This window comes from Cyprinodon tularosa, unplaced genomic scaffold, assembly GCF_016077235.1.
Source record: "Cyprinodon tularosa strain WSP-4 unplaced genomic scaffold, ASM1607723v1 ctg46, whole genome shotgun sequence".
Taxonomy (NCBI): Eukaryota; Metazoa; Chordata; class Actinopteri; order Cyprinodontiformes; family Cyprinodontidae; genus Cyprinodon; species Cyprinodon tularosa.
The window spans coordinates 910,208-1,027,418 of NW_024039185.1; the positions used below are offsets into that span (position 1 = coordinate 910,208).

General features: G+C 38.1%; 4 protein-coding genes and 1 long non-coding RNA gene across 5 annotated transcripts; 1 reads left to right on the top strand and 4 right to left on the bottom strand.

The window, feature by feature from the left end:
- Positions 1-533: 533 nt before the first annotated feature.
- On the bottom strand, positions 534-1,408 carry LOC119793712. Its single transcript, XR_005282128.1, has 3 exons — positions 1,092-1,408; positions 940-1,006; positions 534-832 (listed from the first exon to the last, which is right to left on the bottom strand). It is a non-coding gene; the product is annotated as an uncharacterized LOC119793712 (long non-coding RNA).
- Positions 1,409-16,393: 14,985 nt separating this feature from the next.
- On the top strand, positions 16,394-17,621 carry LOC119793728 (histone H1.0-B). The gene has a single exon (XM_038300962.1). It carries the CDS (start codon positions 16,598-16,600, stop codon positions 17,180-17,182), a length of 585 nt encoding a protein of 194 aa, XP_038156890.1. The 5' UTR covers positions 16,394-16,597; the 3' UTR covers positions 17,183-17,621.
- Positions 17,622-19,317: 1,696 nt separating this feature from the next.
- On the bottom strand, positions 19,318-41,377 carry rhot2 (ras homolog family member T2). Its single transcript, XM_038300961.1, has 19 exons — positions 41,197-41,377; positions 39,208-39,266; positions 38,288-38,369; positions 38,145-38,188; positions 37,102-37,155; positions 36,969-37,021; positions 34,433-34,541; positions 34,219-34,320; positions 34,006-34,104; positions 33,802-33,910; positions 33,585-33,705; positions 32,485-32,569; positions 32,239-32,384; positions 32,034-32,134; positions 23,266-23,396; positions 23,067-23,147; positions 22,851-22,973; positions 20,611-20,813; positions 19,318-20,531 (listed from the first exon to the last, which is right to left on the bottom strand). The coding sequence occupies exons 1-19, from the start codon at positions 41,231-41,233 to the stop codon at positions 20,414-20,416; spliced, it is 1,857 nt and encodes a 618-aa protein (XP_038156889.1). The 5' UTR covers positions 41,234-41,377; the 3' UTR covers positions 19,318-20,413.
- Positions 41,378-46,140: 4,763 nt separating this feature from the next.
- Positions 46,141-79,957, bottom strand: wdr90 (WD repeat domain 90). Its single transcript, XM_038300928.1, has 43 exons — positions 79,670-79,957; positions 79,458-79,549; positions 76,847-77,023; positions 76,600-76,738; positions 75,452-75,622; positions 75,115-75,241; positions 74,637-74,704; positions 73,852-73,964; positions 73,475-73,705; positions 72,813-72,875; positions 72,668-72,736; positions 72,459-72,569; positions 71,042-71,187; positions 70,885-70,942; positions 70,162-70,280; positions 68,684-68,845; positions 68,465-68,595; positions 68,140-68,256; positions 65,744-65,979; positions 64,145-64,281; positions 63,911-64,041; positions 62,050-62,180; positions 61,688-61,849; positions 60,404-60,532; positions 60,041-60,174; positions 59,924-59,964; positions 59,736-59,834; positions 58,369-58,515; positions 58,190-58,269; positions 58,006-58,108; positions 57,735-57,856; positions 56,455-56,608; positions 56,138-56,328; positions 55,878-56,046; positions 55,658-55,778; positions 55,240-55,411; positions 52,151-52,273; positions 51,800-51,968; positions 48,795-48,922; positions 48,218-48,361; positions 46,702-46,818; positions 46,532-46,616; positions 46,141-46,453 (listed from the first exon to the last, which is right to left on the bottom strand). Exons 1-43 carry the CDS (start codon positions 79,680-79,682, stop codon positions 46,296-46,298), a joined length of 5,490 nt encoding a protein of 1,829 aa, XP_038156856.1. The 5' UTR covers positions 79,683-79,957; the 3' UTR covers positions 46,141-46,295.
- Positions 79,958-84,098: 4,141 nt separating this feature from the next.
- LOC119793807 (glucagon receptor-like) lies at positions 84,099-105,299 on the bottom strand. The gene is made up of 14 exons (XM_038301080.1): positions 105,198-105,299; positions 96,858-96,949; positions 96,666-96,768; positions 96,359-96,469; positions 94,790-94,911; positions 93,399-93,505; positions 91,809-91,965; positions 91,553-91,712; positions 91,197-91,257; positions 91,041-91,110; positions 88,498-88,589; positions 88,229-88,367; positions 88,051-88,092; positions 84,099-85,237 (listed from the first exon to the last, which is right to left on the bottom strand). Exons 2-14 carry the CDS (start codon positions 96,915-96,917, stop codon positions 85,172-85,174), a joined length of 1,290 nt encoding a protein of 429 aa, XP_038157008.1. The 5' UTR covers positions 96,918-96,949; positions 105,198-105,299; the 3' UTR covers positions 84,099-85,171.
- Positions 105,300-117,211: the final 11,912 nt, after the last annotated feature.

The window sequence follows — 117,211 nt, forward strand, 5'->3', positions numbered from 1 at the left end:
TGCTGAATTCCTTTAGCAGCTCAGTTTGTTGATGCTTCAATCTCCAGCCAAGGGTTGCTTTTGTTTGTGTGAGTAAATACTCAAACTGTGAGTCCATGCGTTCATATTGTTGCTTTGCATTGACTTGAATGATTTGTCTTTGTCTCTGCTTGAACCTGCGGAGGAGGCTGTGGTGATAAAGGAGAACCCAACACCAAATCCAGACCAGTCAACTCCATGTCTAGGAGAGAGTATGCTGTGGAGCGATTAGGAGGCATTATCATTGGAGGGGATGAAGTGTTTGAAGGGGGCTCGATTATATTTTCTTCAGTGCTCATTTTTTATTTTTTTGATATATTTTTATTTCTTTATATATTTTTATTATTATTTTTTTTTTATATATATATATTTTTTTTTTTTATTTGTCTAAGTGCTCAAAATGTCATTCCCTTATTTGTGAAATAAAGATGTCCCATGTTAGGTGCCAATATTTTATGTGACGGTTTTTACAAGGTTAATTATTTTAGTTTTAGTTTTTTTTTTAACAGGGTATTTGTCACTTTTTAGCGGTGCCAGTCAGGTATCCCTCCTGACAAGTAGGATCAATATATATAGATTTTTAAACCAGTCACACAAGGACCATACACTTTTGCGTGTGTAGACCCTTACAAATAAGGAATGAAAACTTTTCACAAAAAGACAACAAAAAATTAGGCTTAACAGTCCTTGTATTTCAAAAAGAAAAATAAATATATAGCCATCAAAAAATAATCACAAAATTCTTCTCCAAAAATAAATGTCCATTATAATCCAACGGATTAGGGCTCCAATATAGATTGCCCCACAGCAAGAGCTGTGAAATAACAAGAGAAAATAAAAAACATAAGTGTCTATACACAACAAAAGTCCTACAATTGCATAAAAAAACAGCACAAACAAACATACATAGAATGGACTTACAGGTCTGATGAGAAAATAATCTTGCTCAGAGGCAGGCGCTGGAACAGGTTTTCTGTTGTTGGTTTCACTAGATGAATATATTTAAAATTTATTTTATTTTTTGTAATGGGGCAAAATTATTAATTTATATTATCAGTAAGTATAGCACTTACGGAGGACCTTTAACTGTGATGTCACCGGCTTCCGGGTAATTGTGATGACACGTCAGCACGGCAGGAGCACAGAATGAAGTTTCTTTGTTTGTTTGGTTTTCTCCTTTTCCTTAATGATCGGTGGGATCCAGAACAGTGGCAAAATACTGAAAGCACGAGGGATTAAACGGCCTCGGACTGACTTTGTTACTGGTCGATAGAACGGAATATGCAGACGTAGTAGCAGCAGCTGTTTCTGTTACGCTGTCTGCTGAGACACTGACATTTTCAAACTGGAGCTAGGAGTCAGATTGAACAGCGGACCAATCAGGTAAGTGCATGTGTTAAATGGGCGTAAAGAAGGTGTGTCTTGAGCTGTGAAGAAGCAGGAGGGTTTATGAATAACGGTGCAGCCAGCTCTGTGCAACAAGCAGGTTGTCACAAGGTAAACCATCTGAATAAACCCAACAGGTTTCCAACCACAGTTAGACAGCAGTAGACATACAGGTGCTGGTCATAAAATTAGAATATCATGAAAAAGTAGATTGATTTCAGTAATTCCATTTAAAAAGTGAAACTTGTATATTATATTCATACATTACATACAAACTCATATATATTTCAGATGTTTATTTTGTTTAATTTTGATGATTACAAATGACAACAAATGAAAATCTCAAATTCATCATATCAGAAAATTAGAATATTACTGAAGACCAATAAAAACAAAGAATTTATAGAAATGTTGGCCAACTGAAAAGTATGAACATGAAAAGTATGAGCATGTACAGCACTCAGTATTTAGTTGGGCCTCCTTTGGCCTGTATTACTGCAGCGATGCGGCGTGGCATGGAGTCGATCAGTCTGTGGCACTGCTCAGGTGTTATGATAGCCCAGGTTGCTCTAATAGTGGCTTTTAGCTCTTCTGAATTGTTGGGTCTGGTGTATTGCATCTTCTTCTTCACAATACCCCATAGATTTTCTATGGGGTTAAGGTCAGGAGAGTTTGCTGGCCAATTAAGAACAGGGATACCATGGTCCTTCAACCAGGTACTGGTAGCTTTGGCACTGTGTGCAGGTGCCAAGTCCTGTTGGAAAATGAAATCTGCATCTCCAAAAAGTTGGTCAGCTGCAGGAAGCATGAAGTGCTCTAAAACTTCCTGGTATGTGGCTGCGTTGACCCTGGACCTCAGAAAACACAATGGACCAACACCAGCAGATGACATGGCACCCCAAACCATCACTGACTGTGGAAACTTTACACTGGACTTCAAGCAACGTGGATGAAGTGCCTCTCTTCTTTTCCTCCAGACTCTGGGACCTTGATTTCCAAAGGAAATGCAAAATTTACTTTCATCAGAGAACATGACTTTGGACCACTCACCAGCAGTCCAGTCCTGTTTCTCTTTAGCCCAGGCAAGACGCTTCTGACGCTGTCTGTGGTTCAAGAGTGGCTTGACACAAGGAATGCGACAGCAGAAACCCATGTCTTTCATACGTCTGTGTGTGGTGGTTCTTGAAGCACTCACTCCAGCTGCAGTCCACTCTTTGTGAATCTCCCCCACATTTTTGAAGGGGTTTTGTTTCACAATCCTCTCCAGGGTGCGGTTATCTCTCTTGCTTGTACACTTTTTTCGACCACATCTTTTCCTTCCCTTCGCCTCTCTATTAATGTGCTTGGACACTGAGCTCTGTGAACAGCCAGCCTCTTTAGCGATGACCTTTTGTGTCTTGCCCTCCTTGTGCAAGGTGTCGATGGTCGTCTTTTGGACAACTGTCAAGTCAGCAGTCTTCCCCATGATTGTGTAGCCTATAGAACTAGACTGAAAGACCATTTAAAGGCTTTTGCAGGTGGTTTGAGTTAATTAGCTGATTAGAGTGTGGCACCAGGGGCCATCAATTTTGAACCTTTTCACAATATTCTAATTTTCTGATATAATGAATTTGAGATTTTCATTTGTTGTCATTTGTAATCATCAAAATTAAACAAAATAAACATCTGAAATATATGAGTTTGTATGTAATGTATGAATATAATATACAAGTTTCACTTTTTAAATGGAATTACTGAAATCAATCTACTTTTTCATGATATTCTAATTTTATGACCAGCACCTGTACATTTGTTTAGATGTTTGCTTTGTGGCTGAACATTATCCGATGGTTTTACTTTGATCCACTAGCCAGTGAAGCTCCACAGTTTTCTCCTTTGTCATTAAAACACATCAGTGAGTGCAAATAGTATAAACGTTGCCCATTCAAACAAGACAGAATCATAAAACTTAGACTTTTATAGCTCTAATGCTCCTCATATGTTCCAAAAATTATTACCATTTTATTCGTAGTTATAACAAGAACTTCAAACTATTTACAGTGCTGTGAAAAAGTCCGTCTTACAGAGTTATCCTGTTTTAACTTTTGGTTTAAACACATTTAAAGACCATCTAAATACAAAAATGCATTTGGGAGGATTTTATTTTTTTTTAAAAAGGGAAAAAAGCAGCAGCTACAATTAACAGTGTGCAATAACTGGTAATTGCTCGTTTCCATCGAAGTGGAGGAATTTTGGTAAACTCTGCTGAATTCGGGGTTACCTGAGCCACAATGGAGGTTTTTATAGCATAAATTAATAAGTGTAAAATTTACGGTTCAATCAGTTCTTACAAATCATTTAAATGAAGAGAGCAGAACATGCTGTAACAACAACCTCCGCTGTTTGATGCAGAACTTTAGAGGTTGTTCTGGCTCTTCTGGGACCTCTTGGATGAGTTGTAATACGCTCTTGGAGTAGTTTTGGTAGACAAACCACTTCCAGGAAGGTTCTCCACTGCTCTGTACTTTATCTAAATGTTATCTGCTTATTTGGAGCAAACATCATAGAAATGCTTTGTAACTATTTCCAGAATAAAACATGTCATGTCAGTGATCTGTTTTTCTATATCTTTTGATCAAGTTATGACGTGTCTTTTTTCCCCCCATCTTTGAGCCTACTTCATGATGTCCAAAGGGCTCTGTTTATCTCTTGCTTCTACAGTTCTGGCAATAATAAGTTATGGTTGTAGCTTATATAACTGAACCAAAGCAGAGTAATTTTATTTGTTTTTAATTTCATATACTCTAATGCAGAGTGGCAGTGGGGGATCAAACTCACAACCTCAGGATTGAAAGCCCTATGTCCTAACCACTCGGCCGCCACTCCACCTATAATCTCAGTTATTCATTGGCTTCCTGTTAAATCAAGAATAGAATTTAAAATCCTCCTTCTCACATATAAAGCCTTAAATGGCCAAGCTCCATCTTATATCAGAGATCTGATTGTTCCTTATGTTCCTAACAGAGCACTTCGCTCTCAATCTGCAGGTTTACTAGTGGTTCCTAGAATTTCTAAAAGTAGAATGGGAGGCAGATCTTTTAGTTATCAGGCTCCTCTCCTGTGGAACCAACTACCAGTTTTAGTCCGTGAGGCAGACACTCTGTCTACTTTTAAGACTAGGCTTAAAACTTTCCTTTTTGATAAAGCTTATAGTTAGGGTGGCTCAGGTTATCCTGAGCTCTCTCTCTATATTTATGCTGCTATAGGCTTAGACTTTTGGAGGACATAGGGACCCCCATTTCATCATTCTGCTTCATTCTCTCTCTGTTCTCCTATTCTGCAGAATCTGTTTGTTCAATCTCTAACCTTCTGCTCTCTCTGCTTTTCCTCAGAGTAGCTTTGCCTCGTCTGTTCCTGTTTGGCTGTGACGTCATCCAGGAAAGAAACATCAGCTGTGCTGCTTCCATCAACACCCTTGTTTGTAGATGTTGGAGATCGGCCTGTCTTCAGGTGTGGTCCTGTTTCTCTGGCCATGGCTGGGTGGATGTGCTCTCTTCATCCTCTGGCATGGGAGCTGCCTTGGAGCTCGTCTGCCTGGCTGTGTGTTTCCTGGACGGGGCCGCCTTTTACAGCTGCTTGTATCTCTGCTTCTGTCTCATTGAACCCCAGTCGGCCTCAGCAGATGGCCGCTCACACTGAGCCTGGTTCTGCTGGAGGTTTCTTCCTGTTAAAAGGGAGTTTTTCCTCTCCGCTGTCGCTACAAGCATGCTTAGTGTGAGGGATTGTATTTGAGTCAATGAGTCAATGCAATCAACTGGTTTTCCTTAGATAGAAAACTTTGTATCAATTTGACTGTATGATCTGGTTGAACTGTAAAGTGCCTTGAGATGACATGTGTTGTGAATTTGGCGCTATATAAATAAACTGAATTGAATTGAATTATTTCATGATTGAACAATAAATCCAATTAACTTTTTATGCAGGGTGAGGTTGACTTGAAACCCATTTTCTGTAAAGACTGAAATAATTTAAAAAACACATTTTGTATTTACTATATGACTTGAGATGTTTTTATTTATTTTAAAGAATATTTTTATGATTGAGATTTGATGACATGAAACATTTAAGTGTGACAGAAATGTAAAAAATAGATACATAAATCAGGATGTTTCTAAAAAAAAAAAAAAAAAAAAAAAAAAACCAACCTGAAATAATTTGGTTTCTCTGAGATAAAACACTTAAATATGTGTAAGCTTGAACACATATTGAACTCATAGCAAAGCAAACAATAAAAGCAGAAAAGTTTAGACTTTTTCACCTCTTGTATGCAAAAAAGTTTAGGTTGTGAAGAGATTAATTGGAGAAGGTTGGAAATAATCCGCAGATCTACATGATGCATCTTCAGTGCCAACTAACAACAGTTTGGGCATCTGTGCTGGTCTGATTGACGGCCTACAGGTGCTGAGAATGTCTGTTGGGGAAGCTGGTCATGTGAGAGCAGCTCGGACAGCTGACACTGTGGAAATGGTTACATTCTATTAGCAGATGAGAATCCTTTTGACATGTTTACAAAGGGCACTTTGTTGCGTGGCAAAGAGACGGGATTATGTTGACTCAGTTCTGGTGTTATTCAGCATACAGCAGCCTTCTGCTTTCACCTGCTCAGAAAACCAAGAGCAAAAACAACTGTCAAGATCACCAGAAAGGACTTCCATTGAGCAGAGGTTAAGTTATAGTCAAACAGTTTCCAAAACAGTTAAAAGTTCAAATGATTCAATACTTTTCCTCCTCTTATCTGATGTCAAATCAGACTAAACCTTTTCTGCTTAGGGTCAGTTGTGATAACCAAATTAAATTATCTTATTTTCCGTAGTTCTTTTGCAGCAATGGATACAACATGTGGGTATGTTTTAAGGCAGCGACTCAAACACATGGCTTCTTTGTGGGACATCATTGACAAATATAAGGAAATCTGCTTTGACTGAAAAGCCACTCAGGGAGAAAGAATCAATTTCCTGCAAATACATTTTAAAATGCCAGAATTTAGTTAGAAAATGCACCCAGACACAAATATGGTATGTTTTGGAGACATGTCCTGTAGTCTAAAGTAACTGCCAGTGTTGGGCAGGTTACTTTGAAAACGTAATTATATATAGTTATTAGTTACTTCTCCCAAAAAGTAACTGAGTTACTATCTGAGTTACTCCACAATAAAAGTAACTATTGCGTTACTTTTTCGTTTCTCGCCCCAGTAACCCTCACCACCCGGCCCCCGCCTTCTCGCCGTGTGTTTCAAAAGCCAAACAAGCAAGAAACAAATACCTACAGGGAGTTTTGCATTTATTGCACCTCAACGTAAATGACATCAGGGGGGAACGCTATCTGATGGGCTTCTAAACCCCGTCAGATAGCGTTCCCCCTGCGTTGAAAGTAACGCGGTTAGTAACCGCGTTACTTTCAACGCTGTTACTCCCATCACTGGTAACTGCAATTTAAATGTTTGGATATAATGGCTTTCATCAAATTTAGCAGAAAACCGGAAAAATTAAAAGCCAGAGAACAGCATCCCAAATGTGGAGCACCGAGGTGGCTGCATCATATTTTGTTGGGTAGTTTTACTGCAGGAGAGAATGTAAGAGAATCGATGGAAAAAGGAGTAAAGAACATTATGTGTAAATTATTAAACATCTCAAAACATCAGCCATATCTTGGGGACAAATGATGATGACTATAAAACCAAGTATTCCACTAGTAGTAACAACATTGGTTAGGAGGGGCAATCAAAAACTCTTGATTCATGTCCCAGAGACAGCTGTCTGCCAGAAGGTCTGCTAAGCTAACAAAGTTTCATCAGATCTGTAAGGTGGATAATTGTAGCAGAGTACCATGAGGAGCTAGGAAAAGAAAACAAAAAAGTTCACACACGTTTAAGTCAGTTTTACTAATAATAAATAAATAAAAACAACCCCCTAAAGGTGTTTCAATAAACTGGAACTAAAGAGAGTTAACTAATCAAAACATCTCCTTCTCATCATTCTGGCAGTTAGAGGTTATTTTGGGAATCCTTACTGACCAACAAGATGAAAGACTGCGAAAGAAAATATGAACGTCTATTTTTATACACTATACATGTCTGCCTTAAACTATATAGGTGATCTATCTACAACAGACACGATAGTCTCAGGTCAGAAAAATCCCAAAAAGCGGCAGGAAAGCTATGCAGAAAAACATGTTTAAATAATGGCCAAGCCACTAACTGAACACACGTTTCTTTAAAAGGTTTTTTAAATTGTCATTATTTTTTTATTCACTAACTGTCTATCAGAACTCCTGGTGTTGGGATCTGGGGAGGTACCACCTTTCTCCAGCAGAGTGCGCCGTGGGTCTCCTGGGCTGGAGCCCTCCAGCACACCTGGAGCTCATCTGCTCATCAGGAGACCTTCCCTACATAAGCAGCTGCCAGACCTTCCTTCAACGCCGCAGTGTTGACCTAGTTTGGTTAGCGAATCTGAGCCTCTGTTACCTGAAAGAATCTTTGTTATCTCAAGAGAGAAACCTGATTCTAATCTGCCTCTGTCTTTGCTCACAGGAAACCTGTCTCAAGTCTGAAGCTCTGGATGACCTTAACCTGCCTGCCAGCCCTCATGAGCCAAACCTGAAGATTCCAATCTGGATTTCTCCTGCTGCTCTCAGAGAAGAGCTGGAAACTCTGATCAAGGTCTGCCATTCAAAGTCAGAAGCTAGACGCTGCTGCTGCTTATGCACTCTGCTGAACCAACAGTCTCTGGACCCAACGGTTCCCTCTCTCACAAGTAAAGCCTGGACTTCTTCAAGGTAGACTCTGAATTATCTAAACACTCAATTAATCATCTGACTGCCTGGCTAATCAAACTGTCCGTCTCTGCAGACATCGGTGAACCCAACCCGGACCAGTACCTGAACCAGTTCATGTCTTTGTGTGAAAACCTTTTTCAATAAACACTGTTAAACTTTTATTCAGCCTCTGTTTGTGTTCTGCATGTGGGTTTAGCTTTAAACCAATCATGACACCTGGGAGGTATTAAATCAAACTTCTCTCAAATCAAACTTTTCACTTAGGAAGCAACACTGATTAGAATCAATTTCAGATGCTATTATGCAAATGGAATAGAGAACAGGTGAAAATTATTGCCAATTAGCAAGACACTTAATAAAGGAGTGAGACCACAAACCATTTCTCAGTATAAAAGCTTTCTGGCTGATGTTTTGGGTACCTTTGAATGTTGGTGGTGATTTCACTCTCTCGTTAGAAGGAGGCAGACTCTACAACCCACACAAGTGGCTCAGGTAGTGCAGTTCATCCAGGATGGCACATCAATATGAGCTGTGGCAAGAAGGTTTGCTGTGTCAGTGAAGTGATCAGATGCTGAAAGAGCTACTAGGACACAGGCCAGTACACCAGGAGATGTGGAGAAGGCTGAACGAGTGCAAGAACAAAGCAGCAGGACTACTACCTCCACCTTTGTCCAATGAAGAACAGGAGAAGAAATGCCAGAGACCTGAAAAATGATCTCCAACAGGCTCCAAATGTGCATGTGTCTGAACAAGCACATGCACACTGACTCCATAAGGATGGTATGAGGGCCTGATGTCCACAGATGGGGGTTGTGCTGACAGCCAAACACCATGCAGGATGCCTTGCATTTCCCAGAGAACACCAGGATTGGCAAATGCAGGATAAAGCTAGACCTCATGTGGCTGGAGTTTTTCAGTAGTTCCTGCAAGATGAAAGCATTGAAGCTATGCACTGGGCCACCCGTTCCCCAGACCTGACTCAGATTGAAAACATCTGGTTCATCATGTCTCGACCCATCCACCAATGTCACATTTCCCCACTGACTGTCCAGGATTTTTTAGATGCTTCCAGGTCTGGAAGGAGATCACCCAGGAGACCATGCACCACCTCATCAGGAGTGTGCCCAGGTATTATAGGGAGGTCATACGTTGAGGCCACACACAATACTGAGCCTCATTTTGACCTGTTTTAAGGACATTACATCAAAGTTTGATCAGCCTATAATGTGTTTTTCCACTTTTATTGTTTGTATAACTTGAACTTAACCAAAGTGGACTCATTGGGAGATGACCAAGGAGGACACCATTGTTGAAAACAAATAAAAAAAAGCCAGAATGGCATTTGTCAAACTACAAATTGATAAACCAAAAAGCTTTTAGGACAATGTCTACTTTGCTTATCTGGCACAAGGTGTCTTGAATCTCTACAGGGTACCATGAATTACCTGGAATATCATGGGATTCCAGGGAGAAACGTGCTGCCCAATGTTAGAAAGCTTGGTCTCAGTCACAGCTCATTGAACTTCAACAGGATAATGACCGAAACACGTAGCTAAAATACTCAAGAATGACTAGACAGAAACAGACCATCTGTAAAAGGCCCCCTTTGAACCTGAGACAACTGGGGCAGTCCGCTCATGAGGAAAGGACCAAAACATCTGCTGTGAGGAGCAGAAGGCTCATTGAAAGTTAGTTTGATTGCATTGATTGGCTCAAACAGTTGTGGAACAAAATATTAAGGAAAATATATTTTTTATTATGTTCCCCTATTTAATTAGTTAATTTTTTTAATCATTCTTTTGAAACGTGGTTGAAAAGCACAGTCTGATTTTCATTTTGTTCTTTTAATAGAATTTTATGTACGATTATGTTTGTCAGATTGTTGGTTTTACTTTAATTAAATGAGGGGTAACAACAATGTCTATCTGATGGCAGTTCTTTTTTGTTCAATGGCATTACATTTCATTTTACTTTGTGCTTTCCTGTCTATGTTTGGAATTAAAATAGAAATCAAAGTCGTAACTTTAATTTGGTGGATATAGCCTTTTTCTTAATTGTTGAACTTATCACTGCTAAGCACTTTAAAAAAGGAAATCGGGTTATTTTCTGTAAGATGAAGTGGGAAAACGCAATACAATAACTAGTCGCATGGTAAGGACAAACTTTGGGCTTCAGGGTATATAGCTTCAAAGGGTAGTAAACAAAAAGTAGTAAAAAATTCTTTTGAAAAATGACTGAATGTTTTTCAAACTTTTCGAAATGTAAACAACTAAAAAATGTGACATTCAGATTCTTTCCACCCATGTAAACCTTGAACACCAAATAGAGTCCAATGCAACCAGCTATCTTTGATAAATTAAATTGAGTGGCAAGAAGTAGATGATGTTGAATAAAACTTTAACAAATCCCCTTTATAGTTTGTCGCAAGCCAGAAAACCATATTTTCTGAAGGTGGAACATTATGTTGTATCATCATGCTGTGGGATATGAAAGCTGGTCGAAGGTAACTGGAACGTGAATAAAGCAGAATACAGTACAGACCCTGAATAAAAAATGTGAGAAGGTGCAGACTACCTGAAACTGAGGGAGAGCTTCATGTGTTTGAATGGCCTAGTCAAAGTAAAAACATACATTTAACTGAGAATTAATGAAATTAATGGATTAATAAGAGTGATGGTCTCAAACTCACTTTCAAATCGCATGTAATATAAAACCAAAATAAAATACACTGAAGTTGGTTTCATTGTAAATAAATTGATTTAAAAAATCATAATTTAACATACTTCCCACCATTTTGAAAGTTTTACAGTTTATAAGCTTCTTTATATTGTTTTTATTATTAAGTTTACATTCTTAGCTGTGAGGAAAAAGCATTCGATCTTCTTCACAGTGATTGACCTAGACTTAAAGAGTAGATCGTTGTCAAGTAGAGTTATGCAACTCCTTTCTAGTTTTTATATTAGATTTTAAGGCTTCCCTTGTAATATTTCAACAAGTCTGTTTTTTAGAATTTAAAACTACGTTTATTTCATTTTCTTGCAACATAGTTGGTAAAAGGATATATAATAAGCTTCAATCAAAAAAAGAATCACTCAATTAATCACCTTTATTTATAAAGCAGCTTATTAACATAAAGTGGCCAGAGGTAGCATATGTTCATACATTTAAGAGAGAACAAAAAAGAACTAAAAAAACAAACAAGACTGAAACATTTAGAATAAAACAAATAACGGAAAAAGAAAAGAGCAGTTTAAAACAGTAAATATATAATAATGTATAAAACAGAAGATAATCACAGCCATGAATTAAAGCTTTCTATTCTAACATCTCTTTTCTTTCTGCACTTTGTTTGGCCTCTAAGGCAAACCGAACTGATTTAATCCAACATCATCTTGCAGTCAAAGCTACAGCAGTAAACAGTCCTTACATCAAAGCAACAGAGTAAGAATGCATTTAGCGTAACACGTGATTATGTGCAGGAAGGTCGCTGATAGGTAGTTCACTGATGGGGCCCTTGGAAGATAAATGCAGGATGCCCGGACACTTTGGGAAAGAGATCGGACTTCAGAGAGTTTTGGTCAGCTAGAATTACAAACTAGCTTTAGACAAATTTAGAGTGGTAACACTGAAATACACCAGACACATGTTTGGCATAACGTCATATCTAAATACACATGTAATATAATATAAATCCTCACTGTGCAGTTTCTGACTTCAGGAGCAACTAACCATAACTGGGTCAAGCATTATGTAAGCTGAATATATGTTAACCTCAGGCGCTGATGTGAGTACTCACAGGAGTTTGAGTGCAGATAACTGTATATGGTATATACAAAACGGATAGAAGAGGGACGGCCACTCTCTCCTGTCTAGAAATAGCAAACGCTCAAAGAGAAAACCTACTACTACTAGTGTTTCCCCATTTTTGTTTGATCACTGTATCTTTGCAGAAGTTTTCTAGCTTATTTATTAAGACGTCATTCCTGTATAGGAATTAATTACACACATTACTTAAATCAAACAGCTCACTTTGCAAAAGTCCCAGGATTTAAATTTGAAGCAGTGTCCTTTGGTCTTTTAGTGGTTGCTCCTGGTATTGCAAATAGTTTATTTTTAACAAGACAGACATTAGGAGTGTGTTTCTTCCTATAGTCTATGTATTTAATAATGACAATAATAGACAGACAGACAGAATATATACATATATATATGTGTGTTTGGGGGGGGGGGTGGTGGGTTTACATTTGTGCTTAAAAATGTATTTAAAGAAAATGATAAATTCTCACGGTCATTCAAATAACACAAAACTGAAAATAATAATAATTTAGTCAAATAAGATATTGATTTTGAATTTTATAATAATAAAAAAGCAAATCTTCCCAGAGAGTAACTATAACTGAAAGTACCTTTCTCTTGAATAGTGAACCAACACACCTGTCCACAGGTGCAGAAGTGTGACTGAACATTACAGAAAATACCTGATTTCAGTGATTCCCTCAAAGTTTTGATCAACAAAATTTTTGTCAATTGGCTCCATCAGGCATTTTTACTTCTTTTATTTATTAATAGATACTTATGTATGAATATACATATAATAATATAACGATGTCATGATATCCATGTTTTATCATTTTTATGTATTGTTACTGTTGTCAATTTATTCCAAGGGCAGCTGATTACTATGGAACGGCATGTATGTGTATGTATACAAAAAAAAAATTTATATATATATATATATGTGTGTGTGTGTGTGTGGAGGGAGAGAAAGACTCACAAAATGGTGTGAAGACGTACGCATGCATTAAGACAGAAAGATTTGTCTAACTTAAGATTCTAACTATTATATTTTACATAATTTTTGCATCCTTTTACATAATTCACTCAATTATAGGGTGTTCGTTTACCACTAAGATCCCCCCTGGGTGTGCTACAGCTGGTAATTATCATCTATGTCTCAAAATAGTTCAGTTTTATTATGTGTGGCACACATATATTTATATATATTGGGCAGAGTGATTATCTTTTAAAAGCAAATGACAAAGCTGAGTTGAAAAGATTTAATTAACAAAATATTTTAGTATCTTTCCCTTTCACCAGGAAATATTTATTACCTCTCTTTTTACTGGAGAAGAATTTATTTGAATTCAAACTACAGTGATAAACAGTAAACAATTAATACATTTTAGGAATGGAAAAACGTTCTTAATGGGGCTTTTCAATTATTCTATCAATTACCAGCATGAATTAATTTTTTACACATCTAAAGGAAAATAGGCATGCAGTAGTTATGGCAGATCCCCTTTACCACAATAATTATTTTTCAACTCATAAAAGAGAGCCAAGTGGTGTCAGGTTCATTATGATCATTATGATCCTAAACTTAAACTGGAAGCCTAGACAAAGCACTTCCAGTCCATCCACTGGAAGTGTGCCCACCACCTCCTCCTTTTACCTTCCAAAGGGCGTAGGTTTGATTTCAACTTTGGAAGGGACACTATTGGTCTGATGTCATTGGTCCCATGCAAATATATGCATGCTTGTTTTTTTATGCTTGATGGGAAAATCATGGTGTATTTTGTTTAAAGAGAAACACAGCATTACTTACTACATTTATACAAATTTTATAAACACTACACACACTAGATGCTGTTTATCAATGACTGAAGCTTAACTGGCTCTGATGGAAGAGGAAATATGACTTTTTTCCACTTTGAAAAGGTTTGAATTCGAAATTACAAGCAACTAAGGCAGAAAGTAAATATGTGCCTATTTAACAGAATATAGTCTGAATATGTCTGTTATATGTGGATTTATACTTTTTTTTATTTTAAAGCTATAAAATTGTGCAGATGTAAAGAGAGGTAAAACCCACTCTTTTAAATGTTCTCTTTGTATCATGAAACAAAGTGAAATAATAGATTCAAGGGACGCCAAATAAATGGATTGCATTTACATGTGAACTGGAACTAGAAGAGGAACTGACACCGAGGAAATTTAATATATTAACCTCACTCTACAAGTTGTACATCTAGGATGTAGTTACTCTGTTTAACCGATTTCATGTTTTTTATTTAGGCCTGAAACAATTCTTCGGATTAATCAATTATTGAAATAATGTCAACAAATATAGTAATCAATTAATCGTTAATTGGATTATAGAGACTCTAAAACATGTATTTAGCTCACAGAGCAACCCACTTAGAGCAGGAATTATACCAAAATTGTAAAAAAAAAAAATAATAATAATAATAATTTTGTATTCTAGATAAAACATGTTTTCGTCTGTCAATACTCTCCATCCAGAATTCCTCTACTGCTGCAACTACGCTGTATTGTAAATTAAAAACATTTATTCACATGTAATTGTTGGTAGGGACAAGTAGGTCGGTCCAAAATTTATGTAGGGACATGTGCCTATGGTCCCTATGCAAGCTTACGCCCATGCTTCCAAAACGAAGCACAAGCGCTCAGAAAAATACAGACAACACATAAAAACAACCCTGCATTCCTATGGAATAACCACGACTTTAACCAAGAACCATGTAATGGTTCCAGGAATATCCCAAAATGTCTCGTTTCCTCAAAGCCTGGAGAGCAGTTGAAAACATATTGCATTGTCTCATTATAACTTATGGTGCACAAACCATCTATTTATTATTAAATGGTTCCCTTTTTTCATTTAAATATACATCAGCTCAGTCACCTCCCCCCTCCCTTAGCAACTAGTGCCTTTCTCACTAACACCCACCCTCATCCAGCCATCCATCCTCCTGCAAACATGCAGCCTCACAAACAAAAGAAAAAAAAAATATCTCTTATAAAAGGTAATAAATTTATTGTTTTAGACGACAGTATTTATTAGATATCATTAAAAGATTAGATAGACTATGTTTAATATGTGAAAAATTTAATTGCACAATAGTGATGTGAGCTGCATCCTGCATTAGTCTTGATAGTGGAGGAGCTTCCCTAATGAGAGGCACTACTCGGTGTTATATGCAGGATCTGCTGGAATATGATTATTTTTTTCAAAGAAGGGTTTGAACAACATAATTATGATAGAAAAGTCGAGGGGAAAGAACAGTTCTGTGTTTGTGACTTTCATATATAAGAATCAAAATGGCGCTGCAGGGAGAGAGCAGCGCAAATATCAAAATAAGAAAGATAAAGCTGTGTATAGAGAGTGAAGTTTTATTGGGGGGGGGGTTCATATCGCTTTGCATGGCTGTGCTCAGCCTAATAGTAAAAAGGGAGACCGGATGTAGGGGCAGTAATTGAATGGTTTCTGATGCGCCAGCTTCTTAACAAAAGAGCCATCACTGCGCCCTGCACTGAAGGACTTTGGTTCCAGCTTCAGTCTGCTCCCCCCCGCCCCCCTGCAGCTGGACCCGCACCTGAACGCAAAAATGATCATCCAGCTTTAATCCCCGTCAAATAATATATAAACCTTAATCTGAACAGCCTTAAATTCACCTGATCTCAGGAGGAGCTGGCAACTTTCCTGACAATGGAGGCTCCAGAGGCGACTGCCATAGTGATAGTTATAACCTAATCGGCCTCAAAAGCGAGAAATAAAGCAAACCCAACTATTGCATTGGAACCCGAATAAAGCCCAGATGAAGTCTCATCTGTCATCTGTAGCTTAAAGGTCGCGACATTTGATTTATAGGAGGTTTAACAGCAAATAATCTCGAACACGTCATTCAAAGTCAATGGCCGGGCTGTGTTAGTTGGGAAAATATATCGAAGTATTAAAAGGATAAACGAAGCTCCGCACGCTCGGAACTTCTCTCATCCGTCCGGTTAAAGATTCATTTTCAACGTGCATCCTCTGACATCCCGCCTGGTTCCGTCTGTTCGGGTCAATTTGACGGGAATTGTGCAAAATTGTTGGCGGCGCGCGCTCCTTCCAGCGGGTTTTCCCGGAATAAAAGTTGTTCGCCGGTGGAAACAAAAGGAGAAAAGCGCGCGGAGGTGAAGCCCGATGTCTTCAGCATCGGCCCGTCGGGACCGGCGGACCGGGGAGGATGCTTATTTTTTATATTTGACGGGAGATGGAGGATGAAGAAACACAAACGGGACGGCGCCAGTTCCATGGAGTCCGCTAGATCAGCTGCTGGCAGTTGGTGTTCTCAATCACGTCCGCAGATAGGCTTCATAGGCTGAATGGAGCGCCTGTGGAATAAGACACTTAAAGTGGAGCCGGACTCTGAAGACACGCTTTTTTGGACACTAATATTACGATAATCTTTTTAAAACTTTTCTATCTACTGCATTCTTTTTAGGAAACACATTTTATTCTTTATTTTCTGCCGGTCAAGCGAAAAGGTGAAATATCCCCTCCAAGAGTTTTTATTAACTTATTGAAAAAAAAGTCACAATGGCAGAGACGGCCGCTCCAGCAAAGGCGAAAAGGGCATCAAAACCCAAGAAGCCCGCCTCGCATCCCAAATACTCGGACATGATTAAAGCGGCTATTGTTCACGACGCGAGCCGGAGCGGAGCGTCCCGACAGTCCATCCAGAAGTACGTGAGGAAGAACTACAAAGTGGGCGACAACGCCGACGTCCAGATTAAGATGGCCCTGAAGAGGCTGGTGGCGTCCGGGATGCTGCGCCACACCAAAGGCATCGGCGCGTCCGGATCCTTCAGGCTCACCAAGCCGGAGGATACGAAGAAGCCCGCCGCCAAGGCTGCGTCCGCACCCAAGCCCAAGAAAGTGGTCAAACCCAAACCCAAGAAGGCGGCCAAGCCCAAAAAGGTCACCAAGACGCCGGAGAAACCCAAGAAAGCGGCCGCTAAGAAAGTGAAAAAGGTCGCAAAGAAGGTGACGCCTGCGAAAGCCAAAAAAGCGCCGGCGAAGAAGCCGAAAGCAGCCAAGCCCAAGGCGAAACCGGTGAAGAAGGCAGCCAAGCCCAAAGCCAAGACCCCCAAGAAGGCAGCGAAGACTGCAAAAAAGAAGTGAACGGACTCTTTCATACAAACTTTCTGTAAATACCTGAAGAAGTTTTTTTTTTTCGTATATGTATTATTTTTGTAAGATCTCATGCAAATCCTGCTGTTTATACCTGTAGTTTTTCTTTTTCCATTCATTGCAACATAGCATAGACTGTAAAACTAATGGTGTTGATTTGTTTTTCTGTTTATAGTTGATTCTGATCCTGAAGTCTAGGATCTTACTGAGAAGAAAAATGTATATATATTATTATAAACAAAAAATTAGACTAATGAATAGTTCTTGATAGTGCATGGATCCATCCAGCAAACACGTCTTTGAAGAGTGAAGCCTTTTCAATGTATAGACCATGGACATCAGCAACATTTCTACAGGATCCACATCAATATGTTAAACCACCCTAAAGCCTATTTGCAATGTATGTAATAAAAAAAAACAACAGTTTGGATTTGTTGTCCTTTATTATAGTTATTTTTTTCACTGAGGAATTGAGCTCCCTTTATTTACATTTATATAATAGCTATAAAAACCTGATAGTGCTTTAAGTGAAGCTATTTCCATTAAATAAACAGGATCATGGTTAATTACTGATAGACATATGGAGATAAGCAATAATGCAAAGCAATTACAGATTATATGGATTTTAATTCAGGAGAGAATAGTTAAATAGTATAGATAAAAAAATATATATTTTCAGGTGTTTTTTTTAAACATCTTTTCAGCAATAAACTGATAATTTGCTAACAAAAGTGGTTTAACTCAGTATTATAAGTGTATTAACTGTATTATCAGAGATATTTGAAGGTTTTCTAAAAACAAAGCCATATATTATTGCAGCGTAATTTTAATTTAACTTTAATATATTACAAAAAGCTGATTGGAGTTTGACTTTTCCTGTTTTGTGTATTTATTTAACTCTCATTTATAAAGAGATGATTAAAACTACCTAAGATGCCAGTTACTAATGATTTTGGGGAGGCACAACTAAATATAATCATAAAATAAGTTTTATTTAGGTGCAGTTCTAGGGGGAAACTTTAATTCAGCTCAATAAAAGTAAATGTCTCACTTCTGGTTCTGTAAATGATTGTATATACTCATAAACAGCTTTTGAAACCTTACTCTTACTTTAAAATACAACGCTTCACATTCTGACCTAAATATGTGAACCTGAAGCAAGAGTGGGTGATAAATATAAAACAATTATGATAAATGCCAAAAGGGGGAGGCCACTTATGCATTCAAATTAGTACAGAAACAATTCAGCATGGGGCCACTGGAGCCAACTACTATTTATGGCACCTAGAAAGGATATTAATCCAAGTTGCATTTTGTGATCTAAATTTTTAAAAATACCAAAAGTGACTTTTAAGACACTATTTAAAATAATGTATTAAAGGCTAAACTAATAAATGCAGCAATTTAGATTGAAAGAAAGTCGGATGCAGAGAGAGGGCGGGGGGTATTGGGAATCTGTCGACACACCCATCTAAGAAAGTTCTGCTTCCCAAACACTGCCATCTAGTGGTAACTTTAAGGAACAGGCGCCTTCTCCTAAAAGCTAAAACAGCAGGCCAACTAGAGGCATGTAAAGGTTAAAAACGGTTAAAAATATGAATAAACTCTGAAAATGTTATGACGTCTGAAAGGCACTGGACTTATTTAAAGGTTAAAAAAGACAAAGCATAGCTTTGTTTATGATTTATGGTAAAATCTCTTAAGCCATTTTTTAGGTAAACTTTGTTGCTACCTCAACTCATTTATTTATTCCTAGCACAAAAGAATAAAGTCTTAAAACATCCATTAGAGATTCTTAGATGATAGCATCACCAAGTGATTTCAGATTCATGCGCCCCAGAAGACAAACTTCTGCACCACATGCCAAAATTAGGGTCATTACAGGAGCAAAGTCACTCATTGTTCATAAAACAGTTTTTTAACTCGATGCACTATTTCTGCTGAAGGCAGAAACCCCAATATGGAATTTCTCCCCAGATCATTAAACCTCCACTAGAACCCTGCAGCTCTGATACATCACAGTGTGTATTGATGTTTCCATATTCTTTCTTAATAAAAGTGGCTGGTGAGTGTATTTTACATCAGTCACAGCATTCATAACAAACTCACCCGTAACAGGTCAGGAGTTTTCATCCAATCTGGTCCGGTCTTTATTAAGCATCTAAATTCACTTTCAGTAATAAAAGCATTTGAAAAATCACAGGAATGTTTCCTGCAGAACCAATCAGAATCTCGGTTTAATCACACATAGAACTGATTTATGTTAAGGAAGAAAAACAAAAACAAACAATAGGTTCTGTAACAAGTTCAGTCAGTCACGCATAAAAGAAGAGAAAAAAATAAAACTAAATATTCTCACTAAAACATTTTTTTTTTTCGGGGCGGAACCCTGGAGCGAGGAAACTGGAGGCACGTAAAATAATCGAATCATTTCCTTCAAAAGTACAGCATTCAATGTTCACCTTGCTCCCTCTCATTAGCGTGTCGTTTCTGAAATTTCAGCAAACACTTAAAATATTCCATCTTTTCATTAAAAATCAAATATATTCATAAGATAGAAGCAACCTTTCTGTATCGCATCTTCTATGGAAGATCTGATTTAAATATAAGAAACGAGATATCGTGATGCTAAAACAGCCGGTGGTAATGGTGCTGCAGCTGCTCATAGTTGCAGGAGTTATTTGGCAATGATTCTGTATCGACTATCAGGGATGTCTTGGTCAGAAACAGTTTTGGTAGCAGCTGGTCTGGATGTCCTCTTTGTAAAGGTTTCCAACACTAGTACTTATCCTGCTTAATTTGGCATTATTGTCATTTGAACCCACTAGATGTGTGTGAAATATTATCTTTAACACTCAACAGATAGCCCCATCGATACGCAGGAGAGTTGTACTCCTCTTCCTGCAGGCTCTCTCTATAATAAAGCACCTTTCTAGATAGCTTTAGAGGCTGTTCTTCAGCATAAGGCCAACAAAGCTGGGCACAACAGCAGAGGGTCTAATGTGATCACCAGCATCCAGTCGCTTCAGAACTGGTTGGATCAAATGTCTTCAAAGTGAGGAGGTCAGACAGAAAGGTGGACAGGTTAATGGAAGTCTTCAGATGAAAAATTAGAAGGGATAAGGACGTAATCCAGTTCAGGCTTCAGTGGTTCTGCTTTTCTGGTTTGGTCTTGATGGATTATGTTTAAAGAAAGTAAAATCTCATCTAGCTCATTGTTGGTTATTTTAGCCTAGCTACAGCTCTGTAGATGGCGAAACCTAGAACTGCAACCACAGCTGAGCCCAGTGCCACCCTCAGCCAGAAGGAGCTGTTGCTCATGTCTGATCCTTTCAGGTGGCTGCAAAAAAAGGAAAAAACGTAAGTAAAAGTCAACATCACACATTTGCTGCTTATGTTTTCCCTATACAGATACGTACGGGTACATCGCCGCCCAGGCAAGTCTGGAGTAGATGTTCTTACTGGTGGAATCAAGTAACAAGCTGGAGAAAGGCAGCGGTGGAGGGAGTCTGTGTTTGTAGCAGAACTCTGCAGGAGTCATACCATGAACCTGTTTGGCTTCAGGAAGGTCCACCTTGGAGGCAACCAGCACACATGGGATGTTGCTCTCCATGTAATGTTGCTGCATGTTGAAGATATGTAGAAACTTTAGAGGAAAAACATTTCACAGATACAGCAGATCTAACCCTAGCTATGTTTACATGGACACAAATGATTGGATTGAAGGTCTGATCAGATCAAAAATGGTACATGTAAACAGACTAAAGATTGTAATCTGATTCAGTCCGATAAAGACATTTCATTCCAATCACCATACATATACACCAGTTTGGATCTTTGGAGTAAAATCATCTCCGCATGTGTGCAACAGAAGCATGACATTTTTTTTCTTTAATCATAATCTTCATCTACTGGCTCCTGGCCCCCCTTGTTGGAAGGGGTGGCTCTAATAATATGTGGTTGAAAATGCCATCCTGCCCTCTACCCCTGTAGCCAAGGAGCTAAAATGACCACCAAAAGCCAAAGTATGGATACAAAGGTCCATAATGAAATAGAATAGCTAAAGTTGAGGATGAGCCGACAACTACATGTTTGTTTAGAAAACAGGCAACTACATCTTCTTCTAATACTAAAGCATTTTGGGAAAAGTGGACAGTTCTTCTAGTGTCACTAGCTACGTTTACATGCGCAAAATTTCCCCGATCCGATCCAAACCTTGGTTGATCGGAAATTCAAAATCTCCGTTTACATGGACACTAAATGAAATGATCCGATCATGACGTGTGTATACATGTACCAAGCGTTGGATCAGATTAAATCTTTTAAGCATGCGCAGAACTTCCTGCCAAACTTGGCAGTTCTGTCTGCGTCTGTTTTTTGGGAGGTCTGACAAACGATGCGCTCGGAGCGAGTGAAAAGAAAAACGGAGAGAGGAGGAAAAAGCGCTTGGCAGCGAAATGTCCGAGAGAAAATGTAGAGAATGAGCGATTGAACCGGCGTGGGAGAGCGAGTGGGCTGTGGAGGGAGAAAAGAGGAAGAGGAGGAGGATCAATTCCTGCTTCCTGCAGCTTTAAATGAACTTGAGTGTATAAGTCGGCGTTCCTAGACTCCCCCCGCCATGTTGTTCACAGCGAGAGTGACCGGTGGTTTCCTGTTGTTGACAAGGCGGAAAAACGTCACGCTGACGTCGCACACATGCGCAGTGAAGATTATTTTACTCTTAAGATCCGAATGGGTGTTTACATGGACGCCAATCGGAATGGCGATCGGCAAAAACCACCTCTCTCTTTCGGAATTAAATTTAGATCCGATCGGACCTAATCGGATTAGAATCTTCAGTCTGACATGTTTACATGAAACATTTTTGATCTGATCAGGCCTTCAATCCGATTAGTTGTGTCCATGTAAACGTAGCTAGTGTTAACTGTAATTTTTAACTTTCGATCAACCAAGGTTTGGATAGGATTAGGGAAATTTTGTGCATGTAAACATAGTTATTTATTGCCATCTCTAGAAAAGACAATAATTAGGAGATTTAGTAATGTTTGTTAAAAAATGGTGGCACAGATGTCAAATTCACGACTATTATTATTTTTAAAAGATTTTTGAGCCCTTTAATTATTTTTGAAAGTATTTAGAGATGAAAAAAAAAGAATTGGTTACAAGAGAGGGGAGAGACATTCAGAAAAGGTCAGCGGGACTCGAACCTGCGACAGCGAGCATAAGAGTATTGTACTCTACCTCCACACCATAGCAGCACTCACTGCTATAATTTTTAAAGAAACGTAAATCAAACTTTTTTGAAATTCAAGCTAACATCTATGTGCTTCTAGTTAGTAATAACTATAGTCAATCTTAAAAGGATGTTATGGTTGATATTTAGAAAGCTGACACACTTTAAGAGATTAGAACTCAGTTTCAATGCATCAAACAATCTGATTTAAAGCTATTGTTATATTTTGTTATTTAAATTTACTTGAGGCTATAAAAAAGACAAGAAAGCTGGGAAAAAAAGGCGCGCAAGAAGTATATAAAGCATGTATAGCTTTATTCTATTATTAAAATTATGTTCAAATAAAGAATGGACACAAATGAGCATAAAAACTGTAATTGTTACATCATCTTTTCAATACAGCACTCTTCAGATTGTGCAACTGACCTTGTATATACTGGCACAATAGTCGAATGAATGAGGATCACTGGTGTCATACATGAGGCAAGCTACATCACAGGAAGCGTCTGAAGCCTTCAGGAACTCCGTTTCCACGTCGACCTCATTAAGCTGCACAGAACAGGCAGAGGTTAGGTCCGATCAGGTGTCAGTAGGGGTCAGAGGTCAAGGGCCAGTATCGAGATCAGCACGTTTGATACCTACAATCAGAAACTTTTCGTGGTTGCTGATTTGAACGCTATTTATGACATATGGTGAGAAGGCACTGCTGGGGTTTCCTTTACTCTGAGAAACAGCAAGAAATTAAAAATGAACCACAGGTTAATGTTTTCACTCCTGGGTAAAATGGACAGTTCTTCATTTTTCACTGCTTATCTGAGCTGAGTAGCTAAGGGCTGCGTACCAGAACGCTGCGACCCACAAACGACTGGAGAAAGGCGGTCTTGCCGGTCCCTCGTGGTCCGATCACCTTGCAGAGAAAGACCGACCTCTGAGTTTGCCGCTTTTCCAAATCCACCTCTTTTTCTCGAGTCACTGCACATCAGGAAAAGAAACAGCAAATCTCAACAAAGCAAATAAATATTTTAGACTAAAACGAGCCAAGAACTAAAATTATCTAAGGATTTCTAAAAGCATGGCAGCACAATCTGAGAAAAAACTTCAAGCTTCCCATCAACGCTAAGATTAGCTTTATTTGAGGAATACTTATTTCAAATGTAAATAAAATATAGCAAAAATACTGTAAGCCCTTTAATTTTAATATACTTCAATACAGGATAAATTATGTCTGCTAGGATGTGTAGCACTAGCTGAAAAACAGAAATGAGTAATGGTAAATCCTTTTTGTTCCAACAGGAACAAGAGGTGATGAAGATGAGAAGGACCAAACATAGGAAGAGGCTGAAGATGCTGGTGTTCGTGTGGCTGCTGCTAGGAGATGGTAACTCAGATGGAGAGCCGTGCTGCTAAGATGCTTCACTTTTTCTTTAAACAGTCGCTCATTATCTTTCAATTTGATTTTGATTTTTAGCTAATGTAGTAAACAGCAGGTCACAAGCTGATCATATTGGTTTGTTTCAACAGATACTTTGTAGGACCCAGTCCAGTAAAACCTAACGGCATCATCAATCCAGCATGCATTGTGCAGGTGAAAAATGGCGACCTCCATAGGTGTAAAACTTAAAAGATACATTTTTTTTAAAAGTAATTATGGGTTATAACGAAACACAAACAGATATTTTCAAGTGAATAGTAAAAATACAACATATATTTAAGCCAACATGTTCAAGTAGTCGTGGATCCCTTCAAACCCACTGCAGTTCAAATATAGCAGCTTTCCAACATGGCTTACGAAAAGTTCTTTAAATTGCAACACATGGTGACTTCTGCAATAACAAATAAATTAAAAAGTAACAAGTAAAGCCGAATTTCTGTGATCTCAGTAGGAGATCCGATAAGAAACCTACAAAAGTTGGTTAATTTCCAATAAATAGTGTGTATAAAGCGGAGGGAACTTAGCATTTTCAAGAGGTTGTAACTAATAATAGCAGGGTTCCCAGAAATGGAAATTAGAATCAGTCATCAGTTCAATAATAATAATAATACATGTTTAAACGTGTGAAACTTTACAAAAACCACCAGCAAAGGGGTTCACAAAATACAGCAGCATTTGGATAAAGGCATAGAAAACAACTGACTCTTGGAAAGATTTAAAGAACAAAACAAAACCAATCCCTGCTAGGTGTCAAAAAACACCCTAAACTAAAGCCTAGGTCAGAGATTACTTTAATTTAATTGAGACTTTATTCAAAAGTCTATGAGTAGCCACACAAAACACTTGATCATCCCAAGCTTATATTTAGACGTGGGCTTTTTCAACAGGTGCTGATTGGAGGCACTCGAGGCTCACTGGTAAACACAAACAGTTAAAAGATCACACAAACACAGTTGAGCCAAACCATTAGTAGCTTAAAAAAAAAAAAAAAAAACAAGCATTACATTTTCAAACAATCCAAAACCAAACAGGAAGCCAAGATATAAGTATCAGTGTGATGTGATCATGTTTCCTAGTTGTTATGAGATGAAAAGCAGCAGCAGCATGTATGGTCGACTGAGGAACTGCATTAATCCAGGCACTAAGCTCTGAAAGCAATGACAACCATAAACCTGTGTGGACTTAACACTTAAAAGAAAACAAGAACATCATAAACCCTAAATAAATTAAAACAGAAAACAAACAAACAAAAAAAAAAAAACAGATAAAGAATTCAAGGCTCTAAATACTGCACATTAAAATGTAAATAATAAAATCTTTCTCCCAACCGGGTTATAAGTGGGGCTGAGTACCGATTTAAATTTTACTAATTGAATCTTTTCAAAAACTTAAGATTTATAATCTATTCTTTCCCATCTGGTCTGATCTCAAATTTGATTGCTGGTATTCAAATTTTATTTAGCTGTTTTGTGAATGAATTAGTGTGTGTTCATGAAAAAAAAATGATACTGGTATGATATTAACAGTCAAAGTTCTATTTCATCCCTACTGACCGCCAGAGGGCGGTGCTGAAAGCACTGAATGTTCCCTTCGGGCATGCGCAGTTCGAGTAATTATACCAACAGAGTCACACCTGTGACACCGGATGACCACTCAGAAGCTATATAGCCTGGTGTCATCCTTTGCTCTGCTCCTTTTTTCTTCTCGCAAGCGGTTCGCTAACTTCCCCGTTGTCTGAAGCCCCTGTCTCTTGACCGGAGTTGCGGTTATTCTCCGCCCTCCCAGGGCTGCAACGGGTCGATTCTGAAGATTACAGAAGGTAAGTGAGTTGTTTGCTGGTGATGGTAGCGTCCGCGCCCCCTCTCCCGGCTCACGACTTTAGCTTTTTACCTACAGCTTCGTGCTGTTTTGTTCCGAACTGGTGACGGCAGCGTTTTCGCCCCTACTCCCAGTGTGAATAACTTCACTGCCGAAGTTATATACGGCTAACGTAGTTAGCTTCTTTAGTTTGTTGGTGTTATACCTGGTGACGGCAGCGGTTTTCGCCCCCTCTCCCAGTATATTCCCTACTTTTGCATCCTTTTTTTCACCGGTCTGCGCTGCTATAATTACTGACGGCCGCGGTTTTCGCCCCCTCTCCCAACCAAGTGTGGTCTACTTCGTTGCCGAAGTTGGAGACGGCTAACGTTGTTAGCCTTTTTTGGTTTGTTTGCAGCCTTCTTCATCGGTCTGCTTAATTATAAATGGTGACGGCAGCGTTTTCGCCCCCTCTCCCAATATCAACCTTTTTTTGCAGCCTTTTCGTTGGTCTGCTCTCTTAATTGGTGACGGCAGCGTTTATCGCTCCTACTCCCTACTTAAGTTGCCATACAGCTAACGTTGTTAGCTTTTTTTGTTTATTGCTTTTATACCTGGTGACGGTAGCGGTTCTCGCCCCCTCTCCCGGTATCGGCCGCCTTGTGTCCGCAGCCTCTCTTGTTTTATCCGCTATAATTGGTGACGGCAGCGTTGTTCACTCCTACTTCCAACTTAAGTTTCCATACAGCTAACGTTGTTAGCTTTTTTTGTTTATTGCTTTTATACCCGGTGACGGTAGCGGTTCTCGCCCCCTCTCCCAGTATCGGCTGCCTTGTGCTCGCAGCCTCTTTCGTTTCTCTGCTGTAATTGGTGACGGCTGCGTTTGCGCCCCCTCTCCCGATTTTCGATAACTTTCTGTTCTTTAAGCCTTGTCGGCCTTCGACATGGATGGCTCTCACAGCTGCATAGATTGTGGGGCTGCCCTGCAGGCAGAGGATGGCCACGACCTGTGCCCTACCTGCCTTGGACATGAGCACCTTTTGGAGGCGCTGTCTGAGAACCCCTGTATGAACTGCAGCTTTATGCCCCATGCAGTGAGGGTGGCCCGGTTGGCCCAGTTGTGCCCCCAGGAGGGCTCGGACCTTCCGCCCTCTGGGCAGGTGGTTCCCCCCAAGCGTTCTAAGCGCCGTGGTGGGACCACAGCATCTGTGCCCCTCCCCCGGAGGAAGCGGGCCAAACCTGACCAGGGCCTGTCCACAAGGGTGGAGCAGTTGTCAGCAGAGCTGGCAGAGAGGAAGTCCTTGTTGCAGACACGGCAATCTGATCCCTCGCTCCCAGTGGTTGGGCTCTCTTCCCCACCAATGCCCGAGCTGGTTGTAGAGGATGACGTTATCTCTCTGGCTGCCTCCGCTTCTCATTTTAGAGATGAGGAGGAGGCAGGGTCCTCTCAAGCCTCTGAGGCTGGTTCATTTTCATCTCAGAGTGCGGTTGGAGAGGCCGGTGACGGTTCCATGCGGGAGGTCATGTCTATGGCCCTGAAGCAGCTGCAGCTGGAACTCCCACAAGGAGAGGCATCCAGCTCTGGCAGTGCTTTTTTCAGACGTGGAAGGGCATCTACTCCTTTTTCTGTACCTCCATCAGAGGAGTACCTGAAGGAGTTACACGCCTGTTGGCGGGAACCGAGAGCGCTGTCGCGTCTCTCCTCGGATGGTCGTGTATTAGCTGCCATGCATGAGTCAGTGAAGGCCGGCCTGGACCGTATGCCAGCAATTGAACCAGCTGTTGCTTCACTGATTGTGTCACCAGATGAAGCCCTGCGTCCTGATGTCCGGTGCCCGCGGACTCAATGTCGGGTTACAGATGACCTCCTCTGTAAGGCGTACAATGCAGGAGCGCGTGCTGGCCGCCTTGGCAATTCCCTGGCGCACCTCATGTTTGCCCTGTCTGCATCTGTTCAGGACACTGGTGGTGCAAGTGCGGCGATTGGTTATAGTGACGCAGCGCTGCAGGCCTTCGCGCTGATGACCAGAGAGCTTGGACGGGTCATGTCTTTCCTTGTCCAAGCTCGTAGACAGGTCTGGTTGGCACAGTCTCCTCTGACTGAAGCATGCCGTAGGACCCTCAGGGGTGTCCCGGTTGTACCAGGGGAGCTGTTTGGATCAGCTGCCTTGGAGGCGCTGGAACGGACTGCTCAGGCACGTCAGACTAGCCAGCAGCTTTCCGGCCTTCGCAGGAGCATACCTGCCTTTCCCCAGCGTTCGGGCCGCCCTGCCACTACCCCCAGCGTTCAGCCACGACCTCAGACTGGTGGCAGACCTGTTGGTTCCTATCCCCATGATGTGTGGCAGAGACCGAGAAGGGACTTTCGTGAGCCAGTCTGCCGCCCTGTTAGACAGACCCGGGCCTCAAATCCTGGACGCCCTCCCCCCAGAGCCCCCAGGGGCCGTGGGGATAGAAGATGATGCCACCGGGCCAGCCGTCGGACATTTTTCCCATCAGCAGCTGAATTTCTGGGCTGCTCATGCCGTAGATCCATGGGTGGTTGCCACCTTAACCAATGGCTACAGGCTCCAGTTCCGACGGCGGCCCCCCCTCTCACACCGGGTCAAGATGACTGTCATCACAGACCCGGTGAAATCTCAGGCACTAGACCAGGAGCTTTCCGCCCTCCTGGGCAAGGGGGCAATCGAGTCTGTAGATCCTCTGCAGCAACCCAGAGGCTACTACTCCACATACTTCCTTGTGGCCAAGAAGACCGGCGGTTTTTGCCCCATTTTAGATCTAAGGGGACTGAATCGGTACCTGAAGGTCCTTCCCTTCCACATGCTCACCATAACAGAGGTCCTTCAGACCATTGTGGCGGGAGATTGGTTTACATCAGTAGATCTGACAGACGCCTACTTTCACGTGCCTATTGCGGCAGAACATCGCCGTTTTCTCAGGTTCGCCTATCGGGGGCGCCATTGGCAATTCCGGGTGCTCCCATTCGGGCTCTCCCTTTCCCCGAGGGTGTTTACTCGATGCGTGAAAGCAGCCCTCTCTCCTCTACAGGCCTCCGGAGTCAGGATTCTGCCATACCTGGACGATTGGCTTCTTTGTGCTCCCTCTCAGGTAGCTGCCTCTCGGGATACGTCCCAGCTTCTACTTCATGTGTCAATGTTAGGCCTCAAAGTCAACTTGGCAAAGAGTTGTCTGGTTCCATCTCAGACAACCACCTTTCTTTGGATGCATCTGGACTCTGCTACCATGATGGCCCGTCCATCTGTTCACAGGGTGGACGACATACTCCAGCTTGTCCGTCGATTCAGACTGGGCAGGGAGTTTCCCTACATCACCTTCCTGCGAATGCTGGGCAAACTGACATCAGTCACTCGTGTCGTGCCCTTAGGGCTGCTCCTTCTGCGTCCTTTGCAGCGATGGCTCAACAGCTTTCGCCTAGACGCCAGGCTGCACAGGCATCGCAGGCTAATGGTGACCAGGAGCTGCCTCCATGCCCTAGCTCCTTGGCGAGACGGGACCCTTTTGTCCAGTGGTGTTCCAATGGGGCTAGTAGTGTGTCGAAGGGAGGTGGTCACCACGGATGCCAGCCTCATGGGCTGGGGTGCCGTGTGGCAACACAGAGCTGTTCGGGGTCTCTGGGACCCAAGGGAGCGCACCAAACACATAAATGTGCTGGAGCTGCGGGCTGTGCACATGGCCCTCAGGTGCCTTCTGCCCCACCTAGAGGGAAGGAACGTGCTGATTCGGACAGACAACACCTCTGTTGTTTATCATATAAACCACCAAGGTGGCACCAGGTCAGCACGTCTCTTGAAGGTGTCGAGGGATCTCCTGGAATGGGCGTATCCCCGTCTGTGTACCCTGCGCGCAGCGTATCTGCCAGGACGGCAGAACCAGGTTGCGGACTCTCTATCCCGCCAGGCACCTGCTCCGGGAGAGTGTTCTCTTCACCCCGACGTAGTGCGCATAATCTGGAACCTCTTTGGGCAGGCAGAGGTAGATCTGTTCGCCACAGAGGAGTCGACCCATTGCCCCCTATGGTATTCCCTAACCGGGATGGCGGGCGCACTGGGCCAGGATGCACTGGCTCATCCATGGCCGCAGGTTCTCCTGTATGCCTTTCCACCCCTCTCACTGGTTTGGCCGACTCTACGGAGGGTTCTCGAGCAGGGCCACAGAGTGTTGCTGGTAGCTCCGTTCTGGCCAGCGCGGCCGTGGTTCCCGCTGCTTTGGAGTCTGTGTCACGGTACTCCATGGCGTCTTCCAGCAAGGAGGGATCTGCTGTCTCAGTTGGGGGGACAGATATGGCACCCCAACCCTCAACGTCTCCAGCTGTGGGCATGGCCCCTGGGAGGCTGACTGGGTGTTCAGACACCGTGAGACACACCGTATTGAGTGCTAGGGCTTCCTCCACTCGGCTGCAGTATGCTAACAGATGGCGCCTCTTTTCTCAGTGGTGCTCTGCCCACAATGAGAACCCGCTTTCCTGCTCGGTGCCCACTATTTTGGAGTTCCTCCAGTCTCTCCTTGATAAGGGCCGCTCTCCTTCGACCCTTAAAGTGTATGTTGCAGCAATTTCATGTCTTCACCGAACTGTTGACAACCGTACAGTGGGGCGCCATGAACTGGTTTCACTTTTTCTGCGTGGTGCTCGTAGGTTGTGCCAGTGGCCAGCCCCACGAGCCCCAGATTGGGATCTGCCATTGGTTCTCACAGCTCTGTGCCACCCTCCATTCGAGCCTTTGGCACAAGCAGAACTCAAGTGGCTTTCCTGCAAGGCTGCTTTCCTGATGGCTATCGTCTCAGCTAAGAGGGTCAGCGAGCTACATGCTCTTTCTGTCAGCCCTAGGTGTATCAGGTGGAATCCAGATGGCTCTGGTGTTACCCTGTGGCCTAATACTGCGTTTGTGCCTAAGGTGTTGTCTCCTTTTCACCGTAACCAGCCATTGCGGCTCGCTCGGTTTCAGCCTCAATCTGGTACAACTGAGAATGAGTCGGAGTTGTTGTGCCCAGTAAGAGCGTTGGAGGCATACATTGCAGCCACCGCCAATCTGAGACGCTCGGACCAGCTTTTCCTATGCTATGGGGGTCCAAGGTTAGGCTGTCCTCTTTCTAAACAGCGTCTGTCCCATTGGATTGTGAGTGTCATCTGCCACGCCTACGCTGCAGGTCACTGCTCCCTGCCAGTCGGTGTGAGAGCACATTCCACCAGGAGCGTCACCGCTTCCTGGGCTGCTTTGAGAGGGGTTCCGCTGGAAGCTATATGTGCTGCTGCTTCATGGGCTTCCCCAACCACCTTCACCAGGTTCTACAGTGTCAATGTGGCTGCCCCTCATCCCCTGGGTCAGGTCCTTTTACAAGGTTCTGCTGGGCCTCCTCTGTGAGGTATGTGCTCAGGATTCCTTGTGACATCGTTGGCATTAGTCATTCAGTGCTTTCAGCACCGCCCTCTGGCGGTCAGTAGGGATGAAATAGAACGAAAGTTACGTATGTAACTACGGTTCTATGAATCCCGGATGACCGCCAGAGCTTCTCTGTCACTCAGAATCCTTGCTTTTGCGAGAAGATTCTGTAGGAGCAGAGCAAAGGATGACACCAGGCTATATAGCTTCTGAGTGGTCATCCGGTGTCACAGGTGTGACTCTGTTGGTATAATTACTCGAACTGCGCATGCCCGAAGGGAACATTCAGTGCTTTCAGCACCGCCCTCTGGCGGTCATCCGGGATTCATAGAACCGTAGTTACATACGTAACTTTCGTTTTTATTACTCTTTTCCGATGCACCAATATCTTGTTTTGCTCTTTCCTAATTAAGTTCACTACTGTTTCTTTTAAATCTTTCCCTAGTGTTGGAAAACAATGTTTATATCTCCCAATAATATGCAAACTATCAGAATGACCCCAGTAAGATGCTGCGCTGATCTTCATGCACCCAGAATCTGTTTTTAGAAAAAATTCTGATTTTTTTTTTTTAAAACACTGTCCTAGTCATAAAGTTTTAGTGAGCAAATAAAAAAAAATCCCTCTAAACTGAGCTGCAGCTCTTTGTTTCCATAAGCCAGGAATAACTAAAGCAGGGAAGCTCAGCACAGCAGCTTTAACATATATCAGCACAATCAACAGCTGCGTGCCAAACTGTTAATTCTTAAGTAATTACATAGTAATTTTACATGCTAGTGCCACCAAATTCCACTTTAAAGGATAAAAACCCTAGTAAAATATATTAGGGTCTTAAATGACTGGATTAAAACATGAAACCATCTTTTTTCTTTAAAATAACTGAGAAACAGCTGAGACTTCCTTCCCTCCAATCTCTGCCGACTTTCCTAACATAGGTGGTTCAAACTGAGACGTCTGCATGCAGATTGATGCCCACACACCTGTGATAGCCGCAGTCTGAGAATCCTGTTCAGTAAGGATAGGGTAGCCCAGGTATCCAAGGTGCTCCAGGCAGCGGTGGATGTCCAGGTAAGCAGAGAGCCTGCATGCAAAGAGCAGCCGTGTGAATTTCCAACACAGCAGACTATGACCTCTCATTTAAGTGTAGAGCTGCGATTTTCAGCACTTTGTGTGAAAGATACTTACATCCACTGACAGTGGTAGCCTAGATTGGAGATGTAGCCCTGCTCTGTGGTGGGTACAGTCAGATAGACGTCGTCCCCCCAAGGCATGTAAGGACAAACACAGAACAGGTTCTTCAGCTCGGCTGGTGAGAGGGCAGAGTCCTTATCCTGTGAATTAATAAACAAAACAAAAAACAGGTTAGCCTAATAAAATAAGGCAATCATTTACAATCCAACATTTTACTGAGCGGCTCAAAATGACACTCACTTCGTCATACTTTTCAAACAACCGCTGGAGAAACTGGTGGCCTAACTGGTTGATCTCTGTGCTGCAGCCAACAGAAACTCTGAGTCTGGAGACAGATAATGACATTTTAAAATAAAATATACAAAGAAAACAAACTAAGGAGCACCAAGAGAGTCAGTGAAAATGAAAATAAATGGCTACTCCAAATGTTTAAATGAATCTGATCGTACATTTTTTTGTACATTTTCCAATTGTATTTAAATTGAATAATTGTAAATTGTATTTATTAAGCCAAAATTATTACTACAGAAATTTGTAAATGTATTTTCAAATCCTATTTCCATTAAAAAAAATAATTCCTCATCCCATTTCCAATTTCTTTTTTCCCTTGTATTTTCATGATTTTATCTTTATTTTATCCTGTCCAATTTTATTTCCCATGACTGTTCTGGTCCCCGAGTTCACTAAAAACCAGTTAAACTTACCACATTTGCTCCGCAGATGTAACCAGCCCCCTCATTGGTTAGACTGCCACACTGGTTCGCAGAATGACCAATGAGACAACTGGTTACATCTGAGCATCTACTCTGATTGGTTTAACTGGTTTTCAGCGCATTCAGAGGCCAGACGGGGGATGGAAAGGGTACATTTCCAATTGTATGATTGAAATGCTAAATTCTAAGGGGTTTAAATCTCCTTGTCATCCATAACTAACCAGCCAAAGAATAATTAAAAATGTGGAAAATTCACACTTTTCCAAAAATTAATTTTAAAGGTGAGTTTACACCAATTTCGTTTTTACCATGAAACATACAATTAGAAAGTTGTGATTTTCATGTGATGGAAGCAGGAATATAGTCAGCAAATACTTTTTTGTACCTCTCTAGACAATTAAAACACTTAATATATCTTAACTTTTCCAGACTGTGCAAAAAGATAAACATAAAGACTGTCATGCATTTAGTGGTGATCCGTCTGCTTTGAAAGATTCAGAGGATCGGATCAATTCTACACCTTTGGACTTTTGCATGTCTTGCCCACATTACTTTGTTTATTTTCTGACTAATTACAGTACACAAAGGTCATTAGTGTCACATGATCTTAAAATAATCATAACTAACTCGGGATAAAGATAATCATCAGTCAGCTCCAGGTTATCGTCATAACCAAACTTCCTGAGGATGGTCCAAGTGGTTTCATGCCGGCCTCTTTGGATAAACAAGGTGTTAAGAAACAAGAAACCTGAAGAAAAAAAAAAAACAAAGATACATGAAAGTTACCATGAGCTGAATGCAGAAAGTCTTTATGCCATTTTATCTTTTCATGGCTGTTTCCCACCATTTAGAGTCAGGCCGTTGTCTTGGACGCCGTCGCTGGTGTTCTTCCAAACTACGGTCTTTACATCTTCTAAAGCTTGTGGTGCCAGAGGATTCCCGAAACAAGATTTCTAAAAAAAAGAATATCAAAACTTTCCAAGTTAGCATAAAAAATGTGTTTTTAACAGAGGCTGAGATGAAAGTTAACTGCGATTTTAGGTGAAACCTGAAAGCAGTTGAGTTCAGCGTCACTGAGGATCCGGTCGTTATCCTGGTCCGAAATGTAGAATACTCTGCTCAGAGCTCGAACACACGCTTGTTTTAACTGCAAGAAAAGTGGGTCATTAGTAGTATTTATGGTTACACGTTTTTTTTTTTTTAACAAAATCCAAAAATTAAAAAAAAACAAAAAAATAAATTAAATTAAAGAAAGGCAAACCTGTTTGTCTTCGGGGTCATAAAGAGGAGCAGTGGGGTGAAGAACGGCCTTCTGGGCGTAGTAGAAAAGCTCAGAAATGTTTTTCAGATTCTTTGCCGAACACTTGGACACAAAGAGAGAGGAAAATAAAGTTTGCATCACATATTTAAAGTTAAAGCAGATTATAAGTTAATGGCAGTCCGCAGCCTCGAGCAATAAGAAGATTGAGCTTCACCTCGACGCATGTCTCAATCTCAGAGAACTGGTTCATAATGGGCAGAATGGTTTCCATCGAACTCCCACTGCGCAGGTCGGATTTATTCCCCACGAGGATGATCGGCACCCTGACAGAACAGATATATGTTATGAACACCAAGAAAAACCAAGTTCCTCATCAGCAGCAGAGCGAGACTCTCATACAAGGTGGAGCAGAAGACAGGGAAAGTGTTTCTCCATCCTGGTACCCAGATAATCCATCCTCTGGATGACTTCCTTTCCCTACAAAGCCTGATTCTGCTCTAGATTCTGAGCTGCAGTTAAAAGCAGCACCTCTGCATTCTTTCTATCTATATTTGATTTTCCTCACCAATCCGTTTTTACATGCCTATTATGTCACCCCTTGCAGACATTTCCTTTATGTTTGCTCCATTAAATTTGTGATACTCATTCTAGTCATGTGTTTGAGACGCCGCTGAACTGCTGCAGTACTAACAGTAAACTGCAGGTGGCATAGCAGATAAAAATGGCCTCATTTAAAGGGACACTATGCAACATTTTTCAGTTAATTAATGTGTTCCATAACGTTATGGATGATTAAATGAGTCATTTCAGGTTGAACAAAGGTATTCTCGGCCGCCCTGGTGGTCTGTGGGGGAAATACTGCACTTGCAACTGCAGGAGCACCGACCCGCACCCACAGGCTCAGAAGTCTCGTGAGAGTCAGTCTTGCTTTACGGCGAGAACTGCTACACCCCCCAGTTAAAAGCATGCTCGTTGCTAGCACAGTGGCAATCTTTGTGCAGTTATGCTACGTTCACGCAGCAAAAGCAGCAAAATCGCGTCTGCTGCTTCCTTTTTGCTGCTTGTACCAGTTAGTTCTGACACGTGGCTGAAGCAGCTTTGCTGCTCTGGCTGTGCGGTGCAAAAGTGTGTCTGAGGCGCGTTGGGCGGAGCTTCACTATCCTTTCTCTGCCTTGCAGCTATATTTGCTGTGATCAGTGGGAATAAAGTAGTTTTAATATGTGTTAAGTGAGAAAATACACCTGAAAACTTAATCAGTGCCGTCAGTTCATTCAGATTATTATCCTGCCTTCAATATTTTTTCTGTCGGAGCCGCTCAGACCCCCACATACCAGGGATGCGCCGACAGTATGGATCCCTTCATCAGCAGCGGTTCACCGCGGCAGCTGGTAGGTGTTTTTCATCTAAATAATCCAAACTGCTTATTCTGCCGGCAGATTTCTGCATTTTAAGTTAATTTAGGCGTCAATAAACTGTTGAGGAGTGATCATCAGCGCTGTGTCTCTCTCCCTGCGTTAAACGCACCGACGCGCTGCTTCAGCTGCTCAGACGTGCTGCGCCTGCTGCAAGTCTGAGCAGCTGGCGCAGCACTGCACCGCGGGACCTTTTGCTGCGCCTTGACGCGTGTCAACCATTGACTTTGCATGTAAACTCGCTGCTTTTGTCGCGCCAGCTACGTCCAGTGTGAACGCAGCGTTAGTCATTCGCTGCTAAGCTCAAAACAATCGCGCCTGGCTTGACGGAGAAACCAGGAGAACAGCTGAGCATATTTACGACAGTGCACTTTTACTTTCGCCCTCTGGGGGGAGCCTCGCTGGAAAATCAACACCGGTTGCATAGTGTACCTTTAAATAACTAGTAGCAAAAAGGATCCAAACCTGAAGTGTTGTCCCAATATGTCTTTAACTACAAAGATTGTCTTCTTAACTTTAACTTTGGGGCCATTTAGTTAAATAATTCAAATATTTAGTAGTGATTGGTTCCCACAGTGTTTCTAGTAATACAGTTTCATTTTTGCTCATCTGTTTCGGTGATCACCATTTGCAGATTGTTAAAAAAGAAGAGCGACCGTAAAAAGGACCCAGACACAATTCCCCAGAAAACCCCTCAGGTGTAAATATGGAGGTTGTTTACTTGACCTTATAAGAAGACAGAGGGCCATAAATCTCTGCTCTAATAGCACGGCTTACAATGTTGGGATCAATAACTTTTTCAGTATAGAACTGAAACAATTAATCATGATTAATCGATTATTGAAATAATCGTCAAATAATTTAGTAATCGATTAATCATTAACTGGATTATAGAGAATCTAAAACATTCCTTTAGCTTAAAGAGCGACCCACTTAGAGCAGTAATTATATTAAAATAAAAAAAAAATAAACATTTTGCATTTAAGATAAAAATCTTTTTCTTCTGTCAATATACTCAATCCAGAACTCCTCAATTGGAAAAGTTATAGTTTCACCTGGTTTATTTTTACAAAAATTCTTCTTTAAAGAACCTTTGGATATCTGATTATTAATTGATTAACTGAAAAAAATAATCAACAGATTAATCGATTTGCAAAATAATTGTTAGTTGCAGACCTATTTCAGAAACTTTCAGAGGCATCTGGGGTGTCCAATCAGGCGCTAATGAGGGGGATTCACCCTCCTAGCTCCTCGCCATTACTAACAGGTAAACATGCAAACAGTTGAAACAAGAGCAGTTTAATAAATTCCTTCAAAACATAACTAACAGGTACGTACTTGTTTCCTTTCTCTGCATCTCCGTTGACAAGAGGAATCCACTTGGTTTTAATCTGAAGGAAAAAAAGAGATGGCAAAAATATATTCCAAGTTGCATAGAATAATTTGTTAAAAAAAATAAATCAGTCGTTACCTTATCTATTGTGTCCTCATTGGTGACATCATACACCACACACACTACATTAGCCTGTGAAAGTTGGACAAAAACAGATGAACAACTTCATACTAGAAACAAGACAAACCTGACACATAAGGTTTAAGATTCTGCAAATGTCCACCAATCCAAGATTCAGGAAACATTTCCTTGGTTTTTCCGACTATAATGACTCTATATGATATAAGCTTTTAATTTGTTTCAATAAGTTATAGTGAATCTAACTTATGGTGGTACTTTTACACTCAGCTCATCAACATGGTCACCTCCAAAGTACATAGAAATCTTTACCCTGTTCTCCAGGCTTCTTCATTAAACAGACTTAAAACAAAAGGAGCTGGAAGTGGAGGATAAAACATATCAAGCTACATTTTAGGAGTGCACAGCTTCAGATGAATACATTTCCATGGACCAAATTATTTTTTAACAGTGATAAATCAAATTTTTATTTACTGCATTAAAAAAATTAATAATAGCATTTAAAAATTCTTGATTTTTCTCCTCATAGTGAAACTACTCTGCTAGCACACATGCTAAATATGGAATAAAATAATTACAATGAATCGACCTGTCACACCTCTATAAATTATATTAAAAATTCTACTACGGGTTATCTTGTCCACTATTTTGACAATGTAAAGTAAAACCTCTAAATTATAAATCATGTTAGGTTTCCCTGATTAATTAGATTTAAATGTGATATTGTTATAAATCTTATTTTATTATGCTAATTAGAAAGGACCATATGCCCTGGTATTGAAAATAACACTTATGAAAATCATATAAAACAAAAAATTAATCCCCAGATTATTCTTTATCTATGTGAGACGGATAAAATGTTTTTATGGGATAGAGATAAACTCCAAAAAGGGACATATATTCTAGCAGATTAATACCTATCCAAAACTTTGGTCCACTGAAAAAACATGGAAGCTTTGGGACGAGGCTAAATGAGAAGTCAGATTACTGTACCAGCCTTCTCTTAAGTTATAATCATAATAATGGGACTGTGGTGAGTTTACCTTGATGATCTCATCTCTGAGGACTTCGTCACTCTGTTCCTTTTCTGATGGGAGAGAAAACCAAACAGAATTTAAAAGCATGATGTTTCATTTTACTTCATGTTAACTAAAGCTAAAGATGTTAGAGGTTTTGCCTCCAATACCTGAGTAGTCCACGATGTGAGTGGGGACCTTCTCTGGAGTCACGTCAGCAGGAATAGTGATTTCTTCAGCTCTGGGAGGAACCTTCAAAACACAAACCCTTTCAGAACGACATCTTTCAGGTCAACATGTCACACCAGTTCTCACTCCTTCACTCCATTTGTTAACAACAAGAAAAACATTTGATAGCTGCAAAAAATACATTGTAAGAAGACTAATGAATGAGGGGATTGAAAACATTTGAGGCATCAGAGCTCTAAACGCATTTTTCTGTGTATTTATTCCATTTAAAAGTCAAACAATCACAGCTTGCAAACATATAAATCTCTGAATAATCATCTTAGCAACAAAAAGAATCTCAGAGTAAAAACAGAAATTAAATAGAAGCAACTGAAGTCAATAACCAGCAAAATCATAATTTAGAATGTAAAGAGTACAAATAAAATATCATAAAATAGATTACTAAGGTTGTTTGTTTTCAATCACTCTATATACAAAACAAAGCAATCAAACTCCAAACGCATTTGATAATAAATTGGGACAACACTTACTGCTTGGATTATTTTTGCTACTAATAATAAAAGCATCACACTTTGATAAAAAAGCAACACAATTCATTACAAGTAAAACTCTTGCAGCTTAGATAGACAGCTTTTCAGTCAATGTCAAACATATTCATAGAGCACATTTAAATACAAAAGCTCAGAAACAATATTCACCAAAATACATATTAAAAGAAATTATTTTTTTCTTTAATATTAATTCTTATTAAAAAATTAATAATTATTATTATTTTTATATTAAAGGAAATCCAATAGTAACAACACAGATTAACTAAAGAAACCCATCGGGGGCTGGATGTTCAAACCAGGCTGGTTCAAGTCAACTCACAGCATCATTGATGATGTAAAATCACTCCTACCTGTTCTGGAAACTCTTCTCCCACCAGAGACATAATGAGGGACGTCTTCCCCACTTTGGCTGTTTGGAGAGGCACATAAATAAATTAAGAGCACATATATACTAAATAATCATCATTGTGTTGTGGAAATGTGGAGCGTTGCTTTCAAATGGCACATTTTGAAAGTAGGAAGCCACTAGGCTCCGTCATTTGAGCGTGAGGAGCCGATCCTGTAGTTCTAATAAACATGGTGCTCTCCTTTTTGAGTAGAATCTGTCAGGGCTGTTATTCGTGACAATAAAGGTTTTAGAGGGATGGTGAGAGTATTCAATCCCAACAAATTTAGACATTGAATTTGCCTTTGTAGTCAAATATCCTGCTTGTTCAATTAATACACTCCCCTACATACCTGGATTGTATTTTTGTGCAACTTAAACTAAACAAAATTTTTCTACAGAATTGACTTAAAGGTATGGTGGAGAATTTTCTTATTCAAGGTATATCATCAAAATAAGTGGTCTTCCTAATTGTCAATCATTCTGGTGATATGTTTATGTAAGGCTGGCTTATGTGTTCGTCCCCATTTTCCCTTACTGATGGCGAGTCTGACATAGTGGAAAAATAGCAAATTTTCTTTTGGAAATTAAGCTTGTATGAGCGATGCAAACAGCAACTTTTAAACAGAGCGTGCACAAGGAGAAATGGGCTCATGCATGCTCTCGCACGCGTTTGATAGGCGTTCCCTGTCGGGAGCAGGTACAGGGTTGTGCGTGCATTCTTCTTAAAAGTGCAGAGGGCAGGTCTTTTCAAAAATTCCTGAAAATCCTCCACAAAACCTTTAAGGGGACTTTTATTTTTTATTTATCATAGTAATGTATTATTTCCAGTCAATGTGGACAGTTTTCCTTTGAGCTCTTGTATCTAAACCATAATTTGGTCGCTCGCTACAGGATCCTATTGCGCACAACTTTATGTTGGAGATAAAAAAAATGTATTAAAATATCAGAACTGGAAAAAAAAAAAAAGATAGAGGTGATTTATGCTATAGAAATGCCACTTATACATGTGGATAGTAACTAGGCATTTACTTTTATTCTAAAACTAGTTTTACTGCAACAAACATTTGAATTGTATTTTAATAATATTATTTTGAAGTAATGCTACTTAACCCACCTGGAGATACTTCAATTAAAGACAATAACCCTCCCACAGATGTTAAAGTGAGAGTCCTGTTTGAGCACAAGCTGTTATTTTTTATGTGCCATTTTAACATTTACAGGTCAGGTGAATATACAGTAAACACTATGCACTGTCACAGGAGGCACTGTTGTAGTTAGTATACACTAGACACTATAAAAATATTGGCTTAAACGTTTTAATGCAAAGGAAGTTTTACAAGTGTGTCTGAGTCTTCTGCTTATATGTGTTTTGATATAATAGTCATCGTTACACAATTGTATTTATGCCTTTTTAATACCAGAATTAGTAATAATTTGTTGGGTTTGTCAGTCAGATTACCCAATTTATTAAATAAATATAAATAAAGTTATATCTCAGGTTAAGAGGTCAAATAGCTACCAAGTAACTATAAAAGTAGTAAATAAATAGTTGTATTCATTAGATAGTTTGCACAGACCAGGTTAGATTTACAGTTAATGTTTACTGACAAACTTAAACGAATGTTTGCATTATTTAAGATCTTTTCAATCATCTTTGGATAAAGTACATTCTGCTGATATGCGCCATCTCACTAGTTTTCACTAGTAATAATACAAATGCATTGAAGTTATGCACACCATTAGCTTGGAGCTAAACTTTGGAGCTGAAAACACTTTGAAAAAATATTACCTTCCCTAAAGAAAAATACATTTTTACTAGAAAAGTTAAACCCGCTTTGGAAATATTCTGTAAGGCAGCTTTCAAAGCAACCAAAGTTCAGTTACAAGTTGGTTAGCTGCTCCAGCTAATGTTTGCTAACCGTTTAGCTTCTTATCAGGCTAACATACTTACGTTCCCCCAACAAAAGTATCCTGACATCTTGCTTCATGGTTTTTCACACTCAGAATTACAGCTAGCCGGGCTTTGCTGCTACTCAGACATTTATCTTTCATTTGAACGTCAAAAATGTCAAGCTAAACCCAAACGTGCGGCTCTCCACACAGATGTACAACCAAGGTGAAAGTCAAGCTGTTCCGGTTCACGGAGAGCGCAGAACTACGACCCCTACTGGACGAACCGTTCAATAGACATGAGGAGGCTGTAACTGCATGTCAAGATTTGTAAAGCACAAAAAAGAAACAATTTGTTTTCCTAAATCATAGCGAGTTTACTTATACATTTATTCTGTGCTGTACTTTTAATGAATACTTAAAAGTATGCAAAGCTATTCCTGAAGCTCTGATCCATCTCATCCAAAACACCTTAAGATATTCAAATGTTACTCCATCTTTACCCAAATTGAAAATTGGAGAATATTTGGTGACTGATAAAATATGTAATAATGGTATCCTTGTGACTGCCTTCAAATCCAAATTATTTAATGATTATTATAATAGTTTTTTGACAACAACTAATTTGCCCTGAATTGAGAAGGCTTTTTCTAAATTTGTTAAATGGCCGGTTTCACCTAAAGTTAAAGAGACTCACTTTAAAATCTTGCACAATATTTATCCAGTGGCAGAATTTTTGCATAAAAGATTTAAATTTGATTCAACATGCTGTGCCTTTTGCCTATTGTTTATGTATCTGTTGTTGTTTTTAGTCCCATGTTTCTATTTTTTTCCCTCTACGTTGTACTGTCTGTACCTCAACAAGACTTTGTACACTATTGGTTTGTTATAAAAATAAAAAACAAGAAAAAAAAAAGAAACAATTTTACACACATAAGTTATATAACCTCCTGAGACCCGGCCCATTCATTCATGTCCATTATAATGGACATTTTGTCCACCCTTATCTCCCTTAAGTATCTGGAGTTACCCTATCAAGCCCTACAGTGTTTTGTAGAGGACATCCTGGGCTTTCTAGTGATGTGTCATGTGATAGGTTGGCATGCTGGGAACTTTACTTTTTTCCTCTCACAAGATGGCAGCCATACCAACAACAACATTTTATGGAAAGAGGAGAGGTAAGTCAAATATTCTTTATCTATTGCTGTTTTTACCATGATAATTATATATATTCTTGTTTAATAATGTGTCATCAACAATATTATTACATCTGAAAACACTTTAATTATTTATGTTTTGAAATAACAGTCATTTAATGAATGTCAACTGTAGTGGACACTGGGACCATTTTAATGTATTTAATGACTGCACATTGTTGTAGGAGACAGAAGCAGAGCAGAGAGGATTCTGTACCAGATGATAGAGGGAGATTCAGATTTGGAGCTGTCAGATGAGGAAAAGGATGAGAATGAGTATCAGTCTGTAATAGGGGAAGATAGTGATGAAGAAGGAGAGGAAGAAAATACAGGAGAATCTGATGAGACAGAGTCAGAGACAGAGAGGGAGCCAGAAAGTCGTCATCCTCTGTGGGCCAGGAAAAACTTGTATGTTTTATTTAGTTTCAGGTTAATGTAATCAATTTTATTATCATGTTACTGTAGATTATTGTAGAATTTGTTGTCTGTATAACAGATGTTAAATATATGCAAGTTGCCTAAAAAAAATGCTTGTGAGAATGGTCAATATTACATACATGACACTGAAATTATGGTGTAAAACAAATGTAGTGTTTTTATTAACTTTATTTTTTCCCATCCCATTATAATAGATTCACACTTGTGCTACCTGGGCTCTCTGCCGATCACAATGACCCTAAAATCCGTGAATACTGGAGTCTAATACAGTACTTTTCACAGTACATTGATGACAAAATATTTGAAGATCTGGCAGTCTTTACAAATCAGAGACAACTGCAAACTACAGGAGTGTCGCTGAATACTACTGCCCAAGAAATAAAAATTTTCTTTGGCATATCAGTTCACATGGCCTGCCTTGGCTATCACAGAGTGAAATTTTTTTAGGCTAGAAAAACCAAAGTACCAGTCATTAGGAAGAAGATGACAAGGGACAGGTTCTACAAGCTATGAAGTTCACTTAAGATTGTCAATGACCTGGATGTGAGTGAAGAGACAAAGAAGTCAGACATTCATTGGAGAGTCAGACCATTGCTTGACCGTGTGAGGCAAGTTTGTTTCAGCCTTCCAAGGTGTGATAAAGTGTGCATTGATGAGCAAATCATCCCATTCACAGGCCATTGCCCAGTCAGGCAGTATCTGCCAGGAAAGCCAAACCCTACTGGCCAGAAGGTCTTTGTGCTTGCCTCTCCAAATGGTCTCATCCTTGATTTTGAGGTTTATCAGGGCAAGAACACATTCAGGGGGCAAAGACTGGGAGTTGGAGCTGCAGCAGTCTTGCGAATGGTCGTGTCTGTTCCTCCAGGAACTTATGTGTTCTTAGACCTTTGTGACAGAATGCTGAGCTTCTATCGCATGTCTACCAGGACGAAGAGGTGGACATCCCATGTGATGACACATTTCTTTGTTGTTGCCATCACAAATGCTTGGATTCAGTACAAGTCTGACAGTATAGCGCTGAATCGACCAGCTAAAAACACAGAGCACTACCTGGACTTCAAACTGCATCTGGCTGAAGAGCTGATGGATAGTCCAGCATTTCATGACAGCAGTGAAGACAGTGAGGAGGAGTATCAGCCACCAACCAAAACAAGGATTCCACAACCAGAGCCATCTGTACGCAGACTAGGAGCTAGACACATGCCAGAGATGATGGACATAAAGCATGCGGAAAGATGCAGGACCATGGGCTGCTATGGCAAGACATACATGAGGTGCACCAAATGCAAGATGTTCCTCTGCATAACAAAAACGAAAAGATGCTTCCAGGAACTGCTTAGTTCTATGTCTTATAGTTTATTGTTGAACTAAATACATGTATTTTTGCTGTTGCAAGCAACAAACAAAATAAGAATTTTACAGAATTGTATCTGTTTTTATCAAATGTCAAAGGTTCTTAGGTAAATATCACTTTCAAGACATAATCTTTTTTTATTTCTTTATTTCTTAAGCTTGTTCTATTTTCCCATGAAAATCGTCCTGTTGTCCTCCACAGTGGGCATGCAATAAAATTAAAATTAAAAATATATTTAAAAAAATTAAAATTGTAATGTGTTTTTTTAGGTCCAAATACATGGGAAATCACACAAAAAAAGAAATTGTAAAAAAAATTTTTTCTTCGGTTCTCAGGAGGATAAACTATGATGACTGCCACACATATTCTTAAGTAGATATTAATTTAGAATTTAATTTAGAATTAAACTTATATTGTATTGAAAAATGTTTTCAGAGTTTACATTTGATCACAGCTGCACTTTAAGAAATGGAAATGTCATGAAAGCTGTACAAAACGAAATTTCTTTGTTTTTTTATTACACTGTGTACACAAAATGACTAGAAAGGTTTTCTAAGTTTTAATTAGTCATAAAAGTTGAAGAGAATTCTGTGGAATGTACTGAATGCATTGTTAAAGATGGGCACTCTCCGGTTATTTTCCCTGAAAAGAGATCACTCAGAACAAACTCCTTAAATAACACTTTAAAACTTATATGCAATAACTAACCAGCAGACATGATAACAGATCTGGTCATTTTTAGAATAATCTACCATTTGCAGTTGGCGATACATGACAGTAAATCCATGGATCATTGGTGATCATTTAAGAAACTTTAATGATTTAATCCGGTAAATGGCTTAATTTAGTATAGAGGGGAGGGGTTATATATCAAAACAACAAAAAAATCATATTGGTGAAAACTTTATGAAGGAAAATAATTCTCGGGTAAAAATTGTACTTCCTTTTCTGATCTTATCCCAGATGATCATCAGGTTTTTCTACTGTCACTATAATATACACAGCCTGGCTTTTTTTTCCCCACCACAGAGTATTTTCTCATGCTTTGCATTAATTGTGAAGTGAATGGAAATGCATTCATTAACTGAAAAAAAAAACGTTTTTTTCACAGCTCCATCAAATTATACAGAGAGCATCTGAGGAATCTTTAAAATCTTGTATGATTCTTAACTGGGCACACAGTGGGTGTTGACTTTCACTAGGCCATTTTGATATACAGCATCGTAGCTCTGGCAATATGTTTGGCATCCCTTAACATGATGGTGCCACTACCGTGTTCTCCTTATGTATGCTGTGTCAATTTTAGCTTTAAGGTTATCATTTCCATCACGCATAGCATTCCACTGACCATCTGACTATACCAATATTCTCTGAATGGTTGCTGTCACCTACAGTGTAAAATCTACTTCATGCAGCTTCCATTAAAATATTTGTTTTTATTATTTTCTCTCTTCCATAGAGCCCAGACTAGTCAAGCATTTTGTTCAGGGGCATCAAAGTGAAAACAACTGGACTGCAACCTAAACTACTCAGGTTTGATTTACTAAAACAGTTGGAAAACAATAGATAATTGTTTGTTGGTCCAGTTTAAACGAGGCTGTGTTGGTGAAAATTGAATGAAGTGCTGCAGTTAGAACTTTGCATTTCAGTTCAAGGTAAGCTCACAATAACAGGCAAATTGCAGTCCAACTGTGGACCATGTTGTTTCCGGATGTTTGAACGTCTTCGGAAACATTCAGCACAAGAATCTGAACAGAACATCTAAGCTGTGCTTTTTAAAGTACAAACACAGCTACCTCTAAGTGTTCAGCTTTTTTTCCTGAAAATTTGCATTAATGTCATCTATTGTGCCATATGGCACATAGTGCTCTTTATTTCCATCACAGTGGAGCTAAAAGCCTCGATTGCACCCGGCATTGCAATCAGCAGCAGGAAACCAATCTCAGTCCTGAAGGATAAAATATGCATCAAAAACCAGAAACTCAGAAACGGAAACCATCAAGCCAGACAGCAAAACTTCTCGAATAAAAAACATTTTATTCTTAAAACCCTAAATACAAAATTCTGATTAGATTTATAGAAATCTATTTAACAATACAGTCAAACTTATAAAACCGGCACAATAAATAAATAAACCTGCAGTGCTACATGTTAAAACCCCAGAGGAGGTGGTCAGAATCCTGGCACCTCCCAGAGCAGAACCTCATTATAAGCTGCAGAAAACAGAAGCATCCCAGAGGGGGAGAAATGACACGTCTGCACCGAGTCGCTGTGCTGCAGGAAGTCCTGAAACCTTCCACTGGTTGACTTGATCAGCTTCAGCACTCGCTCTGATGGGAGTTTAGACACAAAGTGAGAATTTGTTATACATCTCTCACACTTTTCTCTGAGTTACTCTCAGCCCTCACCTTTGGATCCAACGACTAAGAGATGATTTTTAGAAGACAGGCTAAGGCACGTGGCCCAGTGAGTCAGGGAAATCTTTTTTATGATCTGAGGCGAAGCAAAAGGAAACCATTTAGCATTCTCACCAATCTGGACAGAAGAAAACAATAGATAAGGAGTTCTACAGCGTTACCTGTTTTTTAGCCAGGCTGTAAAAGGAGAGCTCCTTCTCTACTGCATAGCCAGTGTAGACCAGCAGGCTATGATCTGCTGGGTAGAAAGCAGCCAGACTGGGTGGAAAACTGTCATCCTGTAACAATGAGAGAATAAAAATAAAAAAAAGAAAGAAAAAAAAGACTGAGATTATTTTTACTAGAAACAGGCCAGAATAAAAATAATGAACCTTAAACTACGTCCCGTCCAATAGTTCACACTACCGGCTTTCATGGGACCTACTGCTCGTCTATCCTGGTTTTCCCCTTTGCCTAATGTTTGCATTATGTTTGCATGCATTTGAATGTATGTACTGTAGAACACATACTTGATATTAGTCATTGGGTTTTAAAAATATATATAAATTTCTCCCGATAATTTAAAGTAAACTAAAAGATTAAATCAGAATACCGGGAACAATCCTGATGTTGGCAGATTGATCTGTCAAGTTATTTGCAAGGATAGAAAGCTGACACCACTTTTTTATTAATAGAAGAGTAATGCAGTCGTTTACTGCTGCCTCAAAATAATACAGGACTAAAATTGTATTTTATATAAACTCCTAAATAAACAGAATGAATATTGTGGTTGAAATCTCCCAAACTCTAATCCCCAGATTTCTCACCGCACCGCTCACATATGTTCGTGCGGAGCATTTTGCGGAGTCATGTTAATTAATCAGAACTGTTCCACATCCTCCGCTACTCCTCTGAACGTCACCGTACGTCTTTTCCATCTGTCAGTCAAAATACGGAGAAAAAATATTTTTTTGCTTTGCTCTGGTCTGTTTTTCTGTCAGAAATTTTGTCAAATCAAAATAGGGTAACAGCAGCTCAGTAACTACAAATTCGAGCATAAATCTTATATATTCCCCAAAACTAAGACTGTTTATTTAAATTATTGGATGCAAACTATTGGTACTTCAACATATCAGGAAGCAAATTATTCATCTTGATCAAAATATTGATTTTATACCGAGAGGCTTAAAAGTTAAATTAAATCCAGTCATCTTCTTGGATGGATGAAGAGATACTGAGTTTGGAAGTAGAGAACAAACCAATGTTGTATGATCCTAATTAACCCTATTACAAAGACTGACAACGAAAGAAAATGTTTGGGCAGAAACGTTACTGATGCTGATGTTGAGTTTTAATTATGTCATATTAGATTAAGCATTCAATACCGAATGTTTTTCCTCCTTTGAATTGAATAATTATATCGTACATGCTCTCCCCGAGCAAGATGGGAGGAACTGTGGAGGCCGTAGGCTTTGCTTTGCGCATGCGGTCTGGAATGGAGCAGGGCGGTAATGGAAGGTGTGAGATTTCAGTGTAAGGGACATTAACTTTGATGCGAGATGCTAACGGCTGCCACCTGCTGAATGAATCAAACTATTTTCTAGGGTAAGGGTTTTTTGGCTTAAAGATGGCTTCAAGTTCATCTGATGTTAAAAACATGGATAAACTAAAAGTTTCATCTCAAAATAGAAGCGGTACCTCAAAGTTGGCCGGAGCAGGAAATGTCAGCCAGTCCAGCAGATCACACTTCTCCTTCGACCAGTCGGTGGCCCAAACACTGACCCGTCTGTCGGCACCAGCGGCTAAAAACAGCTCATTCCCTTCCACTCCAAACTTCTTGCACTGAGAAAGGAAAGTTAAACAAACAAGATGCAGCGTGTCTGTTTACTAATTTCACATATAATCCACAACTTTGGTTTCTGTAGATCCAGTAATATCATGTGACACAGAAACAATTAAATACATAGATCATGTTAACTCTGAAGTTAACTGTTTTTTGTTAATGTTTTAATGTTTAACTTGGCTTTTTAAACCCAAACTAAATTAAAAGATGAACTCAGATTTGTAAAAAATAATTTTTTCATAAAAAGATGCATAAAACTGGTATTTTCCCCCACTGCTGGTGTCACTTTTAACCTTGTTGTACACAAAGCGGATATAATTTTTAATCTGCATTATTCTGTGATCATTACTGCAGAGATGACTTAACTGGAATCCCATAACCCCTTGATCCCTCCAAACTAGAACCTATTTGAGGTTATTACAGTGAGCTGACCTGTTCGTTGACACATTGGATTGAGGTTATTGTTGCTCCTTTATGGTCCCTGATGACACGAATTGTTGCTCCACTTGTTGGGCTGCTCACAGCTACAAGGCCGTCCCCCGCTGAAAGGATCACATGACCTGAGGAAGAGACAGAACAGTAGAGAATAATAGGTTCTTCAACAAGGGGCTGTGGGTTTAAGAGCTATGAAAGATTAAAACCATTAAATGGATGTTTGCATGAATATATATGTATATATATATTAGTGCTGTCAAAATTATCGCGTTATTAACGCGTTAACGCGAGGCCATTTTAACGGCGATAATTTTTTTAACGTGAGATTAACGCTATGTGGTTTTATGGTACAATTTTCCAAGTACATCCCGCTGCAGCCTGCGGGAAGGCGGGGCTATTTTCCCCCAGTCTATGCATTTCTCATAGGCTTCTAGAGCGGAGCTCCTCAAGGAAAAAAGACGCTCATACACTGGGTAGCGCTAGTGCCTTTTCTTTAAGCCCCACCACCAACAAACAAGTTGAGTGTCTGGTAACTAGTAGCAACCTGAAATACGCTGAGAAAACAGATTACTGAGGTGAAATGGAATCTGCTGCCGTCTGTGTACGCCACAGGTCGGTATCGTGTGTGTGTGTGTGGGTGGGTGGGTGCTTGTGTGTGTGTTCTCATTTTTGTTAAGAGGCTGAAAAGACTACCTCCATCTAGTGACGTCGGTCTATTGATTTTGATGTATTGATTGAAAATTGTTCATTATTACCTTGGTTAATTAACATCTAATGTTAACTACTGCATTTTATAGCAGTAGGGTAAAATGCTTGTCTTTGTTCAAAAGACTGTATTAACTGTAAAGACTGTCTTTTACATCAGCCTGTTTTCAGGGCCTTTTTTTGGCTACATATTTGTTATTTTTGGCATAAATCAGTATCTGTGACCTGTTTTCATTTTAAAAAAAGAACATTGGCACAAACCTAGCCTGTATGTATTTTTTTGTATGTCATCGAGAGTATTTAAATGATTTTCAATCACGAAAAAAATGTGCGATTAAAATGCGATTAATCGCGAGTTAACTCAGGCATTGATGCGATTAATCGCGATTAAAAAATTTTAATCGATTGACAGCACTAATATATATATATATATATATATATATATATATATATATATATATTTTTTTTTTTTTTTCTTTCTTTACAATTAAAAGCAATTTGGGCATATCAGAATCAGAAGTATTTTAATAATCCCAGAGGGAAATTACTTTATAATTTATAATTTACATTTTGAATCAATTGTAATATTATCTACATGAACATTGTAAAATTTGACTAAATCTATTTTTTCTTACATCCCTGGAGGAAATTTATTAAGACATAAGAGCAAATGTAACTTTTTGGTCCGTATTTAAAGGCCCTACATGTAGAGGAAAATACTTTTGACGTTTTTCTGAAGACAGCTGGTGAAACACAGTCATGGCAGCATCATGCTGTGGGGATGCTTTTATCCAGTTGCAGAGAAAAGCGGTTCTACAAAGTATTCACCCATCATTTGCCTTCAATTTCAGTTTCACTTTATTTTGATTTATTCAAAAAAAAAAAAAAAAATCCCAACAAGAATCATCATAGTTTATCTTGGCAAAATGGAACCCTTTACATGAGGGGTGGGCAGTTTCAGTTCCTGAGGGCCGGTATCCTGCAACTTTTAGATGTGCCTTTGGACCAACAAACCTGAATAAAGTACCGTATTGGCCCGAATGTAAGACAATTTGTTTTTTCCGTTAAAAACAATGTGAAAATGTGGGGTCGTCTTATAATCAGGGTCTAACCAATTATACCCAAATTGGTTAAAATAATGGTGGTTAACACAGCGGAGGCATCAAGCAACTGTCAGGCAGCAAAGAAATACGGCATTAAAGTGCAATGAAGTGAGAGTAGGGGTGGGTAAAATAATTGAAGAATTGATGCATCGCATTTATTACACAAAAAATTCATATTCGGTGCGAGAGCCCATCAGAATCAATTCACCTCCTGACCGATGGGGGCGCTGTCGGTTTGGTTACCATTCTCAACTAGTGCAGAGGCCAAATTAGAGCACACAACAGTCATGGCGAGCAACAGCAAAAGACCAACTTTTAAGTCAGACGTTTGGGCTAATTTTTTTTCCCGTTGAAATCCGGAACTCAGGAAATCAACAAAAGCAAGGTAGTTTGTAAGCTGTGTCAGACAGAATTAAAGTACTGCAGTAACACGACAAACCTACATAACCACTTAATTAGATATCATGCAGAGGCGCTACAAAAAACTGAAGCACAGCCCGTTGACTCCAAACAGACACATCATTTATCTCTAAACTGCCGCCAAGTTCTGCTCGCGCAGAGAAAATCACCAAGTCTGTGGCCGTGGTCATTTTTAAGGATCTACGACCGTACAGTGTTGTTGAAAACAAGGGTTTCAAGAACATGTTAAAGACAAGAACCACACAACGCAATACCAACTCGTAAACACATGACAGAAGTCGCAGTGCCGGCACCGTACACTGAGGTGAAGACGGCTGTGTTGGAGTCGCCATGAGCAAAGTTCAGATTGCATTTAAGTGTTGCAAGATTTCAATTACATGTGTTATTACCGTTGTTTAAAAAAAAAAAACTTTTTATTGTTTATTTGAACAAATCTTTCAAAGCAAAATTATTTCAATGAAATTCTTAGCACTTCAATATAAAATCATTTCTTTAAACCAAATAAATGTAATTTATCAGTTTTTTTTTATACTTTTTGGTCTTTTTATTTTGTTCCTAAACTGTTCCTGGAAAGAGGGGATAGTCTAATAATCAGGGTTGTCCTGTATTCTGGTCAGTACGGTAATTACATGATTGAGAGAACTCTGGAGGAACTGACTGCATACTGAGGAGGCAACTCGGTCATTTGATTCAGGTTTGTTGGACCAAGAATGGATCTAAAAGTTGCAGTTGAATTGCCCACCCTTGCTGTGCATGAAACAGCTGTTTTCTCACCACTGGCAGAATAAGTGATGGCCGAAACGGCCACATAATGAGGATGAAGCTTCATTTCCATCTCTTTCGAAGCGAGCCGGAAAATCCTAAGGGTCCCGTCGCCGTATCCTGCAGCTATATGTGCGCCATCTTCACCAGAAGGAGGACTCCAGCACAGACAGCAACAGGCCTGAACAAACAAGGCAATTTAAAGGAAAGAGGTTAGCTAATTTTTTTAAAGACTTTTGATTCGTCTAAAGGGAGTCCTACAGGTGAACAACACCACTTGTTATCTTCACCCAGCATACATTAAGGGTTTGGGTCTGGTCCCAGTAAATAAACTGGTGGAAAGAGTAACTGGTGTTCTCTCACCTGGTCGATCACCTGGAACTGCACCACCAGTTCATAGCTGGAGGTTGACCACACCCTCACACTGCCGTCCTCGCTGCAGGTGGCAAAGTGGCTCTCATCACAGCTGAAAACCACATCATTGACCTGCATGGCAGAAGACAGCTTATACAGGGGCATCTTCCGCAGAACAAGTATTTACTCCAGAATTATGTGTTCATGGTGGTAGCAGCATAAAACCCAACTTTTTAAAGTTCCCTGCTGTTTGGAGGCATTAAAAGGGACCATTAATGCAGCTGAGTGGCAGCACAGGGAACCCATTTAATAAGAACAGCTGGGTGTGGAAAAATAGGCTAATTTCACACTTTGAAAACACCAACAACAAAATACTTGATTCAAAGCAGCATTTCATTTTATCCTAAAGCCAAATTAGAATGAAAAGATAAAAGAAACAAACATATTGCGTCACAAAGACATTCATTTATCTTTAGACTTAACTTAATATTAGGCTTTATGAAACCCTATATGCAACCCACTGGTTTATTTTTCTGAAATCTCTCTGTCCTCCTCAGGTCAACCACTAGTTTCCAGCCCAACCCTCTCTGTTAGGTTAGCAGACTCTCTAGCCAACCAGAGTGAGAGTCACATCATGCATAGTAGTTAAAAAATATGTGTGGGAAAAGATGCAGCAAAATGTAAAAATACAGATATAATTAGGGCAACAACCGGCCAGGAGGAGCAGAAATGTCAGTATCAGAAGCTGAAAAGTGAGCAGTGAGGCAGAGCAGGCTGTCAGGTGATAAACAGCAGAGGAGGATAAAGATGTCTGAATAAATCCTAACCGACCAGTAAGGACTATCAAAAAAGTGAAAAAAATAAAAATAAAAAATGCGCTGGACTTTGTTTCCAAGTTTGAAGACTTTTCTCTTCCCATCCAAGAAGCTTTTTGAATTCAAAATGTCAGAAATAGCGTTTTGTTCGAGGCTTTATAGAGTAGAAAAATAAGAAAGCCTTGTTTTGGCTTAGAAAACATGCAAATTAAAACAGACGAACTAGTCTGCCCGTTTGGAATGGGGGTCGCTTGGGTTCTTTGTTAGCCTGCAATATTTAATACCTGTCTTTGTCTCTGAAAGGGGGGTCATTAAAGGGAATTGTTGCCCTGGTTAAACAGGCGAGGTGTTCTGTTCCCCTGTATGGGGGTTGCGATGACAGCGGGAAGGAATCAACTCAATTGCTGCATTGTAGGTTTTTTAAAGCAGTAATCGGAGTCCACCTCCTCTTTTCAAGGTTGGTTTTTCTTTCTTAACATAGATGGCTTCCTTCACTCCCTTCTCAAACCAACCATCTTCTTTTTCCAAAATGTGAACATTCTGGTCCTCAAAAGAATGTCTTTTGTCCATAAGATGTAGCTGTACCTCTGAGTCTTGTCCCAAAGAGGTTGCTGTTCAAACCTCTTCAAACATGGAAACAAAGTTCAGTGGATTGTTTTTTAACTTTTTTTGAATGACTATGATCTTCATCAGACCAGAAATAACCTGCTGAACCAGTTTGAATTTGCAGAATAAATTAGGATCTAAGTACAAACATATAATAACAGCAGCATTGGTGCTGTGAATATATGGGATTATTTAATCCCTAAATATAGGGATTAGGTACTGGCATAATAGAGAACATATTTCTTTAAAAGGCTTCCTGCCATAAGAAGCCATGTCGACATCAATGTAATACAACAGAGAGGTTTTATGTAGGAAGGGTGATGATGACCAGAAGAACAGGAGCTAAAAATTAACTAGGAGCAGCTCTACTCGAACATAGATTTATTTAAAATAGAAATGATTTTACTAAAAAATAAGACATGGTTTGGTAAAAAGTCTGCTCAAACTGGCCTGCCAGATGTGGATTAGATGTTTAAACAAGTTTAAAATGAAATACTCAGGCAGACAAACATAAAATTATGCAATTGTGGAATTTTAAAGGCTGATAACAAAAGGTTAGAAGTACCATGATTACACATTTAGTCCAGGCAGAATGTATGTCGTTTTGTCCAAACAACATAAAGGTTCTCTATGAGACAAAGCAATGCGTCCTTTGAGGGTTTAACTTATGAGCAAACAGACAAAAGATACAGCAGCGAAAACTGTTCATATCTGAACATGTGGTGTAGGTCCACATACACCGTGTAAATGTGTTCACTCATGCCTTTCTTTTTTTTTTACTCATTGTGAACACAAACTTTCAGTTTCAATAGGATTGATATATCACAACACAATCTCAAAAATGTTCACCAAAGAACCTCAGCAGTGAAAAATCAAGGAATGCAGTTAAGAGATTCAACTAACTACATGAGTGGTCTCTCTGTATTAACTAAGTGATATTTAAAGGAAAATGTCTGCTCTGGATTTTTTTTTTTTACATCAGTAAGAATAAACATAATTCGCTAACAAAGAGGATCCTGACATAAAACACAGAATGTTTGGCTGCGATGTAAATTCTTAAAATCTAGTGCAACATTAAAGGGAAACGCCGTTTTTTTACATTGGTCCCTTGATTTTACATTATTACATCATGTTGTGTTCTGGATTTGTGACAAGCAGCCCGGGCCACATGCGGCTACGCTCTACCCCTTATATTCATTCGGGTAGCTAATCTGAATCGTTCAATTCCATTTCGAGAGCGAGATCATCTGTGGTAGCAGCACTAGACATCATCCAGGCATGTGAGTAAAACTAGCAGCAGTTCAGCGGACAGGAAGAATGAATGGTAGCGGGTGCGCCGGATGATGTCATACCAGCCGCTTTGTTTTTAAAAGATATAAATATAAAAAATCTAACCGCGGATGTCTGGCGTATCATAAATGATAAATTAACAGTTTAGTTTGTGCCTTCAAATCGTTTGCCCATAGGAAGACGTTACTTGGATATAAGCTAATGGAATATCTTCAGAACAGCTCCAAATGACACAAAACTCATATGGGTGAGTAGAACATGATATAATAACGTAAAATCAAGGGCCCTATGTAAAAAAAACAGCATTCCCCTTTAAGGCTGTGTGGATTATTTTCTCTTCATATAAGAATCTGAATGAATGTAGGTGATATAAAACATGGTGGTTACCTTTGACCTGTGTCCGCTGACCAGACGGATGCTGCTGTTGTCTGACCAGTTGATGTACCAAAGGGTTCCTGCTGTGGTGCCAACAATGCCCATGTCTACTGAGCTATCGAAGGCTGCGCTGACCATCGTCCCGTCCAGCATTAGCTCCTGCTCCATGACAACCTTCGTCCCGCTGAGTTTCACATGTGCACAACGTTGAGAAATAAATCTGATGTAAGGAATCAGTTTTTTGTTTTTTTTTTAAAGCTTCCACTAACAGCATAATACACCATCTTAATAATCTCCTGTAGGTAATATTGGTAAACGATTAAATGTGACCAGAAGGACTGAGAATCATCTAACAATAAGCTGAGCCTTTATACATAGTTACATCTTTTTAGCATGAAGCCAAACCGATCAGGGGAAAACTGGTTTATACCTTTTCATCCTGCATATGTTTTCTGTAGACCTGATGCCCTGTGCAGCTTTAATGTCCCATACCCGCAGCCAGTGGGTGTTACTGCCTGTGAGCAAGCGATTCCCTCGACAGAGCAGCACTCCTGTAAAAGAAGAGTCCAGTTAGGGCACACACTTCAGGCTTGCGTGAAAATAAATAACCCTGTTATCACATTCAGAAATACATATTTATTTATTTTTACCAATTTCTCCATCATCTGCTTTCCAGATCATAAAGCAGCATAGCTTGGTAATGTCCCATGCACAAACATGTCCTCGATTTGTGCTTGTTAACAGATAGCTGTCCATATGGTAGCTCAGAGCTGTCAGCTCCACCTCACCCACCTCTGATGGTGGAGACACCCTATGGACCTACAGAATCAAAGAAAGTAAGAATGTGTAAAGCAGGTATGCTCACAAAAACTGCCTAGAGTAAAAATGAAAGAAATAGGTACATATTTACCTTCAAGTCTGTGTTTGATAGGTGTGTTTGGATGAAGCAGAAGTAGACCCCACGGCTCCCTACACATGCCATCTGACCGGCTGTTGAAGGGCTAAAAGCAGCATCATGGATTGGTCCAGACATTTTTACACTAGATAACAACTTGAAGTTCTCAGTGCTCCACAGGGCCAACCCTGGATCTGAGAAGTCTCCTATGAGGTAAAACATTTGGAGGACTTCAATGACATATTTACTGCATTTTATTGGGTTATTAATAATATTAGTCAGGAAAACGTTTTAACTTTGTAACTAGACACAAAACTCAGATTTTTACAAACCTACAGAGAGGAAGAGAAGGTCATCCCTGGAAAAGGCAAGACTCTGCACTGCTCCCTTATGGTAGGAGACAGTTTTACGGCAAGTTCCGCTCTGAACATCCCAGATGAAGACTAAGCTTGTGCTGCTATTACCGCCAGCAGCTGATGCCATGGTCTGGATAAGAGAGAAGCTGGGCATAAACTTAAATGATTATGCACAATCAAAAAAATATTTCTAGCTATATTTGCACATTTTGGAGCTGTTCTCAATATTAATCTGTTTTTATCTATTAGTTTTGTCTTTTTAATAAATCCATAACCAAGTATTTTTTCTTTGTGTCCCGTTGAGCAAATAATTGTATTCTCATGCAATCAAACAATAGCAATAACTCAAGTCAAGTAATTAATAATATAATGAAAAATAATAATTGAACTTTATTGATCTCACATTGGAGAAATTTAACTCTGCGTTTAAACTATTACCTTGGGGAGGAGTGGGCTGGATTCGTTTGGCGCCCGGGAAACTGTGGAGTTAAGGGTCTTTGCTCAGAGACCCAGAGTGGCAGTCTGTGCTCGATGCCCTAATCACTTGGCCGCCACCCCCCTTAATTATTAACCATTTACATAAGAATACTTACATTTAATTTCCCTTTGGGATCAATTACTTTTTCTTTTTTTTTTTATGAATATTGGTGTTTAATGCAAGTATTTCTAATATACCAGATGCAGTTGGATCCATCATTGTTAAAAGCATGTTACTTAGATCAGTGGTTCCCAAAGATTTTCTTCTGGGCCCCCCTTTGGATTACAATAAAATTTCCATCTTAAGCATATTTATTAAAGAAGAGAGACAACAGTGTCTCCACATTCACAAAGTTTTTCCTTTATAATTATTCTCCTAACACTGTGTATCCCTACCAACGACTGTTAGATTTGTTATAAAAGAACAATTTATTATGTACGGTTAAACTCACTGTTATAAAACAGTAGATATCAGAGAGCACTGCAAAAAGGATCTAGAAATAAGTAAAAATGTCTTAAATTAAGTGTATTTACCCTTAATTTGAGTAAGTTAATCAGATAGTTTGCTAATGGAATGAGTATTTTTCCCCTTAAAATAAGATAATTAGATAATATGCACTTGAAATAAGACAATGCGATTGTGTTTTCTTATTTTAAGTGTAAATTGTCTTCTTCCATTGGCATAATGTCTCTTTTACCTTCTCAATTCAAGAACAAATGCACTTATTTTAAGAAAAAAAAATCACTTATCTAAATTTAGATTTTTTGCAGTGAGGTACCTGGGCATCGTTAGAGATAGCTAGACAGGAAATCTCTTTGCTGTGTCCCTGCAGGTGTTTCTGCGTCCCTGAATGAAGATATTCCACCACCACCACACAGCCACAAGAATATGCAAATAAACCTGCAACATTAAATATAGTTGGTTAAAGCAGAATAAGAAAATAAAACATTTCTAAATTAGTGGCCACAGTTCAGCTTATCATAGATTCGAGGATAGAGCTAATTAGGATAAGTTAACATTGCGGTGAAAACTACATGTACTGTCCTTACCTTGATCAGGGCTCCAGACCATGTTGCCTCTACCGTTGCCATTGTATCCAATCACTGCTTTTAGTTTTATTCCTTCATCTTGAGGTTGAGGAACTGCAATAGACTGAATAAACAAAATATACAGTTAAAAAGTGACAGGAACACAAACAGTGACTTTGGTTCAGCTATCAATAAATAACTTCACCTGATCTGGAGAAAAGGTTCTCAAACGAGGAATAAAGTGCTTGTAGCAATCTGGGCGTTCCAGCTGATTCTGAGTAGAGTCTGTTGAAAACCGGCATTTACAAATAAAAGCTTTAAAATGAAGATAAAAAACACACAGAAGGTCTGTTTCCTGGAAATTATTACTTTTGTCTGTCTGACCTGCATTCAGGGGAGAAAAGCTGTCTGAGTCCAAGTCAGTGACTTTGAGAAAGGAGACGGCAGGTCTGGAATCAGAGCTTGGGTTTGGAGCAGTGCTCTGAACAGGCTTTGCTGGGTCATCTTCACAAACAGGCAGGGAACCAAAACCTAGGAACAGATGCTTCGGTTTTACCTCAAGGCTCTTGATTTATCATTTTAAAGTATTTATAAATTCAATATGACAGAGTTCCTCTTTTAGAATACTTCTTATACATGCAACAGAGAGATGCAAACCATCTAGGCACAGCCACACAAATAATATAACTAGGGTTCTATCAAAGATGGTAAAAAATGGAGGTGTAAAAAGGGCCGTAGTGGGATGCAAACGACCAGGCTCCTGAGGGACAACTATATGGGATCATTGGATGCATGTTTAACATATGCCTGCATCCGAGGACAGTCCTGCAGATGTGAAAGAATTCAGCAGCTACAGACCTGCAACACAGAGCTGGAAACTGAAGAAGACCCTGAAAGGGCTAGAGCTGTCAGTAGTATGTGGGGAGCATATAGGGCTCCTCAAAGCCCTGAGGACAGCGCGGTTCAAACAGTGGACCATTACCAGAACAACCAGCCAATTTCGGTTTGTTAAATTATTGTTTAGATCTATTGCATATTTGTTTGTGTATGCATGTCAACAACTTCAGTTGTTCAGAGGGTCAAGCAAGACAAGTGTGGTGAAGACCGTACAGAGGATGTTGTCTACCGAATCCAGACTTTATTTATGCTGCACAAATCCAGAAAAGGGTGAGAAGCATCACAAAAGATCCCATACACCAGGTGAATTTGCTATGAGGTGAATAATGTCTATATATGAAAAACTACATTCATTTTGGCACTTCAGCAAACCCACTCTACATGAAAACACTGTCAACTTCGAAGTTGGATCCATCTTTGCAAACAGAAGGATATCCTATAGAAACGCAGGGCTAGTGTGCTAACACATGACTGCTAATTGGTCTCTCTAAGCTGCTCTTACGTCAAAGTGTATGTCTGTGTTACCCTGACAACCTGTCTATGATGCTCCCTGACTCCTGTCTGGTGATAACTGGAGATTTTCTTGATTTCCTATTTGAATTATTATTGCCTTTAACTGTAAGAGGACTTTTTTGTTTGAAATATCATTTAGTTTTCTTTGATTTCTTCATATTCTATTCATACGCAAACATGGAGAACAAACATTATGCCTCAAAACACTTTTGCACTTTAGGAAATTAAACAGAAAAAAGGATAATGAGCAGATTTCTGTAATCATTGCCTCATTTTCTCATCCATTACCTGATTTAGTGTTCTACCCACCACTAATATTATTTAAAACAGAGCAAACAAACCTCTCTGCATAACGTGGTCCATAGAACTGACATCCAGCTGTTGCTGGGAGGAAGGGAGGGGAGCCGTCTGCCGAGGCATCCCATTGGACAGCCGTGCTTCTGTAAGAAATCCATCCAACAGTGGATTTTAGCACAACTAGTGTACATAATGATGGCTTATTAAACTAAGCTCAATGTTAAAACCTTACCTGCTGCCATAGATGAGCTTTGTCTTGCTTTAAAGAGGGAGCTGAATGAAGAGAAGGAATCAGTTCTTTAACAATAAAAGTGACTGTAACAGATAAACTAATGGAGGAACTTCTTACCCACTGTCAGTTAAACGTTCATCAGGATCTGCCAAGAAGTCCCAAAAAAAAATGGCATCTCCCACTGAGACAATCCCCAGCTGGTCGGGGGTGAAGCTGACCTGGCGAATAGGCTGACTGTGGCCGATAAACATCTGTTGCCAAGAGATATAAAGACAACGTTCAGCTTTATCACTCTTTATCTACAGATGACCTGCAGGCTTTCTCAGTAATTATGCTCACATTAATATAGCAGTTAGAGCTCGCATTATGTACAAATTAAAATATTTTATTTTATTTAAATTAACCAAATGGAATAATCTTTTTTTTTTGCAATATTATTAGGAGCATTCAAACATCCTAAAATATTTCACCTGTAGCTACCTGTGAATTAACGCGATGTGTCATGTTATAATCCCAAACTTTCACAGCATTGTGTCCAGAAGTCAGGAGGAAGCGGCTGTCTTCACTCACAGCCAGGGAAGAGCATAGATGCTTATGCACATTGGACACCTATGGAGACAAAAACATGGGTGAGACCAAAATACTCCCTCATGGTTTGTGAGGGGGATCAAATGATGAGATTTTTCCCTTCATTGAATGGCTTCTGTTTCTCAGAACTAGCTGTGAGTCACGCCTTTCAGTCAAACATTAATGAAGTGGGGGGTGGAGGGGGGGTTCAATCCAACACAGAAAATGAAGCAAACAAAGCAACCGTTTCCAACAGCAATCTGTGTTTCTTCTTAATGAAATCTTTTATTAGAAGCATCAAGAAATAATCTGGTTGTTCAATGAAAATACATTTTTTCCAGTTTTTATAAATGTATTTAGCAAGAAAAAATTCTGATTGTTTGACTCCTGATCGATGATAGGAGTCAGGAAACTGGCCAATTTTTAGACCTTTGCTTCACACACAATGGCCAAGCCAACAGAGAAGTGAATATCATTTTGACATTTTCATTTTAACAGCAGCCATGTTTCCATTCAACATAAATTTGAATTTTAAGCAAACTTTTAAAAGTAAAAAAAAAGGAAATGCGACTTTGCGGCATTTCAATTTGGTTTAAAGCAAATTAACCAAGCACTATTAAAGGCGTCCATATTACGTTGTCACAGGTGGCTGCAGTAAACGGAAAGTAGAGGCCACAATCTAGCACTGACCACAGATCAGTAATGGAGGAAAGATTTAATGAAGGTGTAACAGGAACGTCTGAAAAGACAGCGCCCTCAAAACCTAAAAATCAGTCACCTGAGTTTTAGGTTGCTATGTCAGAGCTGATTCAAAAATCATTTTTCATCTATTTTCCACATCAACAGTTTTTCACAACAGACAAAAAAACACCTTAAGTGAGAATAAAATGTTTTTTGCAAATTTAACGGAGTTGATTCAAATTTTGACATTTCCATCAACTTTAAAATCCACATTAGAAAATGTTGATGGAAATGTCCCAATTGATTATTCCTAAATTCTTCCATATTCTTGGAGATGATCAGAGAACTGCACACAAAACTTAATCAATACATGTTTACGAAACCACTTTATGATAAAAATACTCTATCAACAATATGATCGTGTATTATTTCAAAAGACAAACAAACATCGACCCATCCGTCTCATAATAATACTAAATCTGAGCACCCGATGCGCACATAGAGTTGAGCCCTTACCTGTCGGAGTAGACGGCCGGTCTTGGAGCTGAGCCAAAGGATCTTGTTTGCAGACGTAGTGACGAGCAAATGTTCAGTTGAGGCCGGAGAGAAGCAGACCTTCAGTGCTGAATCCAACTGAGGGCTTTCCACATCCAAAATACTCACATCGACACGCAGCAGCTGGAAAAAGAAAACATGCAACAATCCAGACAGGGATGAGTGCTGAGGGAACTGAGACAAATTCAACCTTTAAGTTGACTACATAATACAATTCAGCACATACATCAAAGGGATGATAGGATGTTATCGAAATGCACTTAAAATTATCAGAGATTTTATTTTGATAGAGCTAATTCCACAAATGAAAAGGGGATGAATACCTCATCCAGTGATCGAGCATCAGCAATGGTGACGATATACTGAGAGGGACCAACAAATGCCAGCCGGCTGCTGTCTCCGCTGACAGAGAGAGCATCTGGAGCACGTTCAGTGCCACGGGCCACAACGTTACCTGCAGGGTATTAGACTGGTTCAATGAGACAGCATTAATGCAGCATGCAGCTGCTCAATTTAAAAAAATGGTTCCTGATTTTAACTTTTAACTCTCTAAACCTTATCAATTGAATGAAAATTCTTTAGATTAACAAAGATGCAGACAAAGTTTAACCTTTTAGATTCTGAAACGTTTATAAATATCAAACACCAACATTTAAAGAGGTAGAGCTCAAGTATTTTTTTAAAGTCCTTTACAGATCTACATTTCCTATGGTCAAAGGACAAATTATTTAAATATTTATAGGTTGGAAACATGGCTTAAGAGCTAAATCAGTGACAGCTTCAACTGAAATTGAATGTGAGATTTAGCATTGAAAAAACAAAAACATTGAAAAACTAAACACTGAAAAGTAATCATTGAAAAATTACACAATGACATTTCTAAAAAACTAAAAATGTATGATTCTGTCATTTTTAGCTGCAGCACTTAAGGGATGATTTCAGTGTCACTCAAGCACAAGTAAGGGTATACATTTTTTGTAATTGTTTTCTGTTGGCAGCAGAAAACAACAAGTAATCCAGTAAGTTAAGTTAAATTAAGCTAGGTGATGACCTATATTTCAAGGTGAGAACAGAAGCTCAAGTTAGCTTTGGAGCTAAATCAGTGGTTCAGTGAAGGACCCAGAAGGAACCTTCAGTTTAGCTTAACAAACTCTGCAGTGAAACTGAAATCATGTCTCATTGAAAAAACACTGTAGCAAAAAAAAAAAAGGAAAAAAAAAAAAGTACTTTCTTCTCATATTATTTTACCTGAATTTTTAATTCTCAATGTTTAAAGTCGTAGGGAAGCGGCTGTTCCAACCGTTGCATTTCTGAATCCTCCCGAGTGGTGTCCGACTTTAACAAGTGAATAAAACGAATGTGATTGGTCGTTTATCAAGGGAGCAGGTTTGGTTTTGGCTGTTTGTCTCGGAAGCATCTTGGAAGCAAGATAGTCCTAGTCGGTTCCCAATGGGAAATTCCATTGGGACCAAGTAGCACTAAATTGGTGACTTAGAAACGACACTATCAAGGAACGCTATGGACAGAGGAAACATGCAAGAGGAGGAGAGTTTTGTGTCGGAGGTCGTGGATGAGTCTCCTCCGTCATAAATTTTTTATTTATAAATATGTTGTGGAAGGGGACGCCAGGGCTACAGAAGCTTTGTTTGGTGTAGAAGGCTTACAGCCGTACATGTTTGAGCCCTTGCCTCGCAACGCTGCCAGTTCTGATAGCTCTACGCCTGCCGAAGACACAGATGTCCAAATCCTACATCACTGGTAAGATGCTAAAATAGAAATGCTAAAATAGAAATTTTTCCAAATTCGGATAGAGTACATTTATATACATGTATAAGCCAGAACGATTTGACATTCAAATACGACTTCCCATACGACTTTTAATATTCAATGATTGACTTTTCAGTGTTTGAAAATTCAGTGTTTAGTTTTTCAATGGCATATTTCAAATTCAATGTCTATGTAAGTCATCACTGATTTAGCTCCATAGATGGCATATTTAAAGGACAGAAATAAAAACTATCTCCACATGTCATTTTAAATTTAAAACTATTACTGAATCATTACTGAAGTTTTTATTTATTTATTTTTGTTTTGTTTTAATTCTATCTACTTTAATTGACATTACAATTATATGGCAGGTGAAGGAATATGCATACATTCAGTTGTATGAACATAAATACATACATGTCACTCTGGTTAAAAGGTGATCCTCCTCACTCGCATTGTAAAGAGCCAAAGATCCCTCCGAATCAGCGCTGTACATGAACTCACCGTCAGCAGAAAAGGCCAATCCAATTACCTCACCTCGGTGCTGTCTGAGAGGGAAACAAAATCAACGGTTCTAAAGCTGTTTTTCACAGGGATCTCCTCTCAACCAAAATAAAAGCAAAAAAAAGTGCTGTCAGGAACGTTTCTTACTTATGCTCAGCCAACAGCTTGGAGCTGGAAATGTCAAAAACTCTGACGATCCCAGAGCTGAAGCCACACGAGAAGGTCTGCTCATGTGGATGAAATGCCACGGAGCAAGGATTGTCTTCTGACACAAAATCATACAACTAATCAGAGAACACAGAAAAAAAAAATACTTAGGTGAGATGCTGCAGTGGCACAGAGTGAGGTTTATATCTTAGAATGTAAACACATCTGCGGGTCCCGCTGCAATAACCCATCCTTTGTTATCAGATTAAAAAAAAATAAATAAAATAAAATATTTCTGCATCAAAAATGCATGCACATCGCCAAAGAAACACTCCTTTCTCTCTCAATGAGCTTTAAATTACATAATTAGGTTGAATTACCAAAACCTTTCTGCTGATGAGACACTGAATCACATAATTCTTTTCACACAACTCTATGGTTTAGCAACAGGGGCTAAGAATTTTTTTTTCAACATTTGGAAAAATTGACATTTCATGTTAAGTATAAATATGAACAAATTCAAGGGACAGAGAAAAAAACAAAACAAAACACAAAAACCAGAAAATCTTTTACAAATATTCTAAAAAACAATATAAAAAAAGTCCAATTTATGACAAGAAATAAATTAGGTCATGTTGTCCTGCTTGCTGACCAGTTTAAAGGAGAATTAACACTACAGGGAGAAACCAGGAAGAACTGTGTTGCTGGTCCCAGTTCAGTTTTTAACTATCCTGGGGTTCTTTGCAAGCAGAGCATTTCAGAGGGAAATGCATTCCTTAAGTTTCCACTTCATCTGCCAATAAATATTTTGGTGGATATATTTCATTCAATTCAATTCAATTTATCTTTATTGTCATTGTCACAAGAACAACGAAATTTAAATCAGGTATTCACCAACTGACTCCTGATTCTTATTGGACAACCAAGATGCATCCCCATCTGCAGTAGTGGAATCAATCATAGCCTTGGTTGCAATTAACATAAACATTGCATGGGTAAACTATGTTAACTATAACCAACATAGAATGGTTACTTTACAATAGAAGGGTTTATAGGAAAAGGCGACCAATTACATGAGACTAGTAGAATGGCAATTTAAAATAGACAAGCTCTAGATTATATTTTAGTTAAACTGGGTGGAGTTTGTCATATGATTAGTACTGAATGCTGCACATACATACCTTTGAACACATTAAATCGAGGTATATTTCACACAGTAGTGGCTAAACTAAAACTAAAAGCAGAAATTAAGCAGAATGGTGGCAAAAGTGTTTGTCGTTAAGGTCTAGAGATAATTCTAGGTGAATGGGGATCTTTAGTTGTTAGGGTAATGGGACAATAACATCAATTGTGATTTTTCTGCTTATGCGTTGAATCTTGCCTATTGTAAGGAGATGGATAATGGGCACAGTTTATAAATGAAAGACTGGACCTGAAGAACTACGTAAGATCAAAAGTCGTCAGGAAGACTCCTGGGGGTGTGAACTATTTCTAGACTTCAATAACCATCCTGAAAACACATCCAATAAAATCTATTTTTTTGTATACATTTTTGACATACTATATATGAACCCATTTAACCAAATAAGATTAATGAACCTGATGCAAGGAATCCATGTTCCACACCCGCACCGTTCCGTCGGCTGAGGCTGTTGTTAGATGGCGCCGAATCCCATCCACACTGAAGCCTAGCACGGCGTCAGTGTGTGACCTCATCAGGGTGTTGTAGCCACGGGTGCTCACATCAAGAAAACCAAGGTTTCCGGAGGTGGTGGCTGCCAACACCTGTAGGCTGTCAGATGAGATCGACACCTCGCTCACTGGCCCTTCATGCTCTGGAAAACAGTGAAGCCCTCGTTAGGTTTGTTAGAGCAGTGGAATAAACACCTAAACTTCATGCTGAGGATTGCATTGAAAGAAATAAACACTCACACAGATGTTTTATCAGTTGTAGTAAGATTTTTCATTAAAAGCTAACAGTAAACTGAATCACGATGCTTTAATAGTCAGAAAACTGAAATCATTAAAGTAAATTAATAGGTTTTAAAAGCTACAAATCCCTTTCAAACTAAAGCTTTGATATTTGTTACTGATATGATTAAAAGAATAAAGATTTGCTTTTTTAAAAGGTTTTTAACACTGGAATTTATAAATACCGTGTAATACTAAAAGAAAAAAAGGTGCATCTTCTTTTAGTGAGAAATATAAATTATTCCAACACTTTTTCAAAATATTAAACTAAATATTCAAACGCTGTATTTGCAGCTTCAAAAACCCGGGAGCTATGTTCCACATAACTCCATCGCTTACACAGCGAGGTAAGTAAACATAAGTGTTATGCAGCTTTTTTGAAAAAGGTCACAAAGAGAAAAGGCAACTCTATATAATGACAGTTTCCTGGAATGTGTTGAAAGTGCTGTTATTTTCTAAGACTACAGCAAGGATTTATAATGACTCATATTCCACCTATTTATCCATAAGAAGTTTTTTAAGGCTTAGAGACATGTTATTTCTTCAACTTCAGCCTCTGAACCTCTTGTCCCAGACTCTTTCATATACCGTTTTGGGTTTATTTACTTTTTTTTTTATTCAATACTGTGTGTTAAAGCATCCTGGAAGTTCAGGGTTTTTTTTATGACAGAAATACATGTTCAGACTCAAATTTAAACAAAAAAAAAAAAAATCAACATATTTTTATGTTCTGGGGATTTAAGTCCAAAATCATGGCCTTGAATCTATTATCTGCACATTCCACAAATTTAAAAAAGAAAAAAAAAACTTAACTTAGTTTCTGACAGTCAGAGCATGATAATATTCCACTGAGTAATTCCTATATTTACTTAAACATCTACAGCATTTAGACTTGACAAATGAGGTGCACATATGCTGGTAATTAGTCCAAGTCTATCTGGAACTGGGACATTTTTAGCTTTGTTTATAGGGAGTCCTGTGATGAATGGTTGGAGTCATGCCTAACTGTAAAATGTTGCATCTAAGAGAAATTTAGTGTCTCACGTTCAGATGAAACTTCTGATCTAAACATTCATTGCTCCTACACAGAAAAAACATTCTGAAAATGAGTAAAATCTCTACCCTTAATTTCAGTAAGAAAATATGATTTTCTGCCAATGGAATGAGCATTTTCCCCTTAAAATACATAATTAGATATTGTACACTTAAAATAGAGACTGCAGTTGTTTTCTTATCTTAAATGTAAATGGCAAAGTGTCTCATCTGCACAATTTAAGAACAAATGTGTCACTTAGATTAACATGTTTTAGTGTAACTTAGAACCTTGTTAGGACGCAAAGATGCAAAAAGAGGAAATAGGCATGAAACAAAAAGAAAACTGAGTGACCAATTTATCAAAAACAATGTTTAAACTGCAAAAAATACTGTTCATAAGCTGATCAAAAGTTGAAGACAACTACCTAAAAAAACCAACTACCTGAAAATCTTTTTTATAAAAGAACTTGGTAATGAGTAACTGCACCATACTTAATCTGAGTGTTTTCAGAGAGCTAAGGGAAATGTTGCTCCAAGATGACTCTGAGGAGGGTTCATAAACGCTTGATTATCTGAAGAACAGTCTATTTTATTGTAACGGTTGTTTCCAGTTACCTACTTATTGCATTTTCTTTTTGTCTCACTCCCATTTCTTTTTTAGTGTATTTAAAAGCTCTAATTACAACCTTATTAAGTTGCAACATTGCAAAATTTTAATTCTGACTTTAAATATTTATTTATTTATTATGTAGATTATCTGAGGTGCAAACCCGACCCCAAAAAAAAAGTATGCTACAGTACTACTCATATGACCTTTTCCACTGAATCTATCATGAGGAGGAAAAAAAAAAAAAAAACACCAGCTGAACACAAGAAAATGTCAATCTGATCATGCATGCCCTACAGATTAAATGGTCGCCTGCAGAGTTTAAACTCCTGGGTACAGTTTGTTTACTGCGGGTAAAACCCATAGTCTCCTGCTGGCATACCAGCCTCTAAAAGGATAGCAGAGAAATCAAGGGTCCAGAGCCGCAGGAAGCCATCTTCGGAGCCGGTGGCGCAGAATGAGGAAGAGACGCTGATGCTGTTGATGGCAATTCCTGAACCTGTGTAAGAAATATAGATGCCTGAGTTACACATTTCAGCAGGAATACTGTAAATCTGTTTAATTAACTAAATTATGGAAGCTCAGATACAGAAATGCTATTTACACATCACTTTAAGGTAATCAAAAAATGTTTTTAGTTCTCCACAATAAAAAGAAACACTCCTGACTAACCACTGCAGAGCATTAGTGACCTTATTGAAACCTACCGGTGTTAAAAGAGCAGTTCTCCCTGCCGTCTGCATACTGCTGCTGTGCAGGCAACAACTTCCTTACGTTTTTAACAGCTACTCTGCTGTAGTCTATCTCAAATATATGGCCACTTTTAGTGCAGGCAAATCTGCAGGAGAATGGAAGAAATAAAAACCTTTACTAAGAATATCTTAATAGATTCAGATTAGAGAGGAAGGACATGTTGGATCACTCACAGCGTTCGATCATCAACACACTGATCAGAGGAGATCCCCTCTTCAAAGGTCACATCTGTGAAGTCCAGTGAGTGGTAATGGCCGAGGTTTACAGGGCAGGACCTCAGAGTCCCGTTCCGAACTCTCCACAGACGGATATTTTCACGACCACAGGAGACCATCCTGAAAGTTAAACAATTAGCCAGTTTCTGCAGCCTCACATATTCAGTATCTTAGAATCAAGTTATGTTGACAAAACATTTAGAATGCCTTATTACTGTTGTAGCTTCAGACTGTAAAACTGATCCTAAATTTTGAATGAATGTATAGTTTTAAACTGGTTAAACATGGAGCAACCAACCCTCTTCCTCTGCAGAGGGATGTTTCTCTATCTCTTAATGCACAGCATAAATAAAAAGGAAAACTGTTGTGTAAAAACTATAATCCAGGCTCCATTCCTCACATAGAAAACAGAACAACTTATTTATACTGAAATGTAGAAGCTCAAAATATTAGCTTTTATATTTGTAGATAAAGAACAGATAGCAAATACAGGAGTCTTCAACAAAATCCTAGAAAATAGTTTCTGCAGCTGTATGTTATCACACTGCAAGATTCAATATCACAGTATGTGTCCCACACTTACTCACACCTGTTTTTTTTTTTATAATATATGCAATTGAAACCTAAAAGATATTTCTACGGCTTTTTATTCCAGGAACATTTCAATTTTCCTGTTCAGCAGAAAGCAGCATCTGTGATTCACAAAATAATTAAATAAATACAAGTCAAACAGCTTTTTTTGGTAGCCAATCCTTGCTGTCCAACCACCACAAACCAAATTTACTCTAGAATGACTGGAGCTACTTTAACCTAGTCCTCTGTGATTAGTTGAGATGCGACAAGTGTCGGTTCTTTTTGCAACAAACATTCCAGTTGGTGTGAAATAAAGGATTAAAAGCAACCCATGCCCAGTGTTAAGTATAATGGAGGGACTGTGATGCTGTGGGCCAGCTTTTCCTCCAAACAGCCTTGTTAGAAAAGCATGCAATAATTCATTCCTTAAAATACAAGGAATGTTATCATGAAAACTTGTGCATCAGTCAGAAAAAATATACCTCTGTTTTGCAAAAAGATGCATGCATATGAGAAGATCCAGAACAAATTAAAACCTGAATATTAAAACCTTATAGAAGATCGAGGGCAGGCGAAAGCTCTACATTATACTAACAGGTGCAATTAAGAGTAGCTCCTCAGATTTTAAATAAAAAACATTTCAATAATGCAGGGTCCTACCAAGTAAATACCGTTAGATAAAGATACTGCAGACAAACATCAATTTATCTTTTTTACACATCCTAAAAGTGTTGCCAATAAAAATGGAGGCTCTTATATGTCCTGTTAGGATATCATTTCCAACTAAATCAGCAAACCAGTTATTTAAAAAATGTTAGCATAATGCCTCTTTTGCCTAAAAACAGTATAAATAAGCAGGCTACCTTGTGTCATCAAAGAAGGCAACCTTCATGGTAATAATATCCACATCTGTGTGCGCTTTGGCCAAGATGGTCACGTCTCCACCTCTAGAAACATTTAAAGTGTTCCACACCACCACCATCTAAAACAAACATAAAGATAAATCAAATAGAGAAAGAAAAACTGTTTGCTGTCCTGCTATATTAATTTATGCCAGCCTGCATGCATGTTTTTTCATTATTAATGTTATTCCACTGTTGTTATTTTAGACGGTCTAAATATGTTTAAATACGCACACAATCTCTCTCCATCCACTGGCTCTGTACCAATGCCTATTTTGTAGAAACATTGACTGCAGATATTTTTGCATGTCAATTTCCACCTGACTTTCAGAAGCAGTTAAAAAAATTGCTTTGTAGATGGTGAAGTTTGCCTATCCTCCATCCATGAGTTTGCTCAGATTTGTCATTAGAATATGAGCTCAATACGAATGAAGGCACACATGCAATAAAACTTTGCAGACGCTTTTTTCTGTATGACAAAAGCAAATCAATTCGCATCTTCTCTGAAGATCTGCTCTGCCCATACAAACCCTGTTTGAACATACATCAGTCTTCTAAAGATCAGGCTCACGATGTTTTTATAGCCCTTTGTTGCAGCCTTGCTAGTGAACCCAAGCATTTAATCTTTATTAAACTCATCACCTAAGTGTTTCTGGTTGTACATTTTACATTAGTGGAACTTACCGTTTTATTGTGTCTGTCTTTACCCACACCACAGAGAATGCCACCTCCAAAAGAGAAACTTCCAAAGGGAGGAGATTAATACAAAAAAGAGAAAGAATAACTTCACTGTCCAAGCAAAATAACTGAGGAACAGAATGAATTAAAGGTATAAGCTTACCTCAGAGAGCATAAAGAATGAGCATGAGCCCTAAACATTAACAGACGGTGTCCTTGATTGTAGTCCCATATTAGGACTACACTGTTGTTGCCATTTTGTCCTGAGGCTAGCAGTGTGGTATTTCCATTCAAAGCCAGAGTAGAGATCTATAGAGAGAAAACAAGAGGAAATTAATCTATTCATCCACCATTACCTTAGGTTACAGAGGCAACCATGGCCAGAAGGGAAATACTGCCCCTCCAGCCAGTTCTGGGCATGCAATGAAGGTTATCTTCCCATGTGGCGCATTTGCAGAAAACAATCCAGTGACTTCAGTCTTCTGACACAGTTGTGTGCCCCTTAGGTAAAGAAAAAAGTCAGAACCTCCCATTTTCGAAACTGAAAGAGGTGACCCATTCAGTCACGTTTGGTCACTGTGAGTCACCTTTTTAAAGAGATGCATTTCAGAGCGTAGCCTGTACCATACTTTCCAGACTTAAAGTCACACAAGAGTACAAGTGTTGACGTCACGCTTATACCAAGCTGGGTCGCGAGGGGTGCTGCTGCCTATCTCCAGCGGTCGACGTGCGAGAGGCGGGGTACACCCTGGACAGGTCGCCAGTCCATCGCAGGGCAACACAGAGAAAAACAGGACAAACAGCAATTCACGCACATACTCACACCTAAGGAAAATTTAGAGAAGCCAATTAACCTAACAGTCATGTTTTTGACTGTGGGTGGAAGGCGGAATACCTGGAGAGAACCCACACATGCTCAGGGAGAACATGCAATCCATGCAGAAAGACCCCGACCTGGGAATCAAACACAGAACCTTCTTGCTGCAAGGCAGCAGTGATCAACACTGCTGCACTGAGCTGACTAAAACAATAAATAAGTTACACAGGACTTATTTGGACTTACATGTATGTTAACATGAAAAGTTCAGATGATAATATTCTGACAAAAAAAGAAGAAATGGTGCCACCTTGAATTGAGAAGATTTATTGGACAGAATACATGAATGTTGTTCTGCAACCGATGTAATTACTCACAACAACCATGTCACTCAGGGTGCCGAAAAATGTGAAGCAAGAAAATGTGCAATACGGCAAGGTCATTCTTCGGATGCATATTTCACCACTCGCAACTTGTAGTCTGCAGAGCATGATTTTCTGTTCGGAGGCATTTTTTCAACCTTTGCATTTCTGTTTTAAAACTTAAAACAACTCTGTCATGTAAAATCATTTCAATACAGTGTATTATTTGAGAATCTACCAGTATACAGTATTTTCATGTATAAGTCACTCTAGAGTATAGATTGGCCAAAACACGTTAAAAAAGTGACTTATCTGCTGAAAAATAAGGTGAAATACTCTGAAGGTGAATTAAAAATGAGGTCCCATTCAACATGATCAAAGAAAATAATAAAGTACTTTACCTTATCAGTGTGCCCGATGAAGAATCTCTGCTCTCTGGATAAAATATTCATAGATACAATAATAGCGTGACACGGATACACCACAGCCTCCCCAGATCTGGTCCAAAGAGCCTGCAGTATAAGAGAGTTGTACTGTAAAACCTCCATATAACCCAGCTTCAAGTATTCAAACAGCCTTTTATTAACAGTGTAAGATGGAATTAACATACGCATCTGCTAGTGGCTCCTCCAAAGCCGATGATTCGACTGAGCCTCAAGATCGGGTCGGGAAGCAGCTCCTGATGAGGAAAGTAACAGAGAAAAATGAATAATTACTATGAAAGTATTTTTTGGAAGCTAATTAGCTGTACTTACCTGGTGTCTGCTTTCTTTGAATGATGGTAGAGATATAGGATGCGTCCCTGTGGTGCAAACCACCTAAAATTGAAGGTTAACAGTTAGTTTATTGTTAGTCTATGGGGTGACAGTGGCGTTGTGTGCAGGAGTTGCCCTGCAGTTGGAAGGTTGTTGGTTCGAGCCCTGGTTCTGGGTTTCGGCGCGTTGTGTCTTTGGGCAAGACACCTGCATTGCCTACTGATGGTGGTCAGAGGGACTGGAGGTGTGAGTGTACGGTAGCCCCACTTCTGTCGGTGAGCCCCAGGGCAGCTGTGGCTACAATGTAACTTGCCACCATCAGTGTGCGCGTGAATGGGTGAATGACTGAATGTAGTGTAACGCTTAGGACCTAAGCGCTATTGAAGTACAGGCCACTAATGCTAAGAAATAAACAGACAGACAAATTCTAAGTAAAATAATAGGGTCCAGTTGGTTTGGACAGCTTTTCTTTCCTTAGTAAATTAAATTATTACAAGCTATAGAAAAAACTATCTTTGTCTGATTTTCTTTTTTTGTTTTCATGGACAGATCATGCTAGAGTAAAAAAAAATATATAAAAAGATAGAAATTCTTGTTTTAATGTTTCTGTAGATTTAGTTTGGAGCCTAATTCTAGTCGTCCAGAACTACATGAAGCGTCACCTCGTCTTCACTTTCTTCTCCATGCATGCTGAGGGCATCTTCAGGATGCACGTACACGTGAATCCCACCATCATCCGTCACTCGGTGTGGCTGGGATGAGGCATCGTGTGAGCAGCAGTCGGTCGAATCCTGCAGCAGGTCATTATCACAGCGAGAACTACCCTTCAGGTTAGAGGAAAATCCACTCAACTCAGGCTCGCTGGATGCCACCGATGCTTCACTTCTTGGTAGCTGAGAAAAAAAAAAGAAAGAGCAGTCGAACAAACAACCATTTTTTGAGATTTTTTTGTAAAACATTTTCTATTTTCACTCAAAACTTTGTTCAGCGAAACAATATAAGGTAAATATAAAATATATAAAATATCACAAGTCATTACTAGTTTTGGGATCCTGATCTGCTGGCGGAGGGAGACTCTGTCTTGAACTGCTCTGCTAATTTTGGCAAAGTGGGCCTCCTCAGTTATTGGGCTTCTTTGTCCTGAAGCAGTTCCTGGGAAAACATTTAATGTAAATCAGTGATTTACAATTGTAGAAAAAACAAACCGAATTGCTTTTATGTGGAATAAAAACATGGACTGGCAAGTTACAACCTCCTTTCACAGGTGAATTAAAAGCCATTGTGAGCAAAAAAAAAAAAAAATAATAAAGCTTAATCAACTAAAATGCTGTTTTAAGGACGAGAAATCTGATCTTGTCTGATCCCAACATCAATCCCTGAAATCCATAACTATAGGCAGAAAACAAAACAAGAAGTACCTAATTAAATTTTTATTTGTTTTTCTAAATCGGGGTTTGGGTAATTTTGTCAAAGCAACCAGCCTTATCTCACCTGATTTGCATATTTCCATAAAGTAAAAAAGACATTTTAATCTGAACATGTTCGGAGTCAATTCAAATTAAAGAGACAGATGACAAAGTCAGGTAATGACAGAGGGCCACAATTACAAATAATAGCTTTTGGATCTAGTAAAGTAAAAAACACACAATCAAGATCACAGCTTCTCATCTCGCCACACATGTTGGTCTATGCAAAAAAAAAAAACACAAAAAAAAAAACATTTCTGCTGGTCTGAATCTGAAGGAATAAAGCTAATTTAAACAAAACAAACTAAGCCCTAATTGAAGGGGGTGCAAAAGGCAGTGGTTGTTTGAGAATCCTTACTTGCTTTTGGCTTCAGATCTTCTTTTTGAATGGAGTCAAATGATAGCTTTGAGCCTTCTGAGGGAAATCTGTTGAATAAAATTATCTGTGGTCATTATTTATAAGTTTGCAGAATAAATCTGATTAACCCTGAAATATATTTTGTGTGGAAGTGAAAAGGAAAATCCAATCTACTATGCCATTTTTTTTTCTATCAGAACAGCATAGATATGGGAATTCAGAATAGGTCACATCATAACCATGATTTTAGCAATGCTAAGTGAACTTAATATATGTAGTATTTTTTTTTTATCTTACCATTCGTACAAGAGTTAAAATCCATCTCATAAACTGACACACTCAACATGTTACGGTAGGAAGCTGGAATCTAACCCACAACCATTACAAATTGCAGGACAATTCCTATTCTAATTTAGCCAAAACTATCCTGATTATGAAGAAAGAGGTTTAGAGCTGATTTTCCAATAGGTAGCCGTACTTTATGTGGTCGTAAAGATCATCCCAGGAGCTTCCTTTAGGAACTGGGAATGACATCTCTCTGGGAATTGGACCTGTTCCCTGAGAAGAAGACAGACCTCTTTGCTTTGCTTCATTGAAGGTGATTCCTGTAACAAAAAAGATAATAGTGTTGTATTTAAAACAATGAAAGCTATATCAAAAATGACCTATTTTGCCTTGATCGACTGAATTTCATATCATGCCACACATTTTCTACAGTGGGTAGTTATTTTGTTCATCATAACATATGGTGGTACAGATAGGGAGTCAGTAAACCCTTGAGTAAAGACCATTCCTTTAATGGGTTCCATTCTAACCTGGATCAAGCAGCAGGTCGCTGGTGAACATGTTTTTCACCACCATGTTGGCACAAAGTTTGATGCTCTTGAGGTGACTGTGGTGACAATTGAGGTAGACAGAAAGCGTGAAGCGCAGATCCATCATCAGGCAGGTCCATCGCACCGAGGTAGGAGCCAGCCCCACTAAACCTGGATAACATAAACAAAGATATAAGATGCTTTACCTGCTACTGAGAGGGGAGAAGGAATTGAGAACAGCACTCTGTCTCACTGCTCGCTAAGATTGGTAACTACACTCTGTTATGTGGAACAAAAACTACGCCATACCGCTCTGCTGTGTTGGGAAGCTCTGAGTTGTTCCAAGGAGCATATGCAGATGGAGCAATAAAAGCCAGACTTTTGAGGACGTTACTCCAAAAACTGAAGTCTAAAAATGTTAAAACTGCATCAAAATACTTTCACTAGTTAAGATTCTACAATGAGTGAGTACACTGGGTGCATAGAAGCTATGTTTGTTCCTTATAATGGTGCATTTATTGCTTAATTCTCACAATTTGTTCACTTCAGTTAATATATAAAGCCAGGTAACTGATCTAACTTGTGCAATTTCTAATATACACAAATATATGTTTTTAAATCGTTATGTCTTTAGGTAAATCTATCCGTCTTTGGTAAATTGTTTTAAAAAACCAGATGCTGCGGTCATTCAGGTTCCTGTTGGACCAATGGGATTTGGCAGTCTGGCTTCACAATCACGTAAAAATAGAAATGAGTCAAATTTTTCCCAGAGGTTGTATAAATACTCTTCTTGATTACAAAAGCTCTTTATATGCTGTTCAGTTCGCAGTGGAACAGAGGCAGATGATATTGCCAATTTGTGACTTGTAAAGCAGATTTTTTGGACCATTTAACTTGTTAATGTCTAGACAAAGTCCAGACCTTAATCCAAATGAAAATTTATCGAAAGTTAAAGATCACGGCAATTGACAATGGTCTATATGATATTCAAATATGTGGCTATATTGACAAAATGAAAAAAATAAGAAATAAAGTGGTATAAATACATTATGCATGCAAATTTTTTTTTATTAAAATAAAAACTAATTATTATGTGGTGTAAATATTTCAAAACCCTTGGATAAATAAAGCCTTGTTGATTTTATTACCATGCCGTGCAGATCTTGAAGTATTCTCATAAACTGAATCCTTTGCAGCGCCACAAACGAATGGAAACTGAAGCCATGTGGCCGTTGACTTGAACTCTTTGAACATGTTAGAAAAGGAGATACGGACCAACTGACCCTCCTGCAGAACACATTGAAGTAGAGTGATAAGTTAATGTCATTTAGATAAAAAAAAAAAAAAACTAATTCGTCATTTGTTCAACTAAATCTGTATAAGTATGTCTCGTACCTGTACAGCAACATCAAGGTGGACCATAAAGTATTTTCCAGGAGTGGGCCTAAAGAGAAGGTAGAAGTAGCGACCGGTCAACCCCAGTGAGTGGTTTGGATTTTTGGGAACTAGGATGTAGCTGTTGGCTGGAACAGGACCCTTGATGCGAAACACTGAACATTTTAATGTCTTATCCTGCAAAGACATAAACAGACAGGAACCTGAGTTTGATAAAAGTAATGATCGTTGTTAGGTTTATTTTTTATACATTATGTTCATTGTTAGTTTGTTAGCCAGATTGGACAGAGTAGAAGGCCTTTCTTCACATGGTGGATGTCACTGTGTGTACAGAGGCCATCTAATCAGGACAGCCTTCGTGTCTTTAAAAATACACAGGATATGGTCACATCTTGGAGCCAGACTGATAAAGGAGAGCTTTGTGTAATCCTGGGGTAAAGAGGCAACATGCATGATGTTTAAGGCATGGATGGTGTGTCAGTTTCTGATACAGACATCTGAGGCATCCACCTGATGCAAAATATGGACTCATGAGGTATAAGAAGGAGGAGATGACCTTGTTCGGCGCTTAATCTTTGCCGGACGCTCGCGGACATTTTTTGAGCCCACAGCTATGCAAACTCCAAGCCATTTCTCTGTCCTGTAATGACCTGACCTGGAATAAATGCTGTTACTTTTTTACTCCTGTTTTATATGGTTTTACCCAGGTTGAGTTAAGAGTAGAAAATAACTTGCTCCCAGGAAAGGAACCGGTAGGGATGTTTCGAGGCGCAGCTGCCTTCAGGGGGACCTAACTTCCATATTAAACATCGTAACCAAATTTCTTAGGACAAAAGCTGATCGTTAAAGGAAATGCAGTTATTTTTATTGAGGTCAAAAGAAGACAGGCAAGTAATGAGGTACTATATTTCAAGCTTAAAATAAATGTTCAATTAAATTTAAAATGCAAACATTTTGAGATCTATTTCAGGGTTGATATATCCAGTTTTGGTCTGAGGTGAACAAACAATCCTGATGTAAAGGGATGTCCAATCCATTTTTCTTTTTTAAATAAACGACTCAAACTGTTGTTTTCCAGGGGAAGGATATTCAGATATCTTACTTTTTTTCCATATAAACCATGGGCATCAAACCTAGGGTTGTCAAAAGTATCGATACTCAAAAAAGTATCGATACTGAAACATTGTATCCGGATACAATACTCATTTTCAAAAGTATTGATACAGCCATCTAAAGTGCAGAATAGTGGAAAATGCACTTTCAGAACACAAAGCATAGCCAAGGAAGGAACACTTAATTTTAATCTTGTAAGTTTTTTATCAAGCTTGCTTAATATTGTGCACAGCATACAACCTCAAATATTATTCTTATTGTTTTTTTATTTATTTCTTGTATTTTTTTAGTAATGAAAATATTTCTGTTGAATTTTAGAGTCTTTGTTTTTATCCTTGTGGTATCGAAAATGGTATCGAGTATCGAATATTTTCCTTAGTATCGGTATCGAGTTAAAAAGGTTTAGTATCGTGACAACCCTAATCAATAAAATAATTGCATCTTAGTATTTGACCATCTTTCTAGGTAAAAGAGCAGTGGCAAATTTTCTGACCTGTGTTTCAAACATGTTCACGTTTACAACCAGCCTGAGGTTTTGGCTGTTAATAAAACTTCCAGAAACTTAATGCTGTATCCATTTGTATTCAAGTTTCAGTTCTTAAGCAATTGAATTGAGGTACATTTCAGAAACTTTAAAGTTTTCCATCTTCTTTAACTATCTGCTTTAAACAATGCACCAATAGTGCTCATAGTGAAACAAACCCACACCATAACGCTGCCATAACTAGTTCTCAGTGGCTCTGGATGTTTCTACTCCAGACTCAGTCCACAGTTCCGCAGGCCCCCCAAGGTCTGGAATCGGCCCTTCTCTACAATCTTCCTCAGGGTCCGGTCACCTCTTCATGTTGTGCAGCTTTTTCTGCCAAACCTTTTCCTTCCCACTGAGGTGCCTTGATGCAGCACTCTGAGAACAGCCTATTCGTTCAGAAATATCTTTCTGTGTCACTTCCTCTTGCTTGAAGCTGTCAATGAGGCCTCAGGAATCTTTTGCAGGTGTTTAGAGTTAATTTGTTGATTCAGATGATTAGGTGCATAGCTCGTTTAGAGACCTTTTTCATGATATGCTAATTTTGTGACATAGCAAATTTTGGGTTTTCCTGAGCTGTATGTCAAAATCCTTATTTTTAAGACAATACAAGACCTGAAATATTTCAGTTAGCGTGCAATAAATCTAAAACATATGAATGTTCCAGTTTTATCATTACATTATGGAAAATAATGACATTTATCACAATATGCAAATATTTTGAATAGGAACTGTGGCAAAACGTGTTACTGAGCCAAACTTAAAAGGCTGAGAGAAGATCTACTGTAAATTGAATCCTGGATAAATAGGTGTAATTTTAAGGAAATACAAATATATCATTCAATTAATTTGGGCTGAATAGAGAAAATTGTAAAAAAAATTAAAACAAAACCTTAAAATTCCCAAATTAACAAAACCTTCCAATCTATAGGTGTGAAAGGCAACCAAATAGACATTAGGTAGAAGAGTTACCATATAAGACGTGACATCCCCAGCTTTAGCAGACCTCTTCCATTCCTCAACTTTAACATGTTTGAATATGTTTACATAAGGATGCTGCCAATCTGAAATAATCAAAAGAGCGACAACACACATTATACTTATAAACAACTGTTAAACTACCGCAGTGTAAGCTGTTGTTAGAAGATATGGACTGAGCTGAGAAAGGAAAGGTTTGTTCTTACCTGCTGAGGCCATTGAAAGATGCTGTTAATAAGGCAACCTGTTGACGCTTCACTTTGTTATTTTGCTAGCAAACCTTCATTCAGTTTACGAAACAAACGGCGGGACAAAAGCTCCTTCTGTTTTTCTAAATTGGTTTATAAAATTATAACGTTTCGGACTCCATTCGTTATGAAAAATACTTTTCTACAGTTCTGACATTCTATGAGCCGCATTTAACTTTCCTTACTTCAGTCTTTATTTTTCTTCCCGCTTCAGCCTCCGCTGTTTCTAGGGAGAACGTGATTGACGTGACGACATGACGCAAGTTCAGAGGGATTCTGGGTAATGAAGTTTATGAAAGAACAAAAACCAAAGCGACAGACACATTTATTAAAGTAGAGAGATCTCATATTTTACTAAACCTTAAAAAGATTTTCACACTATTTCAAATTATATATTTATATATATATATATATATATATATATATATATATATATATATATATATATATATATATATATATATATATATATATATATATATATATATATATATATATATATATTGTTTTGTTTTGTTTTTTGTAAGGCTTTATTTTCCTTAACATATCTGCATATTGTGCATAATTTGGATTTCTTTTCTTTCAAAAAATAACATATAATCTTAAAATAGAAAATAAACTTGTAGAAACAAAATATTAGCAGTTCAGATTTTTTTAAATGCAGATAACGCTGTAAAATATCTACTTGTGGAACAGCTTCTTTTTGAATGTCAATGTAATGATAAGAAATAATTTGTTATCGGTTTTCACAGCAGTCTTTTCACTAGAAACTAGAATGCTACCAACTTGCTGCAAACAATATGTGGAGCTTGGACCCAGTGAAAATAATTCCTGAATTTTAAAATCTGTGAAAAAACTTAACATTTTGTAATAGGAGGTACCCATTAGGACCTAATTGCAAGGAGTCCTGCTATTGAATTAATGAGACAAAATAAATATTTAGGCCATAAGGACCTTAGTTATTTGCTATCTCACGTAAAGGAACACAATTTTCTTTTCTTGTGAAGAATGCATAGGACTCCAGCTACTTGGAATACATATTGTGATTATTAAAATACATCTTTACCCATGCATTTACAATGTAAATAGTCTGAATTTATGCAGCCTTTTTCCAGTCATACCAATCACTCAAAGTGCCCAACGCTAGAACAACATTCACATAATCACACAGACATCCATACATTGATATGCAGATTGGTATGTAGCCTTTCATTTTCCCCATTGCATCTGCTTAGAGAAGTTAAGCACCTTCTGCCTCATGTTGCTCCAGAGAGTCCCATTTATGCCTTCGTTATCTGTTGCTTGGATTTGTGTAACTCCTTATATTCAGGCCTCCAATTATGGCTTGCAGTTGGTTCAGAATGCTGCAGCTTGTTTCCTTACAGGATGAACAATCTTGAGTGCATGAATCCCATGTTTGGTTCTTAACCCTGGCTTCCTGTTAGCTGCAGGATTTGCTCTAAGATTTTGTTGGTTTTCAAATGTTTTAATGGCATAGATCCCCTTTTTCTTTCCGAGCATCTGCGAGTCCATGTTCCAGTTGGTCAACACAATCAGCAAATCAAGTAACTTAGGTTGTGCAGAGATGATGGTTGAAAACTAGAGGGGGCCAAGCATTTGCTGTGGCTGTGCCAAGACAATGGAATAGTCTTTCTTTTAGTCTTTGTTAAAAACCTCTCTGTTGTCACTGGTCTTTAACAGCAGATTCTTCTATTATTTTGAGTAGCTGTTGGTATTTTACCAGTTCTTATTTCTTATCATTGTTTTATGTTGTTTATTTTTTATCTTGTATATTCATATTGGCTTAATTAACAGCATTTCCATCAAGGGTATCTGTATCAAATGTAATATATAGATAAAATTGACATTGCCATAACTTGAATTTAAATGCCTTGCAAACGGGCACATTGACATGTTGCAGGTGGAACCTACAAGCAAACCATCAACTCTGATATAACAAGACAACTTTTCTACCCTCTGAACCACAGTCAATATAAACACAAACATCCTTAACTTTAAAATAAATAAATTCTAACAAGCAAAAACAAGCTTAAGCATAATTATGTTTGCTTCCTTAGAAACGCCTCAAAAGAAAAGAACATTGATGAGAAATGGACAAGAGAACTTGTTTAAGAAACTGAAGAACCCAAATTTGGAAAAAGATATTTAGATGTAAGCATAAGCGTCGTTAGACCTATTTAAGGGTGGCTTCAGCCACCCTTTCTTTGGCATTAGCCACCCTATAATTATTTTGCAATTTTAAAAAATATATATATTTTTTTCTGTATTTATTTTTTCCTCATATTTTCCCAAAACAAATGCAGTAAAGGACCGAATAAAAGCCATAAAGAAGACAAGTTAATCTGAACAATCATAGGCGTAACTTCCTTAAGGACTGGTGTGGAAATGTCCCCACCAATATTTTGTACACGTATTTTGCTTTCGGTGCTGTGTATATCTGATTAAAAAACCCCATTCATGCCGCTCCTCAGAAAGAAAATAAAAAAAAAGTTCTCCCCGCTGCTCACCGTCCACAAACCCCGACAAAAAAACTCAGAAAAAAGAATCTGTTGCCTCTCGCTTTCTCCCCATCACCCCCCTCCAACCTCTCCCCATAACATTTGAATTGAAGATATCCGCAGGTGACGGGTCGGGTTCGGTCGTCATCCTAACGGGTTCGGGTGGGTGCGGGTTGGTAAAACTCGACCCATGCTGGTCTCTAAGCTACACTACATTCAGTATCGTTGCCATAGAAACAGACAACAGCGCCAATATATCAGAATTATACTAAAACACACGCAAATAATTTCCCACATAAAAACAGGACTTTCAGTCCATTACAGTTTTCCGTTTTTAGAGGGTTGTTTATTTTGCGTTTATTAAGTGATGGCTGTGGTATATTAGCTTTCACTGCTATAAGCTTTCGCAGCAGTGATTGATTAATTTAAACACCTGCTCTACTGATGGTCTATCAGAGTTGGCGTTTAGGTTGAACATAAAGAACACCTTTTATTTGAAGCTTCTTGTAGCTACTGTTTTAATCCCGGCTTCACTTAAAACTTTTTCCTGACTTTGATAGTGTTGCCATTCAGTAGCAAGCACTGCGCCCCTTTTTCTTTTATATGTACATTTAAGATTTAGCGTGTTATGTTGACAACTCATGAGCAAGCTGCTTTTTGCAATCTAGCAGGAAGGTAAGGATAGGATCTTGCAGGTGTGACGTCACTCTGCAGGGGGTCCAAAGATAAAAGATTTAAACAATTTTGGCATTGGAATTTCAGATTTAAGGGAGTTAGAAAGTTCACTTAGTAAAAGTGCAAATAATAAATCTGATTACCGATTACTTTTAAGCTGGTTGAACATACTGCGACAGACTGGTGACCTGTCCAGGGTGATCCCACCTCTCACCCAGAACGTGGCTAGAGATATGCACCAGCACCTCCTGATCCCACTGAGGGATAAGGTTAAAGAAAATGGATGGTTGAACATAGTCCGCTCTCCCAGATTCTATCAAATCAGTATTGATACCCTAAGGGGCGGATTTAGGAAATTTGGGGCCCTAGGCAAAGACAGGCAGGGGGCCCCCTGAGAAGTAAACCCATAAAACAGACCCATTCTACAGATAGAGAAATGTTAATAGAATAGACATCCATAATTTGTTCTAGGTTTTGTCCCTCTCTTCTTGTCCCTTTTTCCTCTCTATTTATCAGCGTTCTGATGGCATTTTAGCCAAAGGATTTTTTATCAAAAACATAATTAATGTGCACAAATAAGGATTAGTTGTATTAACCATACATGGAAACAGAGTTTTATGGGGCCCCCAGAACTTGGGGCCCTGGGCAACTGCCTAGTATTGCCTAATGGTAAATCCCCCCCTGGATACCCTGCTAGTGGATGTTCTTGACAGAAAGACGGAGTTGCTTAATCATATTCTGCTTAAGGTCCCATAAGATCTTGTCCGAGTCCTGGTTTAAAAGTAAATTAATTTTAAAAAGTGACCCAAAATTGACTGTCAATAAATGTTCTACAAAATTGATATATTTATTTGATTTCTTTGATTTGTACTGTCTGTTTAGATTTATGTGATATTTTTTGCACAAAATATATAAGTGAATATTGTAACAGTTATGTTTTCAACTGTAAGCATTAAATTGATAAATGTTATTCGCATTTTTTTGGCTTTATCCTTTCCAACAAAAAAAAAAAGGCGTCGCGCAGGTAGCTCCCTTTCCTTATGAGCCGTCCCCACCAACTTTCAACACAAAGTTACACCCTTGTCTTAGACAACGCCTTAGCAGGTGCACTGAAAAAATTCGGCGCACGCATTATCTTCTAGGGGCTAAGCCACCCTTGTCTCTTAAACCTAGAGACGCCCCTGGATGTAAGGTCTTAACTTCAGTTAGGAAAAATGTTAATTCCAGTTTTTAGAATGACTTAGAATTGCTAACTGCAATGTTCTGCATCTAGATAAGAGCAATTAGTGCTATAACAGCTTTTAATATTTTTCCACTGTATCTTTTGTAAATAGCTCTTAAAAATGTAATTAAATACAGATGATCAGACATTTAAAATATGGCTTTGTTTACAGAAAGATGTACCATATAGAGAAAGAGACAATACTGAATTGAAATTTTCAGGATTTTGGTGAAAGACACATTTTTAAACTCAGACTTGCCTTATACAAAACATAATGCCAAAACAAGACTTTATCTTTGTATCACCACAGGTTATAAGCTTTTGCTTCTTTCATCCCCTTTTCAAGCCATGTATTGTTTGTCATTATATGTATTGTAAAATGTGTGCAGGTTTGAAATAAACTTTTTGAATTGAAAAAACCCCCAAAATGAATTGAAAAATAAAGTCCCAAGCATTGTTGTACCTCTGTTTTATAAAGAGCTTGCAGAACTGATTTTTTTGAGGTGCTGATTGTTTTAAAAGTTTTTTAAATCACTCTCTGAAACTATTGAGTCGCAATGCTGCAGGGTTTCTGTCAGAAATTGTTTTCTAATGCAAAAAAACATTGTAATCAAAGACTGTATAATGTATATATTATGTAATGTATATATTTTAGGACGGTCAAAACAAATCAAAAAGAATTAGGTGCGTAGACCGGCAATGATTGAAATTTCATTCTGGGTTTGTGTCAACAACATTAGGGGGACACTCAACAGGGTCTTTAAGATGAATGAGGAAGGACACTTGCATTCCTGCAGATGTCTGTTCATTCTCCCTCTGACTCCTGGGCTGCAGAGCTTGTCCTTCACTTCCTGCTAGTGAAGGTTGCTCGACCAAACCATCTGCTGGTGGAGAAATCGTCCTATCACAGCGTCCAAAAACCTGTGAGTTGTCTGGAGTTGGGGAATTGTCAGGCATTGCCCTGGTTGGGGATATAGAGGACCTGTTGCGATCTTGGACCGTAGCGATGGAAAAAGTTTCAACTCGAGGATCGAGCCCAGCTAGTCACTGTACTAAAATGTCTGTCTCTGTTCTCCAGCTGCGAAACTTCCTCATTAGCTCTGTCTGCACCTGCAACCAGAGAAGAAGAACCTATTAAAAACATGAAATACAATTATATTTTCTTATTTATTCAACTAATTTAGTTAGACAATGGCAGTCATACAGTGCTTTGCTACTGGAATTTTTGAGCACAGGAGTGATTTATTATACTTGTGCATGGTTTGATAAATCGGAAACATTTGTTTTTGCGTATGCCATTTTGTAGGTTTTCAGCGTATGTAGACTTTTAGTATAAATCCCAGGCAATCTTTAACAAAGGAGATCCCAGGTCTCCACCAGCTTCTATAATTATTCCAATCTAATATATGTATTTAAAAGCACCAAAAGCAGCATTTAAAATCACTATATCTCACAAAAAAAAATCAAAAGTAGAGTTTGTAATTTGAGAACAAATCAAGATAAAATGCAGTAGCTGAACGACCTCCAGCCGTAACTTGGTTAAGCAGATTCTTTCTCACATAAACAGTTTCTTGCTTTGCATTTGAGAAACAATCTACGAAAAGGTTTGAATCGTCAATTGCTTAACCCAGTTTTGGACAAGACTCAGGTGCTGAGGGTCTTACCTTAAGCTCCAAGTATTCTGACATGGAGAGGAGTTGTTGGAGAACTCCCTGGATGTAAACTTTCTTGATTTGGTGTTTAAGCAACCCATGGCTCTTTAGACCCTCTTTTAATTATTTCTTTTTAAGTTTTTAACCTATTATTTTTGTCCAAAGTTAAAGAATAAATGATCAGTGACTTAAAACTTAGTGAGAAAAAAAAGAAATACCAAGCAGTTATGGCAATTTTGTTAAATAAAGTCAGATTTTTTGTGAAGCAATTTATTCTTTAAAGAATCTTGTTTCTCTTGTGGCTCTAAACTAAATTTTTTTAGCAAGTCAAAGGTCACAATGGCTCTTATTGTTTTAATGCCCTAACCCCTGGTGTAGTGTAGGTCATGTAGCAAACAAAACAATTCCATACCATACCTTCTCCACCACCTAGTTGTTATGACATGTTTTTGTGGAAATAATACATCAGATCGCACATGTAGCCAAACATCTGTTCATTTTTTTTGTCCAAACAAATTCCTCTTGTGGTTCATGTAGATGTAACATAAAAGCTTATGTTTCATTGCCTTAGCCACTTATTCCAACAGCTGCTCAGAAATAGCAGTTTGGTCTTATTTGAATTGTGCATCCATTAACTGACGTCTACCATGCTAACTAAGACCTTTAGTCCTACATGAAGCTTCAGGCTTTATTGCAATTTTCTGAGCATTATAAGCTCTGCTCTCAGGGTTAATTTACTAGGAAGATTGACTCTCTTAAATGTTCTCCATTAGAAAAAAACATTCTCTCTCATTGTATGGACTTTAGATTGCCAGAAAATGGCCTTTGCAGATTGATGGGAGGCAATACGTGACTGCTGCCAGTCTGTTTTCACTGTCGTTGTGTTAAGGTTAGCGTTTGACATGGGGAAAAAGTGTAGGAAGGAGACTGGGCAATGTGGTGACTTTGAAATGTTTCATATTAAAGATTTAGAGCTAAATATGAGGTCATAGAATCAGAGTGGACTGACAATAAGAAATAAAAAAAAAACATGTAACAAGCAGAAAGCTTATATACCCTGGAGGTATGATTAGAGAAAAAGAAACTGGGGGAGGACATTTAGGTTAATGATGAGCAGCTGAAGAAGAGCAGGACAACTGAGGGAGGATGATGATAACACACCTAACTGAGGAACTATAAGCCACAAAGGAAATGAGTCAAACTCCAACAAAACAGTTCAAACAGAAAAAAACAAAACAGAAAAAGAATAAAGAGCTATAAAAGACCTAGACCACCATAGTGACTCATCATGAAGCGATCAGAAATGACAAAAAGAAAACCAAAAACAAGAGCACAAGGTCATGAATCATTATTAATGTCTTTCTTCTGGTATGTTGTGATAACAAATGGGCCTCCTCCAGGCTTACTAGCTGCTAAAGTTTCCAATAATGACCCAGGGGAGGTTTAATTTGTTTTTTAAATCTTAGATTAAAGTATTTTAAACTGGTGAAGTGTTCATCAGTAACGTGTCCCTTCAAATGTGTGCTTCTTCTTATTCATGACGAGGGGGCAGCAGTGTAGGGAAAGACTCCAACACTTTCCTCCCCACAGAAACCTCTTTTGGCTCCATTGGCGCACCTAGGCCAGCCGATAGACATAGTCCCTTCAGTGTGTCTTGGGTCGTCCCTTGGGCCTCCCTGGTAAGATGTGCATGGAGCACCTCCTGAGGGAGGAGTCAAGGGGCATTTAAAACAGATTTCAAAGCTGGCTGAATTGACTCATTTTGATGTGGAGGAAAAGCAACACTGTTCTAAGCCTCTCCCAGATGAACCAAGCTCCTCACCATTGCTAAGATAGTGGCCAGCAAGAGGAGAAGGCTAAATTCAACCACTTGTATCCAGCATCTCGTTTTTGGACCGTAGGAGAGGGTAGGACTGGTAGATCCAGAGCTTTATCTTTTGGATCAGCTCTCTCTTCCCAACAACAGACTGGTGCAATGTCCAGATCATAATGATAGCCGCACCGCTCCGTCTTTCAACCTCCCATTATATTTTCCTCTCACTCATGATCAGGACTCTAAGATACTGGAAATCCTTAACTTGAGGCAGGAACTCTCCTCCAACCTGAAGGGGACCAGCCAAGTTTTTTCTATCAAGAACCATGTCGTTGGAAAAAGCCATGTTGCTGAAATCAGAAACAACCACTGGTCTCCTTATTCCATCTGACACCTTTATATGACAGCACCTGTTTTCTTTCTCACTTCAGAAATGAAAATAAATAAAGGTCACAAACCTCTTTGTTTGCGTAGCAGTAGAGCACAGACACCAGTAAGCCCTGCAGGTAAAAAAAAAAGAATAAAAAATCCTGTTTGGTTGTAGGGATGTGGGCTAAGAATTCTTAAAACAAAATGGGTAATTAGATTGTGTCGTTGTACTGTCCATCATCTTTTTTTTTCTTTTCCTGCACCTACCTGAAATGAACTGATAAATAGAGTAAAGAACACTTTTATGTAGCGTAGAACCCCTGTTGTCTGCTCATCTGTGGCAAAGATGAAAATCACCTCATGAATTCCAAACAGAGGAATGAGGGTGAGGGTTGCCTTGGCAAGCCTGGAGGCAAAGGGAGAAAACTCACAAAATTAGGCTGCATCTTACACTTTGTTTGGACCAGACTTTGATATTTTGAGGAAGGAATTAAATCCATCTTATCTGCATATTGTAAAGTACTTCTGAGACTTACCGTAGTTTATAATCTGGATATCGACTTTGGATGTTGGCTCGTAGTTTGGAAAATATTACCCCCAGGATCTTCATGAAAATCAAAAAGTTGATCTGTTGTTTGAAAAAAAAAAAGAAATACAACACAGAGATGGTTATCTTAAGGATTAATTGACATACCTATTACATCTATCATCCAAGCCCCTGAAATCTTCATACTTTGGAACAATTTGACACAAAAATAAATACATTTTACTGTTTTATTGAAATTCTAAGAAAATAGGGAATAATTGTGAGGAAAATGTACATGGCTTTTTAATGGGCACCCATTATACTTCCTTTAGAACATTTAGGGGGGACGCATTGACTATAAAAAAAAAAAAACATCTTAATGTTCTAATTTTACAAAATCATAAATGGGTTTCACCTCCTTAATTTGCCTTTTTTTAAGCAAAAACGCATTTCGGCTGCATGCCATCATCAACAGACTTCATGCAAATGAAATGCTGTCTTACTGGAGTTGGTTCTGAAATCTATTTTTGTGTATCTAATTTTTTTTTTTTTAGCCATCACAATTATTGTTATATCCATCTTAATTCTTTTTATTTGTACAAATATCTATATCCCTCAACAGACTTGCGACCTGTCCAGGCTGTACCCCTCCTCTCATAGCCTGCAAGAGATAAGCACCGGCCTCACCGTGACCCTGATGGAATTAGTGGGAGAAGATGGATGGATAGATGTATAAATATCAGGTTCTACAATATCTAGTTTGTTTTATATTCTTTTATTATATACAGTGAATATTGTTATCACATCTACACAAATAAATTATTATTCACATTATTCACATACTTGTCTAACCAAAGACAAAAATGCTGTTGATAAATATAAATATATTTAGATATGTTGCTCTTTTTCAATAATCAAATTATTCATCATCTAGTTAATAAATAACACCACACATTTATATTTAAAACCAGCAAGTTGTATTTGAAATTAAAAAAAGAAACTCATTGACACTTTAGATCTTATAATGTTACAGTGGAATAAATAAAAAAATGTTTTAGTGCTGAGCTGCAGCAGTGGAATTCAAGAGATGTGCTACAATCAGAGCATAGTATTTTTTCAGACATCTGGAAATGACCGCAGAGCTGTTTACTTTTTGAGAACTTGGCATTAATGTTGATATAAATCAAGTTTGGGATTACCCATGTTTTGGACCAATGTTCTCAAGGGAGAACAATACGCTTCATCTTGTCTCGTAACCCAGTTAATTAACGATGTGATTAATGTTATGCTTTTGTCATTATTTAGCAACAGATCCTTATTTTCTCTTAGGTGGTCAGAAATGAGATGGAGACTGAATTTGCTTCTCCCGCTAATGTACATTTCTGAAGCAGAAGCTGCAGTTTCTGTTAGGGACAATCAAGGTGTCATGATCTTGGTACTGATGACTGGCTTAATTACTCTTTCCATTCACCTGTCTTACCGTGCTCAGTTTCTAATCACTGCTCATCTGATCCACCTGCTCCTGCCTCTATTTAAGGAGCTTACATCGATTTATTAGGGCCAGATTATTCTTTTATTTTCTAACCAGTGGTGAAAGTGTTTTTAGAGTTCCTTGGTGTGTCTTTATCCTGATCCTGTACTGCCTCTCAACTACTGAACCTGTCTGTTCCTGTCTGAACCGTTTGCCTGAACTGTCTTTGGACTTCTGAGCCTGCCTGCTTCTGTTCTGATCTGTTTTCCTGACCTGGCTTCAGACTCTTGGATCTCTGAGCCTTCCTGTTTTGATCTGTTTGCCTGACCTGTCTTCCGGGGCTGCAGCATCTTGGACACTCTGGGCGGATCTTGTTGTCGTTGCCCACCAGCTGGATCCTAACTCTCTCTCCCCGGTTGATGGACTAAATTTGTAAACCCGCTTAGTGACTCACGTTCATAATCTTCCTCCATTACATTTACATGGTCACTAACCTGTGTCTCTCTCTCTTGCAGAGTTTACTGCCTCAGACGGCCTAGTCCCTGCTACTGCAGAACTGCAGATCCTTCATTTTTTAAATAAATACTTTTTAAATAATTCCACAGTCTATCTAACCTAAATACTGGGTCCTCTTTTCTGAGTTGTGACTCAAGGATAACATAAGTTGTTCATCCATGCAGGTAACAGAAAAAATGTTCTGCCTGAGCGATGTCATGAATTCCATCACTGTTTTCAAATAAAGCTGCCAAGTGCTTCAGTTCAGCTAATTGATAACTCGATTTAATATATATTTTTCACTCATTTAATTATATTCCTTTGTATTTATTAATTACTTATTTCTGTATTTATTTTTAATTGTCAGAGTTGGTCCTCCATATATAGTAACATGTCACTCTTATTCTGCTTACATAACAATGTAGTTATATGCTTTAATATGTGGGGCTGAAATCTTTCATAATCTATAGGAAGATCAAAGGGTGCTACTTTTTAAAGTCTCTGAAAGTGTATATAATGTCAGACGATGACAAATTAAATGTGTCTGAACAAACAGATGGGAGCTGATCTGTGTGTGTCATCATTACGAGTGAGGCTGTAAGAACTGGAAAGCGAATGATCCACCAGTAGTTCATGTTCTCATTAACGGCCCAACATCTGGAAGAGAAAACGCACATACTGTACATTAAGCAGTCTTTATCAGTGGCACACAGAGTGTCGCTCCGACAAACACTGTCACTCACTCTTTGTTTTCCTTTTGTACCTTCATCACCACCCAGGGTACCACAAACAGGAGAGGGGTACCTGAGCATGACAGAAATGACAAAAAAAAAAAATCACCTCCAAGAAAACAAAACAAAGATGAACAATGCTGACTAAATGTTTCCATGGTTTGTGTGCACTGACGCCTCTGCTGACATGCACATATGTCACTCTGGTGATGAATGCATTCGCTTTCAAAGCACCTATTTGAATAAACTTTTAATGTAGTTTAATACTGAATTGATGATGAAAAGAAATTCTAACAGATGGCGAAGGAGAACATTTTAGCTGCATGAAACTTTTAAAGATGTGTCAAATCATTAAAAAAGTTACCTACCCCAGCCAAGACAGAGGTAGGGCAGGTATTTGTTGTTGTCAATGAACACACAGGAAATGAGAACAGAGTACAAATATATTGCTTCTCCAAAGAACCAGTAGTGATTGGCCAAGACGCAGTACTGCATCATAACCTGAGCAATCCGGCAGCCGATAGTAGCCTTTTGGAATGGGGAAAAAAATTATTACCTGAGGGCTTTTGCTGGATTTAGGCTTAGCCTAGAGATTTTGTGCAGAATTAAGCTTTTGATACCCACCTGATGACTGAGCATTGCAGTTACATCGGCATCATTGACAATTTCTCTCCCAAAGTGGTGATCCAGCATAGTGTCCTTTACAATGACGGCCACAGCCCGCAGGATGAAGGACAGAAACAGGTTGGCGTGGATGTAATTTCTGGTACAGTGCAGTTTCCTGTTCACACACATGACATTTGAAATGTGTTAATCAGATTCCAAAATCCAAATTTTCAACTCATTTTAGGATATGTTGCTTTTAGATTAAACAGAAAATCACCAAGCTGAAACGAGTTAATCTTTTTTTGTATTATGTGGCAAAAAATATATAACAATCTGAGAGAAAAGAAGAATTGCCACAATGGAGGGGAGGTATGTTCATTTAATTAAAACTTTCTGTTCATTCATTCCTGCTCTGATATTTGACTACAGTGCAGTTAGAATGTATGACGGGTTGTAAAAGCAAAACAAACAAACAAACAAAAAAAATCATAGACCAACTCCACCACTTGTCACCTTTTACATTAACAGTTTGCATTAATGAAGCACAGGAAGAGACATTCTGTTCTATGTTGGGCTGTTCCGCTGTGACGAGCAGACAATAAGATACTATAAGAAGCTGCAAAAATGTCTAAAATGTCATAGAGTCCTGAAGCAAGTTTTTTATTACAGTTGAGGTTAAACTTCATATCTGTCCAATCAGAAAGAGACAAAATAAGTTGAATTCCACTGGAATGTGTGCAAGAAGATAACCTTGGTTCTATGAGAACGCCATGACTTCATTTTGAAATTTGTCTGAGAGAACATAGAGAAAGCATCCTAAACATCCTTTTTTTCAGCTGTTATTGTCATTACACTGTCACAAGTAAAGACCCACGAAATGAACTCTTCAAACGCATCCCTTTGGGGAGCAGTGGGCTGTCATTGTGCAGCACCTGGGGAGCAGTGTGGGGTTAAGGGTCAGTCCATAGGAGTGGGGGTTGAACTCAGAACCTCTAGATTCCAATCTCAATGCCCTATCCACTAGGCCACACTTTGGGAAGCTTTGCTTCAGCAGGACCAGCTTACCGTCATAGAGTCCATGATGTATCAGGGGGTTTAAAGGAAAATTTAGATAATCAGACAGAAAATTATTCAAACAAATACAGGTACCTTTTTCAAGACTGAAAATGAAATGAAGTCCTGGGTTTGGTTAAAACCAAGATGCTATAGAGTGACCAGAAACAGGTTGGACATGCAAGGAACCTCTAAAACATCCCATAGCTAGTAAATACTAGTAACAGCAACACCATTGGTTCTACTTGCAACTAGAACATGCCGATTATTCAGTGCTGCAAAAGGAATCTCAAAACCTGAGCTCCAATGTTTGGCTTTAAACCCAAACTGTGTTGTTCTGATGATCTAGTTGGGCTCAAAAAGATCCATTTTGATGGTACCCAACCATCAGACAGTAGCTCAGCATAACCGGCTCAGTTGTAGAACCAAAGCAGCACAATAACTAGCTGGACAGCCTGGACAGCTTTAAGGGAAGGGAAAGTGCATGTTGTGGTTTTACTGAATAAACCTACTAAAATACAGAAGACTACATCTAGTTTATGCAAGACAGCTCACCTAAAGCTCAGGATAATGATTAGAGCCAATAAAAGCGTCGACAGAGACAAGGAATAGCCGACAGTGTACAATGTCCTGAAGCCCACCATCAGCTGTTTGAGCCAAAGCTGTGAAGATAAAGACACATCTAATTAGCGTCAAACTGAATAAAATGATATAGAAAAGAAATAATAAGAGAAAATAGAAATTACATCATGAAACCAGAAGGCCATGATAGTTGTTTATGCAGCATTGTGGAATTCAAATCCAAAATCCAAACACATGTTATTGATATACTGGATAAACTTTGATTTCTCTGATTTATTTTGCATCAAGACATTTCAGAGAACTTAAATACGGTGGCAGATGGAGGCAAATGTAAAGGCAATCTCTAAACTCAGTAAAAATGGCAAAAGCACAAGAAATAGCACTCATGTACGGTAATAATGAATGAGAAAGACTTTACAGCGCAATATTTTAGGCTGGACCAGGGCTCCAGTAAAGACATCAGTGAAATGACCCAAAGAAAGGAGGAAGGAAAGGAAAGAACTGAACATTTCCCTTCATGGCTTCTTTACACAAGTGGCAGAATATTCTACAATAGAACATGCTGCTGCCATATCTGACTTTGTTGAATTCCCCTAGTGTTATGGTGCACTTTAGTTTGTAATGACATTTTTCAGGTATTAAGTTATATAAGATAGCCTATTTGATGCCTTTTTTGCCTTTTGCTTCTGTGTTTAGTGTCAGCAGCATTTTTCATCTGCAAAGTTTACTCTCGTCTGTAAGGTTTTTAACAAAAAAAAAAAAAAAAACTAAACAAAAGAACAGAGCATTAAAAAAAAACATTTGATCCTTCAGATATAAGCTTTTTTGCCTTTGTTCTCAAAGATTATAGTGCTGATACATAGTCTGGACCGAAATGCCAAGGCAGGATGATTAGGTGAAGGTAATTTACAGAAAAGTAAAAAAAGAAGGATGAACATGCATGACCAACAGCAGGCATGGTGCTTGACATTTCAACAGAGAGGCATCAAAAGCATAAGGGGTGGAAAAACAAGTGAGAGGAATCAGCGGTTATGATCCGGCACAGGCAAACTAGTGCGGTTTAAATAATGACTGTGGTGGAGAGCAGAAACAAAAAACCTGGATAAAGCTGAGTAGGGATGCACAGAAAAGAGATCAACAACAGAAGCAAACAAATGCAGAAAGAACACAAGAATAAACTCGCAAATTAAATGTAAATATACAAATAGCAAAACATCTAATATTAGAACATTGCAAGACAAAAACACTAGGAAACATCCGCTCAAATTATAAACATGACAAAAGATGTTTTTTTTCTTCCTGCAACCTTATATAATAAAAACATATATATGTTTTGCAAAGTGTGGTAGAGACCCCAGTTGTACCTCCTGAGACGCCACCTCTTTTTCTTGCTCACACTCGCTGATGTCCCTCCACACATTCCCGCTTCCGTCTGTCTCCCAGAGTCCATTGGAACCACATCGCCTACGCACAGATCCCTGAGACACTAGGTGAAGAATAATTTATAAGGTAATTAGGGGGAGAGTTGCAGTTTGGGGCAGTGGGGAAATATAGAGTGAATAGCCATAATGGGTTGTTTGGCTGAAACTTATGAAAAAAATATATTTTTCTAAGTTTAGAGATATGTGACAGAAAGTTTTTAATACAAAAATTGCTGGTTTTGGAAAAAAAAACATTATTGCATGTCATTACACATCAAGCCCCAGTCTGTTGGCATGTTACGAAGTAGGTTTCAAAAGAACTGAAAGGTTTCTGATAAGGACACTGCCTTTGATCAATGTTTGTACCTGATTTTACGAAATCGACCACAAAAGCTTAAAATAAATCCTGCGTAAACAAAGCTCCGCCTCCTGCTACAAGGATGCAGACTTGTTTTGACATTTTGCCCAAAACTGTCTTTATCAAATTTTTTCTGGCATAGTATGTGGTCTGATTAAAATAATAAACTCCTTCCCTAAATAACAGCAATTATTAAACCACTGTTTAAAAAATAACTGTTTGGAGAAGTTGCTCCTGCAAAATTTACAGACTCCGGCAAAGTTAAAGATAACGCCATTAAAAAAGGTGTGCTTAAGCATCAAAATAACTTAAATAAAAAGACTACAACTGACACTGCCCTTATCGAGGTGTTCAATGACATTCATATAAATGTGGAAAATACAGTGCTGGTATTACTCTATTAATTGTAGCATTTAACATCTTTTTGGAACAGACAGCAGGCTAGTTTGAATCTACTTGACGAAAAGGGACTTCTTTTATCTACTTATAAAAAACCAAAGGAGGCTGTAATTGGTTTTGAGTCATTTGACTTCCTGATTTTGATGAATTGGTGATGCCGGGTGAGAGAAACCTTATAAGATTAGGTTTTCCTTTGCTCTTAAAGGTATACTGTAGTAGAGGATGCTCTTTTTCTGGGTGGATCGTAAAAATAAGTGGTCCTCCTAATTGTCAATAATTTTGGTGAAACGTAAGGCCGTCCTACGTGCTCATCCCCATTTTCACTTACCGGTGGTGAGTCTGACATTGTGGAAAAATTGCTAATCTTCTTTTGGAAAGTAAGCTTGTATGAGCGATACCAAAAGCAACTTTTAAACAGAGCGTGCACGAGGAGAAATTGGTTTGTGCATGCTCTCGCGTTCCCTCTAAGAAGCAGGTACAAGGTTGTGTATGTGTAGTTTTCTTTAAAAGTGGAATTTTCAAAAATCCTCCACTATACCTTTAACTGAAGCTGTAAGGTGTTTTATTTTCCTAATCACATTAGTTCCATTATCAATCTTCACCAAAAATACTTTTTTCTGTCATTTTTCGGCTCTGTAGTAAGGATTTAAAGAGCAATAAACTCTCTCTGACTGAAATACAGATGATAATAGAACACAGGTCAACAGAACGAAAGAGGGCAGACTGATTGTAAAGGGCAGAAAGAATATCCATACCTTTGTCAAACCAGGGCAGGTAGAAAGGACATGAAATGTTGACCATCAAGCCTGCAGGGGTATCTGGCCAGCAGGCATATCTGTCAAATGTCCTGTTGCAAAACAAGCCTTCTAAAAAGATAAAGAAGAACAATTCTTATGGTTCAAGACATAAAAAAGATGAAAAAGTAAACCCATAACAATTTTTTATTCAATTTCATCAATCTGACTCAAATCAATAATAAAACCATTAACCAGCTGATAAAATGTAGTACATCTGAGCCATAGAGAGGAAGATTATATTCATCATTTACTTTCTGATTTATACCTTGAGGTAGTGGCTCATTTTTCATCATTTTGATACAGTCTTGTTTATATTGAACCCACTTCAGATAAGTTTCTTCCAAAACCTTCCCGAAGCCAGACTCCAGCTGTAAGAATAAGCAAAGAAGGCAGAGCATCAACACCAACTGAGGGCATCATCTGTAGGAGAAATAAACAACATTTGTTCAGAACTAACCTGTGGCAGCATAAAGAACAGCAGACGAATCAAAGCGTTTATATTGTGTGTGCCTCTCATCACTGCAGATTAGGGTGCTCTTTCTTTAGAGGCTGAGAGGAGAAAACATCTGATCAGACAATAACTGATGACTGTTGCACAACTTACAGTAGGTTATTTAAGGGTGTATTAGTCTATTTAGTCTCTATAGTCTACTAATAGTCTATTTAGTCTTTGAAATTTAGTTCTGTATACAATCCTTGTATACAAAATGACAATAAAGTTAGTCTAATTCTACTTGAAAACAAGTTTAATTCTTACACCATCAGCACACTTTCAATGCTACTCAAAAATACAGATGTTTTAAAAAGAATTGCAGTCCCTTGCAAAGGTAGTTCAGTGTATTTTAGAAAAGTGATAAGCAAAGGATGCATGGTTATAAAAAGTGGGATTCAATTAAAAAAAAACAACCTAATTTCACTGCAGTTGCAGTCTTTTTGGTGAATGTCTCTACCAACGTCGAACCACTGGACGCCTTTGCCAAATCTTCTTTGCTTTAGAGCTCATTGATATTCAAATTGATATGATATAGACATTTGTTTTCAAGTCCTGCCACAGCCGATACAAGCCTGGACTTTGACTGAGCCATAATTGACGGAAGGTTTAGGGTTTTTGTCAACTGGATGTTTAAAGGAATAGTACACCCAAAACATGATTAGCCTTCATTTTCTACTCACCCCCATGCTGAACAACACTCTGGAGTACTTTTTTGATATCTCAAATGCATCTGGAGATCTGGGAGGCTTCTTGCTGTCTGCTGACATTCAAATAATGGAGGTCTATGGTGCCCGAGACAGAAAGGTCCATAAAAGTCCACAAAAAACGTGTCAATATTCCTCCATACTGCTCGTCCAATATATTCCAAGTGTCCTGAGTGGGTAGCATCCAGAATTTACTCGAAACGAAGTCATTTAGAATGTTTTTAGAGCATAAACAGTAGTGTATAGGATTTCCTGAAAGCGCGCGCCTTCGAGTTCACGACGCTACGGAAACCGCGGCAGACCAAACCAGATGAAAGTGCGCATTCAGCTCGGCAAAGAACTCATGCTCTTCCTCAACACTGAAGTCCTCAAACATTTTTCTTTCGTTGTTTCTTTCTTTGCACAGGTAAACAGCAAATTTCTTCTTCTACGCTTGCATTATCAAGAGCAGACGCTGAATGCGCACTTTCATCTGGTTTGGTCTGCCGGCTAATCATGTTTTGGGTGTACTATTCCTTTAAACTCAAAATAAAAGAAAAAAAAAATTCTGCTTTAAACTTCTACAGTATATGTTACTAGTGGTATGGTGGGCGTTGTCCAAGCAGTATAAAAGCAGAAGCTGGGAGCATTTCTGGGAAGGTGTCAGTTTCCGCCAGAACGCCTCTTAGTTCCAAGCATGTTATAAATTTGTCAAGAATGTTGGTGAGTGTTTTTAAAGAATGGGGGTTATATTAAATTTTTATTAGGACAAATAGACATTTTTATTGTTTGTTTCTTTTTAGGAAGCCCTAACAGACCAGGCTGTGTATGCGGGGAGATGAGGGGGATGTACACCATACACAGGTATTTTTAGAGATTTTAAGGTGGTTATTAAAACTATAAATTGATTGCATTTTTTGTGATTTGTTGTTTTCTGTTTGTTTACAGAGATGGTTTTTGTTGCTCCTGCTGTCCTTAGGTTTATGTTGTTTTTTTTTTGTTAGTCCAACCCTGTTTGGTGTCTTTGGTCCCATTGTTCACTTAGGAATCTTATCTGTTTTCCATTTAGTTGTTGTTTTTTTCCTTGGTCACTCTCCCAAGCATACTGTGAGCTGATAGACAATATTATATCTGATCTGATCGTTTGCAGTGTTCAATGGTGATCGTGTGCAGTGTTTGCTTTTCACCTGATTGCTGTGAAGCCTTATATAAGTGTGTGACTTTCTTGTTCTGGTTATGCGGGTTTATCTGCCATCCACCAATGTCAGAGTGTAAATATTGTCTACCTTAAGCCATCAGAGTTGTAGAAAGAGAGGAAAAGGATTTTTTGTTTAATAAAGAACATATGTTTTTTTTAAGACCGAGTTTGTCTCATCTTTACTCGGGTTGTTACATATATAAGATTCTCCCTGACCTGTCTGCTAGGTTACTTTGTCTTTGTGATGCTTGTTGTTCTCTCATTCTCTCTAACAAACCTCTCAGACCAGAAAGAGAACCTCTGCATTTATAGGTTCCAATTCAACTAGACACAACTAGATGCTATTCTCTGATAAAATGACTTCTGAATAAAGGGTTGCACAGATAAAATCAAATTAAATACGTCAGTGCTTTCTGATCTAAGGGGACAAAATAAGAAAAAGTTTATGCAGCATATCTTTCAAAGGAGAATTGGATAAACAACCTTTGAAAATATGTACCAAAAGTTTCTTTAAAATAATTAAACCCTTAAGGTTGGAGAATTAGCTTTATATCAGATACTCTCGAGGTTCAGAGACTCTCTGATGATTCCCAAAAAGGAAAAGTGAATTGAATCTATGTATCAACACAATGGTTGACGTGATGAGGCTTAAGAACATATAACAGTCTTGCCTCTGTATCAGCTCTGCAAGTATCAATCAAATTAATTTAAAAGGCACAAAAGCTGAACCAGATGTTGCTGTATTCCTAGTAAACTGAAAGCAATGCAGATTGGAGAGCCTCAGGAAGAAGACACTTTCTGAGGAAGAATCCTTTCCTGGGTCTGAGAGTTGCTTTATCTCCAGAATCAGAGAGCTGCTTCCTTCTTCAAACAGCATCTCAGTAACGGATGAAAAAATATCCACATCTTCCTTTAGGTTTAGGTCGGCCTTGTATTCTTCCATTACTTATTTCTAGTCAAATTAGAAATACAGTTTAAGAATTCCAGCATACGACTTTTAACTCATGTTTTTTTAACTTTGTATTATATTTCCAATAAATATTAAATTAAATTCAGTTTATTTATATAGTGCCAATTCGAATCGCCTCATCTCAAGGCACTTTATAATTCAACCAGATCATAAATTTAAAATGATTCAGAGTTTTCCATCTAAGGAAAAGCAGTTGATTGCATCGACTCATTGACTCAAAGGCAATCCCTCACACTAAGCATGCTTGTAGCGACAGTGGAGAATAAAAACTCCCTTTTAACAGGAAGAAAGCTCCAGCAGAACCAGACTCAGAACCCATTTGATGACTTTTAAGCTTAAAAAGAATATTACTGTGACAGAGAAAAGGCATTTTAGTGCCCTGTCAGCCAAGGTCAGAGAGTTCTTTCATTCATACTTGGAGAAAGAGCCATAGAGCTCAGTTTTGAATCCACGTTTTTCAAGTTAAAACTATACACAATTGCAAGCCATAATTTATAATAATTATTGAAACATATATTTTATAAAAATTTTTTTTTTTTTTTTTTTTACAAATGTTCTTTTTGAAGCATTCTGTTCTCAGTTTCTGAGAACATTGTGTACCTTTGAAGCCACCCAGGGGCCCAGAGCCCCCATCCTGAAACAGACTGTTTGTTTCTAAATGACCCAATAATCAATCAGACATTAATATATACTTGGAAACAGGGATGAACCAGTTTGTTTGTACAGTGGAATTAACTTTAAACTTGGTTCTGAACACAAAATTTATTTTTTAAGAGTTATTAGCTGAAATCCTGTTCCTCATTCCGGTTCTGTTGTTTTCTTTAAATTTTTCAAACTTGTTACTTTAAGAATCAGGTATCGAGAAATTTATTGTCATTTCATGACCAGAGACTCTTGAGATAGAAGGTTTACATGATACAGAGACAGAGATTAAAAACAATTAGTATAAAACACCCTCAGAAGGCATAAAATAAGAACACAGAATTAAAGTGTGTGGGGTCTGATTGTCAGCAGTGGGGGTTTTTGTGACTGGAAGGTATAAAGGTAAATGATTGGGGCTTGTCCCAGAGGATGGGAGCCTATTTGTTCTTGATTTGAAGCTGCTGAATAGTTTTCCTAAAGTAAGAAGAACAAACAGATATTCTTCTGGCACTGAAAAAGCTGCAGAAGTATAAGAAACACGAAAGTAGGACTTAATATCGCAAAGAAGCTTTGCTTTTTGAAGCACCGAGACAGAGGAAATGGTTGGAAAGTTTTGCATACGGTACTATTTTATTAACATGTTCACTGCAAAAATTTTAAATCTAAATACGTTTTTCTTAAAATTTGTACTTTTTATCTTGAATTGAGGAGGTAATAGAGACATTATGCCAATTGAGCAAGACAGTTCACATTTGAAATAAGAAAAAAAAAATGCATTGTCTTATTTCAAGTGCATATTATCTAATTATCTTATTTCAGTAGTAAAAATACTTATTCCATTGGCAAATCATATTATTTACCTACTCAAATTAAGGGTAATTACACTTAATGTAAGGTATTTTTGCATTTCTTTTTTCTACACAATTCATTTTATGCCACATTGTTCAAATAGGAAGAAGTTTTATTTCTAATAAAATGGATACATTCTAAAACAGTGAAATTAATTTCTCTTTGACAGAAACTCACTACCAGTTTAGACCAAGTGTTAATTATCTTCACGTTTTCCTAAAAATATATATAATTTTTTATTTGTAGATGTTTTGAAGCTGTGTCAGTGAAAACCAGAACAGACATCAGCTCACTGAGTTGGGATAAGGTGCAGCGCTGAGTGACAGCCCAAAGATAAATCCAAAGTATCGGTCGTCGGGGATATCATGTCCCTAGCATTGATAGGGGGTCCAACCTCAGGCTCAGTTAAGCCTCCCACTCCCAGTGCACTGCAGAAACATTGATCTATTTGGCTTTTCCCCAGGTTATGGCATTTTGAAAACCACTGCCTGTAGCAGACTGAGGATTGATTGAAGGTTTGCTTTTTTTTTTTTTAGATCTGTCGATACAAGGACAGGCTGGAACTAAAAAAATAAATGAGACATTATTTTATGTTTTCCATAAGATAAGCAAAACATATTATGATGTAAAACATTTTTTTTTACCATGTGGGAAGTCAAAATACAAACCTATAAATTACTACGCTATTACAAAATATGTTACATAAAAACAACTTAACCAGTTGTACAATAAAGTTTTTGTACAGAAAAACAAATAAACAACCTTATCAAAACATGACAAACTATGATAGCAACGGTTTTGGTTGTGCAAAATAAGAATTTCAACTTAAATATTGCATTTTCTCTTTCACAGTAATATACTTTTTTAACTTTAAAGGTTTTCAAATGGGCACACATGTGGACAGTAGCTACGTTTACATGGACACAACTAATCGGATTGAAGGCCTGATCAGATCAAAAATGTTTCATGTAAACATGTCAGACTGAAGATTCTAATCCGATTCGGTCCGATCGGATCTAAATTTAATTCCGAATAAGAGAGGTGGTTTTTGCCGATCGCCATTCCGATTGGCGTCCATGTAAACACCCATTCGGATCTTAAGAGTAAAATAATCTTCACTGCGCATGTGTGCGACGTCAGCGTGACGTTTTTCCGCCTTGTCAACAACAGGAAACCACCGGTCGCTCTCGCTCTTGTTGTGAACAACATGGCGGGGGGAGTCTAGGAACGCCGACTTATACACTCAAGTTCATTTAAAGCTGCAGGAAGCAGGAATTTATCCTCCTCCTCTTCCTCTTTTCTCTCTCCACAGCCCACTCGCTCTCCCACGCCGGTTCAATCGCTCATTCTCTACATTTTCTCTCGTACATTTCGCTGCCAAGCGCTTTTTTCCTCCTCTCTCCTTTTTTCTTTCCGCTCGCTCCGAGCGCATCGTTTGTCAGGCCTCCCAAAAACCATGCGCAGACAGAACTGCCAAGTTTGGCAGGAAGTTCTGCGCATGCTTAAAAGATTTAATCTGATCCAACGCTTGGTACATGTATACACACGTCATGATCGGATCATTTCATTTAGTGTCCATGTAAACGGAGATTTTGAATTTCCGATCAACCAAGGTTTGGATCGGATCGGGGAAATTTTGCGCATGTAAACGTAGCTAGTGACATACATAGCACTGACAGACATTAAGCCCAGCCATCCCGCTATATACACTTTTGAGGATTTTATTTGTTTTATTTATTGTTTCCTTGAACCCCAGTTGGCCTCGGCAGATGGTCGCTCACACTGAGTCTGGTTCTGTTGGAGGTTTCTTCCTGTTAAAAGGAAGTTTTTCCTCTCCTCTGTCGCTACAAGCATGCTTGGTGTGATGGATTGCCTTTGGGTCAATATTTTAACTTTCCAACTATTATTTGCTATTCCACAACTTTATGAGAATTAAAAGTTTTTGTGATGCATGGCAGCTTGAATCATATTTTCCTCCTCTCTCTGAAAAGCAATATGTTTAATGCAATAGAAAATTATTGTTTGCTTTGAAACTCATTCTTGCTGTTTTTTAATCAACAGAAAATTGAAGATTCTATTTCATAAAATAATTTGTGTGTCTCTATATCTAGTGTAATTCATTATTCAGATGGCCTTACTTTCATTGAACTTATTGAATTCATGTAAGTAATGGCTTGTTTTCCCAGCACAGCAATGCTCTATCCCAGCTATCCTCAACAATTTTTCACATCCATTTTTTAACTAAGTATATGGTATAACTCTTATGATCTCACACCATAATGAACCTTGGTCATTTATTCTTCATTTTCAGTCATTTTATTTATACCAATGTCTTATTTTTCATTTCTTTTGTGACAAACTACAAAAAAAATTCACAATTTCATAATTATTTAATGTAATTTTATACTGGTTTACACATTCTTTTGTTACTCTGACCAGTACAAAACAACTCCTTGGAAACGAGACTTTTCTATTATCTAATTAAAATATCCAACAGTGACTGATTGGGTCAAATGACCTAGAGCTAAAACGATCTTGCAGAAAGTCTCTTTTCTTATTGACATATTCTGTTACTTCGAGGATCAATCAGAACCTGGATTGATTTCTAAAAGAAGCTTATATATACTTTAAAATAACCATCCCATTATAATTAAATATATTTTGGAGAGTTTTAAAGTAACTTTATCCCCTTTAGATGTTGGACTTGTTACCTGAGATCCCTCCTGCCTCTTGCAGAGCTGAAACTTATCAGTAATCAACAGAAATTAGTGAGCAGGGTCCAGTCAAAATAAGTCTACACTATAAATATACTTTTAATTGGGGCTGTTAATATGTGTTTATCTTCAGTATATTACAAGAACAGACAGTTTCCCCCTCTCGACCTATTAATAGTCTGCTTTGGCTGAGTCTGTGCTGTAGATTTAAAAAACATATGTAGGAAGATATAAGAAGATTTTGGCAAGATTCTCACAGCAAACAAAGAAATGCTAATAAGGAGCTTTAACAAGATGTTTAGAGTATGTTATCAAAACCAAATTTAAAGTTACATATTATTACAGGTAACAGTTGTAAATATAGAAACAAATGAAAGGGCTGCCAAATATGAGAAGCCAATTTTTCATATGCTTAGAGACTTTAAACAGCATTTTACAGTATCCTGAAAATGTAAACAAACCTGATTACTTAAAGGTGTCTCTATATAGGAAAAATCACCTAACTTTTCTGTCATGATTATGGGGTTTCAAGTATCTATAGTCCAAAATCAATTAAAATCATATGGTACAATAAAACTGCTAATAGACATCAGTCCAGATTATATTTTATTTGCAAAGCATTTTGTTGATCATGGCCCATTAAAAACTTCTAAAAATTATATATAAAGTTAACAGATGTGCTAAGTGTGCAGTTCCCTCCCTCCATATAGAACCAGGACAATTGTCTCCCTCTGCATGGATTATTGGTTAGACTATAGATGGATGGAACAGAAGATCCATAAAGTCTGCCCTGTTACAGATCAGATTTTCTAGAACTAATGAAATCAGAGTGTGAAGGAAACAGCAGCCGTGTGAGTGAAGTGGATTTATAATACAGTTAATCATTAGAACTTCATTATCTTGATAATGGAATGCTAAAAAACGGGTAGGATTCTGCAGGAACCTTTTAAACACAAGCATCTTGGCAGCATAACGAAATTAAAGTTGTGCAAAAATAATTAGCCTACTTTTCATCAAATACTTGAAACTGATACTATGGGTGATATAGGTGATAAAACTTTAGAACCACAATTATTCTAATTTTTAGGATTTCCAAATAAAAACATGAGGAGATCAGATCTATTTAATTAATTTATCATGAGCCATTATTGCTTAGAAAGGCAATTCCTTTCAAGTTGTTATATTTTAGATTAATCCAACAGTAAAACTGTATTAAAAACGAGAAGAATGTATTTTAATCTCACTTACTGTAAATGGGATCAGATGCTTCAGTCAGAGAGAAAAATCCACCTGCAGCCGCTCAGAGCAGAGACTGTGCAGCTCTGGGGTCTGATAATCAGTGACTTCAGCAGTGAGAGATGGGATGACGAGTGATGGAGAGACCAGCACACAATCCCCTCAGTCTCCCCGTAACATTCTCATTGATTTATCTGCTTGTTTTGTTAGTTTATGATACAAACAATGTTTTGCGCTCCAAAAGCTCTGTGCGTAAATGCAGCCATTCAGACATGATTAAGATAAATAGGATGGAAACATGAAAATTAAGAAAATATGGTAAAGCAATTCAAATTTAAACATCTAATTGCTCATTTATTTTCTGAAAGTAAAATGAGATATGTATTCTTATGAGATATGCAACTATAGCTACTAAATGATTATACAAAGCTTCTCTGTTGCCATAGCAGCCATGTGATGGAAAGCTATCATTGAGATAGTGAGAAATATGACTGATGATGGATGGATGGATGGATGGATGGATGGATGGATGGATGGATGGATGGATGGATGGATGGATGGATGGATGGATGGATGGATGGATGGATGAAAGAAGGATTGACGGATGGATGGACAAATGGATGGATGGATGCATAAAAACAGGCCTATTTTGCCCCTAGTTTTAAGATTTATGTAATTCAATTAAAAGATTCTCAAACTCTTTTTAGATAAGTTCAACACAGACCTATTAAATAAACATGATTTGACTATTTACATGGTGCATATTCATTTTAATGTACATTATTTAAAATATATAATTGTCAGTTTTAAGTATTTAGAATTAATAAAGTAGACTATACTTACTCAAAAGTAATAGTTGGTTTATTTCAAACACATAAAGTTTATTGCTTGAAATGCGATGGATGGATGGATGGATGGATGGATGGATGGATGGATGGATGGATGGATGGATGGATGGATGGATGGATGGATGGATAGATGGATGGACTGTTATGGCATTTGACAACTAAGTTGATTCTGCATGCAGTTTCATTTCGACTGGGTACATTTTTCTGTTTATATTCAGCCTGATGTTGTTTCAGGTGAACTCCATGAGGTGGAGACAGATCCAGCAGCTTGCATTATGAGCTCTATGCATGTATTCACATAAAGTTCTGGTTAAGTCTGCCTTTGTCTCTCCACTAGCTGCATTCTGATGCACTATAAAGCTAATTCCAACAAGTTAAAAAACAAACTACTGGAAACCACTTAACTTTTTTGTAATGATTATGACCTGGATGACTGATAATCTTCACCAGCACCATAGAGCTAACACCTGCAAACTGAATTATCACGGTATTTTTGTGAGAAATAATGTGTAGAGTAGAACTAAACCTGATTGCTACACATGAACAATCTAGCTTCTCAGGTTAATATGTAGCATTGGATTTATCTTTATCTTTTTAGTTCTTCATATAAAAAGCCTGCATGAGTTCAGGTGTAAAAAGAATGCTGTATTTGCAGACAGAGGGATAAAGGAAATAAAAATAAAAATTATATATATATAGATACACGCACATACATACATTTACCTATTTATATATATGTGTGTGTGTGTGTCATCTAAAATCATACATACAGTATCAATATATATTAACTCACAAAAAATATTGCAATTGTTTATCATAACATTTCTTTACTTAATGTAACTTATGCAACAGAATTTACGTAACATTAACACCAGTCAGTTCAGTCTGAAGGGAGGTCAGGGTCAGGAGTCAGGACTGTGTGGGATGGTTAACTACCACACTTGTTGTTCACTCAATTATGATTTCCTACGAGGTCTGAGCAGGTCAGTAGATAGATGTAAATAAATGTGTTCTTTGTTTAAATATAAGTATCAAGTTATTTAATGATTGCTTATTTAAGTGTGCTTACATAGCAAGAAAACTGATAAATAGTCCAGACCAGGATCTAAGGTGCTGAGTGTTAAATTCCCGAAAATTGAAGAGAGGTGATGCAGTATGCTCTGCCTTCGAAGAATAAACTTATGAAGACAAGATGGATCTTTTCTTTTTGTTGAAACAGTGTCTCACTTCTTGATAATTGAACATTTCCACAACATTAGATAAGTGCAAAAACAACATACGGAACTGTTAGAAGGAAATTAATGATTACAGCATGACAAAGAAATGCAAGGGATATTACAAAAAAAACAACAACTACTGAGTGATTTGGACAGAAAAAGATAACATTCAGAAAGAAAAGACAATGCATGAGAATCCTCCATGTACAGCAGGAAACGGACAAGCAGTTGAGAAAAGCTGAAAAACACAAAACTGAATAATGGGAGGAAAATCATTCAGGCCAGGAAGGGGAACGATATCCAGCTGGGTTTCCAGCAAAGATGAGTACTAAAAGGATAAAAGAAGAAAAAGCAAAGAATCATGCATGGAAGTAGCAAGAAAACAAAAAATGTGTAAAAAGATAATAATGAAGGGTTTCAGAGCAAATGTCTTGTTTTGAATCATATCTATGTTTTCAAGAAAAAAATAATAATTGAATCTGTCTTCATTATGTGACTAAATAAAACTCCAAAAGCAAGTTATCTAACTCTTTTAATCTTTCAATCTCACTCGGTATCTCTAATTGACTGTTAACTTGATAATACATGAAACCCAAAATTAACTTAGCATCTTAACATTTTTTCTTTATTTTCTGTAATATCTAACAAAGCCTAAAGATCTGTTGTTTTAAAATGTGTCCTTTGAGTCTATTCAAAACACATTTCATCACCTTGTGTATTAAAGCATCTCTACGGCTAAACATATGTTGTCTAGAAGAAATTAAACCAATATATCTCCTACATGTTAATCCTGATCTACCAGGCCAAGCTGAACAAAAGCTGATGAGATGTTTGGTAATGATATTTTCCATCTGCACTTTAGGAAAAATACTGGGTCAAAATGAAACGTTCAGTTGAACAGAGAGATATAGAGAAGCAATGTGTTGGAGCTATTAATGTTACTTTGTTGTTAAAAAAAACCAAAACTATTTACATTTAAGAAAACAGTATGAATTTCTTCATATTTTTTAGTACTTTTAGCAACTAACCTACTGAGTGGTTTTGGAACAGCCCAAACAGCTCTATAGACCAACTGTAAATCTCAGCAGAAGATTTGTAATTTTTTGGATCTGTTCCTTCTCCAAAGGCCTTGTTCTAGTATTTGACTAACCTTGAAAAGTTTGGTTTATAGGATTGCTAATGAAAATTTGTCTGACTGACTCACTAGCCTTTAAACCTCAAACTTCTTTGCACTCAACATCTGCATGTAGCAAGAAAGAGTTTTGAAAACCAAAGTTGTATTTTTGCCTTTTGATGATAAAAACAAAGGGTAATATTAAAAAAAAGAATTTTTTTCATCAGACTCTTCCGAAAAGCTCAACTAAAATTTTGTGCAGGTAAAAAGACTGTGTTGCTCCAAGGTCCAGTTGCTTCTACTCTGATTTTCAGGAGGTTCCACTGATGTCGGTTCAACATCCAATAAAAAGCAAGCAACGTTATGCATCATCCATCTCTGGTAAAATACCTACTCTGCTATATCACCCTAAAGTAAAATATTAATCATTTTACGATAGTAAATAAGAGAAATAATGATACTAAAAATGGCAACAACACTTCCACCTTACACCTTAACCCTTTATAGGGCAAGTTAGTGTTTTTGATCACTTGCACCCCTTACAGATGGAGCCCCCTCCCCATTCCTCACCGAGGTCTAGAAGAACAAGATCTATATCCATCCATTCAGCAAAGATGCTGCTACATGGCTATACATCTTATTTTGGTATTGACCAATTAGATGAGCCCTTGAATTATATATTGCCTACTGTAGATTAAGTTGGAAAAAACTAAGTTAACTAGTCAAGAAAAAAAAGGTAAAAAACTAATTGAAAAGTTCATGTGAAGCTAAAAAGTTAATAAGCCTAGTTAACAATTATATTTAGGTTTATAAACTCCAGTATCAGCATGAATGCCTCTAATCTGTTTCTTTCACTCTCAGTGTTTTTCATTATTTTCTTAAAGAAGCACTTTTGTTATTTTTCTAAATATATTCGGGCAAGTTAGCATTTTTTGTTATTACATTGACATACATTTTTGCCATCAAAATATCCATATTTTTTTTATGTTATAAAGGTAATAAGTATTTCACTGAGCACACTATAAAGGGTTAACAGCAAGACTACAACCAACTTCACTTTCTATTTCAACATGTGTTGCTAACAATGTTCTGTGAGTCAGTGGTAACTAAATACTTCAACATACTTAACCTAATATCATTCAGCTCAAATGCAGAGACAGATGAAACCATAATGCATCACTGGAAATACACAGGAATCCCTGCTTCTGCTCTGTGACAGTTTGAAGTACAACAAATAGTCTGAAGAACTTTTTCAATTAAGGTGACCTTCTGCTAAAAGTTATTTCCTTAGTTTTATCTTTCTTGTGCCCAAATCATGAAGCAATGTGGCCAATGCATTTCAGATGATTGAAATGTATTGTTGTTTACAATTGTGTCTTTATAGATTTCTCAGCTCCTGGATATTGGAAGATTAAAAAACCTGTATTCTGTTTATAACCAATCCTTTAGCATTCAATCTTACTCAGATTTAGCCCTGATTTTTCTCAGCATTAACTTTTGATGCCAAGGAGAGATGAGATATGTTGGATCAATGCAGTATAAGTGGGAGCAGAGCGGCCAGCATCAATTTATTCTCAGCTGCCTTATAACATCTCAAGAAAAGATGTTGGAGATATTTAGTTTCTATAACACATCCCTGAATTTAAACAAACAAATCAATAAATCATCAGAATGTAATTATTGGAAATACCTTCTGCTATATTCATGAAGCAACCACTGAATTTTTTGAAGGACAAGTTTTCTTTTAAAGCCCACGTCTCAAATTCTTGCAACTTTTAACAGTTTTTTTTTTTTTTTTTTTTGGGTCTGTCCTGGATTTAGCTCAATCCATCTTTACACCAAGAGTGCCCAGATTTCCTGTCCCTGTGGGAAAAAGCAAAACATCAGAGTGGGTTTGGGGTTATGTGTGGAGTTGGTTTTTCACCACTCAAAGTGTTTTCAAGGGTGGAAAGTTGCCTAAACTGAACTTTTTCAGTCTTTAAAGATATTTTTCTCCGAACATTTTCTGTGAGCCCTTCATGGTTTTTTGTCCTTCCAACAGATTCTACCATCCAAGATCTCTGGAGGATCTCTTTAAAGTCTCTGTGATAGCCAACCTTCATTACAGGTGGTAACTCCCTTATAGACTTTTCATTTAATACAAAACCGTTTTGGTGTATTTATTTACTTTTAAAGATTGTTGTGTCATCTTTTAACTATCCTGTGCTTTTTAATTACAATGAATGTTGGTCTTAAAGCTCCCTGTCACATTTTTTTCTTTTTAATCATCTTTTTTCACGTTTATTCTTGTTTGTTTGTCTTGTGTACAGCTCAAACGAATTGCCCCCGGTGGGTTTATAAAGTGGTGCAAGTCTAGGTCTAAAATGTTTATTGTTTGGTTTAAATACATTTGTTCTATTTGTAAGCTCACATGTTTAGTTTAATTATGTATTTTTCCTGACCCGTGGTTGATTTTTGTTCCTTCTTATGAGTAATTCTTGGTTCTCATACTGGTATTTACCTGCCGTGATCCCTGGGAGTGCTGGACAATGCTGAACACACACTTTAAATACAATGGACTGATTGAACTGCACCATCACCTCCTGCTGGAGAGGGGGGACTTAAGGTTTCTTTTTGTTAACTTTTACAATTAAGTGAATCTTTGTATTTAGCATTTTGGATTTTCTTTCCATTTCTTGGGTGTTTTGGTTCATCTTTAAGCAAACTTGGCTGTGCCGTGGTGTTTGGTGTAGTTAGTGAATGTATTGCGTTTAGATATCTCTCCTGTGTGTTAATGTGTGATCAGCAAGCATATACAGTTGTGCTTAAACGTTTACAGTGAAATAAATCTAAAAGTAATAGTAAATAATTTATATATATATATATATTCATATATATATTCATATGTTGCAAATTAGCTTTTACTGTATGTTTTCTCCTATTCTTATTCCTTTGAGCTATCTACATGCTTCCATTTGTGTTTCAAGTGTATGAGGTAAAATGCTAATGCTTTGAATACTCCAAGGAAAAACTGTAATGTTAAAACTATTAGTTTTATGTAGGTGTATATTAAAACTATAGAGTTAAAAAAGGCTCTTTCAGAGAAACTGCAGCTTTAAGCTTTCCTTTAATCGCTCTGGTAAGACCCAATGAACCATACATGCACCAAAGCACTAGGGACCTGCCCTAAGTAACATGAAATGTTACATTTGTGTTAAAATCTCTCACTGATCACACAAGGGAGATTAATTCTCTATTTATTTTACCTGAGGACGTATTTCCTGTTGTGATGCATTTGAGCTGATAAGAGGCTCAAATCCAGTAAAACGTGTGATGACTGGGTCACTGTAAATCAGCAGCTTTCAGCTCTGATGCTCACTGAGATAACCTTAAGGAAAACAGGATTATAACTGCTGAGTGAGAACTATGTCACAACTACAGTTAGAGGTTTAGATTTAAAGCAACTTTGTGGGAAATCAAATTATTAGATACATTTGAGAGCTGTTATTGCTCTTCTTCAATTGCCTCATATTGGTGCTTTTTGAGATTTTTCAGCCTACTTCATGTTTTCAGACAGGTCCTTATAAATGATTCAGTAATTCTGTAAATCTTGAAATAACTTTTTACATATCAGTTTAGATAGCTTTTTTTGTACTATTATAAAATCATATTTGGCAAAGAGATTACTGTGTTTAATTAAGACAGGGGGAGTGTATTTATGTAGTACACTACATAAAGCAGTGTTGTTTTTGACAGCCATCTTAAATTTAGTCATATTCTTAGTTTTCAGGACGAAAAGTATTATTAGTCATTCTTGCCTTTGAGTCATTTCGAGATGTGATATGTCGCTTTTAGTCGACTAAAACTTTTAAAAAACTTAAAAGGTTTTAGTCTAGTTTTAGTCAGTTTTATATGGCAAAAAAGTTAACCTTTACAATTTGGAATAACAACCAGATTCTTTACAAGACTTGTTTATTTGATTTATAGAATTCAAATAAATGTTTTAATATATTAATGCCTTTCTTTATAAAATAAAATAAAAAGTGTCTCACAAAAGCTGTGAAAATAGCAGATCTAGTTTAAAGCATCATATTGGTTAATATAGCACACAGACAAGTTAACAAAATCTACAATAAAGTAATGGTTTTAGACATAGTCATACAGAATCTGCACCGGTGGTGGTTGTGACCAAACAAGACGCAGCAGTGCCTAAGCAAACAAACTGATACCTTAATGAGAAAAAGGGGAACTTACATAAGAAACACATGGGGCAAAATAAAGACAAACTTAACTAAACCAAATAAAGTAAAATCCCATTTCTTCCCGTAGCATTGATTGTATGCTTGCAGCCAAGGGACCGAGGCAACTGCAAAACTCACACAGAATATAAATGAAAGACAATCATAACAAAAGTAGGGTAAACTAATGAGTGTGCACTGAATTTGGAATACAGTGTAATAAATAAATTCCAAATAATGAGATGGCTCAGTAAATGAATGCTGTATGAAAAACATAAATAACATAAATTGCCTTTGTTGCCACATCTGTGTGGCTGTAAATACAGCCATCACAGGCTCCAAAAATTAGATATATTACAGAAATGTTATGTATATCTGACAGTTGTCTAGCAGAAATCTGCAATCTTATAGATACTTACTACTGTATTAACACAGCCTCCGAATTCAATTGAAGGAAAATGTTTGATTGTTGAAGCCAGTACAGCTATCTGCAATGAAATGTTGGTACTTTTCAAGCTTTCCTCTGCAGGAGCTTCAAAAAGATAATAAAGTATTTTTCCAGCAGAGCTTTGCTAACTGTTATGAAAAAATGAAAATAAGAGAAACCAGAGGGAACAACTCAGACGGGATGAGCTCAAGGTCCAAGGTACAATGCCAGTGCTCATAAAATATAAATTTCCTTTGACAACTCTGAAGGTAAAACATTTATTCCAACGTCTTTATTTTCGTTGTACCCGTAATCTTTTTTTTTTCTGCTAAAGGGGTGCCAACCACAGTATAAAATTTAACTTCCAATGATCTTTTTGGTAGTTATTATTTTAAACAGTAAAAGTAACAACCTTGAAAAACTGAGAATTTTTAAAGGTTTTTAATCACATAGACACCCAACAGGAAAAAAGAGACAATTACAAAAAAGTAACAATAGTCTTTTTAACTAGTTAATATGTATTGTGCAGCTAAATATACCACCTACTGCATCATTCTACTAAAATGTGACTAGTGTTTTCTTCAACATAGAAGCAAACTGTTCTAAGATCAATAGTTTAATGGGTTTTCATTTACTAACGTTATGTAGTTTTTCAGAATTTCTTTGATAAGTTAAGAAGGGGTATGGTTAAAGGATGCGTGTTTCTATTAACATGGACAAGTACAAACTGTTTCCAAATTCTGCCTTTTAAATTCAGCTAAACAAGAAAAGCAAAAACAAAAAACCTCATAAAGCATGGAGCTCCTGAAGAACCTAGTCATTCTTTTTTAACGTTGTCACCACAAGCATCTTTATGTTTTATATGAATTTTATAGGATGAATCCACAGAAAGGGAATTGCTATAAAAACTGATATCTCCACAGCATGACACTGCCACCTCCATGTTTCTTTAAGATAAAGTATGTTCAAGGTGATGTTATTTTGCTCAGTCAGTGTTTTCGGCTTTAAGAAGTTTTTACTTCTGATAAAATAACAGAAAAAAAACACCTGGATTTTTGTAAATAATTATTCCTCCATCTAAAGGTTAGGTTAGTGCACTAAAGACCAGTAACAATGTAAATATGTTGATGTATGGCTGAAATGCCTTGGAGAGGAATACAATTTGGCTATATGGTATATGGTTTGTGACTTAGAAAAAGCTTACCAAATAATAGATTTCAATCAAGATTCCTTGATTTTTCTTTTTACCTTGGCCTGATTTCCCCATACCTTACTGTATTTAGGGGTTCATTAAAAGTGATTAGTTGTTTGGATGTTCAGTTGTTTGACCGAAGACCTGTTTCTGCCCAAGTTTTTTTTTTTAATCACCACTGGCTGTCTCTTCTTCAGTCTTTACATTTATTAAAGAAAAGTTCACAATGTGCTAGACAGCTCAAACACCTTCTGCTATGCTTTTTCTTCACGGATTCTTTTCCTTATGCCCCTCTTCAATAAAGGTGAAATCTGTGGGATTCACAGTTAATAGCTACATGGTTGATGGATGGTACATTCCAACAAAAGGAATGATTTTTGCAGAACCTCCATTGTTATCTTGAGCTTTTTGGCCACTTCTCTGAGTAATACTCTGTTTGCTGGGTTCAAATGTGTAGGTAAAAGCGTCACAAGACTTCACAACAGCCGACGGCACAAACTTCAACTTCACAATAGGCCACACAAGTAAGTACTGATGTGATTTAATCAGCACAAAGGCTGTACTTGCCTTTCTTCAGACAACCTAAAACAATGGCAGATTAGAATTCCTCACCACAGTCACAGCTGTGTACAGGTTTATGTGTGTCTATGCATGCCTCTCTCTGCAGCATAGTCGTACTCTCCAGCTGCAGCTCATTAAGCATAATCAGGAGCGGAATGCTTCCCTGTGGCAGATACCAGATTGTTTTGCTGTAAAGTTCAGTAAGTAGACCTACCTTTCTTCTGGTTTTTAATCTACTGTCAGTTCAGACAGATTCGTACTGTCCCCTTCCTTTCCAAAGAAACATTTCTCATATTCACGCTCAGTTCTTAAAATCTATCCCACTTCCTGCTTCTTTTAAAGGCTGGAGAATTCCTCCCAGTACATCTGATCATCCGTTTGCTCTCCCAATACCGATTTCATGGATCTCTTCAATCAGTTACTGTTCGCTCACCTGCCTTTCCACCTTCCAACATTAAGTTGTTTAGACGTTTTGTTCTTCAGTACTAATCTGCCATTCACTTCTACCGATCAATTTCAGACTGTGCTGGTGTACCACCGCACTCTATTGCTTCCTTAAGCAGTTATTCATTTGTGACAATATTTCGACATTTCCTCATTTCAATCCCCAGAAATCAAATTTCTTGATTGATTCATTTAAATTTTACTGATCGCTTGGAGTGAAATTTGTCCCAACACAACAATAGAAACAGCAGGAAGGAATAAACCTAAATGACATGTAAATATCACTCAATGAAATAAGTAAAATATGGTTACAAAGTTCTGGAGGCTACATTAGGATAAAAAAGTCTGACACTCGTAGGCGGGAATAAGGAGTTATAGCACATATTAACAGATCAGGGCTGTAGTGATCTTTGACTATGATTGGGGCTCTCTACAGTATTATACAGTGGCTTAGAGGCATTGTTCATAATGTCACTGAATTTCACTATCGTTCCATTCCTCACCTTCGCAGTACGAACCTGAAATCCTGTCATAAACTCAAGTGGACTCTTCATTTGTGTCAAGAAAATTTAAAATCTTTTAGTTTTTGTCATAATTACTGCAACTGTAGCTCAGCAATAGTATTTTATCTTAACGTAGGACATTTTTTAATTTAATATTATAGACTTATTTATCCTACGTTTCTGGATGAGCCTGAAGTTTTGCTGTAGTTAAAATCACTATTTGCATCCTATAAAATTCAGTATGTAGTTATTATATAGTGTTATTATGTAGCTTTTGTTGGCTAATAATCACTAACCCAGGGATAATTTTTTAAAGGGCTAAGATTCAAATAAAATCCTTCTTTGTTCAAATTTTCCCTGGAGAATCATGCATCTGCAGTGTGAGATGCTAAAAACCCCAACACAAAAAACATACTTAAGCAATTTGTTCTGTCATCTTAGCTCTAAGTTTCCAACCGATACTGTCATTCAGAAAGTAAGTCATTTATTTAATTGCCCATTGTTTGAATTTTGTAGCTTTAAAACTATTAATCACAATTCTTAGAAATAAAACACTTAAATTACTTAATCATTTTACAGGACTGTCACTGCACTCTGGTGGTTTCCTGGTGTCTAAAGTAAATAGTTCTGAATCCTGGTTGGGACGTTTATGTGTTGAGTTTTCATGTTCTCACTGTTATATCTAATTGGTCAGTCTAAATTGCCCTTAGGTGTGAGTGGCATCATATCTAACCGTGTGTTTCATTGCCTTTGTTGAACCTATATTGAATCTGTAAATAAATGCCAGAAAGTTTTAAACATTAACTAAGGATTATTAGTGGAGTACTTTTGTGTGATATGATGCTAATTTTTATCATTAAAGTGCTACATGATTTAAGAATTTGGGGGGTTTTATGAAATGGTTTCTAATAGATTTAAAGTTAACATACTAACACAAACCTGTAAATTAGAGGAGTTCATGAGCTCTACTTAAAAAAATACCAATCTATAAAATTTGGAAATATCAACTGGGATAGATGTAAAAGAATCCTTATAAATTACACCTAATCCACCCAGGGACAGAGCTACAGTACAGGGAGGTGACGTGTTGGAATTGCTTGTTCCAACTCTAGAAGAAGCAGTTCATTTCTAAATCAGAGGGTGGCAGCAATGATGACATCAAGTAGAAGTTAATATATTTACCAAAACTGACTGCAGAAATTTTGCAATTGGGCATTCCCAACAAAATACACAATTAAATTGAACTAATATAGAATCCATGCTTTTTTGTTAATGTGTTTTTATGTTTAATGGGGGAGAGTTTGTCCCTGAATTCCTCTAGGAATATTGTAATTAAAGATAAAGATCAACTGCTTAAACCATTCAATGTCTATATTATGAAGAACCATACATTAATTTAAACTTCACTGGTGTTTAAACATGTGTTTAGCTTTATTAGCTAGGGCCTTCTGAAAATATGATCCATCTTCAGTGATTTATTTGGAAATATAGATGTTGATTTTC

What these genes read in the sequence shown, in the direction of transcription:
- LOC119793728 (XM_038300962.1), top strand. Translation starts at nt 16,598, where the DNA reads ATGGCAGAGACGGCCGCTCCAGCAAAGGCGAAAAGGGCATCAAAACCC.
- rhot2 (XM_038300961.1), bottom strand. Translation starts at nt 41,233, where the DNA reads ATGAAGCAAGATGTCAGGATACTTTTGTTGGGGGAAC. An exon ending in TCACATCGTGGACTACTCAG is followed by an intron (nt 38,189 to 38,287) that starts GTATTGGAGGCA and finishes CTCTCCCATCAG; the next exon opens with AAAAGGAACAGAGTGACGAA. An exon ending in GGCTACCACTGTCAGTGGAT is followed by an intron (nt 32,135 to 32,238) that starts GTAAGTATCTTT and finishes CTTTGCATGCAG; the next exon opens with GCTCTCTGCTTACCTGGACA.
- wdr90 (XM_038300928.1), bottom strand. An exon ending in TCAAAGAAAGCAGACACCAG is followed by an intron (nt 72,737 to 72,812) that starts GTAAGTACAGCT and finishes TTTCCTCATCAG; the next exon opens with GAGCTGCTTCCCGACCCGAT. An exon ending in ACATGGATTCCTTGCATCAG is followed by an intron (nt 64,282 to 65,743) that starts GTTCATTAATCT and finishes TTCTCTGATTAG; the next exon opens with TTGTATGATTTTGTGTCAGA.
- LOC119793807 (XM_038301080.1), bottom strand. Translation starts at nt 96,917, where the DNA reads ATGAGAGGCACACACAATATAAACGCTTTGATTCGTCTGCTGTTCTTT. An exon ending in CTGCAATGCTCAGTCATCAG is followed by an intron (nt 91,713 to 91,808) that starts GTGGGTATCAAA and finishes CCATTCCAAAAG; the next exon opens with GCTACTATCGGCTGCCGGAT. An exon ending in TATTTATCAGTTCATTTCAG is followed by an intron (nt 88,093 to 88,228) that starts GTAGGTGCAGGA and finishes TTTTACCTGCAG; the next exon opens with GGCTTACTGGTGTCTGTGCT.